At 40.4% G+C, this 144,179-nt stretch overlaps 1 long non-coding RNA gene across 1 annotated transcript; it reads left to right on the forward strand.

The window, feature by feature from the left end:
• Positions 1–29,882: 29,882 nt before the first annotated feature.
• On the forward strand, positions 29,883–106,869 carry LOC120525085. The gene is made up of 3 exons (XR_005632884.1): positions 29,883–29,954; positions 73,326–73,448; positions 106,799–106,869. It is a non-coding gene; the product is annotated as an uncharacterized LOC120525085 (long non-coding RNA).
• Positions 106,870–144,179: the final 37,310 nt, after the last annotated feature.

Genomic DNA, 144,179 nt, shown 5'->3' on the forward strand with positions numbered 1-144,179 from the left:
GAACTAAGCCTGCTATGTTTGTATTTTAATGTATTTATGTTTTTAATTAATTAAGTGAAATGGTGGCCACTGTTGCAGTAGCGCGTGACATGAAAACTCATTTCTCATGCGTGTACCATATGCAGGTCATGTAGGCCTATGTGGGTCCCATATGAATATTGTAAAGACTTTGTACTTGGGAGCAGCCCTTGCTAAAAAAAATGTTTTGGTGATCCTGGCATTATAAAGTAATCAATGGCCATATTTGAGTAAAAGTACATTTAACTTTCACCTAAGTGACATGCATGAAAGTAAAATTTGTCCAAGAGAAAAATACTCCAGTAGAAGTTTTAAAGCATCTAATATTAAGTGCACTTAAGTATCAGAAGTACAGTTAAATGTAGGATCTCTTCCTGTTTGCATATACTGTATCTGCCTTACTGAAAGGATAAGTGTCTGTGTGTCTGTCTATGTGTCTGTCCAGATGCTTTGTCTCTGTCATTCCAAAAAATGGTGGATAGCAAACATTTACCCTGCTGTTGCAAATGGCATACCAAAAGGTATATAACAGATATATGCATTGCATAGTGCACTGCAAAATTACAGCTGAGCTCTGCATTGATTACTTAGATTTCCACCCTTCTTAGGTGTTTAACAAAACTAGTTGTCAAATGAAGGTCTTCTAACCTTTTGCATGTCAGAATTGTTGACTGAAATAATACTGCCTGAGGCTACGTATGTTTGTGACGACCGTTTAACACCCTAAACACGACTCTCATGACCAAATACCCCCCCAACGACACCAGATGATACAAATACAGTATAATACATATTGCCATACAGGCTTCATGATGCTGAGAATTCAGTGAGTATCAGACAATTACTGAGTTGGCAGTATGTCTATTGAAGGACCGGTCAAGTTTATTGGTAGCCTCACAAAAGTGCTCAGAGTCTGCCAACTTTTAAAAATTAAATGTGATGTTTTTATTTTTGTTTTACTTTTTACCTTAACAGCTCAAAATACCTGATGATGTGGAAACAAATAGCTGCCAGACTCATGTTTTAAAATGCTTTTTCCTCCCTTTCGCCTTCTCTCTGTTTCTCTCATCTCTCCCTAAACAGATATAGACAGCTGAAGGATCAGACTCTCTATTTTGTGTAATCTGATGGCCATCAAGTAGAAGTATGTCCTTCTGTTTCTCACAGTTGGATGTCGTTTTTTTTAATTTTTGCTTCTTTCCATTCACCTCTTCATACTCTCTCACTACTTGCTATTCTCATGTGGTGCCTAAGCTTTGAAATCACATACTAGTTGTTCCATAGGTTCTCTGAGAACACCTACATTGAGCCTGACCAGTGATTTAAGTCCAGTGGTCCCCTGTTTAGTAAGTCCACCACCTAATGATCGTCTTCCTACTTCATTTGGGTAGGTGCTAACAGGAAAGGCGTACAGGCTTAACCTACTTTAAAGAAGGAGGTAATCCATTCATGAAAACTCGTCATAAAGTGAATTCTAATAAGTTACAATTAATTTAAATGGAACATATGTTTAAGTGTTCCCTGGACCCAAAAATAACCCTAATTTTTAGGCTTGAAAATTGACAGTATTAATCTAATAAATACATTCCTCAAAACAAACCCTAGCAAGGCATTGCCCTTCATTAAATAATGTTTAACACAGCCCTTTACCTAGACGTTATCACTTCTAGTTTCACATTCAAAGGAATGGCCTTTCAGTTTTTTTCTTGTGTTTTATCAAGTATTTCACAATCTGTTTTGGAACAGTGATAATGTGAAAAACAAACAACATTTATTTCCATAGCACGTTTTCGTACAAATGCTGTAGCTCAAATTGCTTTACAAGATGAAGAAAGAAAAGTTTATTTGAAACAAAAATAAGACTAAGCAAACTAAATAACAAAGAATAAAGTAAGGTCTGATGGCCGGGAGGACAGAAAAAAAACTCCAGAGGGTTGGAGGACAAAAAAAATCTGCAGAGGTTCCAATGCCATGTGACCACCCAGCCCTTCACTGGGCATTCTGCCTAACAAATTATCTACATCAGTCCTCATGGTTTTCAGGCTTCACATAGAAGAACTTGATGATGATGGTCATGTGGACCTCCGGTCTTCAATCCATCAATGTAGAGACTGGATGGTGCTTTGATCAGGTGGTGGTGGCACAGGTCACAACCACAGAAGACTGGAAAGAGATCAGCAGATAAAGTAGGGGTTAGTACGGATTGTGGAGCCATGAAAAAATGGTAATTAATTGCATATACAGAATATCAAGGTTACATTAAAATGAAGCTATGAGAAAGCCATGTTAAAGTAATGGGTTTTTAGCAGTTTTTTTAAAGTGCTCTATCCGTATTAGCCTGGCGACTTTCTATCAGTAAGCTATTCCAGATTTTAGGTGCGTAACAGCAGAAGGCCACCCCATCACTTCTTTTAAGTTTAGCTCTTAGAATAATAAGCAGACACGCATTTGAAGATCTAAGGTTATGATTTGGAGTGTAAGGTGAAATGCATTCTGAAATATAGTATGGAGTGAGATTATTTAAGGCTTTGTAAACCATAAGCAGTATTTTAAAGTTAATTCTAAATGGCTCTTGTAACCAATGCAGTGACATCAAAACTGGGATATTTTGCTCGGATTTTCTTTTCCTAGTTAAAATTGTAGCAGCTGCATTCCCTATAGTTGCAACCAATTGATGTCTTTTTTTGGGTAGTCCTGAGAAGAATGCATTGTAGTAATCTAGCCAACAAAAGTGTGAACTAATTTCTCAGCATCTTACAAAATTATAAGGGAACTTTGCTATACAGTATATGTTAAGTGAAAAAAATGCTGTCCTGGTAATCTGATTAATATGTGATTTAAAATTCAGGTCAGAGTGATTAATTACCTGTCAATTCTTTACCTCTGTCTTGACTTGTGACAAGGTGAGTAAACCACGTGAACACTGAAGAACACCTCGCTGCAGCGTCACCACCCCAAACCAAAAATAAAAAATTAGTCTAGTTGCAGAAGAGACGCACACTATGGAAATAAAAAGAAAACTGAAGATTGCATGTCACCAGCGTACAGCATCTCCACATTGCACATTACTTGGAATGGTTGTGGAGATAATCGGATGTTAGCATGAGCAATGCATATTTGAAAATCATCTCAGATTTTTCATTTGCATTCTTAAACATAAAGGCGCCAGAGTGGTTCTTCAGAGCGATGCCATAGATAAACCATTTTTGATTCCCAAAAGAATTATCCTCAAGAAGGCTCTAGATAGAACTTTGATCTATTTATACTCATAACAGGCTCCATACAGTAAATAACCATGAACAGATGGGAACAGATTTGTGAAATGCCAATGGGTAATGATTTGAAAAGAACTCTCTCTGCATACAATAACACAGGTGGCTAAGTCCAGGTTTTCTTAATCTGTTAGTGTCCTGCTAGGTAGCCTACTATACAGGGTGGTCCAGATCTAATTATGCAGATCCAGATCGTCTGGATGACTTTTATTTATGCTGGGACGATTCCAGTTCGGCACAAAGATGATTCTTCATGTCGTCAGTTCTCACACTTCTCGATGGTTTGTGATTTTTCGGGTGATTTTCTATGTAATCTATACTAATAAAAGGCAAAGCCCTCACTGACTGACTCACTCACTCACTAACTCACTCACTGACTGACTCATCACTAATTCTCCAACTTCCCATGTAGATATGAGGCTGAAATTTGGCCGGCTCATTCCTTACAGCTTATTTACAAAAGTTAAGAGGGTTTCATTTTGAAATTCTACTCATAACGGTCATAACTGAATCCTACTTACGTACATATATACTGCCATAGCCTGCAGCTCGGTCACCGTGTGAGGCGGAGTTGTTTCCCCCATCAATCACGCCTCCCACGTAATTGAGTGCCTGCCCATATAACGCCGTTCGTCAGCAGCAATCCAATAGACACGCTGCCGCTAAATATTCGCTGGTGAAGGACTGTGCTTATGCAAACGAAGATGAGATGGTCAGGGATAGAATAGTGTTTGGCACAAACTCAGCGAAAGTGCGAGAGAAACTTTTAAGTGCCTGGTCTGAGCTAACATTAAATTAAAGCCGCGGACATCGCAAGATCACACTAGATAGGACAACCACAGCTGAGAACCTTCGATGCATGTACTCCGAGTTGCTCACGTGAACTGACTGTGAACGCAGTACACACACAAAAAGCAAGAGCTCCAAAGAGCACTGAACAAAAAGGCAGCAAAAGAATATGAAGTGAGTGATGCATACAAGCATATTCATAAGTGCAGCTACTGCAGAAACAAAGTACACGGTGGAAAAAGTCAATGTCCGGCTGAAGGAAGACAGTGTAAAAAATGTGGTAAATTGAACCACTTCACTAAAGTTTGCAGGACTGGGAAAGGTAAACCCATGCATGCAGTGTGTGATGTCTCAGATAAAGAGGAAGACGAGCTGTTTATTGACGCAGTAAGAAAGGAACAACCCTCTGAATCTGAACAAGCCTTTGTAGACATATCAATAGGAAAGCAAGGTGTAAAGCTTAAGTTTAAATTAAGTTCATAGACACACTGCCACTAAATATTCACAAGCAAATCCACAAATTAATACCAGGAATGCCTGTTAAACATCTTAGATTTACGAGTACCGATTTGGGTAGTGATCACTTCGATGAATGAAACCTGTTATCTTTACAACGGTTGACAATGAAGATGAGATGGTCAGGGATAGACTAGACAAATACGGAATGTAACTTGAACACAACACATCCTCCAAATACGAACCTGATTGAAAGAAATAATGATAATCAAATCCTTGATGACAGCAACACTCATAACAGTCACAAAACAATTACATTGACAATCATGTTACATCATTTTTAAAATGTTTCCTTTTCTTTTTCATAACTTCTTTAACACACTACTTCTCCGCTGCGAAGCGCGGGTATTTTGCTAGTAAACTTAATAAGTTTTAGTGCAATGAAAATTGCATAGTTGCATAACTATACATTAAAGATTTTTTTTTCTACATATTAGGAGGTTTTTCAAAGCACAAAGAACCAACTTCATATGCAAAGGACACTTCCTGGAATGAAATGGTGACATAGTTCTCCAAGGAACCCCATAAAGAACCATAAAATGCCATTAAAGAACAAGCATTTTTCAGAGTGTACTCACATTATTGATAAGCGGTTATTCCCAAAGTGTAACTGACTGTGTAAAGTATTGTGCATGTGTGCGTAGCTCTTTTACTTTCTGATTTAATAAGGCAGTAATGCATGTGTTCAGAAAAATATGTCAGAGTACAGGGAGCCATTTGTATTTGAAAATGTTGTGATGTGTTAGTGAACGTGGCCATAGAGTATTATACTCAAGTAAAGTAGGAATATTCTCAAAACATGCAGTGTCAAAGTACTTCTTGGTTAAGTTATGTCAGCACTTACTTTTCACTTCACTTCAGTAAAATTGAATTAAGATCGTCTGGCGTTAGTAAGTCGGGCCATTTATTGGTATGAACATTCATGTAACACAATTTTCCATTAGGTGTGCAGGCATCTCTAAAGTTAAAATAAACTCAACATACCTAACTACTAACATCTCAGTCTCTCTTTTGCTAGTGAAACTAGCAAGTTCAGCCACCCTTCATGTCATAAAAACGTCAAACAATGAAATGCTGGTGTCTGGTCTGTCGTGATTGTCATCATGTTATTGTGATACCCTCAAACATTGTCCACAAGTGACAAAATATAGCCATATAGATTTTAATGCTTCAGTGAAAGCCTCACAAGCATCCTCTGCTCTGGAAAATCTATTGGTTATGAACTGCCTAATTTGAAATGACAACCTCAAGTTTAGAATTGAATGTCTTTGAGGTGAAAAAGGACAAAGCACAATAACATGAAAAGAACATGCAGACTACACACGCTGCACAACTTGAACCCAAGACCCCAAGGCTGTGTGGTAGCAGTGCTAATACTATGGTGTTTGCCAGTGAGTATTTTATTATTGAGAAAATCATTTTCTACACTCATAGATGTTATTCCTGCACCAGAACTGTGTGTAGTACATGTATATCATTTTCTTTTCTGCATGCCACTAAAGAATTTAATTATTTTTAATTTTAATTGATTTGCCATTAGTTTAATTTTCTAACTGGTTACTCCCATGACTGATTAATTGAATACTAATGTTGTGCGGAAATTGGAGGCCTAAATTCATTACATGAAGAAGTGGAATGAGTGACACGGTGTGGGGTAGTGAACCCTGGGATTGGGGTAAGAAGATGACGCCTAGAGGGGCTTTGTAACAGATGGATAGGGCCAGCAGAGATCTGTGAGGATCTTTTATGCCAGTATTGGGGATTCTCTGAGAAGGTAAAGGGTGCTCAGCTGAGAGCTACAGTGGAGGTGGCTGGCACAGGGTCGGGGAAGTGAGCCTTGTACTCTGTATTTTCTTTCTAGGAGGCAGGGGATTTGCAGGTTTGCTGTCCTGTCAGCGGCACAATTTTGTATATGCTATTTTAGCCATCCCCTGCGGCTCCACCAGTATAGTAGTAAAACAGGACAGTGAGGAGGGCCTTGCCCGGCTCCCCACTCCTGACGTCACACTTCCCGCTCTCCTCGGCCCACAGCCTCTGTCTCAGATTAGCTCAAATATATCGCTCCTGCAAGCGAACTATGATTCTCAGCGTGATGACTTAAGTTGTAAAAGCAACCGGAATCTTCAAGCAAATTATAAAAAAAAAACCCAATCTAAATTCATTAAATAGTTCTCTCGTTCGCTAGCTAAGTGGATGTAAGATACGCCATGAAGCTGGAGCATGAGTGAGAAGGACCCTGCCACCTCCCCTCTGGCTGCTGCATGTCTCTTGGATTCGTGAAAATAAATCAGCACCGCAAGCTAACTATGATACATAGAGTGATGAGAGAAGTCGCAAAATCAACCGTAATGTTCAAGCAAATGATAGCAAAAAACCTGATCTAAATCCATTAAGTAGTTCTCTTGTAAAAACAGAGAGACATACAGACAGACAGACGTTGGATTTTATATGCTCTATGTGTGTGTGTGTGTGGTGTTTTTTATTTTTCAGTTATACTGATTCGTTTATTATAAACTGTTTTTTTGTGGATGCTATTAATATCAGTAATCAATCATTCTGAAACCTGCTTTATCTAATTCTGGGGCATGGCAGGTCAAAGCATACCCTTGCAGTAGAGGGTACAAGACAGAAAACAGTCCTGGAAAGGGAGCCAGTCCATCTTAGAGACCACTCTTGCACACCCAAGTGGGAGTAACTTAGACTTACTGATTCATTTTATCTGCACCTCTCTGGGGAAACCTAATAGCCTGAGGAAAACCCACTCATATGGACATGGAGGACATGAAAACTGCACGTGGACACATTAAGCAGCAGCACTAACTACTGTGTCACCCCGCAGTTAATGTTACTAATTGAAATAGATCACTGGAGGGACACTGAGAGATTTTAGCAATGCCTTGTTAGAAACCCCTACAAATATCTGCTTCTTGTGTAGAGCATGGCAGGTAAGAGACAGCCAATGGAGACGTTCAGGCTTTGCAAATTAATTTTTGATCTCTTTCCAGCATGGTGCTGAGGTGTCACCCCACAGGTGGTTCGGATTGTGGTGGGTGCTGCAACGCCCTACCAGCATATGCTCCCAATCTCCTCCTCCTCCTTTATATAATCATAGAGGTGCCATAAGGCCATTGCATCAACTGATTTTAATGGCCATTTCTTAGAGCTGGGCGACAGTGCTTGGTGCTGTTTACATTAGCTTATTCTGCGGATGTCTTTATCCAAAGCAGCTTACAACATTTATGATACAATTGGTTACGTTTCTTTTGTTTTTCCAATTGGAACACAGGCAGGCCAAGTGATTTGCTCAGGGTCACACAGTGTCAATAGCGGGATATGAAACCACAACGTCAGGATTTGAAGTCCAAGGCCTTAATCACTACAGAGTCTGTGTTCATATTCTAGCTGGGTCACTGTCTGAATAGAGTTTGCATATTCTCCTTGTGTAGGTTTTCTTCAGGTACTTTAATTTTCTTCCCTCACCCTAAGGATCTGTACGTTAAATGCTGACCGTTATTTGGACGTGTAGGTGTGTGCATGCTGGGGCCAGGGGGGCCCACAGTGACTGGACAGATGTTGTTTTGCAAAGCTTCATTATTAACATGCTTAAGGGGGCTAATTTATTTAATTTTATTTGCACTAGGGCTCATCAAATTCTACTGCGTGTATGTGTTGGTCTTGTGATCAATTGATGAACCATCCAGGCTTGGTTCATTCCCTGGTCTTCCCTGATATTACTGCGATAGTCAACAAATGAAAATGAATGAATGGATGGGTGTTCTCAAAGTTTGTTCTTAACTCTGTAGTGGGAAATAGTGGTATGTAAAGGACACATGATGCCTCAGCAGGTTCGAATTACAGCGTTTGCGTGACTTTAATTCTGATACTTTTTTTTTGGGTGTCTTTGGTTTGCATAATTAATTATGCAGTTTTGCCGGGAATAGGAAAGGAAAATGGCAACATAGGGGGTTAACAAACAAGCACCTTGCTGAAAAGTGAACAAGGTATTAATTTCTCTGTGTTATATGTAAAACAAAAGTTCCGAATGTTTATGTGAAGTTATTTACATGCTTTTTATTTTGTACTTTGCCTTTATAGCTCTTACGGTGTGTTTATGAAACAAGGTCATGGAAACGATAATAAAATTCATAAACCATCAGTCTGAGAGTTGACCATCATTCAGCCTGGGTCGCTACATGGTACTTGATCAAAATTACAAGAAGAGAGTGAAAATGTAAAATGAACTAATCACCAAAACATACATTGAGTTAAAAACTATTCTGTAGGCGCAAGCAATATGATGCATCATAAGAAGAAATCACAAACACTGCAAAAGATTATACCAAAGTTACAAAATATAAAGGGAAACTGAACATAAAGTGAGATTTGAGAATAATCAATGTTTGTTTCAAACAAGGGCGAAGAACATGTGATGGGATTAAAGGTGCTCATACATAGACTGGTGTGTAGTGCTGGGCAATGGGATGGGAGATATTCATACACCACGCTTGGGGATTCTTTTTCACATAACATTCTCTAATGGAGTCTGTCTTGTCAGAGCTCAGCACAAGGCTGTAGTTAGCCCTGGGCCCAGTCATGAAAACACTAACACAGGGCCAATTTGGAATTCCCAATCAACCTAACATTTATGAAAATGAGATCAGCCTATAATTAAATAAGTCCTAGTCTCATCCTTGAAGATTTAGCAAGTAGAGTCCCTAAAGTGTCTCTGAGTTTCCTGAGGGAGCAGTCCTTTGGCCTCCTGTTGTATATTATATTAGTCCTGCCTTTCGAAATGAAGCACATAGCACACATAGAGTTCCTTCCTGCCATACTTATGAAGTGAACTGCTGGATTTCTGTCTGGCTTCTTTTTTTATTATGTCATATGGTGACGCATGACCAGAAGAGTTAGGGAGATTCTGTAATTATAAATTACCTTATTGGGCAGCACCAAGTTCCCATTTCTCCCTCACTGGGCTTGTCCTACTCTGAGAAAATATAGGAACCCTTTCTGAGTTATTCATAGTTCCTGTGTGTTTCAGTTTGCCTGTTCCCATATACAGTTCTGGTCACCACATTAGATAGATAGATAGATAGATAGATACTGGTCTTGCAGGGCCCTGAGGTGTTTCTTCAACAAGAACACATATCTGGGGACAATTCACTAAAACGTTTGTAGTAAATATTGGTTAAAACTACCACAATGAAGGCTCCAACCACAGAGTTTCCTCCTTAAAACTCACCTCTAGTGTCCTTCATTCTGTGCACTGATTTGCAACGTCCCATTTCTACTCACATATTTGAAAAATATATAAAATAACTATGAAAAGACACAGATAGAGAAAAAAACTGAACAAAAGACTTGACACTGAGAGAAAATAAGTAGAATTTCTGTTATCAGTTCAGACGCTCAGTAGCACATGTTAACTGAAGCTTGCTCATTCGTTTGTACATTGTAATGAGGTCAACAACAGAAGAGACAGTCACATACACTCAACAAACAGTGCAGAAATTTGGCTCTGCATATTTGAGAATTGCTTCTGTCTGCTACGATATTGTTCTGTCATTTTAACTATTGCATCACTATATGTAATAGAATTTAGATAAGCATCGTGGTCTGTATATAATACTACGTGTTAAAATGCTGCAGCTGTATTCTCATATGGCATGTTCGCATTTCCAATTAGACAATAAAGTTAACTTAGTTTAGTTATTTGTTAAATGAGCAGTCAGAAGATGTATGCAGACTCATCTTGTCATAATATTGTCATATTGTCGTTAGGCATATTTACTGATTTGTGAGTTTTGAGTTCCGAAATCTGCATCTCCTTTAGGCTCTTCATTGTCAGCTCTCTTAATGGTAGTCATTTCCACCTTCTTTTGACAGGGTAGGACACACAGTTTACTTAGAACACATATTTTGCCATTCATATCTTCATGAACGTATGTCAGATCAGGTTAATGAGAGCACCATCTCTTTTGCAGTTCATAAACATCACCCCTACTTTCAGAACCTTCGTTGAGGCGTTGGATCAGTTTAAAAACGTGACACCTATTGTGTCATCTAATTGTTCTCGTCCACTTTTAAGCCAGATCCACTCATGGTTGCCTCCAGACATTTATATTATACATTTCTGTGAGACTACCACACTGCAAAAAGACGCAGCAGCACCTGAAGGTGTGCAGAGAACAACCACGAAGGTGGTCCCACTACTCAAGATTATGTCCTACTCTGACAAGATAAACCCTCTTAATCTTAGCAGAGGAGGCTGTGTGCACACCTAATCTAGATCTTTAAAATTCCCAAATTGATTCAGCCAAATTCTTCTTATTTAATAGATTATCACATATTAGAGGACACTGGTGCAAATTAAGGGACAGTGTATTTAAGACTGAAGCCAGGAAGCACTTCTTTGCACAAAGTGGCATGCTATAATGCTAGGTCTACAAAACTCAAAAAAAGTGCTTCAATTAAAAAATAAAAATCAAGGTTATACCGCTTTAAAAAGACCTAGAAATATAAAGTAAGACAGGCCTTAAAACTCCTAAGCAGTCTACGGCCTGCACTTAAGAAAGGCCAAGCTTACAAACCCTAAAGGCTCCTTAGGCTCAAATAAAGAATACAAGATATATAAAATTAATAAATAAAGATCATACTAGTAATTAAAGATAAAAAACGCAAGAAAACTCATTAAGAAATAAAACATGGACAAAAATAAAATTCAGACAGAATTTGCAAATAAATATTTAAAACTTAGCAAAAACGTTAAATAAATAGAAAAGACCTCTAAGCTAGATATGTATCCCTAACTCTATCATAACAAGTTTTAGGAATCTGGAAAAAACTACTGAGTCATGGGCCGAAACAGAAACCTTGACAAAACATTTTTGAATGAGACATTAGGACAAATAAGCCAAATGGACTGAATGGTCTCCTCTTGTTTGTTGAACTTCTCATGCTCCTCCACTGTTCCTCCTAGGTGTGCCTGTGGTCCAAGTTCAGATGTCACTAGAAGAAGCAGGAACAAACTGTGACATTCATTAATCTTAATATTATTCCTCACTATTAGTGGCACCCTTCATCACACGCTTTGGCCGTTAGTATCACCCGAGAGTTCACTCCTGTCACTCCTTTTTCTTGCAGTTGCCTTGACTTATTTACTTGTATATTTGAACTGGCTCATGGTGTCACATTTGTGCTCAACCAGGCTAGCGTTTCACATTCTTTTGTATACTTACCTGATGGGAGACTTCAGGACTGGACTTGCAATGTCTTACTTATTATCCACCCATCGATCCAGTTACTTAATCCACATCTGATGATGCCACAGCCTAAGCACATGGCAGGAAGCATTCTTATATGGAATGCCAGTTTACAGGGCCCACACTCCTAATCACTTTGAACGGGCCAGTTCAAAGTTGCCACTTAATGTATCACATGTGTCATTAAAAATATGTGAAATGAAGTGGAGTAGCATGAGGTAAAACTCTTTAAGATCATTGGGAAAACATGCAGATTCTGCATGACCTGTAACTGAGCCAGGATTCAAGCCCCGTTCTCTGGACAGACAGCGTTACTGAATACACTGGGCTGCCTAACCTGCCCATCCATCCTAGACAATCAGAGCCAGAACTTCACTAGTTTTTCTTTTCTTTCAAATATAATTACATATGTAAGACATGTAGAAGGATGGAGGCAGTTAAACCCATTCAGCCTTCTCTCCCAGTGATGTTTTAGTGAATCTCTGATGTGTTACAGGAAAAAAATGGGCCTTTTTAAAATATTTTATACCTATTTTAATGGATAAAGAACATCAGATATGTTCTGCCTTGGGCTGCAGCCATCATTTAAATGAAGCCTCTTCTTATGCAGGCTGATGTAGCCTTTTGTTAAGAACCACTGTTGATTCACTGTCATTAATGTGCCCTTTTACACAAGAGATGATCAAAAATTTTTAAGCCACAATTATGAAGAGAAATGCCAGCCAAATGAAGTACATTTTATTTTTGAACTTAATCCCATAAACATTATTACTCTTGTTATTACTTTTGCAGAGCTTTTCTATGCCACTCAAATAAAATATTTTGTCTTGTTTTAGCCCCCACTCTTCTGTAGCTGGAGATAGCTCTTCACATTCAACAGGCACTAGTGATAGTAGTAGTGGTAGTAGACATATTGTCATGTGTACAGAGATTGTTCAACCACAACATATCAGCACTCTCCGTTGCCATGATAAACTTCCTTGTATGGAATAGGAAACACAAATCAACTTCCCAATGTCCGTTAGTGCTGAATTTATGGAACCTTGTGGAAAAACTCTCCACTAAGGACTGTCAGACTGAAAGACCAGAATTACTAAGCTATGAGTAGCTGTAGGCCATGATGAAAGAGGCAATATAAACTGTAGTTCAATAAAGTCCTTCACTATGTAGGAGCCATCCAAGGTTAAGTCTGGAGAATAGGATGGTGGTGGCATCTCTTGGTATCAACAGCATTTCACAGCAGACTTTGCAACTTGTGTGGTGTGAGATAACACACAGACAAGAAGCAGCTGTGAGATGGTCAACAGCTCCCCTAACACTTCTCTATGACTGACTACCATAGAAGCCAAAGCAAATCAGCTGACTGATTATTTGGGCCTTTTGAGGGACATAGTCAATATGAACTACACCTTCCACATCATATACAATTGTGCATGTGAACTTACTGGCACTGGCTTGGGTTATAGTAAGGGATCAAAGATTTCTCCCAGTCTGAATTCATTAACTTTTTGAGGGCCGAATATTTTTTCTGAAAAACTAAGTTTTCTGAAAAGCACACAATGCACTGGTTTCACCCATAAATCAACATAAAACATCTGCACGCTATGGTTGCTGTTGTCACCTGTTTGGCACGTCTTGCAGCAGTGGCTGTGCAGGGGCGGCTCGATGGCCAGCAGGAATGCACAGCGGGCCAGCTACTTCTTTGTCTTCGCACAGCAGGTGGGCAACGATGGCAGAGTCGCAGTGTGATGCACTTTGGTTTGTACCTCTTGTCATCAAAAGTGGTGGAGGACTAGGCGAACGCTGCTGTATGCGTATCAGCTATACAAACATGTTCAGCACCATGATCAGCTGGGGACCAATAGGCTGATGCTGGTAGCTCACTTTCGTTTTTGATATCCATCTCCAGTTCAATTGCATCCAACTCAGAGTCCAAAATGTCAGCATCCGATTCAGCAATAATATGTACAATGTCCATGGAGTATTTTGCTTTGCACATTTGTGTTAGTCTCGCCAGTAGTCGATGCCATTTTAGAGGCTGCTTGCTCTTCAATACTCATGCACATGCAGGTAATCAAGGTCAAATCAACACAGCTACATAACTTTCCTTCAACCAAAGGGAGTCAAACTAAAACATAAGGATGAGTTTTGTTGCAGTTTACAGCCCATTACCGTCCTCTACCCCTGAATTTTGACAAAAGTCAACATCAGCCCTGAAAGAGTTAACATGAAATTCTCCTTAGAACACTGTTTGCAATGAGGCTATGCTGCTTCAGGTCAGGAGTTAACCTTCTAAGTACCCAATGTTAACAGACTTTCTTAATATTTCATTTTTCATGAAGAATTAATGCAGCCTTACGGTGGCCTGGCGCCCTGCCCGGGGTTTGCTTCCTGCCTTGCACCCTGTGTTGGCTGGGATTGGCTCCAGCAGACCCCCGTGACCCTGTGTTAGGATATAGTGGGTTGGATAATGGATGGATGGATGGACGGATTAATTCAGCTCTCCTATAACTCATCCCTGTAATATTACCTATCTCATGCATGGTCTCTCATGACAATAGGTTATATGCACATGGTAGTTCTGATGTTCTTCTGGTGAAATCTAACCCAGCTCTGTCACTTCCCGTTGCTTGCACTGCACTTGTGATTTTTATTTAGTGGGCGAGAATGTCAGAGAAAGAAGAGTTTAAGTTTCAGTGTACAGATAGCTCTACAGCTGAACATTGTAGTGTACCTTTATGTTGAGTACTTCACAAAGTACTTAGCTTTCATACATTTCCCTCCGAAATCATCGCTATCTGGAGAAAATGCTTTACAGTTAGTGCCAATACCTAAGTTTGTAGCCAGAATTTTAAAAAATGAGGATCTTTCCTAGCCAGGGTTTGAGACAGGGTGGTGACTATTGAAGAAGGGAGCAGTTCCTGCCTTGCTTGAGTTCCACTTTCAACACCGGGGAAAGCAACTGACAGAGGATGACACACCAGGCAAAGAGGAGGATGATAAAATCCTTAAGAAAACATGTATCTCAGAGAGAAGATCCCTCCAGCTGAGGAATCAAATTGGGACCCTTACAATGAAACAGCAGTTTGGCATTCAGCGTTTTGCTGACTCACACAGAAATATTTGCTTTTTTACAAAGTAAGATGTCCAGCAGACTCATATTATTATGTATTGTAGCATTGGCGCCGAGTGCCACAATGGATGGATTCTCTGCTCTTTACATGGCTCTTTGAGGTGGCTTGCTATCCTTAAAACGACTGCTTGTCTTTTGCCACATTAGTTAGAAAAAGCATGTGCGACTGTGCAGATCTGACGTTTTTATAGGCACTACTGCAATTAATGATGTAATGCCAGCTCATTCTTGTGGTAACTCATCCCTGACTGATATGACTTATCCAGTGTCATTGCAGTATTAAGGTTACATACATGTTCACCTGTCCCTGAATAAAGTTTAATAACTAATCATTGTAATTCATGGGTGGCACAACGGCTGGCAAGAATATACGGCTGGCTGGCTGCCATGCTATCTTCATTGGGCATGGGCGGCAGCAGTGGTTGCGATCGCAGTGCAACACAATCTGGTTTGTACCTCTTGTCATTGTAAGTGCAAGTCCTCCCAGGCAAATGTTTCCATAGGTGCATCAGCTACACAAAAGTGTTCAGAAACTTTGGACCAATTAGTTGATGCTGGTACCTCACATTCGTTTTCAATTATTTGCAGCAAATGCGATAATATGCAAAACGTTGTCCAAGGAGTATTTTGCTTTGCACATTCGCTTCGATATCTCGCCAGATATCGATGATATTTTCGTCATTGTTTGCTCTTCGCTACTCACTTGAGTGCAGGGAATCTCAGTCAGACTAATGAAGCTAACTTTCCTTCTAGCAAAGAGAGTTGAACTAACATATAAAGACAGGTTTGGTCACTGCTTACAGTTGATTACCACCCTCAACACCTCTTCTTTATAAAGGTTACATCCGCCCTGAAAGAGTTAAAGAAGCTAATGTAATCACATATTTGTCCAATGTAACTTCATTGTAGACACACATTTTTAATACATTCAGATCTTACCTTTGTGATTATGAATGTAGCTTGAAACATATAGTTTGAAGCCCATCACCTTTTTAGCTCCTGACATTTGGCACAATGTTTGAATAATGCGACTTGCATCATTTACTGTGTGTCTGGGCACATCTTGAAGTGACTGGATGAAAAACGCCATAGCTTGTCCATTTTGATATCACTACACAGTGGTAACATCTTCTTCTGTCACAGATATTAAAGGCCAGTCAAGCCTTACACTGCCATTCTGCAATTCTAAGCCTGTCTCCTGACTGTGGCCTATGGAGTGGACAGGCACTGAGTAAGAATGAATCTCTAAAGGCGTATTGTTATCTACCAATAGAAATGCAATAACTGAACATTCAGCTTTTGTTGATGTAAAAGCTGAAATGAAGACAAACCACGTCAGACCTTTGTTCACCTTTAATAAGATCTCAGTAGTCAAAGAAAAACAGCCAATGGGTCTTTTGTAGGAAGACCTTGAGTACATTTTCATCAGCTCCTCTGAAGCTGCTACTTTGCTGTTCATCTCCTGACCTTTTCTGAATTCACTTTGCTGTTCTCTGGCTGTTTGCCTCATCCCCAGGAATAGGACTGTTAATATTACTGCAAGACCTTCAGGATATCTCACTTTCTGAGCCCACCGTACTCATCAACTGCTCCTTAACCAAAAGATTGTTAACCAACAGTTCACATGAAAAGTATTTTTTAAAAATGATGAGTATGCATTAATGTGAAACATGTGTAAAATGCAGCATTTACTCTTACATACGGTTTTACATGTAATTGTAGGTTTATAAGGTCATTATTGCCACATGTACAGAGGACAGAGAAACTCACTAACATGGAACACATCATCAGTCTTTATAACTTCCTCACCTGAAATATTTACCTTACCACAATTACCTTCAAAATGTCTTACAACACATTCTGCTCCTTTCCTAGGAATAACGCAAATGATGTTTTAAATTTCAGATATATTAACAAAAGGAAGTTTTGGATGGGGTTCAAAAGGTTTTAGGCCTGAAAGGGCTTTCAAGGGTGTTGATTTTTTTAAATATCCAAAGATTAGCTCCTGTACCTCATCTTGAAGCTTACAGTATGTGTACCTTACTTGAAAAGCTTCAGAACACTATTGTCAGCAACGAATTCTATACAATTAACAGACATTGTCATCCTTAATCATTTACGGATCACAAGCATGAAAACATGCTATTATTCACAAGTGCAATACACCTTTGTGACCACTGGGGGCTGCTTAGCAAGGAAGACTCGAGATGATGTCATTATTTTTCAAAACCGGATTTTCTTCTTCTTTTTCTTCTTGGAGTTATTGTACTGCTGATTCACAAATCCGCCATCCAGGGATTACATTCCACAAGCAGTTGTTTCCCTTCAGGAGTCTGCATCTTCTCTCCATGTTCACATGGGTTTTCCTTTAAAAAAAATACTCAGATTTTTCTCACTGTGCATGTTAGCTTTAATGACAATTCCAATTTGGCTCTGTGCGAATGTCGGTCCTGTAATGGCCTTGGTCCCATCCAGGGCTAGTTCATGCTTTGCATTGTATGATAGGCCATATCACAGGACATTTGGAGACAATATAATAACTCATTATAGCAGTTTGATTTTTGTGTAGTTTAGTTATAAAAAGTGCACTTACATGCATAGTAAATGAAGAGGCCCCGGGAGCAAACACATGCGGAGTAGAATCCTTGATGGCTGTTTAACATGAGTAAGAAGACCTGACACTTGTTTTAACCCTTGAACACCAGCATGCCCACATCCTTGCACTACTTGGTGCCATACCAGGGCAGGCAATCCATTTGGCCGCATGAGTTGCAATAGACTCACCAGCTGATAATGGAGGCACATCAGACAGGCGTGCAGAGAGGCTCTGAGTTTTGAAAGCCCAAAAAGGAGTAAAAGAGAAAGTGACTTGGTAAAGTTGCTTGTGCACATGTGTATGCCAGCTGCCACACACCAGACACCTGGTAAACATAAAGGATTCTGCCTAAACCAGGGCTGCAGGGACAGAGGGTCACAGACGGTGTCGTTGAATGGTTTATGTTGGACTGGCATTAATAACTGGCCAGATAAATCAGCTTGGCATATAAAACCAAGGCACGGCCAGCAGAGGTCATCTTTTGACTGTCTGGCACGAGAGAGGGGAAGGTTTTATTAAGCACTCCTGTTGTAGCTGCTCGTAGGTAACGCAGGACCAAGCATGGGTCAAACACGTACCAAAAGAAATCTCTCAGTCCAAAAGTTTGTTTTAAAAGATTTAGTGAAAATTCAAAGAAAACAGTCAACACAAGAATAGAGAAAAAAGGTTTTTACACACGTAGAATAAAAAGCAAAAAACAAAAAATGGGAAAAAAAAATGTCTTTCCTCTAAACTTTGCCTTTTCTTATTAAGTTTCAGTTGTTTCTTGTACTAAAAGATGCTTTACTTCTCCTTCAGTACGTTCTGTATGTACACCGCTGCACATACAATAGAGCACGTTGCGTTACATACTATTGGGCACGTTAAGGTGCAGTTTGAAACCGTGTGCTCTCCATGCCTTACTCATGGCAAGGCATGTCACTTACTGAGACTAATCTGCAATCAGAGGCCCAAGAAACAGTTAAAATATACCAATTCAATTCAGCTTGTGGGGGTTATAAGCACCTCTCTTGGACTATACACTCATTTATAGGCAAACATTTAACTTAACTAAGCAAATACTTCTATCTACTTGACGTAACCTAAATAACTAGCACATGGCTCTTACAACTGTGTTTATTAGGCAAGCCTTATTACGCATTCCTGCACATAAAGTTATCTGTTCTGCGTTGATTTTCCTGTATTTTTGTGCTGGTGCCATTTGCTTCACATTTGATTTTGATAACTGTTTTTTCTGGGTTTTTACTGACAACAATTTTAGGCCATTCTTATAATTTCTGTACAACAGAAATACTTTCACATCCTTTTCAAATATTGCAAACAACAAAGTTCAAAGTACAAAATAAAATCCAGAAAGGTCTGATTCACAACATTTTATAGCCATTTATTGCAAGAGAGCAAACATGGAAAATCTCAGCAGCTATCATGTCTTCATTATATGAGCTGACCATTCTTAAAACAGGTGAAGCACCAAAACCTAAAATGTGACTGTGACTATCAGCTGACATTGAAAAAACAAAAAAATACAAAATACAAAACAAAACAGGTTACATTTATCATTAAAAACAGCTTGGCCATTCCACAGCTGAGTCAGCACTGGGCCAGCCAATCCGATGAAAGGACCCCTCTACTCGATGATTCCTGCGATCCTCTATCAGAGATGACTTTACTTTAGGCAGGCAAAACAACTTGACAGGTAGGGCAGTGGCACCAAGTGCCACATTTGAGTACCAAGAAGGGAAACAGAATAGGTGAGGGTTAGTAACAAATTATAACTATCATGTTACTTATGTTTTAGTACTAATGACTAACAACAGAGATGCAGTCTGTACAGTTAATCAGCAGCTCTAGTCAGGGTATGCTAAACTGAAGTAGTGAGTCTTTAGCCGGGATTTGAAAGCTGAGACCGAAGGAAGGGGCATCTCTTATAGTAGTAGGCAGACCATTCCACAGTTTAGGGGCCCTGTAACTAAAAGCTCGACCTCCCACTGTTATTTTATTAATTCTTGAAATCATAAGCACACTGGCATATTGAGATCTTAATGTGCGTTCTGGTTTGTAAGTCATGATAAGTTCAGACAAGTAAGCTGGACCTTGGCCATTTAAGGCTTTATATGTTAAAGGAGGATTGTGAAATCTGCCTTAAACTTAACCAGGAGCCAGTGTTAGGATTTTAAGGATCCAGTGAACACTGCATTACAGTAGTCAATCCTACTAGAAATAGATGCATTAATTAATTTCTCAGAATCCCCGTTATTTAGAAAATGCCTTAATTTCCCAACATTTTTAAGATGAAAGAAACATGATTTGGACAACTTTGTAATGTGTGCTTTAAATGACATGCTATTAAATATATGATATTCATTTCAGTACACTACAGTATAGGTTACCATTATTTTCAGAGATTTTGGACATTGTCCTCTGATGTAAAACAGCAATTACATAAAATAAACATGCTAACTTCCTGGTAAAGTATTGAATTACTGATTTCTAAATACCAAAGTGATACATTTGCAGTCATCAAATGGTTGCTGGAGAGAACAAATCTCTCCATCAGCATAAATGTGTACAATATTACTGTAATTTAATCTTTTTGTTTCACAAACATCCAAAAAAATGTATCATAGCTACTTACAGAGCTCATCATGTAGAAATCAGAGGTGTCACCTCTCAGAAGGACAGGGAGCCCAAGAAGAAATGCAATGCACTTCTAGGAACAATTAATAAGTGATAGTTACAAATAAACACAGTTAGGTTTTAAGAGACATAACTTGAAGGTTCTTGATGAATGTGTCAAGCTCTTTCAGAAGTCTTAATCTGAACAAATTAGGATGGATGTCTCTAGCCCTGAACCTGGAGAACTGCCATCCTGCAGGGTTTAAATGCAATCCTAATCAAACCCACTTGATTGTGATATTTGTGTTTTCCCAAAGGGCTTGATTAGTGACATGAGGTGTTCAACTAAAATCTACAAAATGGTAACTTTTCAGGAGTAGGGTTGGTGACCCTTAGCCACATGGAGCCAAATGTGATTCTCAAATAAGAATACATGTCAGGGGACAACCCGTTTAAAAGTGTGTGGTGAATAGAGATGAAATCCTGTGCTACAAAGGCTATAACCACTGGGTTCCTTCCGAAAACACCCGTTCCTAGTTTCTGAAGTCTGTGCATTTTAAACCACTACTGGGGTTTCAGGGAAAGAGCAATAGTTACTGATAAAAAAGACTTGATGCTGAGAGAAACGTAAAAGTAAAATTGCTATTATCCATTTAGGAGCTCAGTAGGACAAGCTAAGTGAAGCTTTATAATTAAATTGCATGTTGTAATGAGCACCGTGACAGTGCAGGCAGACAGAAATATATATAGACCACCACAGCTGCAGGGCTCCACCTGTCTGAGAAGTGCCTCTGTCTGCTACAATATCTTTCTGTCATTTTAACTACTTCATCATTATATGACATAACAACACCAAATAGAGTTTAGATAATGTTCCTTTAGGGCAGTGGTTCCCAAAATAGGGGTTGTGACCCTCTGGGGGGTCGCAAGATGATTTCCAAGAAATCTAATATTTTTTTTAAACTTTTTAGAAATTAATTAATTCAATTTTTTAGAAATAACATTTTATCCATAACTAACACAAGATAAAAACTAGTAGTTAATAGTTACATTTAAAAAAAACATGCAATTTTAAAAAGCCGTCAGCCTTTCAAATTTCTTTCCGTTCGATCACGACCCCTGAGGTGATTATGACAGTTTAACGACACATCAATGACATCAGTTGCAGCAGATCAATTTACAGCACCATGTTAAACATTCTGACATGTTCACGTAACGTGTAGGTAATTTTCATCGCTTTATGCTTAGGATATTATTTTTGTTGAAATGAAACGTTAGTTAATATCGACCAATGACAACGCAGATAGGCCAGCGGAGGAAAGCGGAGAAGCACCACCATCAGAAAGCCCATCGTCCTCAGGTACAGAAAGACACCGGAGTGTGGATAAAGAGGACATCCATAAACAGTCGGCTCAGCCTTACTCCAAGAGTCGAAATTATCGAGAGGAATTTATCCAGTATGGATTCACATGCATCATCGTCAATAACGTACAGCATCCCCAATGTGTGGTGTGCACTGAGGTGCTTGCACATGAAAGCCTAAAGCCTGTAAAAATGCTACGACACTTGAAAACTAAGCACCCCTCTCTTGCTACTAAACCAGTAGATTTTTTCCGGCGAAAGGAGCGAGAGTTACAAGGCCAAAAGAAAGTCCTAACTAAACAAACAACAATCCCCGCAAAAGCTCAACAGGCATCATATAAGGTGGCATATTTAATTGCACAGGCAAAAAAGCCACACACGATCGGGGAAACCCTCATTAAACCCGCTGCTATAGCTATAAGTCGGGCTATGCATGGGGATAAACTAGCCCGTGAGCTAAAATCAGTGCCGCTGTCTAACGGGACTGTTGCCCGGCGTATCTCCGACATGGCCCAGGACATCAAGTGTCAACTGGTGGACAGACTGAAGAAAGGGAAATATGCTTTACAGTTAGTCAAATCCACAGATATATCAAACTCTCCCCAGCTGCTTGTATTCATCAGATACAGTTTTGATGGAAAACTTAATGAGGACATTCTGTTTTGCACCCCACTGGAGGGAACGTGCAAAGGCGAGGACATTTTCACAAAACTTGACAGCAAACTAATAGAAGATGGACTGTCTTGGAGCGAGTGCGTCGGTGTGTGTACAGACGGTGCTGGAGCGATGCTGGGGAAAAAGAAAGGTCTTAAAGCAAGAGTCTTACAAGTGGCGCCTCACGTAAAATTCACGCATTGTATTATACGCAGAGAAGCTCTTGCGAGCAAAACACTTGACCCAGAACTTAAACGTGTTCTTGAGACTTCGATAAAAATGGTCAACAATATAAAAGCGCATCCACTCAATATCAGACTGTTTGCCACTCTCTGTAACGAACTGGGATCGGAGCATGAGTGCTTGCTTTTCCATACAGAAGTCAGGTGGCTTTCGCGAGGGAAGGTGTTCTGCCACCTGTTTGAGCTGCGGGACGAAGTGTGCTTATTTCTGATGGAGCATGGGTCCCAGCTCGCTGATCACCTCACTAATCCTGACTGGTTAACAAGGCTAGCGTATTTGGCTTGCATATTTGAAAAACTGAATGGACTTAATATGTCATTGCAAGGTGAGAACACACACATAATTTCGCTAAATGATAAAATCCACGCATTCAAGAGAAAACTTGAGCGCTGGACTGAGCGAGTTGAAATAGGAAGGATTGATATGTTTTCTGAGCTGGATGAATTCATGGAGGAAAACGAACTGAGTGTTAACATATGGCGCTTTTCCACTGCATAGTACGGCACGACACGGTTCAGTTCAGCTCACTTTTGGGGGGTTTTCCACTGGGAACAGTACCTGGTACCTGGTCCTTTTTTTAGTACCACCTCAGCTGAGGTTCCAAGCGCGCCGAACCGTTACCAAAACGTGACGTGTAAACTCTGCTGGTCACTGATTGGCCGGAGAAAATCGTCATTACTGTGTCACTGAACTTGCGACACGAGACACAACAGACCCGCTAGATTTTTAGCACAGCCAGCGAAGGTTCGGACGCACCATTTTGTTTTAACCAAAAATGGCTGTTTCGTGGTCTATTGAGGAAGTACAGACGTTCCTCTCGTTGGTAGCCGAGGAGCGGATCCAGCGAGAGCTGAATGGGGTGACGCGGAATGAATAAGTTTTTCAGGAGGTCGGCGCAACTATAACGACACGTGAATAATCCCGCCCACTCTAAAGCGGTACTAAACTGCAGTCGAAACGCAAAACGAGCCGAACTGAGCCGAACCAAGGTGAGCTGTACTGAACCGTGCTGTGCCATACTATGCAGTGGAAAAGCGCCAATAGTGAAGAAGTCTATCACATCCCACCTTCAAGCCCTCCTGGAACACTTTAACAGGTAGGCTATTTCCCAGAGGAAACAGCTCCAGAACAATATGACTGGATAAGGTCACCATTCACTGTAACGAGGGCAAATCATCTGACATCGGACATGGAGGACGCATTGGTTGAACTGTCATGCGACCGAACCTTGAAGACAATGTTTAATTCCAAGACTCTGGATGAGTTTTGGATTTCAGTCGAGAGGGAATACCCATAAATATACAAGGCCGCTACGGATGTACTGATGCCGTTTTGCACTACCTACTTGTGCGAAAAGACTTTTTCGGCACTCACGTACATTAAAAATAAATACAGGTCACGTCTGAACTTGGAGGATGATCTCCGAGTCGCGGTTTCCAAAATTAACCCAAGAATGGACTTGCTGTGCTTCAAGCATTGTGCCCACCCATCTCATTAGGTGAGGTGTTTTGTTGAAATTAAACGAATGAGTAAATAACAATTTTTTAAAAAGTTATATGGTTGTTAGAGCGTTATGTTCTTTTTTGTTGTCATGCTCTTGTTTGTATAGGATATTTTGTTGAAATTAAACAAATGAGTAAATTACTATTAAAAAAAATTATATGGTTGTTAGACCATTGTGTTCTTTCGTGTTGTCATGCTCATGTTTGGATAGGCCTATTGGCGCATGTGCACCGTTGCACGCAATATTTGTATATTTTAACCACTTCCAAGGATAGTGGGGGTCACGAGTCACTGGCACGGTTATTTTGGGGGTCGTGAGCTGAAAAGTTTGGGAACCCCTGCTTTAGGGGGTAGCTCCTTAGTTGGAATAAGTTCCGTTGTAATTACGGCGTTTTAAGTAGCCCGAAACTATATAGATATAATGTAAAAAAGGTGATATCCCTCCCATAGTGATACAGCGGTAAAAATCACATAAGAGAAAATAACTTAGCTTTCTTTAATAACAATTTACACGGCATAACAGACGAGGAAGCCATGACAACACTTTGTCTATAGTTTGTCATTTTCGTTACTGCGCTGAAAGGATTTTCAGGATGGATGACATTATCACCCATCCATCCATCCATCGGCTTCAAAGTATTATTTGGCAGATGTCCAAGCCTTTTCTACTGGTTGCTCCACATGCAGGCCCCCACGTTTGCAAATAGTCCATTTCCAAACAAGGAAAGAAGATTTTGTGCTGATTTTTAACAGAGGACAAAATAGTATACACCTGTCTTTAGGCTGACTATACATTACTCCAGCTGTCTTTGTCTAGCTTGTCCTGTGCTTGGCCCAGCAATTCTAAATGCTGAGAGTCCCTGTGTGCTAACTTTGGTTGGCCTGTACATGTGAGTGGATTTATAAAATAATTTTTGTATTCAGCACAGTGACATTAAACTTATATTCTGATTACAGATAAGCATTGTGGTCTATGTGTTAAAACACTGCATCTATTTTGTGATGGCATGTTTTTATTTCCAATTAGACAGCAATATTACAATTTTGGATGCTGTGCAGCCTGATCTGTGTATCTGCTGGTGTTGTTAGACAGATCTGTTGTTCTGCATTAGGGTTTTTCCCTTGCATTAGGGTATAAAACAGGTTATGATAATTATTTTAGATGCACAATGTGCTCTCTGCACATGTGACACACGTTTATATGTCTAATAGGGTTTTGTTAGAAGACTTTTCAACTGTAGGTGGGTCATCGTAAGCAGATTTGTTGCTGTTTTTGCTAGATTAAAGAGACCACCTCTGATCTTTGTAGTTCAAAATCTCCACCCCTGCTCAGGACGCCAAGTTCATGAAGCTTTGCATTGGTTTAGAATTGTGGCACTCATTGAACCATCTCATTGTTCCCACACAGTTTTAAGCAAAGCTCACTCATGGTTGTCTGCAGACATTGTCACACACATGCGATTAGGAGGAAGCTGAATGGACCAAGTGAACGTAATTACCCACCAGGCCAGGGGTTGACGGGGTATGCTAAACCTACTTCTGTTGTCTCTGCAGGCCAAATACGGCAAAACATACTTGATTCAACATCAACAACGACACTTCTGGTTTCGGAGCATAGGCTGATGTCACTTCCGGCTCTGGCGCCCAGGCAGACGTCACTTCTGGTTCTGGCCCTCAATGACATCATTTCAAGTTTTGGCCTTTAAAGCCGCCATCTTGTCACTACTAATTCAGTTCAGTCTTGGAGCTCAGACAGAACACTTCTGTGTTTATTTGAATACCCTTTTGCAGCCAGGGGACAATATAAGGGTGGCTGCCCCAAACCTTTTTCATGTGTTGAGACTCATTCTTTCACAACCTATATATTCTTTGTCTGGCTTCAGCGAAACTAGGTGACCACTACATTAGAAGCCACCAAACTGATGTTCCACTATTGCAGTGATAAATGGAGAAAATACTTTAGTCACAGTAGCAAATACTGTGGCATTGAAATATTGCAATTAGTCTGCTGCTGTCATTGATATTTAACACTCAATTTCATCCATTTATCCATATTTGGACTGAATGTCACTAGTTATCACTGGTTTGGTAAAAGTGTCCTCCAAATGGGAGTATGTAATATTAGCTTATTCTATCTGTGGACGTTGGAAGTTATTTTCAAAGACACATTTTAATACGTGCACACATTCTGACCGCATGACCTACCTCTAAGTCAACAATCTGCAACATATCTGATGAGGTCTGACAAATGCTTCGAGTTTTGGACTGGAAAATCTGAAACAGTCAGGGTTAGGTGATGGTCAAGTATCTCAAAGAATGCTTTGCGAAGATCCTTGAAGGAAATCCTTGTGAACTTGACAAACACCTGAAAACCACAAAGTAATCCAAATAACCACAATGGGTAACACAATAAGATGATAGGATAGATAGATAGATAGATAGATAGATAGATAGATAGATAGATAGATGGATAGATAGATAGATAGATAGATAGATAGATAGATAGATAGATAGATAGATAGATAGATAGATAGCCATGAAAGGCACTATATAATAGATAGATAGATAGATAGATAGATAGATAGATAGATAGATAGATAGATAGATAGATAGATAGATACTTTATTAATCCCAAGGGGAAATTCACAAATGTATGATATATGATACCAAATTATTAAGATTAAGTCTGGATGATTAATCTAATTTTAATCTTGATTATGATTTTGGCTTCCCACAATTATGAAAAGAAGAAAACTGAAAAAAGCCATTTTGCTGTGGTACACTCCTTTTGTCTCCTGTTAACCCAAGGTAGCAATGTGTGTAATATGGCAGGCTTGATGTCACACTGGATACCTTGCTCCTTAGATTTGTGTGCATTAAATGTCACACATACATTGCCCTTGAGATTCCATTCTGAGGTGGGACAATCCACAACTTTCAGTACCTTTAAAGGTTTCTGCAGACAGGTAAAAAAACAACTTTTATAGAAGATTCAGCAAAATCACACAACTGACAAGCAGAGATTTAAACCAGAAAAGATATGTTAGCTCAGATGAGCGGCTTGTGTCTCTCGATTTCTCTACTCCTTTTGTGCTTTGGTGTGCAGTAATACCAGCTGCGCACTTTTCTTAATACACAAACATGATAAAAGTACAAGACAAATCTAGTGTTTTATCTTAAAAATGAAATGACTGGTGCAAAAGTGTGGTGAATGTTCTTTAAAATAACAGCTGACATCACTCCTGCCATGTTTCCAGCGGACTTCTTTTACTCAAGAGATCTGAGGGAGCACAGCCATACGAACAGCCCGAGTTCACTATGACAAATGGCAACTATTAATTGGGAGAGCTGGGCTGATATAAAACGGTGTTATAACACACATTACAGAATCTCACACCTTTGGATAGAAAAGTTATTGGAAACAGGTAGGATAGTTTCAGTCTAAGAGAAAGAACTCATTGTCTGATTTCACTGTCACCATCTTGGGTACAGTGGCCTCTGAAAGACTTTACTAAATAAAGAATATAAAATTTTCCTCACAAAAAGTTACAAGAAATAAGAGAGCACACCAAATACTATAATTCGTAAAGCAAATTAACTGATAATGCAACACTTTATCTTTTATTAGCAGCTGTTAGCAGTCTGTATATTATAAAATATATTACAAGCCTTTATAACATGGCTTAAAACAAAGAAAGATGAAAGTTACATTTATCATAAGTTATATTATTATAATGATAATTGATTTTTAATTGGAATTGTCATTTATGTGTGTCTGAAGGACATCTCAAAGACTCATCCCAGATATATAATATGCTGCCAGGCAGAGAGGGGGCACTGCAGCTAACAGACTCTTCTCTTGCTTCTTCTTCAGCTGAGAGAAGATGCCCTGAGGGTATTTAACCACACCCCCTCTGGCAGGGCCACTATAAAAGGGAGACGCCCCCAAATGTTGGAGTCTCATCTGGGCCCGAACCTTTTAGAAGGATGGAGCTTCCCAGACTTTTTGACTACATATATAGTTGTAACCATTGAGGTGGTGGTGGTTGTTTTCAGCACCATCGAGAGGCTACTTACTTGGATGAGGGTCTAACTGGGCTATTAATGGAGTTGTGATTGCCGTCTTACCAGGTGAAGACGGGAATGCTTAATACATCCCACTTTACATTTCTAGTCTCTCATATTCTCAGATGTTATAGACATAGGCAGGTATCAGATATTGGTGGATTTTTAAACTGGAAATGAAGGCATCTGTTCCTGTCTCAACTGAAAAGCTGCCCCACCACTTCTCTGTCAGGACTGAAATGTAGTGAGCAATAGTCCTGTTGACCTCTATTAAGGAGGTCATCAGGCAATCAGAGCTGAACAACTTTAGATGCTTGAGTACCTATTTTATTTCAAATATGCAATACATACTACAGTATATCATTACAATTTTTTTAGAAATGGACACTTTGGTTAGCACTTTCTCCTCACTGACCTTTCACTCTGGGGTCCCATCCTGCACCTGGTCGTTGTTCATATGGAGTTTGCATGTTTTCCCTGTGGCTTGGTTGGGCACCAATAGACCTATGAGTACTCTACAGTACAATGGCTCAGTTTGGAAAGACTGAAGATGAATGCTGTTGCCCAGGGGCTTCAACAGTCACAGCTTTAGATGAGAGTAGCAAAGAGAAAACTGTTAAAAAAAGCACACATGATATCTCAGTTGGATTTTGCCAGGTGGAACATGCAGAACTCTGAAGTCACCTGGTAGAAGGTTCAATGATCTGATGAGACCAAACTGAGCTTTTTGGCCATCACCCTAAATGCCTGGTTTGAACACTTCACATTATCACAAACTCACCATGCTCACCGTGAAGCATGTTGGAGACAGCTTCAGGCTGTGCTGGTGCTTCTGTGCAGCAGGCCTGGGAATGCTTGTGAGGGTAAAATGAAGGCAGCAAAATATTGGAGGAAAACAAAATGAAGTCCACAAGAGACCTACCTGCACCTTGGCAGAAGATTTATTTTCCAGCAAGACAATGTCCTGCAAGTATAAAGCCAAAGCTAATGAGGAATGATTAAAAACAACAAGGTAAATGTCCTGTTAGAGTCCAGAGAATTAGTGGCTGGACTTGACAAAGGCTGTTCACTCACAATCCTCACGCAACCTGACTGAGAAACATGTCCAGATGTGCAAAGTTGACAGAGACCTGCATACTCAAAGCTGTTATGGCTGCCAAAGTTGCATCTGCTAAATATTAACTTTAATACTCAATTATATTTGTAATTAATTTAGGCAATTTTGCAGATATCTGTTCTGTTCTTTTTCAACAAGGAGGAGCTTTTTCTGTTAAACAATGTGAAAAAATCCTAATTAAATCCACTGCACACATTACATCCTAGCTAGAGATTGCCAGGAGACATGTATGTATAATTTGCTTTGTAAATCACTACAGATAAAGGCATCTGCTCTATAAATAAATAAATAAATACTGTACTACTACTACTACTACGACTACTACTACTACTAATAATAATAATAATCTGCTTTTACTTTGACATTAAAGAATATTATGCTGTTGTATAAAAATAAAATGTGAAAACAGAGTGAATTTTTTTTATAGAAACAGAACTTATGTTCAAAAGATAACATTACTTTCTACAGCTAAATTTGGTAAGCCACCTACAATGCCTCTGAATGTTCCAGCTCTACTTTGGAGCATACATTTCCTTTCCAATACAGTGTACTTTTAAGACGGTTACTTCTAATTTTACTGGATAGGCAGTACCTATAATTTATTAGCAGTGCCAAGTGACGCCTGTTCCATTATTCTTACAAGGCTCAGCGCAGGATTCCGCTACAGGACATCAAACTACAAACCCCATAATCCTATGCGTTTGAAAGCCTCTAATTGGTTTAGACGTGCTACAGGCTCGACCCGAGGGATTAGCGATTAGAGAGTTGATGGAAAATTAGAAGGAAGCAATGCCACTCAAAAAACAAGGTAAGTGACTGTTTCTATTTCTTTGATGTGCGAAATCAAGTTAATTAATTTTTTGAAATATCGTTTTATTTGAAATAGTAAGTAAAGTCCAAGTAGATAAACTCCCGACAGTGGGATACGAGTGATACTTGTAGAGTGGATTGCTTGTTGTCGCTTGAAGGATGGACGCTGCTGCCAGCTGGAGGATTAGTGTTGTAAAGCTGATGTAAAGGCAATGTAATTCGCCGCGGTCACACATGCACTCTCATTTTGCGATCTTTACCCTCGTGTATTTGAAACATACATTACTAGTTTGGCTCTTGGACTTCAATAGCATATTTAAAATAGCGCTCTGTGTCACATTGGCACTTTTTTAAATGTCCGAAAGACGTGTCGTTCGTTGAGGTGTTTGTTATGACAAATCTTCTTATAGAAGGTGTTAAAATGAATTTATGGCCACTGGACAGTAGATAAGGATGTCCACAAGAAAGGATGCAGACAGTGGACTCGATTGCTTTAGTAAGACTGATAAACGACAGTGCCATTGCATGTACTAATCTCTTTGATTATTTTTTGTAAAATTAAAAGATAGCATAACCGTGTACAAGAAGTGGACTGTGGTGGAAGTATTTCAAAAGTGCTACTTCAAAAATATTGTCACGTGCTTGGCCTCACCTGTATAACACCTCACTGAGCCCATGGTGGTCACACTCACTGGTTGGTTTACCGTGTGTGTCGTCAGCTTCTGCTCGAATCTCTGCATCATTTTCAAACATTTGCCTTGGGTGTATGGATTTAATTAGTCTGTTCAATATCCATATCTTATGCAGAATGAAATATATATAGCAGATGAAGGTCCAAGCACTCATTAATTTAGGGTGGAGTGTGACTTTGGTCCATAACAAAGCATCATGTGATGGTAAACTTTAAAGAAAACAGCAGAAATGGATGTTTTTAACTGAATCAAATAGCCTCAAAAATGAATTAATAAAGAATGTAGGAGAATAACAACTGCCATCAAAGTGATATCTATTTTATAGGTATGTGTTATGCTAGATATTCTCCATGTGTAATGTATAAGTCAGGAGCAATAATATGCTAAATACTGATGGCCTTGCTACTGCACTTCAGAACAGGTAATCCACGTGAAGTTAAGCATATTTGGGCCTGGTCAGTACTTGAATGGGGGAACATCTAGGAAAAAATTGGGTTGCTTCTATAACAGGTGTTGTTAAGGCCATCAGGGGGCATTTTCCCTGTGGTCAGTGTGTGGACCCCAATGCCCAGTGAAGTGACATGGACCCTGTGTTGTAAAAAATGGTGCTGTCATTCAGACAAGGCTTAAACAGAGGTATGGTCCCTGTGCTCATAAAAGATCCTTGTGCATTCTTCGAAAAGCTAAAATGCCCACCACCTATTTTTGGCCCCCTAATTATCGCCTTTCTCTAATTGGTGCTCTCTCTCACTTCTTCAACACATAGTACCTAACGCGTGATGAGTGTACTGGTACAAAAATGGCTGCCTTTGCATAATCCAGGTGGATGCTGCACATTGGTGGTGGTTGACATGGCTCTCCACTCAAAGCAATTTGAGTAGGTTAGAAAAGCGTTATATTAATTATTTATTAGTGATATTAGGGGTAGGGCGGCACGGTGGCGCAGTGGTAGCACTTCTGCCTCGCAGTTAGGAGACCAGGGTTCGCTTCCCAGATCCTCCCTGCATGGGTTTCCTCCGGGCGCTCCGGTTTCCTCCCACAGTCCAAAGACATGCAGGTTAGGTGGATTGGCGATTCTAAATTGTCCATGGTGTGTGCTTGGTGTGTGGGTGTGTTTGTGTGTGTCCTGCGGTGGGTTGGCACTCTGCCCACGATTGGTTCCTGCCTTGTGCCCTGTGTTGGCTGGGATTGGCTCCAGCAGACCCCCGTGACCCTGTGTTCGGATTCAGCAGGTTAGAAGATGGATGGATATTAGGGGTACCTTCAATGATGGTAAATCTGCAGGGCAGCAGAGCTGGTATTGTCTAGCAGAATGAACCACATGATATGACACAAAAGTCAAACGAAATCCTACCATTTTAAAAACAGCTAAATTTAACAGAGCATCAAGGTCCGCCAAAGCCTACCTTCCCAGTATTACTTACAAGGTGTCATAAATGGTGTTGCGTGGCTCGGTCTCTCACACACACACACATTCACATTTGCTCACATGGAGTGAAGGATGATCACAATTTATCCTAACATGTACATCTTTGGAATGCAGGAGAAAAGCTGGAATATCCAAAGAGTGTTTAAAGAAATAAATAAACATGAGTAAAATGTTCAAATCACACAAAGCAAAGACTTCGCTCTGTCCGCTGGGGGTATGGGCCAACAGTGCAAACCACTGCATCTCACCAGAATGAAATATTCACAGCTAATCCCCCAAATGCTTTTCCTACTGATACTACAGATCTATCATACATGTTAAACCATAAATCTAATTTCTCATCTTAACCTCTCGGACAATTTGCAGAGATGCTTAGACATTATGCCAACCTACTTGACCCCATTCAGCACAGAACCCTTGACCCGAAATCCTCTACACCCAAGCCTGGTAACTTTTAATAATAAGGAATAAGGGAAACTATAGAGACTATTAAATTGGAAATATGGAGGGTGTGTGGGGTTTAAAACCAACCTCTGCTTAAACCCCTAAATCACTCACTCTGCTTTAGACAGTTAATATTGATCATGGTGGAGCATCGCCTTTCATGTAATAGGGAGTGAAGGCAGGCCTTATCTACTATACAAAAATCAGCAAGGTCTGTGCGTCTAGTCCCTCAGAGCAATCTGATTGGCCAGTATGGCTTTGGTATGATTGGTCAGTTTGGCTTTGGTGGTGTGACTAAAGAGGAAGTGCGAGTCCGAGATGGACAAAGAGTAGTAAAGGCATGGGTGGTATGCTGAGAGAGGAGTCCTCAAAGATGGCAAGTATGAGACCAGACAGGAAGCAAGAAAGACGGCTCATTAATGACAGAGTCTGAGTAGCGCAGGCTTTACAGGAATGTGTGCTTGATGGTAGGAGTGCCAGTGAAGAGATGTTAGGCATACAAGGCACACTGAGAGTCGCCTTCAAAGACAGAAAGTATAAAACCAGGCAGGAGGTGAGGTATGAGAAGTCTGAGAAACATGCCTTATGGGAATGCACTTGAGTGTGGGAGCACTGGTGAAGAGATGTTTACACGCAAGCGAACACTAAAGAAAGGCAAGAGGCAGCAAATATCTTTAAATTATTTTATTACCTCTCTATGACTGGTACCGTAGCATTTTTAAAATCAAGGTGATATGTCTAATGTGACTTCGGATGTGCATTGCACAAGTTTTTATTAAATGGAAGCATAGAAACTAAAGTAAGTAATCCATTAGGCAAAGCCCATGTCATATTTGATGCTTTTTTTTATTTACCAGTTTTCAGTTCATTTTCATAATCTTATCAAGTCAGTGGCATACTCATGTGAAGGTGATCGCCTACTGACCAACAAGTCTGTGTCTGGCTGCGGTAAAATCAAAGGTTTGATTTTGTATTTAGTCGTAGGGGCAGGCTGTGAGTGCAGGAGTGCTGACAACCAGTGAATGCTCATCTAGACGTACAACGCAGAGAATGAAAAGACGAGGATAAGGAGCACAAGGCTTTTGAAGCTCACAAATAAAAGAGAAGCTTGTTTTTATGACATAACATGTTTTACATACTAAAACTGAATGAAAAAAAGAAAAAGAGCTGAGCATGCACCTTAGCTCAATGCACCTGTTAACCCTTTGTATAGCACTGTCTATACAAGAATCTAATTGCTTAAAGAATGATTTATTGATGTATATTGGAATGTTTTGAAATAAAACGTTTGTTGATAAAGAGCTTTATGTTTACTTGTGATGTTTAGCCATAGGCATTTAAACTGATCTACAATAATAAAAGGGGAGGTGTCCAATCTAATATTATATGCTTGAGAATTCACTAGAAAGAGCACACTTTTATTCAGATTAATTCTGAGACCAGAGATCTTTTGAAATTCTGTTAGTGCTGTTAGGAGTGCAGTATTTTGTGGGTCTGATATATACAATTCCATATCATCTGCATATAGAGAAATTTTCTGTTCAAGTCCTTCTCTGATAATCCCCTTTATCTAATAACCATTTTGACAGTGAACTGCCAGTGGTTCAATGGCGATTGCAAATATCAGTGGTGACAAGGGACATCCTTGTCTAGTTTAAAGTAGTCTGAACAAATGTTGTCAATACAAACTGAAGCTTCTGGAAATGGTATACAGTAGTTTGATCCATGCACAAATGTTTGGGCCAAACCCAAATTTCTCTAATGTAATGAAAAGGTAGTTCCATTCAATCATATCAAATGCTTTTTCTGCATCCAACAATAATAATATCTCTGGGGTGTTTGACTTTGCAGGTGAATATATTACATTAAACAGGCATCGGAGATTGGAAGCTAAGTGTCTGCCTTTAATAAATCCAGTTTGATCTTGTGATATTACCGAAGGCAGCACTTTCTCCATCCTTCCAGCTAGGACCTTGGAGAGTATCTTAACATCATTATTCAGAAGTGAAATTGGTCTGTATGATGCACATTGTAATAAGTCCTTATTTTGTTTAGGAAAGACGGTGATTAATGCTTGGCGAATAGTTTGAGGTAGAATTTGATTGTCTCTAGCTCCTGTAAATGTTGATAATAAGAGGGGAGCTAACTGAGTGGAGAATTTCTTATAAAATGTGACAGGGTAGCCATCAGGGCCTGCTGTTTTCCTGCTCTGAAGTGACTTTATAGAATCTAGTAATTCGGATAGGACCAGAGGTTTAACCAGTTCCTCCATAATAAAAGTATTTATTTGTGGTATCTGTAATGTATCCAGAAATGTATTAGATTGCGTGTTGTCTTCTTTGAACTCAGTAGAATATAAGGATTTATAGTAGTTTCTAAATGTGTGCATTATATTTTTATGGTCAATGATTTTATCTTCGTTCGTGTTGGTGATTGCTGGGATTGCATTGCAGGCTTCTTGCTTGTGGATTTGTTGAGGTAAGGGAAAATACGAATGTGTTTATTTTCAAATATAATCTCTTGTTTGTGTCTGAGAAGTGGCATTACATTAAGCTTAAATTGTAATCTCTCGAAGCGGACAATTACAGTGCTAGGTTTAGAGGTACAGTAATCCCTCCTCGATCACTGGGGTTGCGTTCCAGAACCCCCCGCGATAGGTGAAAATACATGAAGTAGAAACCATATGTTTGTATGGTTATTTTTATATATTTTAAGCCCTTATAAACTCTCCCACACTGTTAACATTATTAGAGCCCTCTAGACATGAAATAACACCCTTTAGTCAAAAGTTTAAACTGTGCTCCATGACAAGACAGAGATGACAGTTCTTTCTCACAATTAAAAAAATGCAAACATATCTTCCTCTTCAAAGAATGCATGTCAGGAGCAGAGAATGTCAGAGAGAGAGAGAGAGCATGACAGAAAAGCAAACAATCAAAAAATCAATATGTGCTGTTGGGCTTTTAAGTATGCGCACCGCGATAAAGCAGCCGCAACAGAAGGGAGTGATGTGAAGGTAGTCTTTTAGCATTTTTAGAGTAGTTTCCGTATCTTCTAGGCAAACAGCCTCTGTGCAAACAGCCCTTCTGCTCACACCCCCTCCGTCAGGAGCAGAGAACGTCAGAGAGAATGAGAAAAGCAAACAATCAAGCACCGCTCGGGAAGCACATCGCATATCATTGAGGAGTTTTATTTAATACGTAATACATGCTCTGATTAGGTAGCTTCTAAGCCATCCGCCAATAGCATCCCTTGTATGAAATCAACTGGGCAAACAAACTGAGGAAGCATGTACCATAAATTAAAAGACACATTGTCCCCAGAAATCCGCGAACCAGCGAAAAATCCATGATATATATTTAGATATGCTTACATTTAAAATCATTTAACATTTAAGTGAAGCCGCGAAAGTCGAAGCGCAATATAGCAAGGGATCACTGTATTTGATCCACATATGCGATAAGCTGCCGTTATCTCGGTATCTGATTTAAAGTCCTCTCCAATTATTTTTGAGAATACAGTAGTTCAGTTACGAGTTTCACTGGGTTTGGGTTTTCACAATTCTCAGGTAGACCTTCGATTCTAATATTATTCCTTCTGCATCCATTTTCCAGAGCTGCAAGTCTGTCTCCGAGTTTTTTGCATTCGGCTTTTTGCATTCAGCTGTAGCTTTTCCATCGAAAGTAGATGCCAGATGTTCCACTGTTTCAATTTGAGTCGTGAATGTCTGCTTAACGACTTCCAGCTGATCGGCACATTCTCTCAGTTTAGACGCATTTTCCTGAATGTTTTTCTCAATTTTTCCCAATATACTTTTAAAGGCTGCATCAAAACGATTATATATACGTTTTCCCACGTCTTTATATTTCTGCCGCATCTCTTGCAGCTCCAGCCGCAGCTTCTCATTTGTCTTGAGCAAGCCTTCTTCATATTTTTCTGAATGTCCTTCTTGAGCTCATTTATGGCCGTTGCAATCATTTCCTTCAGGTCGGACAAATTGTTTCGACTTTCGTTCTCCGCGGGTGAAGTGGCAACCCCCGTTACAGCCGATGCTTCCGGCTCGCGATGAGTAGATGAATGCGTGGACTGCAAGGCCATCTCTAGTTTCAAGTGATCTTCTGGAATTGGCAAGCTATCATGACCTGTATCACTTGCACCTTCGCTCCCATTTTCGCTCTCGACTGGAGATGAAGCAGTGGAGCGGGGTCCTGGGAAGTCTGTGCTTTCACCTGCCTGTTCCAGGTCAGTCTCTGAAAGGCTGTACCTTGCACTTGGGCTTGATGCCTGTCTTGATTTGGGTGTAATTTTAGGTTTCTTTTCCGTTTCTTTCTGACCCCCTTTCTTGTTACTCATGTTTATATACTGTAGTAGAAACTCCTCAGGTTGGGAAAAACAGGATACCTCGGGATAATAAGAAATAAGAGAAAAAATAAAGCCACTGCTAACGGAGCTCCGCTTCAGACATCCATCTTCCATAATGGATGAGATCAACTCCAGAAGTTAATAGAAATCTATGTTTTGTTCCTAATAGTTGTATGCAAAATTTGGTTGACCTAACTGAAAGTGTACTCACATTATCATGTTTACAGACACACACCAATGCAGACACACACAGACATAATTCCAAAAATTGTATGTTCGGAGTCAGGGAGGTCTAAAACGTTGAGATTCATCAAAATCTTGAAATTGAATTTTTGGACAATTCCAATACTTTCCCTATACTTTGTGTATTTTCAGACTCAGGGTGGCCTAAGGGCTGGTTTATACTTCATGCAGCTCACACATCATGGCTGCCACGCGTCCCCAGCGTTCATTTGATGCGTCTTCTAAGCAGGCCCTCAGAAATTAATGTGACACGTGTGCAAGTTGCAGTCCCAGCAAAAGGTCACGGGGTGCTGTGTGAAAAAAGTTGGAATGTGACGTCAGAGTCTCTGTTTACTATCTACATGTGACAGAAAGCCACTATGCGGATCCTCCAGGATCAATGTGCGCACTTCGATGTTTGATGAATGGTTCGATGTGGTGAAGCAAAATGCCAACATACAAATGCATTCGAGGCGCTTTCATGTTCAAGCATTGCATATTCTCCATCGTAATGACATGATGCATTTTAAAAACTCACACACCATCTTCTATGCTGTCTTTTTTTTTTTGCACCTTCACAACAGCATCAGAATGTTTGGCAGCGTATTTGAGCCACAGAGAAAAAACCTAAGGACATGGGTTAAAGGTGTATTTTGTGATTAAAGTTGATATTTTGGCTTTAATCTCGAAATGCCCACTTTAACCTTGTAGTTTACTTTATTATTAAAGTAGACCGTCGTAAATGTCATCTTAAAACTAACCCAGTTGTTAATCACTACGTGCTTCTGGGGCTTCCTCCTGACCTGGTAGCAGCAATCGCCACACACAGAACACATTACATTTATGATATTCCATCTCTCTGCACATTTAGAGTCCTTAGATTTATACTTGATATCACTTTCACGATGAAATGCATTAAAGTATGTATATTACATTTTACAAATAAGTCATTAACTTAATTTAATAAATGAATACTGATAATAATTACACATGTTGTGGCAGCATGGTCTGCCTCTCAGGGAGTCACGTCCCTTGTTTCCCTGCCTGGAGTTTGCATGTTTTCCTGGAGGGTTTTCACAGTGTGCTCCCGTTTCCTTCCAAAGACATGAAGGTTTGGGGATTTGATGACGCTAAAATGCCTTATTATTATTATTATAAAATGGCGCTAGTGTACGTCAGTGCTTGTGTTCACCTTGCAATGAGCTGATGCTCCATCCAGGGATTGTTTCTGTCTCGAGTGTGATGCTTGCTGGAATGGGTGCATCCCTGGACTGATGGATTTCATCATTAAACATCCTTTTCAGATATATTGTGGCAAGGTGTCCTCAGAATTTAATGGATGTTTCAGGCAATTCACAACACAGCAAAGCCGAACCTTTTCTCACCGTGATGATATCTCACACTGCCACCTGGTGGAATCTTCCAGATTTACGTAAAGTACGCATGCAAGTATGAACAGTACATTGCTTGTGTAGCAGTAGCTTCCGCTGTTGAACATGTTGTGTTGCGTGAAGTATAAACCTTGCCTAAAACGTCAAGATTCATTAAAATCTCGAAATCTAATTTTTGGACGATTCCAGTACTTTCACTATACTTTATACATGAGAAAGTAAAAAAGAAGTGAGATGCTCCCATCTCAGCTAGTAAAGTAGAAGACATGCTCCTGCATCTTGAATCATCTGTGTCAGTATTCCAGATGTGAGAGGACCAGAGAGGTTGTGCTGCATACTTCATCAGATAAAGTCTAATTTTGTGGATGTTATACAAAGTGGATCTACGCAAACAAGAGACAGTTGCAATGTGGTCAGTGAAGTTTACCTGGACATCGATCACCACAACAAGGTTGCACACCGACTTGGAAGATGTTAGTAATAATGAGTCAGGTTTTACAGAAAGAGGATACTGAATAGACAGACTGGCTGGGATGACAAGTAGTACGGCTGTCTTTGCCACGCTGAACTGGAGATGGCGTTCCTCCATCCAGATTGAGATAAATGTGAGACCTGCTTGGATCCTAGCTGAGGCAGTTTGGTCTTCTGTAAAAACAGAGACAACAATCTACTAAGGGCATTAAATAGACCTGAAACTGGAGTTCTTTCAGAAGAGGAATGAAGAAAACTACAAGCTAGCATGCATGACCTCTCACAAAGAAAAAAAAATCTATAATACCAAAATCTCCCCTGGGCAAAGAGAATATAAAAGTCTAAATAATCAAACAAAGAATTACACTTAGCTTGTTTTTTTATGTTGATCACTTACATTCTCATGCAGTAACAGTCAAAAAACAAAACCCATTGGAAACAGATGCTGATAAGTCTTTGTTTTCTTGAGTTGATTTTATTGAGGGTTAGTTGTAAACCGTAAAATGTGAGAAGTGCAAACAAGGTGAAACAAGACAGATGAGGTATTATTTTCCACTTCTTTCAAATCTTTAGTATTTCATCCGCCAGCTTTATACTCCTTACAGTTATTTACCTCAAAATCAGCCAATTAGTAGTTAAATGTGTTAAAGAAAAGGTGAACCTGGATTAAAATCCATACATACATTGTCTATATTAGTAAAATTATTCAGTTTCTTTATCCATGTGATTTAAAACTCCTCTTGCAGTAGTTTACAACTTTATGCTGTTTCAACATCCATCTTGGTCAGAGTCTCATTTGGGCTTGTTTAAAATATGTTGTTTACCCCTCTGTACCTTGTGAAATTGTAGCGGGGCTGAAACAGAATCAGCCTGCTGCAAAGAAGACACCGCCTTGTGGTCAAAAGCCCGATCAGTCACTTTGAGCCAATGGCTAATGGTGCATTCCATTTGAAGTGGGAAGTCAGAACTTCTGAGATCCTAGTCGGAATTTTCAACTGGAACACCTCCTTAAGATGGATTTCCAGCTTGGAAATTCAGGACTGGTCTGTCAAGTCCAAGTTTGTTTGACTTCAGATTATGACGTCAATTCAAAATGGTGATGCACAAAACAAAACTTTAGTGAGATCTGCAGTATTATACTGTATATTAACACTTCAGTCTGTTTGAGTCTCGTTAAATCATTTTAACTCACGGTACTGTCCAATTTCAATCTGTAAAACTTTTCCTTTCATTATTTTTGAAAGAATTTTCACTTTAGAAAATTTTTGGTTTGTGCCCTCCACCAGCTTTAAGCTGAAAGCTTTACATTCATCAAAAATTTTGATCGCCGGTTTTCAACAGATCTTAGTGTTTTAGGGTCCCCGATACTAAAGACAGTGATATCTCGATGATGGATGTGTGTCTGTATGTGTGTCACAGTTTATTGAGGACAGTCAAGAGCTAAAACGGCTTGACGAAAAAATGCCAAACTCGAACCTTAAGCCTGTTATAAGATGAGAATCTGCTGATTAGTTTTTGAGCCAAATCCTTTAAGAGAAAGAGGCCCTCTAGAGGAACGCTGAAATGAATTTTTGATAATATCTCAAGAATTATGGCAAATATCGTAATTCTGCAGTTAATTATGAATTATTCTCATCAATTGCTATCGTACTGACCTATTTTATGGTCAAAAGAGATCAGCATCAGAGTGGTAAATAATTACTGAAACATTATAGAATATTTTGGTACAAAGCCTACTGACACTTACTTGTGAATTTTTGACATGTACCTAAGACTTTTGCACAGTTTTTGGTTGGTTGGGAGCATATACTGACAGTGTATTTATATTTTATTCAGTTAAAAATGTGAAGTTTCTATATTACTTTGTGTAATATTAAAGAATAATACTTCATGATATCAGCAGGGGAAACATTCTGAACTATACTAAAACAAAGAAACATGGGGAGAATGTGCAGAAGGTCCCCGATTTAGGGTGCAATAAACCATTAAGCAAATCCATAATTGTGTCATCTAACATTTCTTGATTGTGCAAATTGTACGACCCTGACTAGTTTAGAAAACTTTACAAGCACATTGACTTTTTTTTATACATTTCTAAATGGTGTTTACATCACACATGTTTAAGATCATCCCAACATGGTTTGGACTGGGCTCTGCTCATGGCAGCTCCTTCCTTGTACTTTTTTTGCTTTTCTCGTCACTGTTAGGCTTTGCCCATTATGTTAATTGTAGCTTTAGGCTCTTTGAGTTTATGTCTTGGAGTTTTTCCTTTGTTCTTTTTCCAGGCGGATTTAATTGGCATTAATTATTAGGCAATTACATAATGGGAGGGGCTTAAATATTTGAAAGGATGTAGACATTGCTCAGGCATTCTTTCTGGTCTGCCTGGTAGCCTCACAGGATTTTGGATGTTAAGCCTGGCTGTCTTTTCAGATTGGGATTTTGATGTACTGCTCGGCTCGGATTAGGTCTCTTCTGATTAAAACTATATCTATCTATATACATCAGACTTCCAATATGACTCGGAGTCCTTCCACGTGCAAAAGCTCGCTGATGACACTGCTATTGTGGGCTGCATCAGGAGTGGGCAGGAGGGGGAGTACAGGAAGCTAATCAAAGACTTTGTTAAATAGTGCGACTCAAACCACTTACACCTTAACACCAGCAAGTCCAAGGAGCTGGCGGTGGATTTTAGGAGGCCCAGGCCCCTCATGGACCCCGTGATCATCAGAGGTGACTGTGTGCAGAGGGTGCAGACCTTTAAATATCTGGGAGTGCAGCTGGATGACAAATTGGACTGGACTGCCAATACTGATGCTCTATGTAAGAAAGGTCAGAGCCGACTATATTTTCTTAGAAGGTTGGCGTCCTTCAACTTCTGCAATAAGATGCTGCAGATGTTCTACCAGACGGTTGTTGCAAGTGCCCTCTTCTACGCGGTGGTGTGCTGGCGAGGCAGCATAAAGAAGAAGGACGCCTCACACCTGGACAAACTTGTTATCTAAAACTTCTGGTTTTGTTTTGTTTTGTTTCTCCATGTTCCTGTTTATCGTTTAGGCTGACAGTTTTCCTATCTTAATTGTGTTAGAGGAGTCCTTGGGGTTTTGTATGGTTTAAGTGCTTCTCTACTGTTTCTTTTTACCCAAGTTCCTATTTCTTTAATTTTATATGATTGCTTTTTCTCATTTTAGCTGCAGGCACTGTGTAATTTGTATAATGCCCCTGAAATGCCGGACGTTGCTTTGACATATTTAATTCCGAATATAAGGGTTATTGCTGGCTGACTGTTTACCAATCCTAATACATTAAATTGACAAACCTAAGCGGTTAGGAGCACGTGCTGTTAGCGCATTTCCACACCCACCACATGAAGAACCAACTCAGGACCCCAGGTTAGGACCAGAGTGCAGCCAGTCAACGGGTGACACCTCGACACCACACAAGTTCAGATGGAATGGAACCAATGTGAGGTTTTTTATGCAGGCCGGAGTGCCAAATCTGCCAACAACTCCCAGGTTTTTCTCTGAAGGTTGGAGGGCCTACATGCAGGGCTGGATGCAGATTAACATCATAAACAGCGTGGAGCAATTGCAAGGGCCCAACGAAGTAGAATCACTTTTGGCGTTTACAGGTTTTGAACTGGCAGCCTTCCGATTGCCAGAGCAAATCCCTAGCCTCAGAAACACCACTCCGCCCCAAACCTAAGGTGTATGGTATTTATATAGGAAAAAAGGTTAAAGGTATATTGAAAATGTTAAAGCTATATAACCTTTATCATTATCAGATGTGCAACTGAAAAGAAAAGAGCAGGTAACGTACTGTACAAGGTGGAAGGGTGGAACAAAGTCAAGGCAGAATGAGAGTATCTGAGAAAAAGCTGCCATTAGAGAAGATCAAGGGAAAGGTTGAAAAGTTGGTTGATAATAAAGGCCTGGAGAAATATGTGATCCCCAGTTAAAAATAAGTTTAATATTTTGGCTTTAATCTCGAAATGTCCACTTTAACCTCGTAGTTTACTTTATCATTAAAGTAGACCATCATGATATATAATATAAGTTTCCTTTGACAAGTGTCATTGAAGTCCTGTGAAAGAACACACACACAGAGATTAATGTGGCTTTGATCGACTGGTGTGAAGTGTTCTACAATGGGCTTTGTAAGGTGTTAGGTTTCATCCTAATGGCTTAAACATGCTCCCTATAACTCTCTGTTTCACCTGTGTAGATGGCTGGACACTTCCTGGAAGAAATGCAGTAAATAAGATTTTTAAACTGGCAAGAGAGAGAGAGAGAGAGAACGGGATGAGAGCATGCATTGATCGTGTGTTGCCGCATCTACCACACACTGAACCACCTGGACTGGCAAGAGGCCCTTTTAATATTGAATTCACCAAAGGGACCAGATACAAGGGTATTGTTGATTATATATTTGTAAATAACACCATACCTGGTTCAAAGTGCCTGGTGAGGAATGTGGCTCTCCTCTGTGGAGTGATCTATGGATGATAAGTTTGCTTAGGTTAGGTGGCAGACAGAAAGAGATCAATGAAGGGATAGAAAAAGACTCCCATGGTAGGATCAGCTTGCAAAACGGAGACATTTGTTTGATGACTTGTAAGAGAGAGAGAGAGATAAGAGTGCTAGGATGGAATGGGAATGGAATGCAGGTTTCATTATTGGGGTTCCTCTAATAGTGAATGTTACAAAATCTACTCCTGGCATGATTGAGCACTCTGTTCATGATATGGGAAAGGTATCCTCCATTAATGAAGAAACTCCACATTTTGAGTGTTTCATTACATGACTCTGTGTCATCACTACAGAGGAGAGGTGTCTAAAGAACTATAAAAGAGGTAGAGAAGTTTTTGTATTCCATGGATATAAAGAGCTGTAGAGAATGTAAGTTCTTGTTATAGATGTTTTTGTCCTTTAAAACTGATATAAAGGCTGATATCTATGTGGTGGAAACATTAACTGTGAAACTGAAAGATAGATGGAAACTTTTGAAATAGTTATTAAATTCCAGTAGCTAGCTTCTGGAGCAAGCGGCAATACCAACATAATTGTTGATATATCATTTGTGCAGGTCTGGTAGCTAGAAAAGAATCATTCTTCCACCCAGCCAATAAAGATGTGGCCATAGCTAGGTCTTCTTCTAGTACCCATTACAATTCCATTGACCTGGTTAAAAAAAAAAAAAAAAAGTTGTTACAAAAGAGACAGCATTAAGGATCAGAATCAGTTCTGTCAGTCCAATGAAGGTGTTTATGGGAGATTCTGGACTGGATATTTGCTGACTTCCTATCAGATTGCAATGAGACCTTTACTGTGAGGAATGGCTGCGTACAGAGAGGTGGTGTCCATGGTAAAGGCAAAGCAGCCGGGACTATGAAACCTAAAGCTGTCAAACAACAGGAGAGCATGGATAGTATATTTAAATATAAAGGGAGACCTTCAACAAGTCCTCTCATAAGACTGCCAACGAAAGCTAAAATATGAGTATTGAGTTGTAGCACAAATAATAGAAAGTCCAGGATTGTCTGGTTTGTGGATTTTGGGGAGAAGGCAAAATTGAGATATCTGTGGAATTTAAACCATGAGGTTTGTTGGTATAATAAAGTTTACAAGGAATATGGTTTGAGCACTGAGTCATGAAATAGTCAACAGACCCAAAATATTGGGGCCCAGAAACCTAACCTGGCTTTAATGAATTTAATGGTTTCAGAGTAAAGATCACTCTCTTTTACAGTGCTGATTTCTTCAGCGACTTATGCTATTAAACAAAGCCTGCGATCAAAGCAGTTAAGATCGATGTCGTCTTGAGGACTGTCCAAGTTTTTTGGCACTAGAGCAAAGGGCAGACCCTTGCTGAGTAGTGAGTACATATGTAATCCCTTATCACATTTTTTTTGAAAACCTCTGCACACTGGGGACATTCCTAAAGACTTGGGGTAAGCAAATATGATCTTGTTATATAGAAAGGGTGATTGAGCTGATCCAAGTAATTATAGGCCAGTAAGCTTAACATGTAATCATGGGTAAATCAATTAAACCAATTATTACGAAAAATGTCAAGCAGTACATGTCTAGAATAGAAGTATTAGCATATACTCAGCATGGGTTCAGATATGGAAGGTTGTATTTCACTAATATGCTGCAATTCTATGAGGAAGCAACAAAAGCATCTCATATATAATTATCTTTCTTTTCAGAATGTTTTTGATTAGGTGAAGGTTTAGCAATCAAAAAGAAATAGTAATTCTGTAGGGGGAGTATAAATTGGCTCAAGTACAGGAAGCAAAGTGTTAAGAAGAGGGAAACTTATTCTGAATTGACTGATGTTAAACTTTCTCGTCATAATTGTTCTCTTTGGGGTCAGTGCTGGGGCCACTGCTCTTTATATATTGTGAAGGAAACCCGGGTGCCAGCAAGCCCAAACCCCGACACGAACACAGAAGCACAGTCCCAGGTTCAAATAAAGGGTATTTATTAACCAAATTACCTCAAAAATGAGTCACAATAAGCACAAAATATAGGCCTCTCTCTCTCTCTATTATAATTCTCTCACCACCATGACACTACCTTCCTCCAGTCAAGTGTTCCTTCTCTACCTCCCAGCTCTGACTTGCTTGAATAGAGGAGTGCAGTTCATTTTATTACAGACCAAAGACTACTTCCGGTGCCAGGGCGCTTGCCAAATGGAAGCACTTCCGGGTCACACGGAAGTCCATTATAATAGGGAGCTTGTCTCTCTGCAGCGCCCTCTCGTGGCACCCAGGGACCCCAGCAGGGCTGCCCTGCTGGACTACATTTCCCCGCATGCCTGTAGGCTTCCCACTGGACGTGGATATCCAGGACTGCTTTATGTATGTATATATATATATAAATATATATATATAGGTAGTCACCAAGTTATGGACATCCGACCTACGACTTACGAATTGGGCCGCAGCTGCAACGCATGCGCCTCAATAACTGCTGCTCTGTCATCTTCGGCCTGGGGACGCTGCAAGCGGTGGGTGGATGGAGGCTGGAAGGGGGCGATTTTGCTGCTCACGCAGTGTAGTGTCCCTCATTTGGCTTCCGGTGGCAAGCGGTGACCCGTGGTCCATAGTCACCGGGTACACAGCTATCGCTCATGTGCAGGATGGAGGCTTGATGGGGCGGTTTGCTGCCCGCCCACCATGCCACCGCAGCTACTGCTCCTGACTGGACGTAGGCTGGATGGAGCGGAGGCGGGGCGTTTCACTGTCTGCCCATCACACATGGCTGCCCCGGTCATTCTTGGTGGGTAGCTGGTGATGCTGCAAGCAGTGACCCAATTGTGGCTGAACAGGGGCCATTGAGGGTGAATGGGGTGGTGGGGGGTAGCATTGTAGTGTGCCTCGGGTGGCTACTTGTTGAATGGGGGTGGTGGTGGGCGATTCACTACCCGCCTTTTGCCGCACCGTGTTCGTTCTCACAGGGCGGACGCTGCAGGCGGCATAATGTAGTGGAGGTGACTGTGTGGTGGGCTGTTAGTGAACTGCCCCTCGCCACCCCCAATCATTCTCAATAGCAAGCCTGCTTGCACTGTTACGCACATGGAAGGAAGTTGTCTCTTGTCAGTACATCAAAAGTGTTGACGACGGGTGCCTTCCTGCTGTAATAGCGTGGACAGTGCTGTGTAGAAGAGCTCATCTTAACCTTTTGTCTTCATCCTTCAAGAATGTCTTTGAAACAAATCTGATGCAAGTGCTGGTGATACAGCAAAGAAGAGAAAAACCATCACCATTGAAAATAAAGTAGAAATAATAATAAGGTCAGAGAGAGGTGAAACTCCACCATTCATTGGCAGAGCACTTGGTTACGGTCAGTCAACAATAGCATTTATTAAAATGGCAGAGCACTTGGTTACGGTCAGTCAACAATAGCATTTATTAAAATAATGTACCTGTTCCGACTTACATACAAATTCAGCTTAAGTACAAATCCACAGTCCCTATCTCGTACGTAACCCGAGGACTGCCTGTATATATATATAAATTTGGTACTTATTTCGGTGGTATGATGCCACTGTCGGCCACCATATTGAACTTTTCAACTTTGTTACTTATGGGCCCATCTTCAAGAAATTTGCTACGCGGTTTCCCAACGCTAACTGAATCCTACTTACGTACATATATACGTCCATATCCTGCAGCTCAGTCACCGTGTGAGGCGGCGTTGGGTCCCCCATCCCCCACGTTGTTGGCTGCCTGTCTATATGAGGCCGTCCATCGCTCCAGTCTCTACATTCCCTTCCTTGCTTCGCCACGGGATTCACGTCTCCCTGCTGATAACTACGGCCTTTTTATTTAATCCACAGCTTCTCCGCTGTTTTATTGTTCATTTATTACGAGTATAGTTATTGTTTAGGTATTTTAGACTTACTTTACATTGTTCAGGTACCCATTTCCTTTATCATTCCAACCATACCCCTATTAACATGTCTATCGAGGTGATCACCATCGCTCAAAGAACTGTCACTTACCGAGTGGTTTCCATGCCCAGAGATGGCACCTACCTTTTCCATTCTCTTTGTTACATATTGCACGGCCATATCAGGCTCACTCTTGATATCCGGAGGAACATTGTGTCTTATGTATTGAATGACTGGGACAGGTTCAAGGTGTGGACTGATGACGGTACAGGAGATAATTATTCTTCACAGGAGCACTATAAGAGTGAAATGCTTAAGCCCTTCACCTATTGTTCTGCATGTGAGTTGATGGCTGCCGCTGAATTGTTCGGTTGTCGCTTTCAAGTGTACCGAAATGGCCAAATATTTTACACCTTTCGACAACCGCCAATGCCTCTTAAACATCTTAGAGTCACAGGTGACGATTTCAGTAGTGGACACTTTGATGTTTATGAATGTTTAAACTCTCAAAAGCTGGATGTGAAGTTATCGATGAAACTGGTTGTATACTTACAACGCTTGACAGATGCCGAATGTCTCTTCAACACAAGTCCTACAAATACTGTCGTAATTAAAACAAACCATGAAACTCAAACCGATTATGACAGCAGCAATCCAAGCTGTGAGATTTCAGACAAGATTACTTTTCACATGGCCAACTGTACGTTGCATGCTCAAGAGTAAGCTCAGTGCACAGCTTGGTCATATTACAACCAGAGGGCCGAACTCACAATGTGGCATACAAAGAGATCCTTAACAAATAATTATTGGTATATTTTCCCTCAGTTTAAAAAGGTTTAATTTTCTTAATAAAAATTTTAAGGCAGTACTTCGCTGCTGCGAAGCGTGGGTATTTTCCTAGTAAGTTAATAAAATTCATTAGTATAGGTAAAATTCTCAAAAGAATTCATATTCAGAAAAAACACTATTAATAATAAAAGCAGTGAATGCTCAGAGTTTAGGGATGTAGCCAAGAACTTGTACATCGAGGAGGTGCATAATACTGATCTTTACACTGTCATTGTAGCGACGTCGCACATCGCCCACACTGCATACTTTTGCCTAGCAACTGTTTAATAACAGGGAACAAAAGCAAAATTGTGCTACAGGAGAACATGACTAGTTTTTAAATTTCCTTACAAACACGTTTAAACAAAAATTAAACATAATTATTAAGTTGATTGGGAAGTGTTATATATTCTTATCTTCTGTATATGTCTAAATACAACTAATCCCACAGGGTGATGAATAACAGGAAAACTTTATTTCACAAAAATGAAACACCATTTTTATATTACACATGCACACATAACCATGCCCTTTACAATATAAGAAATAACAGTATGCCCCTTGATATTTTACAAATCAAGATGAATACGTAACACTACATAAAAGGGAGCATATAAATTATGTTAGTTTTAACATGCTGCTAGTTATAGGGCTGTTAAAATCTGCATTCATTATATGTTTTTACAGTTTTTTTTTTCATCTGTTCTTGGACCATTTTGATTCATTTAAGGTTTTAAAATATTGCTAAGTCTTATGATGATGTCAGTTTTTTGAAAATGTTTATCTAAAGACTTTAAAGTATGTTTGATTTAATTTTTAAATACTGTACTATTCTAACATGTTTTATACAACGCCATTTTGTTCTTATTTATGCGCGCCACCATTTTAGACTGGTTACTATTAGATAGATAGCTAGATAGATAAATAGATAGTTATGAAAGTCACTGTGTAATGATGGATGGATGGATGGATGGATAATACTTCATTTGTTTTCAAGGGAAAATAAGACTTTACAGAAGCTCAAGAAAAATATAAATATTATAACAAACAAAACCCCCCAAATACACACAGGAGCTTCTAACTTGAATAATAAGAGAGCTGCTGCCATCTTGTAAGTGTGAGCCCAATGATATCAAGTCTGCCCAGTTGTGTCACAAGTTCACAAGTGAAGGTTTCAACATTTACTGTAAATAAAGCAGGTTCAGTTGTTGTGTCCACACAGCTGACTGAAGTTGAACATGGTGGCATTGTTCCTTCCAAAGGCCGTCTAGTTGAAGCCACCACCATTCCTTTGTTGGAATGATTCATCATTACATTGTTGGTACTGGAGTGAGTCGTGTCTGTTGCTGATTCCCCATTTGCAGAGAGAGGAATATAAACATTAATCAAGAAGGTATAACTTGTCACTTAAGGTGATTGGAGATTAACGAGGTGACTGGAGACTGAGACTGACATGCTGATGTCATTTTTGTGAGTCGCAATGGAAGAAGTGTTTTTGTATTACTGCTGTGAATTTTGATCCTAAAAACTTTGCTTGTAGTCACTACATGTGGAAAATTTTAAAGGTTTTTTTCCTTTTGTTTTTTTTTTTTTCACTCACACAGGACATAGGTACCTGAGCATTGGGAAAGCATTTGGAAAAGTTACTTATATTAAAAAATAGAATCTGCAAGTTGAGGCAAGGCAAGGCATGTGGCAGCGCAGAAAACAGTTGCAGAAACTTGCATGTCCATAAGTAAATATCTAGTGTTGTAGCAATCAATATTTTAAAGTAAGAGTGATTCCTTAGTGAGAGGACATTAAGGTATATAAAGACTGTTTGAGTAGAGCTGCTGACTTGAAAGTGGTAAAGAGAAGGGCTCGATGGTAGTATAGACTGGCATGTAGCGAGGGAGCAGCGATCAGAGGCAATGAGAGGCAGAAATAGACAAGTAAACAAGTAGAGTAACTAACTAGTGGTGGATATTCATTAAGCACGTTTTCCTAAGAAGAAGAAAGTAGTGTGTAAAACAGAACAGGTCTTAACACTCAGGAGAGTTAGTGCAATTAAGAAGATGTCATTGTAAGGGTTCAGTAATAGAACAGCGTAGGCAGTGAAATTGAAAGTAAGGAAGTAATAAAAGGGACACAAAGCAATTAACACAGACTGAAAAGTAAACTTTAATAACTTCACAGGAAGACGCACAGTAAGTAGTTGAGGGGGTGTGTATTACATGGGTTTAAGGAGCCAGAAGGTGTAAAATAATTGTACTAGCCATTTAATCTGATATTAATTTTAACAATATACATCCTTTACTTCTAATTAAAAGGGGTTGAGCAGTTTCGGAATCCAAATCCAAATTTTTCAAATGAGGTCAGTACAGTGTAAGTCCCCTTGGATGTTGGACTTTTTGGAGAGAGGCTTGGAGAAGTCAGTCATCCTTGAAGGCTATATCTGCAGAAGATGTCAGTTTATCCAGCACCTCGAGCTCAGGGTCTCAGAATGTGAGGAGGATCTGGCTGGTCTTTGTTGCAGTAGAGCACTGGCGGACCTGACCCACATGTCTTTTATGGAGATGGTGTGCACTCCTAAAGTGGTGTGGGAAGAGACTTCAGACCAGACATGTAGAGATAGGTGGGCCACAGTCACAAGGTGCAAGGCATTATCCCCAGAAACAGAAGTGTCAAACCATTTTGAGGTCCTTGCAGAGCTGGTTGGTAATTAAACAAGTGAGTTGGAGTTGTATGTAGCTGAATATAATTATGACATAGTTATAACTGAACTGAAAAGAAGAGCAGTTGCCATTTACCTTAAACATTTAAATGCATATCTTCTTCAGTGAGATGATGAGCTCCAACGTAGGCTGGATTCGACTGGAAAACATTAGGGGTAGAGGCTCTATTTTACGAGTGTGCGATAGACCCCCAATGTACAGTCGTGGCCAAAAGTTTTGAGAATGACACAAGTGTTGGTTTTCACAAAGTTTGTTGCTTCAGTGTTTTTAGATCTTTTTGCTAGATGTTTCTATGGCATACTGAAGTAGAATTACAAGCATTTCTTAAGTTTCAAAGACTTTTTTTGACAATTACATACGGTTAATGCAAAGAGTCAATATTTGCAGTGTTGGCCCTTCTTTTTCAAGACCTCTGCAATTCGCCCTGGCATGCTGTCAGTCAACTTCTGGGCCAAATCCTGACTGATGGAAGCCCATTATTTTATAATCAATGCTTGGTGTTTGTTAGAATTTGTGGGTTTTTGTCCACCCGCCTCTTGAGGGTTGACCACAAGTTCTCAGTGGGATTAAGGTCCTGGGGAGATTCCTGGTCATGGACCCCAAAATTTCAATGTTTTGTTCCCTGAGCAACTTAATTCTCACTTTTGCCTTATGGCACGGTGCACCATCATGCTGGAAAAGGCATTGTTCGTCACCAGACTGTTCATGAATGGTTGGGAGAATTTGCTCTCAGAGAATGTTAACGTGGTTAACTTGGTTAAGTTAAGCCAGTTAGACTGTCAGATAAGATAAAATGGGTTGAAACATTACAGAGAGATTTGGACAGCATTCAGGCTTGGGCAGATTTATGGCCAATGAAACTGAATGTAAGTTAATGTAAAGTACTACATTTAGGAAGTAAAAGTTTTAGATTTGAATACACAATGGTAGGCCTGAAAATTGAAAGTACACTTTATGAGAAAGATTCGACAATATCAACTTCCTAACAATGTTCAGAAGCCATTCAAAAGGCTAACAGTATGTAAGGTTATATAGCGCCTTGATGTATAGAGTACAATTCCTAGGAGGTTATACTCAAGCTTTACAACACACTGGTAACGCCTAATCTGGGGTACTGTGTGTAGTTTTGACCTACAAGTTACACAAGAGACATTACAGTGCTAAAAAAGTCAAGAAAAGAGCAACTGGGCTGATTTCAGGGCTATAGGGTATGAATTATGAGGAAAGATTAAAAGGTTTAGGTTTAGTTTATTTATATAGCACATTTACAACAGCCACACGACTGACCAAAGTGCTGTACATTTAGAAACATCAACATAAAATAGAAATATACGATTTAGCCAAAAGAAGCACAGTAGAAACACATAACAATAATTTGTATAAATATATCTATACATATACATATATATCTACACATACACACATCTAGGTAGGCAAAATAAAGCCTAGTAAGCCAGAGAAAACAGATGTGTTTTTAAAATAGATTTAAAAATAGTCAGACTAGGAGACATTCGGATTTCAATAGGCAGATCATTCCAAAGACGAGGCCCAATTACCGAGAAAGCACGGTCACCTCTACGCTTGAGTCTGGAGTGTGGAATTAAAAGAAGGTTCTGATCACAGGATCTCAGACTTCTCAGGGGCGTATATTGGTGAAGCAATTCAGATAAATAGATGGGTGCTTGTTGGTGTAGTGTTTTAAAAACAAATAATAGGATTTTAAAATGTATTCTGAATTGAACAGGCAACCAATGAAGGGACTTCAGAAACGGAGTCACATGATCCATTTTTTTTCTTTTTTAAAAGAAATTAAGCAGCTGCGTTCTGGACCAATTGAAGACGGGCAATTTGGGATTTGGACATGCCATAATAAAGAGAGTTGCAATAGTCGAGGCGAGATGTAATAAAAGCATGTATGGCAATCTCCAGGGTCTTGTCAATGAGATAAGGTTTAATTTTTGCAAGCGTGCGAAGCTGATAAAAGCTTGATCCGATCACGGCAGAGACTTGTTTGTCAAGTTTTAATGAGTCATCTAACAGGACACCCAGATTCCGAACCTGTGAAGACCTGGAAGCTGATAAAGGCCTTCATATGTTCAGAAGGGCCGAAGACTATCACCTCAGTCTTCTCTTCATTTAAAGATAAGAAGTTTTGGGATAGCCAAGATTTAACTTCATCTAAACAAGATAACAAGGCATTCATAGCCAGGGGATCATTTTTCTTAAAAGGTAAATAAATTTGTGTGTCATCAGCATAAAGGTGAAATGATACCCCATGATTTCTAAAAATAGGCCTAGAGGTAGCATATACAGAGAAAATAAAGTGGGAGACAACACAGGCCTTGAGGAAGACCACAGGAGAGAGAGGACATCGAGGAGGAGAAGTCTCCTAGCCTAACCACGTATTTCCTATCACATAAAAATGACTGAAACCATTTTAAAACTGTGCCAGAAAGACTCACCCAGGACTCTAGTCTATTTAGTAATATCAAATGATTAATAGTATCGAAAGCAGCTGATAAATCTAATAGAACAAGGACCACAGAATCCCCCGTATCAGTGGCTAAAAAGATGTCATCTAACACTCTCAAGAGGGCTGTTTCAGTTCTGTGGGCCGCCTTGAAACCAGATTGAAAATGCTCAAACAAATTGTTTAAAGCAAGAAAAGATTGAAGTTGGAAAAACACAATCTTTTCCAAAACCTTAGAAAGAAACGGTAGGACCGAGATAGGGCGATAGTTTTTTAAAACTAACAAATCGAGTGAAGGCTTCTTGAGGAGGGGAGTAACAGTAGCCACTTTCAAATTAGAAGGAACCACGCCTGTTGAGAGGCACTTATTAAGAAAGGACGCTAGGCCCGGTCCGATGGAACCAATGATTTGTATTAAAAATCTAGGATGGATAGCGTCATATGGAGAGGAGGATGGCTTCAGTTTAACAATAGTTAAAAGAGCTGAGCCTTTAAAGTTCAAGTAAACAAAGATTTGGAGAAGACACATTTGAAGTGAATAAAATTCTAAAAGGGATTAGTCCAGTGGATCAAGTCTGATATTTTAAAATGAGTTCATCAAGAGCACGAGGACACAGTCGGAACATTGTTAAAGGTAAATTTCGCACAAACATTAGAAAGTTTTCCTTCACACAGAGAACAGCAGACACTTGGAATAAGTGACCAAGTAATGTGTTAGACAGTATTGTAGGACTTTAGGGACTTTTTAAAACTCGACTTGAAGTCATTTTGGAAGAATTAAGTGGGTAGGACTGGTGAGCTTTGTTGGGCTTTTCCCTAATCTCCCTAGAGAGTAATGAAGCTGAATTCTGACAGTCAATATGTCAATGTCTGGGCTACACACTTTACATTTAATTGGAATGTGATTATTTTTTTTTTACCATTGCTCATTTACATACAGTATATTAGTGTGGATGAGCTGTACGTCTCCTGCCCTTTTCTGCACCATTTGATCAAATCAGATGAAATCAGCACTAAAATAGTGTCTGGAATAAGAAGTTTAAGCTGATTCTCTGCAGTATATACCAGCACTCACTCCATGTTAGCTACATAGCTGTTCAGGACAACCTGAGTTTACAATCCGTGATGTCACAAGTTAGAGGGTATATGGGTCAGCTCAATAATGTCTTGGTTATCTAAGTTTGCTGATAGAAACTTTGACTGTTACTTAAAGGGTATTGGCAAAAAATTAAAGGGTATGCGTGGGAAGATGAAGGGCCTGGGTAAGAAAATGAAAGGCTTGGGTAAAAAGTTGAAAGGCTTTGGGGAAAAAGATGAAAAGACTGGGGAAGAAGATGAAAGGATTTTGAAAGAAAATGAAAGGATTTGGAAAGAAGAAGAATAAATTTAGCCTTTTTTAGAAGGTAGAGGTTAAGGAGCACAAATAAAATGATGGGAAAGAAAGAAAGAAAGAAAGAAAAAATACTGTATGGACATTCATTCTTGCATTTTTTTCCATCACTAAGACATCCTAAAGACCAAAGACATGCAGATTAGGTGCATTGGCAATTCTAAATTGTCCCTAGTGTGTGCTTGGTGTGTGGGTGTGTGCCCTGCGGTGGGCTGGCGCCCAGCCTGGGGTTTGTTTCCTGCCTTGCACCCTCTGTTGGCTGGGATTGGCTCCAGCAGACCCCCGTGACCCTGTAGTTAGGATATAGCGGGTTGGATAATGGATGGATGAATGGACATCCTAAAGATGTAACTGGATATGAGTACAAGAACAAGTAATAAGTATTATGAGTAAGCACAGAGAAATTGATAAAAGGCTGTGCCACCAGGAAAAAATGATGGCTATAACACTCTTGACATTTTTATGGAAAATATTCATAAGAAATATCACTTTTTAACTGTACCTTGGTTTACAATAAATCCAATTTTCTTTTCTACATTAAAAAGAAAAGAAATTTCAACTGTTACTGGGGCATTTTTTTTTTATCGATTTTCTGGTTAAGACCCTGAGCTTTCATTCTTCTGATTCATCTTTAGGCTTGATGACAGATCAACTTTAATTTTTGCGACACCTTTGACAAACTTTTGCATGATCTTTGACGGTGTTTCTTCTCCCAATCCTTGTTCACAAAAACCTGCTTCGATTATTCCTGTGAGGATCAGAGCCTTTTGGAAAAGACTCATAAGCTGGTCATTGATCTAAAGATGGACCTTGCCATATGCTTTTGGGAAGCCAACCCCAGTTTAGATTTAATGATGTTTACAGAGTACAGTGAAATTCTTACTTGTATGTCAGACTAATATGCAACACATTGCTACTCTCCAGTACCGGGGTAAATATGAATTCACGCTCAATTAACATAACAGAGAAGGAAAAAAACAGAACCTGATGTCATATTTAAATTATGATAAATTACGAGCACTTACAGTGGGCCACAGACTGAAATTTTGTCAACCTCCTAACAAGACACTGATAACAGGAAAGCAATGGTGAAAGGAAGAGCTGCCAAAGGCAGAAGAGAGTAAATTTTTGCTTTTCCTCCTCTTCAGAAATCAGGAAGACCCTAAATCATATTTAAATACAGAGCATATTCAATGACATGAAGGGAATTCTATTCATTTTTAAAACCATGCAACTCATGATCCCCCAATTAGGTTGAATTTTTAATACTGAATGCAATTAATAATTCTAAATGGCCTACAGCTACATGTTTTTGAAAGCCTCCTGATTTTCTTTCTGTCAAAACACACCAGATGCGTGTTTCTTTTAAATCTTATCTGTCTATATGCATAAGACACTAACTGAGCAGTGGGGTGACTTTCCATTCGCTCACACTAAGTTATTGGCAGAAAAATAATTTTTACACCAATTTTCTGTGTCTCTCAAAATTGTAGGCAGTTCTGCCTTCCCATCACCATACCTTTACCTCAAATCTCAGTGACTTACAATTTATTGTGCTCGGTCAGAGAAGGGCCGTTATCTTCCAGGTCAGTGTCACATTTGGTCTAATGACATACCATTGTGGCTATCCCATGAGTGACCTTAGTTGGCCAAAGTCATCACTGCATATATACAGCCCTCATTTTATGTTATCAATGACTGCCTCTGCACTGTCTGCTTTTACTAATTGACATTTGGTGGGTTTCTTTGTTGGCCTATACTGTCCTTAAGAACTATGAGAAGTGCCCACTCAGTGTCTCATTAACCGCCTTAGCATTACATTTTATTCCAAAAAAATATTTTTTTTGGCAAGAAAATTTACATTTTTATTAAATCTCAACAGTATAATAATGATACAAATAATAGTAATGATAATAAAAAATAATAACAAGTCAAGTTGGGGAGCATGCACTGGTACAGTGCGTTGCCATACCCACTACACGGTGAAACAACTCTATCAGTCAATTTTTGCAAAAAAAAAAATATATACAGTAATAATAATACTGCTAATGATGCCAAAACAGTAAATCTCAAAATGAGTCCTTTGTGTGGTAAATGTTAAAGCACAGTGAAAGACACGATCCAATGTCACAGTAATAGTGCGTTTCTTTCCAGATTTATGCGTTTTTGACCAGCACACTACACACGTACAAGCTGGATTCTGTTTTTTTCTTTTGGAGGTGTATAAGCAATGAAATGTCTACCAATAAGACACTCTGGATTGATCCGTCATGAGCTGGGCCGACCGTGTCTGTTTAGCAGTAGTGTGTGACAGTGATTGGCTCTACAAGCTGGCATGTGAAGTTTACATGAGATAACAGTTTTGCCAGCTTTTTGTTTGTATAATACGAATGCATTCCAAAGGCACTGTTCCACCAGATGATGAAATATCTTTTTGTAGTATTTCTTTTGTTGTCTCCGCATAATGGGATAGAAAGTCAATTCTTGATCCACACGATCAACGCTGTCCACTGTGCTATTGTAGACGACCACAGCACAAGGCTTCGTAACCTGCTTGTTGCCTTTTGCCTGTACAGTGCTGAGAAGGCAAACATCTTTCTTGCCTTTCCATTTCAGCTCAAGCACTTTACACTTTTGCCAAGCCACCAGCGCACCTCGGTGTAGTTATGCTCTGCCAAAATCTTCAGGCATGCCATGACGGTGAGGACTCACTTTTCCATATGCATCAGTCTTTCTTTGCAGCAAGATGTCTGAGATGGTGCAGGAGCCTCTTGAACCCGACACCGTCGATAGTCCATGACCGAGATGAGCTGTACAAATGAGGACACCACATGAAGCAAGGGGAAGGTGCAAAGTGCTCAAATGTTTTTATTAAAAGCAACTCAGAATCAAAGTGTTCCAAAAAGTGCAGTGATCTAAATTGTCAAATAAATAATCCATGAAAAAGTGTTCTTATAGAGGTTAAAATCAATAAATACAAAAATCAATTAAAAACGAGGTTAAAACAACACAGTGCAGGAAGCTCATTTTAAAATCTGACAAGCTCTGGCGCTTATCCTATTCCGACCTCGAGCCCGGAGAGATTCCGACCAGCATCCCTCTTTTCCGGCACATGTTCCCCACCGCCAATCCCATGGCTTCCGTGCAACCACCGAGAACTGCTCTGTCTGAACCGCTGCCAATCCAGACTCCACCTGGTGTGGGCACTCTCTACTCCCACCGCTTGTGACGATGCGGGTTCTGCTCCATTGAACCCAACACCGTCGATAGTTATAACCGAGATGAGCTAGACAGTGAGGCAACAACATAGCAAGGGGATGATGTATAAATGTGCAAAAGTGCTTTTATTAAAATAGTCAACAAAAACATAGTGTTCAAAATAGTGCAGTGATTCAAAAGTCTTCATCAAATAAATAATCCAATAAAACAGTGACAATCATGGAGGTTAAAACAATAGAAAGACAATCCTTTAAAAACCGAAGTTAAAACGTTGCTGGAAGTAGTCCTTAACATCAATAAGCCCGGTGCTGCTTCTACACTAGCATCTCACCTGCTTCTCCCGTTTGAGCTTTACAGCAGGCGAGACGCTCTCTCTGCAGCTCTCCTTCATTCATCAAACACATGGGTCTGGAGGCCTCCTGATTCCTGGCTTCGGTCGCGCGCTCATCCCAGACCCGAGACTTGGTTGTCACCCAAGGGCCAGGACGCACACGCTGGGGAATCCACCACCAAATATCCCGACTCCCGTGGCCTTCCCAGTCTTACGCTGCCAGTCGCCCTTCATTGGTCACTCCCGCTACTCGTTCACTCAGTGGGAGTGAACACTATTACGACTCCCACCCGGGTGTCAGCCAAACACTCAGGCTGCCTACTTAGCTGCCGTGAGCCTGCTCTCATTCGCTCTCTCGCACCGGCTTTCTCGCTCACTGCTTCCTCCGGCAACCTCCGTTTCCTTCTCTTTTCTTGTTCATCTCTCTTTTTTCTATCCCCCTTCTATCAGACTCGCGCTTCAATATACTGAGAGGGCATAGCAGCTGCAGCACATTAGCAGCCTCAGGAACAGCCACGGATGTGGGCAGTCCCTCACCTGTGCACTTAGGTGAGAAACGCCCACACCGCAGATCGCCCTGAGATCCGCTACAGCCACCACGACCCCCCGGTAAGCCGCGAGCACAGTGATTATTCATTTAACTAAAACTGGCCTTTGCTGAGAGAGCTGTGGACCCACAACACCACACCGCTGACGTCTCAAAGGCTCCTCCCAGCGAGAGTACCTCCAGAGCATAATAGTCACTGCTGCTCCCAAAGACACTCAACAGGAGCGACCCACAGTCCCCTCCTGAGCAATGGCCACTCGCTCCCGCCACCTGCTTATAATCTATTCACCAGCTTGTTTCCTCTCCTTCTTTCTCCTGCCTGCTTTTTCTCCAGTCTTTCGATCTCTGCTCTCTTTTCTTTTTTAATTTTCTTTCTCGATGCTGATTTTCCTTCTTGCACTCAAACTTACCCTTTTAAAATGGGGACGTGGCACAGCTGTGATGATTAGCAGCTCCTGGCACCAATTGATTCCACCCCTGTGCACTCAGTGTGGGGCCATTCACTCGCACATTGTGCCCGGGAACCGCTCCCGCCACGCTACCAAGCCCCCTCCTACCAAGATGCGAGTGCGGCAGTTATTTATTTAAAATGACAAACAGCTGCGGACCTCACTTTATCACAATGTCAAATAACTCTGGTGATATATAGTTTAAAAACTATAACACTTACACAGTAACCTTGACCAAGCAGGGCATCTATCAAAGTAAGGACCGATGACGTAGCAACGCCGTACTGCCTGTATTTCAGATCAAACACTGTCCCTTTCCCTGTGTACAAAATTGAATTCCAAATGTATCCCGTTTTACATCCAGAAAGCTCAGAAAGCTTTATGCCACATCTTGCTCTTTTTGATGCGATGTACCGTATCCACGACAGTCTGCTCTTATAAGTCAGGAGAATCTTATCAATGCTCCAAAATTTTGCCACAGTGGCCTGGTATATTTCCCAAATTTTCTTCAGTTTGGGTGCTGGATGGGTATTCTCATCAAAGTCTTCATTTTTGGTAAAGTACAGATATTTCATAATTATGGAAAACCTGCACTCAGACAATTTCTCTAAATAACGGCAGCACTGACTGCACTTTTACAGCCCGAGTGCTTCTTGGTTCTAACGCTTATACAAAACGCATCATACTCGAGGACATTCGTGGAAATTAAAGGGAAGTGAATTTAGCACTGAAGTCTAGAATCACTTCTTTATGCAATGAGTTGTGGGAATCTGAAAACAAACTCCAGAGGAATGCAGTGGAGGCAGAAACCTTCATAACTTTTAAGCAGTATCTGGATGAGCTATTGCCACAGCTTAGCTATTAGCTAAACAGATGACTCTGATGAACTATACTGTATATCTCCTTTTTTATTACATTTCTTATGATCATTGTTTTCATGTATTTCAAACTCTTCTTGGACCAGTTAAGTTTGAGTTTATTGTTATGAGTACACTCTAAATAGTGTGCATAGTGCAAAAATATTCAACTTGCATGTCTCCTCAGAATAATACATGCAGAAAAACATAGAATGTGATGTATATATGTTATGATTCTCATCAAAAAAATATTTTTTTTGCCCTGTATAAATGTTCTTACCAAGTCATTTTGGACATCAGTGAGTCTTCTTGTATGTTTATTGTTAGAAGTTATTGTCTCTAGGTATAGGTTAATAATCATTATCATTATGTGTTTGCTTTACTGCAGCACTGTTTCATTTATGCATCGAGGCTGCCATTTTGAGTAGCTGTTGCTAGGATGTGAGTCCTGGTTGTTGGGCCATTCCCCAGGAAATTGTGTCACATGACGTCATTGACACGACCCTTTAAAAGCTAATGCCGTATTCTCACGGACATATTGTGAACATGTTTATACAGGTTTTAACGGAGAAACCTGAAACATGGAGTAGATTGTATAAACAATTATATAAGGCTTATTTATATGATTCCAGGCCTGTTTTCTTTAAGATCTTATCGAGAATAATAAAATGGGATCCAATTTAAGATACGGAATCCTCCACCAGATGTCCTGCATAGCAATCCAAACCTTCTGCCCTTCCTTAAAATATGAAGCTTTTCTACATCTGCAATCAGTAAACCTTTTGGCAGAGGCTCCAGCTTTCAACAGAGTCCTCCACAGATGAAGGTATTTCAACTTTAGGCCCCTTATAAAGTCAGCAAGATCAGACACAGTAGAACTAATACATTTGTCAGACAAATCCCGAGGCTTAAATCCATACGGACATTCAAACAGCATTATTCCTGTAGCACTAGATATAACAGGATTCACATCAAATTCCACATAAAGCAAAAAATCTGCCCAAAATGATTGTGATGTATTAATTGTATATTGTAAAATGTTTCTGCGTCCCAGTTAGTGTGTTCCTTGTGCCTATTACTCTCTAGGTGATCCACAGAAAAAATGTTTAAATGTGTACCCGTCAAGAATTTTCAAAAGCAGTAGCACTTCAGTCTGAAACTATGGATCATAGCAATCCATGAAGACACAGAAATTCTTACATAAACACAGAGGTACATTTATTATCAAAAGGTAGCTTTTGCTAAGGTACAAAATGAGCATTATGGAAATTCAATCTACTACGACTAAATACTGTGTTAGTTTCTCATAATGGGGAAAATCTAAAATAAAATACAATGGTAGCAAGGAGAAAGAGTTTTAATAATCTGCTGGGATTTCCAAAGCCAACATCAGAGAATGCAACATACAGTTGTTTTTTTTTATATTGTTACGCATAGTGTAACACAAAAATGGCATTCTTTAAATTTTCTGTTTTGTTTATTCCATGACAGCCCACGATAACTGAATTCTGGCCCCCCACTGGCTTGTAGAGAGTCTAGAATGAATATTACCCAATCAGGACAATAAACTGTAGGTGAATGTAGATTTTAGAGAATATTTATTCATTTTCTTCTGGCCTAAGTATACAAGGGGGGACTCAGAAATAACAAGAATTTTTTTCTGGAGGCTGGAGAGGTGCAAGTTCCGACGTTTGCCACTAAGTGCATGTAGTAGACTGCCCTCTGCATCATTTGGCCAAGTGGCATCCTTGAAGTGCTCAAGTGATTGTGTGATGCAGTGCAGAGAAAATGATCCAAATTGTGGCGATCAGGCGAGTGGCTTCTGCATCACGACAACGCTCCCACCCACACAGCATTAAGTGTGCGGCGGTTTCTCACAAAAAATGGGATGACGGTGCATTTCTATCCTCCCCTACTCCCTGGACTTTGTACCCTGCAATTTTTTCTTATTTCCAAGAATGAAGAGAGACCTTAAAGGAAAGTGTTTTCAGGATGTAGAGGAGGTCAAGAAGCAAACAACGGAGGCACTGTAGGCTATCACTTGGCAAGAGTTTCAGAACAGTTTTGAGCAATGGAAAAAGTGGTGGGACAAGTGTATTGTGCCTTCAGGGAGAGGGTGATTAAATTTTAGAAATGTTCTGAGACGTATACGATTTTTTTTTAATTTTCATTATTTTTGTGTCCCCCCCCCACCCCGATAGGCTGTATTTTTCCTTTACATATAATGCATTTGAGCTCTAAACTTTGATGAGATATGACAACAGCCTTTTGACTATTGTTCCTTGCGCAATACACTATAATGTAAATAAATCAGAAAGAGGTTTAAATACCTTGAAACTTTCTTATGTTTATATTTGGTAGAAAAGGCACAAACGGTACAAACAAGTTTCACAACAGCCGTACTTTCCTGATAATGCCCATTTCCTGTGCTGGTATCTCTTTAAGGCATGGGGGTCCAGAAGGGGTATGTCTTGCCATTCCCAGAAGTGATGTCAGGACTCATTATCTGAGGCCTTTTATCCATCTGATCTTAGGAAGGAGGTAGAGAGTACAGGAGTATCCGTGTCACTTCATTTCCTTTTTGTGCCATCCCATCAACCATTGCAAGAGACCCGCTTTGCTCATTAAGGTTCACATTAGTAAAATTAAATCTACTAAAAAACAATGGATAGTGGGTCTGAGGAGCATTCACACTCTTGGCAGTCTTAAGACAAGTCCCAGTTTTATGATCTGTGTATATCATTCAGGGTTGCTGAGCACTCTTAAGCCAATACCTTGAAGCTTTCAAGGCCAACTTAACAACTAGTTGTTCTCAGATTCCAGTGTCATAGTGTTCTACATTTGTCTGGTTTTTTTTTTTTTGTGTATCATTTGGTACATGGAGAGATTTGCCCATGTTTAGGAATCATTTTGACAGTTTTGCCCTCAATCCTGAACTGGAGGTCTCAATCCCTAATTTGAAGGGTAAACTCACGTTTATAGTAAAGGCTTTCTTTAAGAGCTTGACTGCTTCTTGAGCTTCTTCTGTCCTGAGGAGCTTTGGCATAGTCTTGAGTGTAAAAGCTGTTACTCCGTTAATGGTTCTTCAGGTATTTGTTGGTTTCATTTAATAATTAGAAAACGCAATAAAATATTTAGCCATCTTTACAGAATTCAGAAGCTTAAATTGGATGATGGCCTTTACCTTCATTTGGTACACATAGGACAAACTTTCCCTAAGGACAAGAGATGGAACTAATGTTTGAAAAGCCACTGGCAAAGCTCATAGTCAAGTTACATATTCCACCTTCCAGCCAGACCAGCACAGGATTATCTCCGAAATCAGAATTCATAGAAATGGATTCCTTTAATCTCAGGAAGATTCACTGCAAAAATTATTTTTTCAAGCAAAGAGGAATCGAATCTAAGAGCTCTGTTAAAATGTTTCAGATCAGCAGATCAACATTCCTGAGACCTTCATCTTTCTTTATTTTAAGATATTGTGTGATGGACATGTTTGGGCTCATTATTGTTTGTCTGCTCATTAAGGGAAAAAGAAACAATTGAGGGGTCTGAGTCTTCAAGAGTAAGTCAATTAAAATTAATTAAAAACAAGTTAATTAGCAGCAAAAACAGCTCACTAATTAAGAAAAGGATTAGTATGAAGACTTGCAGCCACTGCGGCCTCCAGGACCGGAGTTTGAGACCACTGGCTTAGAGTGTTGTAGCAATGTTGTATCTTGTATTCTGAAGATAGTCAAGAATGCTTGATCTTTAACATTTAACTTGAGACCCCAAATTTTCCTTAGTGTACCTATCAGATTAGACATAAGAGCAGTGAAGGATGGAAAGATTCTGTTGCATATTAGACGGCCCAACACAGACTTGCACTATAGAATACCCAACAAGGGGTGGCCGGCCAGCGCTAGGAACCTATCTGTGTCTGATTTGGTCTTTTGAATTTGTGTCAATTGCAAATACTTCTCACAGAGTTACCATTTGCAAACCTAAAAACATTAATTCAATCAATAGACTAAAACCATCGTTCCCACACACACACACAGCCAGCCAGCTCCACTCATATGTACAACGCTTATAAACATTTGAATTCCTTATCCCTTATCTCACACAGACATGGTGCCCTCCTCGGCACCTCTTTAGCTATGTTATTGCAAAGCACCCACAGGAAAATGTTACTGCTCAAAGATTATTCTTTGATGGCTCATGAGACTTAAAAGAGATTTTCTTGTATGTTTCATTTAAAAATCAGCTTTGTCACAGATGTTTCTCCTGAAATTCCTTAGGAGAAATTGCTTTACAAAAAAAGGAGACATGAGATACAATTGAGGTAAAAGGATTCAAAGACTGAGAATATGGTTTGAAAAGCGTGTTTTGTTTTGTAATAGTCTTGTTTTAATCTCTTTGAAGACTTTACTTAAATTACTGGACTGATGCCTCTATCCAAGGTGACTTACACTGTTAAGATATGACTGATTACATTAATTTTGTTTTTCCATTTCGATTACAGGCAGATGAAGTGACTTGCACATAGTTACATGGTGTCAGTAGTGAGATTTAATCCCACAATTTAACGTTGCAGTCACTATGCCATGCTGCCTGACTTTTTTCCCAGAATGAGTTTGATTTAATTGGAGCACAACCTTGTAAATTAGAGAAACTAAAAATGTTATTCAGAATCAAGGACTCAGTTTTGTAATTGTAATAATGTGTTTTATTTTTCACCACATTTCACCACATATTACTGACAACACAATTCAGATACTTTCAAATTGCAAAAAAAAAATGTTAAGACACTACTTAGAAAACCTGAGCCCAATGTGTGACTTTGCCGAGATCTCTGCTAAATCTCAAGAGGAGACACTTGTGGGGTATTCTCTCTCAGGAGAAAAATCTGAGCAGCCTGAGACAAAAGAAATTTTCTCCATTTTATTTCTTTCTGATCTCATTGTTGCCTAGGAGAAGCCAAAAAAATATATTAAGGAGATCTCTTTTTTGATTTTTCATTCCTATGGGCACTGAAAGAAAAAGAAGAAAAAAAAGATATTATAAGAGATAATATAAATGTGGAATGATGCAACTAAGGTCCTGTCCACACGGGCGTTCAAATCTTGATTAAAGAATGCGCTCCGAGAGCAACCTTGGTGTTTAAGTTGCATTTTATAATGGCGCTTAACTGATTTCAATATGACGTTACTTTTGCGTTTGTTTGCCTCTGGTAAACGCCAACCTGCAGCCCAGGTTTTAGTGTTGTGTGTTTACCTTTGGGGAGGCTGTTATCAGGCAGTCCAGAGTGTTTTTAACTTGTGGAGTTTGAGGTTCATTTTTAATTGGATTCACTAAATATGGAGCCATTGGCTTTATTATACCTGAACAATATATATATATATATATATATATATATATATAGTAAATGCCACACAGGCTGGACGAGCATCCCAGCCAGAAGACAGGATGGTTCCTTACCCAGACGGGAGGCTCCTAGCAAGCAGACAGGCATCCCAGATGGGGAGGAGAAGGGGATTAGATCTGGAAGAGAGAGCCAGAAAGGATGGATGGACACTGGAAAGAGATGTTGTCACTGGCACGCTAGATAGATGGCAGTAGCCCTGGATATTGGTGCCCAGTAGAAAGCCAGCAGGGCATGCCAAGAAATGTTGTCCGGCAGAGCAGCCCTGCTGGGGGCACTGGGTACCGCAAGATGGCACTGCAGGGAGACCAGCTCCCTGCTGTAATGGACCTTCATATGACCCGGAAGTGCTTCCATCAGGCAGTGGCCCTGGCACCAGAAGTACTCTTGGGTCTTTATTAAAAGGGACCACACTCCCTTACCCTGGCAAGTCAGAGCTGTGAGGAACTGAAAGAAGAGAGAGAAACCTGTGTTTTGTGATAGTTTGTGGTACTGGAGAAGGAATAGTGTAAATAAACCATCCTTTATTTACACCTGGGACTCTTGGTGTGTTCGTGTTGGGGGTTTGGGATGTTGACGCCCTGGAAACTTTCACAATATATACACATATATATTGTCAGGGATGCCAGGGACCATGACCCGGCTGGGACGTCATGAGGGACCGGATGTGGGTCTGTGCCCACCCTGGATCATGTGGGGGTTGCCTTCCGGGTTGCTCTGGGGGCCACGGGTTGAGGGCATGGAAGCCCTACCCTGTAGGGGCCCGTGGTCACCGCCAGGAGGTGCCCCAATGTCTTGGGGACCTGTTACCTCAGCACTTCCGCCACACCAGGAAGTGCTGGGGGGAAGACTTTGGACGTTACCCGGAGAGCTGCCGGGAGGACAGCCGGCACTTCCGCCACGCTGGGGCGTGGCTAGAGGAGGAATGCCGGGAACACCTGGTGCTCATCCAGGTACTGAATAAAAGGGGCTGTCTCCATTCATTCGAGGCTAGAGTCGGGAGGTGGAAGGACTAAGCTCAGGAGAGCCGTGGAGGCGGCCCGAAGAAAAGGCATTGTGGCCAGGACTGTGTGTGATTGGGGTAATTGTGCACGTGACTGGGGTCTGAGTGACCAATGGACTGGGGTCTTTGTGACCAGTATTTGTAAATATAGTGTAAATAAACGTGTGGTGGTGTTTTAACAACATGTCCACCTGTCTGTGTCCGGGCCGGGTTCACAATATATATATGTATATATACACACACACATAATCATGGGACATATCCGGTTGTGCAGAATGTTAAATGAACGCCATGAACAACATGTAAATGCAGTACTGACAGTTTCTTCACGCTGATCAGGATTCTGGCAGAAATTCACTCCAAGAAAAGGCTGCATGCAACGTTTTTTATGCCATCCGAAAGTGCATCCGACTGAACACAAGTGGTGAAAGCCTGTGTGGATGGTCTGATTCGCTGTAATGAGCAGAAAAATGTTCAGTGTTCGATCCGCATTGGCCTGATGTTACAGACAGCAGAAAAATGCTCAGTTCTGATGTCCATGTTGGCAGGGCCTTAGCCATAATATGGAATAGAGGAACATCAACCTGAGTTAGATGCAGCCCAGTGGGAGCCAGAAAGTTTTACTACCCTGACTACTGAGAGGCAAACTATCTTACAATTCCCAGGGTAAATACTACACTAAAACTATGGATGTGAAAGAAAGAATACAAACTCAATACCACAATAATAAATACGAATAGGGCAAATAAACCCAGAGAGCTTCACATGGGTACAAAGATGATATGTTTACACCGTTTTTTAATCCGTTCAACTAAGAATCATAATAAAAATTTATGGTGACAAGTGCACATAAAGGAACTGAGAAATGTGATAGGACCAACTATTGAAAAATCAAGTTGTTGCAGACGTGAAGCAGAAAGCCTTGAAAAACAAAATTGCTGGTATGGCTGAAGTTGTCCGTAGCTTCAAGAGCTTGCTTTGGGTCATCATAAGTCACATTCCTAAGTCAAGAGAGTAAGCTTAATATGGTCAGCTATGACCCCTACCATACAAACATGTTTCTTTATACCTGACATAGCTGAGATAAAATTGTTAAAAATATCTGCTCAATGTCCCTCAAAGGACACACTGGAAATGTTCTTGGCCTACTGAGTGTTTGGCAACCAGTGAAGAAAGCTCATTAAGAGGGATTCATTCCATGGATAGCATAGGTTTAATGGCATCTTTATACCAATGTTGAAAAGTCATGAAGGCTAGAAAACGTAACTTTAATAAGGAGACCAGGAGATGCAAAAAGGTTTGCGGATGGTCACCCCGTATACAGAAAACAGCAAAAATATACACGTTGTTACAAAAAAGAAATCAAAACCGAACTGAGAAGTGAGGGAGATACAGAGACATGTAAATGGCTGAAACAGGAAGGGGATGGATTAGGGTGACTAAAAGTAGAAATGATGCCTTCGGTAGGTTGGGTCTGAAGAGGAAGTTGTCATCAGGGATGGATGGAATGTGACGTCATCAAATGAAAGGTTTGGTGGTAACGTTATTGTTTGGGCAGTTCTATGGCTGGTCGGCAGAGGGAGTAAAAGAGAAAGGATCAGATGACAGAGCCAACCCGGTTTGGCTGAGAAATGACATCATTTTAGCCCAAGTGCACGTGTGTGACACCAACAACAACATTTTCAGAAGTTAATATGATTGCTATAATATGAACATTAATTTCTATATTCCTATACTCAAGATCTATTAATTAAGAACAGTGGTGTCAAACTCAGAGTTATTGAAGATCAAAAACAACAGTGTATACCAAATGTGGGACAAAATACGTGAACATACAACAACAGCCACATTTACTTTACAAACTATGCACAAAAGTACCGCTCTGCTTGTCCCAATCACATACCTCACTTTGGGCTCCTATTTTCTTTTTTTGGGCATTGTACCTGGTTAGGAAAATTACCAGCAGCCACAGGACCAAAATCAGCATTGAGCAAAAAAAGAAAAATGATGTATATAAAGTCAAGTGAGAGTGATAGTCAGGACACGTGTGAAGATTCAGAGCTAAAGAAACTGGCATCTGTGTATAGATACATTAGCATGCACCACAATCAGATGGCATCTTGACCACATTACAAAACTGAGAGCAAACTCGCTGGTAACCAATCACACAGTTGACCGGAAATGGATTGCAATCACATTTAATGCATGGCTAAATGCACATACATTTTCTCTTGTCTTGCAACAATCAAGACAGTGGAAAAATGGGGCATTGACGATCGTCACAGTCAGGTACTGTGAACTGCCAGCTGTGACACCTGTGCTTCTTCAAGTGGCAGTATGTGTGAAGTGGAGCTATCATCTCCTTCATGAGACTGTCGCATCTTTGGCATCAAATGAAAACACTAAAGTTCTTCATAGCAGTATGGCGTGTTACCACTTTTTTCATTTTTTTTCTTGTTGGTTCTTTAAGAGCAGCCAGTGTCCAATCTAATGACATTTTAGTAGCAGTGGTGCACAGATAAACATGAGAGGACTTTGGAGGACCATGGTGTTTCCAGGTGTAAATGTAATTTGACTAAATTATATTCAAATGTAATCTGTATATGAAATGCAGATATGTAACATACAGTGGTGTGAAAAACTATTTGCCCCCTTCCTGATTTATTATTCTTTTGCATGTTTGTCACACAAAATGTTTCTGATCATCAAACACATTTAACCATTAGTCAAATATAACACAAGTAAACACAAAATGCAGTTTTTAAATGATGGTTTTATTATTTAGGAAAAAAATCCAAACCTACATGGCCCTGTGTGAAAAAGTAATTGCCCCCTGAACCTAATAACTGGTTGGGCCACCCTTAGCAGCAATAACTGCAATCAAGCGTTTGCGATAACTTGCAATGAGTCTTTTACAGCGCTCTTGAGGAATTTTGGCCCACTCATCTTTGCAGAATTGTTGTAATTCAGCTTTATTTGAGGGTTTTCTAGCATGAACCGCCTTTTAAGGTCATGCCATAGCATCTCAATTGGATTCAGGTCAGGACTTTGACTAGGCCACTCCAAAGTCTTCATTTTGTTTTTCTTCAGCCATTCAGAGGTGGATTTGCTGGTGTGTTTTGGGTCATTGTCCTGTTGCAGCACCCAAGATCACTTCAGCTTGAGTTGACGAACAGATGGCGGACATTCTCCTTCAGGATTTTTTGGTAGACAGTAGAATTCATGGTTCCATCTATCACAGCAAGCCTTCCAGGTCCTGAAGCAGCAAAACAACCCCAGACCATCACACTACCACCACCATATTTTACTGTTGGTATGATGTTCTTTTTCTGAAATGCTGTGTTCCTTTTACGCCAGATGTAACGGGACATTTGCCTTCCAAAAGTTCAACTTTTGTCTCATCAGTCCACAAGGTATTTTCCCAAAGTCTTGGCAATCATTGAGATGTTTCTTAGCAAAATTGAGACGAGCCCTAATGTTCTTTTGCTTAACAGTGGTTTGCGTCTTGGAAATCTGCCATGCAGGCCGTTTTTGCCCAGTCTCTTTCTTATGGTGGAGTCGTGAACACTGACCTTAATTGAGGCAAGTGAGGCCTGCAGTTCTTTAGACGTTGTCCTGGGGTCTTTTGTGACCTCTCGGATGAGTCGTCTCTGAGCTCTTGGGGTAATTTTGGCGGCCGGCCACTCCTGGGAAGGTTCACCACTGTTCCATGTTTTTGCCATTTGTGGATAATGGCTCTCACTGTGGTTCGCTGGAGTCCCAAAGCTTTAGAAATGGCTTTATAACCTTTACCAGAATGATAAATCTCAATTACGTCTGTTCTCATTTGTTCCTGAATTTCTTTGGATCTTGGCATGATGTCTAGCTTTTGAGGTGCTTTTGGTCTACTTCTCTGTGTCAGGCAGCTCCTATTTAAGTGATTTCTTGATTGAAACAGGTGTGGCAGTAATCAGGCCTGGGGTGGCTACGGAAATTGAACTCAGGTGTGATACACCACAGTTAGGTTATTTTTGAACAAGGGGGCAATTACTTTTTCACACAGGGCCATGTAGGTTTGGATTTTTTCTCCCTAAATAATAAAAACCATCATTTAAAAACTGCATTTTGTGTTTACTTGTGTTATATTTGACTAATGGTTAAATGTGTTTGATGATCAGAAACATTTTGTGTGACAAACATGCAAAAGAATAAGAAATCAGGAAGGGAGCAAATAGTTTTTCACACCACTGTATTTTCAACTTAAATGAAGTTGCCATCTTTTAAAAGGTCCAAAGGCTTGATCGGGCCATGAGGTCTTGGTTTTCACGTTGTTTATGTCCAAACACCATTTCCAGAGAAGTTGGGATATTTTCCAAAATGCAATAAAAAAAAATCTTTGATATGTTAATCCACATGAACCTTTATTTAACTGACAAAAGTACAACAAAGAGAGTTTCAATAGTTCTGCTTACCAACTTGATTGTATTCTGCAAATATACACATATTTAGAATTCAATTGCTGCAACACACTCAACAAGTTGGGACAGAGTTAAAACAAGATAGTAAAAGCACACAGAATATTCAAGTAATACCAGTTTGGAAGACTCCGCAGTAAGAAGGCTAATTGGTAGCCAGTGAGGTATCAAGATTGGGATCCATCAAACTCTCAGCCTTTGCAAGCAAGAATGGGTCGTGGCTCATCCCTTTGTGCCAAAATTCATCAGAGAATTGCTAGTCTGTTCATAAGGAACATTTCACAATGCAAGATTGTAGAGAATTTAGGTCTTTCAAGATCTACAGTGCTATTGTGAAAAGATTCCCGAAAATTCAGAGACTTCTCATTGCATAAACAGCAACGTCGGAAACAACTGTTGAATGTGTGTGATCTTCAAGCCCTGAGGTGGCACTGCCTAAGAAACTGTCATGGTGCTGTGTGTGACAAATACAGCCACCTGAGCTTGGGAGTACTTCGGAAAAGCACTGACAGTAAACACAGTCCATCGCTGCATCCAGAAATGCAACTTGAAACTGTATAACTCAAAGAGGAAGCCATACATTAACTCTACATAGAAACGCTGGCAAGTTCTCTTGGCCCAAGCTGATCCTTCATGAACCGAAAGACTGTGGAACCATGTGCTGTGTTCAAACAATTTCAAATTTCAGGTTTTATTTGGAAAACACAGGCATAAAGTTTTCTGTTCCAAAGATGAAAGCGACCATCTAGATAGTTATCAGCAAAAGGTGCAAAAGCCAGAATCTGTGATGGTATGTGGGTTTTGAAGGTACTCTGAGGAGAATATGAGGATTTTAGAGATGTCTCCTCTCGGGACGTTCATGCTTATTCAGCAGGACAATGCCAGACCACATTCTGCACGGGCTACAACAGTGTGGCTTCTTTGACAGAGAGAGAGTGTGTGTGCTTGACTGGCCATTCCAGATCTGAGTCTCCTATTGAAAATGTATGGTTGCAATCTGAAAAGAAGAATCGGACAATGGCGACCATGGATTGTTGAGCAATTGAAGGCTTATATCAAGCAAGAATGGACAAAATATCCAATTGCAAAACTACTACAACTGGTCCTTTTCAGTTCCAAATAATTAAAAAGTGATATTAAAAGGAAAGGAGATGGTAATCCAGTGGTAAACATGCCTATGTCCCAACTGAGAGTGGATAAAACATAAGTGAAACATTCAGTTTAATCAGTAAATGGATCCTGGATGATCGTTCCATGACAAACATCTCTAAGCAATGTGCTGATGGCTACCAGGGATGTGGCCTAGGGCAAGAACTGGCCCATTGCCTGACACAAACATCTAGAATGAGAGCTAGTTCACCTTAACGTTTATGCAAGTGGCTGCCACAAACTGCTTTACATCTATCCAGTCATGTCCACATGGATTTGTTCAATTAATGGCCACAGAGGCTTCAGTTTGTCCTGGCTGCATCACGACACAAGGCAAGAATAAACCTTAGAGAAGTAGTCTCAAACTCCTGTCCTGGAGGGCCGCATTGGCTGCAGGTTTTCATTCTAACCCTTTTCTTAATTAGTGACCTGTTTTTACTGCTAATTAACTTAATTTGAATTCATTATAATCGACTTGTTCTTGAAGACTCAGACCCCTTAATTGTTTCTTTTTCCTTAATTAGCTGCCAAACAATAATGAGATATAAAATGAACCAAAACATGACCAGCAAACTGTGTCCATCATACAATATCTGAAAATAAAGAAAGATGAAAGTCTCAGAAATGTTGATCTGCTCAGGTCCGCAAAACATTTTAATAGTAATCTTAGAAAAGAGAAAATGAACAAATTCAGAAATGTATGCTACTGCACAATGAGAGCAGCAACAAGCCATGAAATTAAAGAATGGGTTTAATTAACAACAAGAACCAGCATCTAATTAAGCAACTGGTTGGAGTGAAATTGGTTTAAGTTTGAGGCCCTGACTTAGTTGGTCTTCAGTTGGCTACCTCATTTCATGTTTCATTTCTGTTTGGGTGCCATTTAAGGAAAGAAGTGAAGCAGCTCAGAGAAACGATGAAGAAATTCAGGGGAACAAATCTTAAAAAACAAACCAAATCAATTAATGAAAGGAAAAGGAATTAATTAGAAGCAAAAATTGGTCACCAATTATGAAAAGGGTTAGAATGAAAACCTGCAGCCACTGCGGCCCCCCAGGACTGAAGTTTGAGACCACTGCCTTAGATGGTGTGGCGGTGCATCAAAGGACTAAATATTCTCTGATTTTTTTCTATCTCTAGATACCCAAAAAGCCCTGCAACTGATGGAGGAATGCCAGACGTTAGCAGAAGACCCAAGTTTTAAGGACAAAGCAGAAAAACTGTTGAACATCTTTCAGAGCGACTTGTTCCAGGCCCTCCTAGGTAAGCTTCAGTTCTTCATTTTCCACTTATTATAAAAATCTAAATGTGTTGCATTGTTGAGCAAGTCCCCTAAAGTTGATTACCTGGTTGGAGCAGAGCGATCTAAATCCGTTAAGTAGTTCTCTCGTGAAAAGCGGACAGACATAGAGACAGAGAGACAGGTGTTGGATTTTATACATATAGAGAGATTATTTATTAATTATTTTGTGTTTATATATCTTGTAAAGACCTTGTGTTTAATACTTTGTGTTCTGTGGGTGGAGTCTCAGGAGGCAAAGTCTTCCTCCTGATGTTACTACTGAAGTCCAAGTCCTTCACGCTGACATTGTGTCACGGTTATGGACTTCAGATCTTTTTCATAAGCACTGTTTGGATTTTTTTTTTTGTGTGCAGGTACCTTCAGATTCTGGACTAGCTTTGCTTGTTGCCTGTTTTTTTTCTTTTATTGCACTTTTCGTGCCCAGTTAAGTTTTGTATCACTCCTTTATGAATCCTGTGATAAATATCTTTAATTATAAATTAAGCATGTTTTGGAGGTGTTTATAAACCAGAGGTTTGCAGTTTTCCCTCTGATTTTAAGGGCACTTTGAAATCTTTTTTTTAATATTACCAGCCTTATGCCCATTTTGGGCTTCTGCAAACAAGACGTTTGCTCTTTTAGTAGGGGTGGGACTGCCTAAGTTGAGGCAAAATACAGTGGGCAGAGAACTGAAGTAAGGGTAGGTCTTCCCTTTGTGTGTCTACCACACTTCTATCATGTTTTGTGGATATAAATTCATAATCAATAGAGCCTGTGGTGGCAAGACCCCCAGTATTGTAGTTAGGATATGGCAACTTTCCATTAGGCTGTGCAGGTTCAGTGTGTTTACTGGCTCACCCTTCCCAGTAAGTATCACTTTTTTGATTTTGTTTGTGTCTTTCATTTATTTGTTGGTGTTGTTCTGAATAACGAATTTGGCTTTGTTTGGTTAGGTTTGCCTTTTAGTAATACCTTTTTTGCTTTATGTTTGATTCATGTTTGTTCTTGTTCGTCATTAATAAACTCTCGGATTTTAAGAATCATTGCTTAATGTATTTATTTGTTAACAATTCCTCTCCTCCTATCTTCTTCTGTCTTCTTCTTCTTCTTCTTTTGGCTGCTCCCATTAGGGGTTGCCACAGCAGATCATCTTTTTCCATATCTTCCTGTCTTCTGCATCTTGTTCTGTCACACCCATCACCTGCATGTCCTTTTTCACCACATACATAAACCTTTGCTTAGGCCTTCCTCTTTTCCTCTTAACCTGTCAGCTCTATCCTTAGCATCCTTCTCCCAATATACTCAGCATCTCTTTGAATTTAAAATGTCTTCCCCATTTTCTGTTGGGCTTGTGCAGGCCATATGTCTGTTTGGGCTAAGGCCTGTTATTGGTAATGAGGCCTTGCTTTAGAGGAAAAGTCTCATTGTGCGTTTAAGAGCCAAACAGATGATAACATTTCCTTCATATCTCTTGATCTATTGCCCTCATTACTGTAAATTACACTCTTAAGTGCTGTATTTATTTGAACCACAGTTACTGAAATGTCTGTGTAAGACTCGGTCACAAGCACCTTGCTGTGGCATTACCTACAGAGAGTTTCTGTGTTCTTCAGCTCCCTTGCTTTTCTTTAAAAATTATTATTTTATATTTTTTTTGCAGTTTTGGCCTCCAAGTTTAAGGATAAAATCAAAACAGTCACATGACCATTGACATCATGGTAGCCATATTATGTGAGATGATCATGCAGCTGAAAACATGAAGTAATTACTGTATTTTATAAAACACTTTAGTTCTGAAGCAATCAATTTTTGTTTGAATTCTGGATAGGATTGCAAATTTGAGGATGGTGTTCTCCCTTGAATTTTTGTATTAAACCTCTAATCTCCAAAACTCCATTAAGAAAATGAGTCCTTTAAAATCATTTTCTAATTTTTCTGATGGAACAGCGATAGGAGAAAAAATATGCACCGTGAATTTACAGATCAAATGCAATTCCTTGTACGTTTATATCAAGCAGTGCAGCACACATTTACAAAAACAAATTAAACAATACAAACCAAAACCCTCAGCTGCATAATTTGAAACCACATAGACACCGATTAGAAGGTTACATTTGTCCTTGTGGGCTTTGGATGAATGAGGATGTTTTCTCATCTATTGTGTGGATAAGGTAGACTGTGTCAGGTCATCCTTGGCTCACAGAGGGGCCGAGACCAGGTCACATCCCAAAAAAGTTCATTGTGTCACTCATGGGACAAACTTCTGCTTACCACATAAATCACCAAAGAGCAAGGTAGCTTCAGTCATTCCTAAAGGGTCACAACGTTTAAGGAGAATCTGGCTGAGGTACTGGGACAGTTTGGCTATTAGCTAAACAAACGGACCTGATGGACTGAATGGTCTCCTCTTGTTTGTCAAATCTCTGATATTCTTATGTGTTCCTAAGTTTCTTCTTCAATATGAGCCAGTTATTGCTGTTGAAACAAACATTTCTCAAGCAGCATTTTGATGTTTCATTTTCATTTATTGTAATGTCAGACAGTTGCATTCACTATTTGTAATCACTTCTCATTTTCTTAAACAGCTGCCAAATAACAATGCAGCTCACCCTATAACTTGGTGCCGAGTACTCCTGTGTGTCCGTTTTATTAAAAATATTAAAGTGTAATGGAAGAAAAAGTGAAGGATGGAGAGTCCCATCTGTTCCAGGCCAAGAGTAATTTTTGAATGATATTCTTGAAAAATAAAAGTAACAATACATTTTGTTATCGGCTGGCAGAACACAACGGCCCACAGGGAACATGGCTAGACAAAAGAACCTGGAGGTGAGTTATCAAAAAGGGACAAAGCAACATTTATGATTGAGGAACAGACTGGGATCAGAATATCAGAGAAACAAATTCAGCCAAATGGAAAAGGATTTTAAGGATAGAGCTGCCAGGCAAGAGAAAAAGAGGAAGGCCTAAGAGGAGGTTTATGGATGTGGTGAGAGAGGACACGCATGTGATGGGGGTAACAGAACAAGATGTAGAGGACAGAAAGAAATGGAAGAAGACGATCCGCTGTGGCGACCCCTAAGAGAAGCAGCTAAAAGAATAAGAAGGTAAGCCAAAAGTCCTGGCACTAACTGCGTTTTTTTGCCCCAAACTATTCTGAAACATTCTATTGAGAAGTCAAGCAAAATGATACCTTTTATTGGCTGACCAAATTGATTACAGTATGCAAGCTTTTGAGGCAACTCAGGCCCCTTCTTCAATATTTGTGGAGTTTTTGGTCACAATTAAGATGCCGTGGGCTGTTTGCCATCATTTTATATGGGAAAAAAAAAGGAACTCTTGTTACAATATTGCTTCACTGTGACTTGTTGCAACAGTAAATACGATGACAAGAGCACACAAAGTGGCATCAGCAATGAGCAAAACAGAACCCCAACGTGAAGATGCTTTGATGAAATCATCAAAACCAAAACCAAGTGCCTCTTAGTTCCTGCCTTATAGGACTGGTTCTGACGCTTAGGTAGACCCTAAAGTGGATTAAACATGGGTCAGCACTGGGTGGACAAATGCTCTGTGAAAGTAATCCACACTGGTTCTTTTCATGACCAACTGCAGCATGATGCTCCACATGTGGGTTTTTCCTCCAGTACTTCAGTTTTCCTCCCTCATCCCAAAGACATGCATGTTGAGCTGATCTGAGACTCCTAATTGGTCCTATGTGAGTCAGCCACCTGGTGTGCGTGAATGTGCTCCATAGTAGACTGACACCCTGCCCAGAGTAGGGCCCTGTTTTATGTAGCTAGGTAGGTTGGGGGCGAGCACTGATACAGCACATTGCTGCACCCACCACACAACGAACCACCTAAGGATCCTAGATTAGGACCCGAGCACAGCAATTAATGGATGGGTAAACAAAAGCATTCTGACACCAACAGGTAGATACAGAACAATCGCAATCTGCTACCTCTTCAGAAGATGGCCTCCTCCTGCTTGGGAGTCTGAGGCTCTGAGTCTAAGACCCTCATGCTGCATCATATGGTTTTCTGGTTTATACTTGGTTATGGCACGCTGTTTAAAATGAGTAGCATTAAATACCGAATCAAGCATTCACATCCGTCTTATTTTCAGGTTATCAGACCACATGCAACCTATTTCATTTAGATTTTTTTATATTTCAATAAAAGAAACATTCATTTTCTAACCCTGCATTTTTCAAAAGGAGAGTTCTAGAGAGACCGCCAATACCTCGAGCCGGCCCATGGTAAGAAACACTAATATGCAATATGTCACCATTCTCTTAGGCAACATGACAAGGAAGAGTGTGTAGTGTCTTTAATTTGTGTCTATTTATCTATTGTGTAATGTGCTGATAAAAAGTATTTGCCTCCTTGGAATTATTTCCATTTTATTGTTCTACATCATTGAACTACAGTGGATTTAATCTGATTAACAGAAAAAGGCTCTTTAATGGCAAAGTGAAAACAGATCTTTGCACAGCGGTCTGAATTTCATGTCATTTTCTAAGCCGCTCAATCCAGACCACGGTTATGGGGGGGTTGGCTGGAGTCTATCCCAACTGGCGTAACCGGTCTCCACTGCATGCGCCGTACTGCTGCGTCCTGGCCTTTTGAGTCAGTTAACCCTCAAAACCTCTGCTTTGTGATACATGCAACGTGCTGTACAAACCGCCACGGAAGAATAATGCAAACACCCTTTAGTTCTTGATGATTTCTCTTTTTTTTATTAATGGTCTGAAATATTAAACAGAGAACATAAAAAATGACAACTCAAACTCTGTGATTCCTCCTTCTCTGACAGTAACACAACGAATACTGGGCAATCTAAATTGAAATGACATGCATAACCATGCATAGTGAATATACAAATAAATAAAATAACATACCTGAAATATTAAACAGAGAACATAAAAAATGACAACTCAAGCTCCGTGATTCCTCCTATTAACAAAAAAACAAAAAAAACACGTGGAGAGGCTGTTGAACGCTCACATTAACACATAACCAAAATTAATAGAAAAACATTCAAAACATTTCAAAACAACAACTGTATACAACAAAAATATTATTACAATTACTGTCATATACAAAAAAAATTAACTCAAACAATTTAAAATAATTTCATTAATTTTATCATACAGAGAATAACAGCGTGCTTACCTCCTCTCACAGTAACACAAAGAATACTGGGAGAGGCTCACACTGATGACGTCACATAACACAGCAAACAGAGTAAGGAAATATAACGGGACCACAACAGGGAAACATACAACACGATGAATGTTATCAGGATTTGGTGAAGCTCCAAACAACTAAACTTTTATTTTATACACCTGTTACACTAGCATAGGGCGCAAGGCGGGAACAAACCCTGGGCAACAGTCCATCGCAACCACACACACGGGTTAAATTAACGACACCAATTCACCTAACCTGCATGTCTGTGGACAGTGGGAGGAAACCAGTGGGAACACCTGGAAGAAACCCACACAAACATGGGAAATACCCTGGTCTAAATTAATTACAAATATAAAACACTGTGGTGTATGGCCGGCCGTCCATCCTGGCCAATACCCCCAAGCCACCAGGTGGAGCCCTCCATGCAGTATGGAGGTTCCCCAAAGACCAGCAGGGCATCATGGACATTGGAGTCTTTATACACAGCCCTGCTGGATACTATGGGGACCTCTAGGAGATGCTGCAGGGAGGAACAGTGTTTATTTACCCTACGCCCCGAAAGTACGTCTGAGTCACATGGACAAGGGGAATGACGTGCTTCCGGGGTGAAGAAAAAGGACTTTTTATCTGACCCGGAAGTGATAGGAGATCACATGGACTGGGGATTGGAACACTTCCGGGTCAGGGACAATAAAAGGATCGTGGGAGCTCCCAAACGGTGAGCTGAGCTGGGTGGAAGGGTGGCAACACGTCTGGGAGTGGAGGCATGGTTTATTGTTAGTATTGTGATTTGTTTATGAATATAGTGGAGGAGAGGGTGCTTTGTGCACTGTGGCACTTAAATAAAGTCAACTTTTGGACTTTTATCTAGTGTCTGGTGTATTGGACAGGGGTTCAAGGGAGCAATACTGCCCTCTATCTGTCACAACACAAAATAACTCACTGCATAAGAATGTTTAAAGAGCTTAAACACAACTATGTTAATGTCTTGGAGTGCTCATTTCAGTTGAGTATTGGTGGCTGGACTTGACACTCAAGATCCCCCTGACACCTGACGGAGTGTGAGTAATTTTGCAAAGAAAAATGGGAGGATATGTCACTATCCAGGTGTGCAAAGCTGATAGAGACCTGAGCACACAGACTCAAGGTTGTCATGGCTTGAAAAGTTTCATGTATTAAATACTGACTTGAATACTTATGCAATCAATCATTTTGTGTTTTATATTTGTATATTTGTCACTTTGCAGAGATTTGTTTTCCTAATGGCATTAGTCTTTTTCTGTTGATCAGTGTCAAATCTAAAATTTACTCCATTTTGATCCAATGTTGTATAAAAGTAAAATGTTAAAACTTCCAAGGTGGTGCATTGTTTTATTTTGTATAGACACACTGTCGTTAGCATATTGTCATTGATGTACAGTATTTGTGTCTAATAAACAGAATAATACATCTGGATCTGCTGTTTCTGCTAATACTCTCTTTCAGACATACCAGAATTTATTGTTATTATTGAACACATGGCTCATATCTCAATCCAAGGTGACTTACAAAATCGGCATATGTTACAGCTGGTTAATAGACTGGCTAAGGGCCACAGAGTGAGTAGGAGGTGGGAACAACAACAACAACAGCATTTATTTATATAGCACATTTTCATACAAAAAAGGTAGCTCAAAGTGCTTTACAAAATGAAGAATGGAAAAATAAAAATAAGCCAACATTAATTAACATAGAATAAGTAAGGTCAGATGGCCAGGGTGGACAGAAAAAACAAAGAAAAACTCCAGAGGCTGGAGGAAAAAAATAAAATCTGTAGGGGTTCCAGACCAAGAAACCGCCCAGTCCCCTCTGGGCATTCTACCTAACATAAATGAAACAGTCCTCTTTGTATTTAGGGTTCTTATGGAAGGACTTGATGATGATGGTCACGTAGACTTTTGGCTTTCAGTCCATCAAAGTTGGAGCATCATGATGCTTTGAGTAGGTGGTGGTGGCGCAGGCCGCCACCACAAAGAAACCGAAAAAGAAACAGAAGAGAGAGTTGGGGTCAGTACGGATTTTGGAGCCACCATGAATAGTTATTATGATGAATTGAACATACAGAGTATCAGGATTAAGTTAAAGTAAAGTTAGAAGAAAGCCATGTTAAAGTAATGTGTGTTCAGGAGTGTTTTAGTGCTCCACTGTATTAGCCTGGCGAATTCCTATTGGCAGGCTATTCCAGATTTTAGGTGCATAACAGCAGAAGTCCGCCTCACCACTTCTTTTAAGTTTTGTTCTTGGAATTCTAAGGAGACACTCATTTGAGGATCTGAGGTTACGATTTGGAATATAGGGTGTCAGACATTCCGATATATAAGATGGAGCATGATTATTTAAGGCTTTATAAACCATAAGCAGTATTTTAAAGTCAATCCTGAATGACACAGGCAACCAGTGTAGTGACATCAACAGCCTTAGACACCACATTACACTGCCTTTTTAATCACAATGGGACAATTTAGAGAGATAAATTGATCTGATGTGCACATCTTTTGGAAGTAAACTGCAAACCTCAGACAGCAAGTGTCTGTCAAGGCAGGTCTGAGTGCAAGCATTTCCTGTAATGAACTGGCATCCCATCTGGTTTATTGTCTCATGTGTAATGTACAGTGATATTCTTACCATGATGCCATGTCACTACTCTCCAAGGACTCTACAGGCACACAATGGGCCATCACTGAATAGATGCCTTGCACTTGATGGCCTCTAAATAGTCTTCAGTACTTGGGGCCAGTGTAATGAAGTAGGAAGGTCTAAAACACACAAGGATGGATGTTTTGTGTACTGATCATTTTACCAAAATGGGACAAATGCAGACCAGGAGCCCTACAATTCACACCATTTATCTCACTAGTCTAGTTATAGGGGAGCACTGTGTCCAGCTAGCCCCCTCATCTACCAGGTGATCTGCCAAACATCCTCAGCTAGCCCACCATACCAAGATACAAAGCTCATCATTTAAATGAAGAAATTACAAAGGAAAATTTATCATCCTAGGTATGACATTAAACTGCATCTGGCCCTGCAAGCGGTCCTCCAACTTGCTGGGAAATCATGGGGGTTGGTGACAGGATTGGCACTCCAGCCATCATAAAAAAAACTTCACACAGCTCTGAGACAATGGAAGCCCATAGGAATGCTGCTCTCATTGTGAAGGGGATGGGGGAAAGCCCTCAGGAGCCCCATCCCCTGAAGAGTCAAAACCATTTGAGAGCCAGTGGGGTCAGCCCTGTCAGAGATCAGAACTGGTGTGGTGCTGAGGTGTCGACCGCCACACTGCAGAACTTGGGTCCCAATTTGTGGCGGCCCATCCGGGTAGGTGCATGGAACATCTTGTCTCTCTGGCAAGGTGATCATCTTCCTCTGCTGTCAGAGAAGCTTCGTAACCTCCGCATTTCAGTGGCAACACTCTCTGGGGTGCACAGACATGGGACTGGCCAGATCTCTTTAGAAGGGTATACCTTTTATTGGTCTGGTCGGTCTGATGGCTGTTGTTGTAGCAGATTGGCTTCTGATGGCGTCTGATGTCACTCCTTTCAACGAGCGTATTATGAGACTCGGATTACAACACTCCCTGGGTGCTTTGTCTGTTGTCTCGGTGTATGCTCCAGCAGCAGTGAGTGATGTCTCAGTGAGGAAGACATTATATTCATAACTTCACGCTGTACTTGATGGGTGCCTGCCTGCAATACTCCTCTGGTCATGGTTGACTTCAATGCAGCCACTGGCACTGTCAGGGCTGGCTATGATGATTGTATTGGTCCACATGGGTCTGGTGACCATGGTGAAATTGGCCCCATGTTCTTTGATTTTGCAAAAAGTCAGGGGCTGCAAATCTCTGGATCCTGGTTTCAGCGTCCTGAGCCGCATTCTTGGACTTGGTACTCCAGTACTGGTGGTGTGGTGAAGGAGATTGATCAGATCCTCGTGGGTAGACTGTAGGCTCTTACAAAACTGCGGGGTCTATAGAAGTGCCCAGTTTGTGAATTCTGACCACAGATTGTTTTTGCTACTCTGAAGATCCAGCTTAGGTCCAGTAGGATACCCGCTAATAGGAAAATGAGGATGGATTTGGACAGACTCCAAGATCAGGCTGTTTCTGACAAGTTTGCATGCAGTTTGTGCGAAGAACTTACAGAATTGGGTGTGACTGCCAATCCTAATGTGATGTGGGAGACCTTCAATGATAAGACCCTGAAGGTTGCCGAGGGTTGTGTTGGTGTTGCTGGTGTTCTCAGAAGGAGGTGTTTCATCTCGCAGGGCACTCTAGATATCATCAAGAGGAGTCACAGTTCATGACTTGATGGCCCCTCCGGTCAGTACCGGGAACTAAGAAGGATGGCTGTGAGGGCTCTGAGCGCAGATAAGGAGGCATTTGTTAGAGGAATCTGTGAGCAAGTGACACACCATCTATGGTCTAGTGACCCACGTCCTGCTTACAGAGGAATCAAAGCATTACGCACATTCCTTTGAGAGTAGCAATCAAGGTGGCTAATGGAACGGTCCTTACGGATGACACTACAGTTGTGACCCGCTGGGCTGGCTATTTTGAGCAGCTGTTTAAAGCTGATTCTCTGGCTAGGACGCTGGGCATCTCCTGGTCCATGGTTCTTTAGGATGATCCTCCCATTAGTTGTGAACCACCCAATCTCACTGAAATTGCACAGATGGTGAACCAGCTGGGGGGAGGGGGAGGGATGTTGCAGGGATCTGTGGTATACAAGGTGAACTTCTCCAGGATGGTAGTAAGGCTGTCCTCCTGGCATTGCAAGTAATCTTTGCTTCCATTTGGCAGATAGACGTATCAGAAAAGGGAAGTGTAATTGCCTGCATTGTGACAATTACAGGGGGATAACATTGCTCTCTGTGCTGGGTAAGGTACTTGCTAGAGTCATCCTCAATAGGATCCATTATCACTTGCTCACCTACCAGAGACTGGATAGGTCTGCTTTTACACCTAAGAAGTCTACCATCAACCGCATCCTGGCACTGAGGGTTCTCATGTAGTGCAAACGTGAATATCAGCAGAGTTTCGTTGCTGCCTTTTGTTGATTTTCGTAAAGCGTTTGACTAAGTTAATCGAGCTGCCCTGTGGGACATCCCGAGACTTCAAAGGATCCTCCCAAGGTTTCTGGATATCATGGCTGGCCTGTACACTGGTACTGTGACTGCTGTACAGAGTGGAGGCAGAACCTCTGCATTTTCCCAGTTCATTCTGGGGTTCATCAGGGGTGTGTTTTTTTTCCTACTTTGTTCAGTGCTTGCATGGACTGGTTGTTGGGCAAGGTGGTGGGGTCCAGTGGCTGTGGGGCATCTGTTGGCAAAAAAAGATTCACTGATCTTAACTTTGCCGATGATGCTGTGTTCTTCATTCAGTGGTCAATGGAGGCTCTGATCGGGGCTCTTGAAAGACTGAGAAAGGAGTCTATGTGTCTGGGATTGCGAGTGTCCTGGATAAAAACCAAGATCCAGGCCTTTAACGACCTCTTAAGCACAGCCATCAGCAGTGTGTCTGTCTGTGGAGAGAGTGTCGACCTTGTTGAGAGGTTTACTTAACTTGGCAGTGACATTCATGCCTCTGGTGACTCTTTCTGTGAAGACAGTAAACAGATTTCGAGATCATGGGGGGGCATGAAGTCACTGGAATGGCACTCCCGATATCTCTCTCAAAGGACGAATGTCCAAGTCTTTAGAGTCCTGGTGCTTCCTGTCTTGCTATATGTTTGCGAGACGTTGATGCTATCCAGTGACCTGAGGCGTAGACTGGACTCCTTCGGTACTGTGTCTCTTCGGAGAATTCTTGGGTACCATTGGTTTGACTTTGTGTCGAATGAGAGGTTGCTCATGGAGTCCTGAATGAGGCACATTACCTGCATTGTGAGGGATAGTCAGTTATTGCACTGTGGCCATGTGGTGTGATTCCCTGAGGTTAATCAGTCTTGCAGGATCCTCATTGTTGAGGACCCGAGTGGCTGGACCAGGCCAAGGGGACAACCAAGTAACACCTGGCAGTGGCAGATAGAGGGTCATTTCCGGAAGGTGAGACTGGACTGCATGTCTGCCTGAGGGATTGCCAACCAGGATCCTGAGCTGTTTCGTCATGTGGTGGGTGCGGCAATGCTCTGTACTAGTACATGCTCCACAACCTGACCAAAAAGGTAAATTTCTACAGGATAGCAATTGTTTTACTTACTTGGCTGATGCCTTTATCAAAGGTGACTTGCAACATTTGAGAGAATTTGGTTACATTTCTTTTTTGTTTGGTTTTTTGTTTCTACTTGGTCATGGTCACACAGTGTTAGCAGCAGGATTTGAACTTAACAACCTTGGGATTTGAAGTCCAAGGCCTTAACCATTAAGCTACATTGCCTGCTTTTGTTGGCAATTGTGGGCATTGGCTTGCTGGCATGCCCACCCCAGCTCTCTGCCACTGTGTCTGCCTGCTTTTCCTTTTCTACACATCTCTGTAGCCATTCTTGTTGCTCCTGCTCACAACCCGACAGGCTATATTTAGGCAGTAATGCAATCTCCGGTAATGGCCTTAGATTAGAGACCTGAAGAGACTTTTACATCACAACGAGGGGATTATCTGGAATTTAACCAGGACCCCGCAAGCTGCAGTGGTGGCCGAAATGTCTGCCCTGGGTTCACATGAACTAAATAATACTTAAAGCCATCATTTCAGCTCATACACAATCTCAAAGCATTTCTGTTAGGAGTTACAAGAGACTGAACTGGAAGGAAATTAAATTAAATTAATCTTTCTTTCTTTCAGCTTATTTAAATGTTCTTCACTTTCTTTTTAATCTTTCTAATTCATGTTTAACGCCTCAGTGTCTTTTTATGAATATGAAGACTCTTCTGATTGGCTGCTCCAAATTAGTGATTTGCATAATGAGCCTGCAGCTGGCTCATCTCCCGCGGCTTGCTGTCCAGTACCAAATCCCCTTTGCCTCTCTGCTCCTGCCTCTAGCACTAGTGCCTGGTTCTCCTGTTAATGCCCTTCTCGTCATTCCAAAACTCTTATCCTAAAGGCTTGCTTGTTCAGTTTTGTGGCTCCTAGTATGTGGCACTTTTAAATCTGTTTGTGAGATTCCATCATTCCTGATGTTCAAATCCAGACTCTTCCTGCCATTTTGCAGTTCTTGCTTTGTGGCTACTTCACAAATTAGATACAGATTACGCTCCTTTCCGAGTACCAGTCTGTAGTTCATTTTGGCTTCTGTGGCTCCTTTGCATACTTGTACTTAGCATTATGTCGTGGCCATTCAGTGTGGGCATTGGGCTCTGCCAAGAGTGTGTCTTGTCTCCTCTACTGTTTGTGATTTTCATGGACATGTTATGAAGGTACTTTACAGCTGAGCCTTGGAGCATATCCAATTTGAAGATCTAAGGATTATATCCAAGCTCTTTGCAGATGATATTGTCCTCTTACTTTTATCTCACTGGAGTGGCTCACAGCTAAGTGTAATGTAGCTAATAGGAGGCGAATCAGCCCCTACAAATCTGAAGTTGTGATCCTCTCCCCAAAATGAACAGCAAGTAAGTGGGCAACAGCTGTCTTGGATGAATGTCTTCAAATACCTTGGGGTCTTGTTCAGGAGTGGGGGTAGAGATGTTTGTGAGCATGACCAACAAATCAGTGGAACAGCAGCAGCTTTCTAAGCAATGTACCAGACCATGTTAGTAAAGAGACTGCTAAGTCCATCTATCTATTTTCTAAACCCACTTTATCCTGAACAGGTTCTAACACAAGATGCAAAGCAGGATCAGTCCCTGGACAGGGTGCCAGTCCATTTCAGGATGAACACACGCTGAGGCAAATTTAACATCACCAGTCCACCTAACCTGGAAAGAAACTGGACCACTCAGAGGAAACGCATGTGAACATTGGGAGAACATGTAAACACCACATAGGTGGGACCTGGCCCATGAATACCTCCAAACACCTACTAAGAGAATGCCCGGGACATACTAGCAGGACTTTATCTCTTAGCTGTCCTGGAGGCATCTGGGTGTTCACTGGTAGGAACTGGCAGAATCTACTGAGGATTAGATGGCCTGGTCTACTGATCTTTCTTTCGTTTTCATAATCCTCGGATGCATTTCTCTTCTGCTGATTGCACAACTGGCCACACACATCAATGTCATTTACTGTATAACAACTAATCTGCACACTGATGCTATAAAATGATTTGTGTTTTACATAGTCAGCCTTCATTGAGCTTGACAGTGCAGGTTTTTGGACAAGTGCCTATGATGTTTACGAAGCCTAAAAAACATTACCGCATGTGTCACTACCCCAGGGAGAGAGGGGGCACGGTCACTAACATTGCTGTCTCTTTTGTCACCCACAGCAGTGAGAAGATGCCCACTAAGAGCAATAGACTCTGCCCCAATGGCTGGAGGACTATAAAAGAACAGACACCCCAGAGAATGGCGTCTCATATCGTAACCAAATTGTGAACAGCACGGAGCTCCCAAAGATAACCCTGTGATAAACCCAGGGTATCAGCGAGCCCCAAACCCCAACACAAACACGCTTGAACAGTCCCAGGTTCAAATAATGGAAGGTTTTTATTATAAATACAGTGGTGTGAAAAACTATTTGCCCCCTTGTTCAAAAATAACCTAACTGTGGTGTATCACACCTGAGTTCAATTTCCGTAGCCACCCCCAGGCCTGATTACTGCCACACCTGTTTCAATCAAGAAATCACTTAAATAGGAGCTGCCTGACACAGAGAAGTAGACCAAAAGCACCTCAAAAGCTAGACATCATGCCAAGATCCAAAGAAATTCAGGAACAAATGAGAACAGAAGTCATTGAGATCTATCAGTCTGGTAAAGGTTATAAAGCCATTTCTAAAGCTTTGGGACTCCAGCGAACCGCAGTGAGAGCCATTATCCACAAATGGCAAAACATGGAACAGTGGTGAACCTTCCCAGGAGTGGCCGGCCGACCAAAATTACCCCAAGAGCGCAGAGACGACTCATCCGAGAGGTCACAAAAGACCCCAGGACAACGTCTAAAGAACTGCAGGCCTCACTTGCCTCAATTAAGGTCAGTGTTCACGACTCCACCATAAGAGAGAGACTGGGCAAAAACAGCCTGCATGGCAGATTTTCAAGACGCAAACCACTGTTAAGCAAAAAGAACATTAGGGCTCGTCTCAATTTTGCTAAGAAACATCTCAATGATTGCCAAAACTTTTGGGAAAATACCTTGTGGACTGATGAGACAAAAGTTGAACTTTTGGAAGGCAAATGTCCGTTACATCTGGCGTAAAAGGAACACAGCATTTCAGAAAAAAAACATCATACCAACAGTAAAATATGGTGGTGGTAGTGTGATGGTCTGGGGTTGTTTTGCTGCTTCAGGACCTGGAAGGCTTGCTGTGATAGATGGAACCATGAATTCTACTGTCTACCAAAAAATCCTGAAGGGGAATGTCCGGCCATCTGTTCGTCAACTCAAGCTGAAGTGATCTTGGGTGCTGCAACAGGACAATGACCCAAAACACACCAGCAAATCCACCTCTGAATGGCTGAAGAAAAACAAAATGAAGACTTTGGAGTGGCCTAGTCAAAGTCCTGACCTGAATCCAATTGAGATGCTATGGCATGATCTTAAAAAGGCGGTTCATGCTAGAAAACCCTCAAATAAAGCTGAATTACAACAATTCTGCACAGATGAGTGGGCCAAAATTCCTCCAGAGCGCTGTAAAGACTCATTGCAAGTTATCGCAAACGCTTGATTGCAGTTATTGCTGCTAAGGGTGGCCCAACCAGTTATTAGGTTCAGGGGGCAATTACTTTTTCACACAGGGCCATGTAGGTTTGGATTTTTTTTTCTCCCTAAATAATAAAAACCATCATTTAAAAACTGCATTTTGTGTTTACTTGTGTTACATTTGACTAATGGTTAAATGTGTTTGATGATCAGAAACATTTTGTGTGACAAACATGCAATAGAATAAGAAATCAGGAAGGGGGCAAATAGTTTTTCACACCACTGTATCTCCCAAATGTAACACAAGCACAAACACAGGTCTTCCTCTTAAAATACCTCCTTTCTCTCTACTGCACTACACTCTTCCACTGAAGTGTTGCACCACACCCTCCCAGCTCTGACTCGCTTGAATAAGGTGTGCGGACTCTTTTATTACAGACCCAGGAGTACTTCCGATGAAAGCACTTCCGGGTCTCATGAAAGTCCATAATAGGGAGCTTGTCTCCCTACAGCACCCTCTCGTGGCACCCAGTGACCCCACCAGGGCTGCTCTGCCAGACTACATATCCCAGCATGCCCTGTTGGCTTCTTACTGTGCGCTGACCTCAGAGGCTGCGGCCATCTAGTGTTGTGGGGGAATATAAAACCTCCAACAACTTCTTCTCTTTTTAATGGGGTGTCCTTCCACCCTTTCTGGTACTTCCTTCCAGGTCTGCTCCCTCCCCTGGCCAGGATGCCCATCCAGCCCATGTGGCATCTACAACCCAAGTGATTCCCACTAAAGACATTACAAAGACTCATCTTCTGTATAGACCAATGTGCATTTTTTTTTGTTTAAATTTATTCACCAGTAAGGGTGCTTGTTCCCCAAACACTTCCTTAAAGTTTTGAATGTCCTTCCAATCATCCACAAGTGTTACTAATAAAATTTCCAATAGCTACATTTTGCATAGATTCACTTACTAAACAAAAAGCCTCCTTGCTTGTGTGATGTACAGAAAACCACTTCAGCTCAAAGGACACGCTGAGGACCTCCTGATACACTGATGCCTTTCAGAAGATTCTTTGCATTGCCCACACAGTACACAAGACTCAGAGAACTGCAAGCTGAATTATCTATCACCGCTGTGGCAGTGGTTAAGCATTTGCTGCAGTGAGTTGCCTTGGCAATGTATGACTTTTAACTAATTGCATATAAAGTGCTGTTTTGCAAATCTGTAGTCACCAGGAAATGTCAAGGGGTCTGTGCTGTCCTTTAATGATATTTTCTACCAACAATCTGAGTTCTCTCATCCATCGGATTTTCAAGTAATGGTTGCCCGATAGGCCATTCAATCGGGTAGTTAAAAGATAAACACATTTTGAATGCATTGAAATTAACCAGAAACATGTGTATGAAAATCCTAAGTACAATACTTGCCAATTATTATAATGAATGTGTCTATTTTCCTGGCAGATACTCAATTAAAAAACATTTTGCATTTTTACTTGGGATATAGTGGGTTTGATAATGGATGGATGGATTTTTAACACCTCACTATTGCAAAATTAACAAAATGGACTATTAGAAGAAAGATAAAGAGGCTGAATGCAGTTAATTACTAATTTATGGTGTCGAATCTCCTTAAAATATTGCAGCACCACGCAGGTGCTTACCAGCGCTAACCCAATGGATTATCGCTCTTCTCACAGCTCTTTTAGGAAGTTTTGTCTTTTTAGAAGGACCATTTGCTGTTGCCATGCTAGTTGGAATTCAAATATGATTTTGGCAGGCTTGCCATTTTTATCCGTTCCCCTGCAGTTGACACTGAAGCTGCTCACTGCTGGAAAGGCAGCTCATAGTGCTGGTGACGTATCTGCAGGCTGATGCTGCTTGTCAGTGCTGATGGTTTAAAAGCTCCATGTTTTATGTGCACTCACCTTCAATTAGATTTATGGAGAATGGAGCACATCCTGGCTGAGTTAAATCGATTTGATGTGTTCCATTTGTACTTGCACATTACATTACTGTGTACATCTTTATACTACTTTGGGGTTGAGACTTGCTCCCCAACAATTGGTACTTCCTATAATGGTTTTAATTTCATAGAATACACCTTTTACCTGTCATTGACGAAAAGGTGCAATGAGGGTGAATGGTGTAATATTTATTTCAATTGTGGTACATCATTAATTGTTGGTGTTTTCAAGGAAGGAAATAACTTTCAATGTTTTACCATTTTGTAATAAACCTATCAGTTTAATTTAACCAAAAGTGTATCTCAGAATGCAGCAACATTAGATGTGCTAAAAAAGTCTTCTTACTGACAAAAAACTATGATGGTGATAAATGACATTATTTAAATGTCACATATTATTAATTCTTTCTATTTCAATGCAGATTTTCTCTTATAATGTTTACCCTTTTGTATTGAATATACAGGTGCCGGTCATAAAATTAGAATATCATGACAAAGTTGATTTATTTCAGTAATTCCATTCAAAAAGTGAAACTTGTATATTAGATTCATTCATTACACACAGACTGATGTATTTCAAATGTTTATTTCTTTTAATTTTGATGATTATAACTGACAACTAATGAAAGTCCCAAATTCAGTATCTCGGAAAAGTAGAATGTCATGATATTCTAATTTTTTGACCGACACCTGTATACAATTACTATAAATAAAAATGTGGACCCAAAAAGAAATCCTCAAATTTGTCTCCAAGGTTAAGTTTTGGGGTTGATTATGAATATCGTGAAGTCTCAAGCAGCAACACCACGCTGACATTAAGCTTCATCTTTAGCCTGGTATGGAGCAGGATAAGAAGTGACTCTTAGCTTCCTCATTTATGAGGCGCTGTTCACTTTACTGATTTGATTCTTTCGCACTAATCAATTTATTTATAGTAAAAAAAAAAAAAAAACTTTTAGATGTCCCTGCTGAATGAATCGCATCAAAAAATATATATAAAAAAAAGAATATATAATTATATATAATAAATTACATATATTTTTATTAATTTTTATACATCCTTTAAAAGCAGAAACCATACCAACACAGCTAAAGCGCTTAATTAAAATATGATGTAACACAGTGGTTCTCAACCTGTGGGGTGAGCCCCCCAAGGGGAGCGCGAAGTAACAAAAAGGGGGCACAAAGATGTGAAAAAAAGAAAACAAGAATCGAAAATATGAAAACTACATCTATTGAAACCAAAATGAATTAACTTAAACTACATTCTGATACTAGAAAAATAAATATAGAGTTAGATAAATGTCGATAAATGTTAAGTAGGTATAATAAAATATGCATCTATGATATATCATTAATTAAAAAAGAACAAATTGGTATTAGTGGGCTCCATTCAAAAAATGTTAGGGGGGCGCGATTAAAACTGTTATGAAAACTCGGGTCGCAAATACATAAACGCGGAGAAATGCTGATGTAACGGATCAAATGAATGAGAATCAAATGCCTCATTCTCAGTTCATGAATCAAATTAAGAAGATTTGTGCATCTAAGGTAATGATTCAGTTCATTAATTAGATGAATATGATTCATGTAACTCATTCTCAGGTAAAGAGTCACTTCACGAATCACATAAATGAGAAACATGCAACTTGTTCTCGGGTAATGATTTGTTTGAACTCAAAGAACCGGTGAAAGACCAGGTGCATTTAATGTGCCATAAAAAAGTTTGCATGAAAAGTAAATTGATAGTCAATAATTGCTAGAAATTAGAAAAAATCATTTTGTGAGACTAATTTGTCGAAAGTAGAACGGGAAATACACATATTAGTTTTATATATTCTGTTTTAAATGAGTTCAATAACAAATTGTACAGAACTAACAGTGCATTTAATATAAACATGTCTTTACTGTATTACAAAGTAATAATAATAATGTTTAATTTATGTAGTGCCTTTCATACAATCAAGAACACTTTAACTTCAACAAAAACATATTAACAAGACAGTAGAAGTTACATACAAGAAAATGAATAATACTCATTGTGCATTGTATTGTACTAGTATGATGAATGAGAGAATCGCCACTGACAGAGATCTTGCTCGCCAGTAATGATTCAGTCCGAACTTGAAAGAATAATAAGAGGTGCAAGAGATAATCATGAATCAAATGGTCAGTACTTGCACATCTACCTGTGAAACAAAAGTTGTGGACAACATCACACATGTGCTGCATCATTCCTGCTGTGCTCCACTGAATCAAACTGAATCAGTATGTTATTTCAAATTGATTCTTATGAGTCATTCAAAGCGAAGAAATCATTTGTAAATCGCTAATCACTACCAAGCATAACATGCCCAAATCCTCTCTGGTAGAACTGAAACAGATTGATATAAGCCCAGAGTGTCAAGTTAAGTGAGGGATACACTCTAAATACACTTCATGGAATACCATTGGGTGTATTCAGATTGTGATTGGATCACACAGACCACACCCAGAGGTGGTCAGAAACAGCCAGCGACCACTTTTAACACAGTGGACACTCAAATGTGTTTTCATTCTGCATACAACAACCACGTCAGTGGAAGCTGATTTGAATTTTGTAAAGGAAATGTGACATCAATTCTCTATCTGAGCACATTTATGGACATTGGAGACGTAATTCAGGGAGGTAAAACACACACGTTAATGCAAACTGTAAAAGAGGCCATTGTGTCTGATGCAGCCAACTGCATTGTCTGGATTCATTAAATAGGTGAAAAGAATTGTTGCATTTATTTATTTACTAGGTATCTTGTTGTGTGCCTTAATATTTTGTCATGTTATAGCCTGTTTTTCATTTATTGTTTCAACAGAGGTTTTTTTTTTAATTCTTTTTCTGAAGAATGATGAAAGATATGTTCTTCGATAAACTTCCCTTTGAGTAAGCTTCATAAGTTTGCATTCACAAAAGACTCTTGTTTTTTTTTTTTGCGTATAGGAATTCTCCAAAAATTCTGTTTCGAGATTTTGACGAATCTCGACATTTTAGACCTCCCTGATTCCGAAAATACCATGATTGGAATTAAGTCTGTGTGGCTGTCTGTCTGTGTGTATGTAAACACGATAACTTGAGTACGCTTTCACTTAGGTCAACCAAATTTTGCATACAAGTATTAGCTAAAAAGGAATAGATTTCTATCAACTTTTGGGCTATTTCATTTAACCAGAAGTGCTACATTACCGTTTATTCATGCAGCTGCAGAGTCCAATTTATTTAACTTTACTTTTATAATAATTGTTCAATATATTATTGATTTGATTTGATTTGTTGTTGATGGTTCTTTAACATACATAATATAAAAATATAATCATTGCCTTGTGGTTTACTCCTCAAATATCCATTCCCATATCTGAGTATATGAGAAAGTGTAGAGGAGACCACTCCTGATATTTGTAAACACTTGATCAAGAAAAATAATGTTGATATATATTTGTAATGTTTGATCACCTAATGTGAAGCATTGTTTACTGTAATTTGATTGCCTTTATATTGGAATGTTGGCTAAAAGGTTAATTTTGCAAAACTTAGAATTAACGCCGGTGAACTAGAAGCAACATTAGATGAATTGGCAGATATCAGCCACATCCCCAAAGAAGGACGTGCTATTGTGTTAAACGGCCATCCCAGATTTACCCTGTGTGGGTCATTGAGTGGCCTTCTGATACACGGGCATCCTTTCCAAAGCTGTTTTAATGCCTTGTGACTAATCCTTCCAGGGTACGCTCCATCTCTTGGGGAGCCTTAACTGGATAAAGTTTGACCGAAAGTCTTATGGTAAATTTATTTCAGTGCTGCCAGGCATATCAGACATCTGCTTGTGTTTGTCCCTTTGACTAGTGATGCCATATGACTTGTCTAGAGCTCCTTTACATCAGCAGCTGGTTGGCTGTTGCTGCTTTCTTGTCCTTCCATCACTTGAGTCCTCATGTTGTTCCTAGGCTGCTCTGTGGCATTTCTGGCTAATGATGGTAGTTGTCATTTTCAGTTTTATCTAAAACTGTTTTGGATGCGAAAGTTGTAAGACCCTTCATATTTGGACATAATTATCTCAGTTATAGCTGTTCACAACCAATCAAAAAAGTGTTTCCAACTTCCTTAAGTTCATTCATTTTAATGGCTAATTTTTTTTTTTAAATCAAGTAAGAACCCCCAGGCCCCAAAAATATTCTGCTGCTCGATCGTACACTGGACAATAGACATGTGGGAAGTTTGTTTTGCTTGTCTTTCATGCTTGTAGTCATAAGGAGCTGCTTTATTGATAGAATGTAGGAATCATTTGTGTCCGTGATCAGTTATTACCATAAGTGAGCATGAAGTTTCTCTCTTAAAAAAACTGTGTAAAAAGACAACTAAAGTCATGATGTACTGAGCAATCAAGTAATAATAGTTGTCTGTATTTCTATGTATAAATAGGCATGACATATCCTTTAAATATATGTCATGAGTTATTTTTTCAATATATAGTGCTATTGACAGCAGTTGACATTATAAGAAACATAAATTTGACAAACGAGAGGAGATCATTCAGTCCATCAAGCCCATTTGTTTAGCTAATAGCTAAGCTGTCCCAATACCTCAGCCAGATTCTTCGTGAACGTTGACAGTACAAAAATGCAAAACAAGGTAGACACATACAAAGAAAAGCAACAGCACTGGGACAATGAGATAATATGGATTATTTTTGTTATATCTTCATAAATATGTATTCTAGGTGAAAAGATAGATAGATAGATAGATAGATAGATAGATAGATAGATAGATAGATAGATAGATAGATAGATAGATAGATAGATAGATAGATAGATAGGGCATTATAATAGAAAGAAAGAAAGAAAGAAAGAAAGAAAGAAAGAAAGAAAGAACTAGGGGACCTAGTCCCCCTTGGGGACATTAGGCTTTTTTTCAGAAAAATGACAGAAATGCAAGTAAAAGTGGGATTTATTTTTTTTTTAATTATCAAACTGATGCTTTTATCACAAGCGCTTACAAATCAGTACCTTTCATTTTTTTTCCGTGGCTGGAATGCTCTTTATCGCAATAGCCACTAGGGGGCTACATGTGATTAAATTTAATAATAACTCCCAGTTATAAATTTTCTGCTGATGTCTTGAGGCTCTGCTTCTCCATCTCCCTGTATTAGTGGTATGTCAGATCTCAGCTTTCAGGACAGACTTATCAGCCTTAAGCCAGAGCAGCACAGTGCTAAGAGCCTGGACTCTGGTTCACAAGGAAAGAGGTTCAATTTCTACATTTAACAATTAACTTTCCCTTCATAGCTGTTCAGCCCTACCTGTACTTGTTACATACATTGCGATGGCGATTTTTTTTTTTGTTTTATAAAATTCATTTGTTTGTTTATTTTCTGAAGTATGTTGTAAATGAGCTGTAAGGTAAACTACCTACAGTTAATCTGTTTCTTCAGATGTACTTCTGCATTTGCAGTTGTTAAGGCCAAGCTCAGAGTTCCTCCCTGGCTTATCTTTATCATTGTGCCTTTTTTGTCTTCTGTGTTCATGTTTTATTATTATTCATTGTTTTCCCTTATTTTTTATAATATTGTTCTAATCATTATTCACCTGATTATGTATAATCTGTTAATTTTATTCTGTTTAGTTATTACATAGTATCTATGTGTGTTTTGTGGTTCTCTTATGTTCCTCATATTTTGTGAGTGCATCCCCAAGAGGCGGAGCCACCTGTCTAACACAATTAAGGGCCGCCCCCAGCCCTATAAAGGCAGGCTGGGAAGTGAAGAGCAGGGCCGTTCATCTTGATGTGCTATGGCAGATCGTAATGGGATTTCTGTTTAGTGTATTTTTCTATGATTTGGATCTCTGGTTCTTGACTATTGTTTTCTGTTACTGGGATCTTTTTATGGATGTCTCATTGGAACTCATTTCATTTGGATTGCCTGAAAGTCGTTTTTGCCTGTTTTTTGCTTTTTGTGAAGTATTTTGTTGTATTCTTTTCTGTCCCGCCTTTAAATTGATCCTTTATAAAGTTACTTTAATTGCCTAGTTCTGTACAAACCGGGGGTTAATGGATTTGCGCTCTCTTCTGGCACATTTTGAGTGTTTTTTGGGGATATTTCTTAGTATTTTTATCTTTGTTTTGCAGTGCATTTTGGCCTAGTGTGGGTCACAGTAAGCCACTCTAGTAGAAGCTAGGCTATCTTCTGGTGTGTCTCTTTTGAACTGGCTGGTGGGATTCAGGCCTGCTTCCCAGGCCTCACACCATTTTGGCCACTATGTGAGATGTTATTTTGTGTCTTTTTGTGTGAACTCCAACCATCCATCCACTGTCTGAGCTCATTTATTTAAATAGTTTGAAGAGAGTTTGAATTGCTCCCAGCAATATCCACTGCAAGGTGAAAGCCAACCCTGGTTGGGATGCTAGTTTTGCACAGGTCGTAGTGACACTCGCAAGCTCTCTAATTTAGAGATACAGAAGGCTCAAAGATCACCAACGCGAAACCAATCTGGAAATGTGAAGAGTGAAAAATTCACAAAGAAAGTGGATGGTCTAGGAATCAAACCCAGCAGCAACAAACATTTTTCTATCACCTCCTCTAAAAAGTCCAAGTAAATATTTTGTTCATTGACACTGAGGGGACTGTACAGTTCTTGCAGTGATGGAAAAAAATAATCAAGAAAATAAAAACTGAAACTACATGAGAGTTTGAAAAGTGTAAAGGACTAAATTATACTAATTTGAATACATCCTGAACAGGTGGCCAATATTAACCTGTCCCTCCAGGCTTACCCAGTAAATGAAAAGAGGGAGAGTGAAAGGATGCATGACAAGAAGATGTGGTCATACAAGTCAATAGCTGGTGACAATGTAAGATTTCTGTCTGTCTATTAATCAGGCCCAGCAGGGTTGCTTAACCCTTTAATAATGAATGGGTCAGCAGGCATACAGACGTACCTGGTCAGCCAGGTCGGAGTTTTAAAGTTCCATGGCCAACCTCAGAAGTACCTCACAGGTTAACTCACAAGTGCTGGGCTGGGACCTCCACAGTGCAGGCCAGACGAGCTTGGCAGAGGTGTTCAATGGTCTAATACAGTAATAAAATTATCATAGAACATTGTATTGAATTGCACTTGTTATGGAATATCATTTGTGAAAAAATTAAATAAATGAAGTGGAAACAAAAAAATTAAATAATCATATGAAAATGTGTAGTGATATATATAAATGAGCCATTAAATTGTGAAAAATGCATAATTAAATACGTCATTTAATCATTATGAAAATTCTGGTTAAAATAAACTTATAAAATACAATATCATTTTATTTTGTCTCAAAATTGTAGTTACCTTACATATAATGATTACAGGTTTTATTTCACAATGAGACTTTTCCAAAAGGCACACTTCCGAATGGCTCTGTTAATGCAAGCGCTTCCTGTTTCAAAATGTCTTTTTTAGGAGGGTTTGTCACTTGGCAATCCACCTGGCTGAACCTGTTCCTATTGGTTAATCCTTCGCTGTCAATTACTTTTCCCTGATTGCAGGCGGTGGGCTGCCAAGCCTCTTTAGTACTATTTGCCTTCCAACTGGCAAAGTTGTGGATGCGGTTAGGAGTTGGAATGGTTAGTAATAGAAAGAGTTCATTTAATACATGATACTGTTTTGAGATGAACTGGCGATAGTTTGGGAATGCGCAGACAGAGAAGGGTTCTTCACAATGTTGGCACGGATTAAGAAGTTATTAGTAGTTTAAGAATGACTGAGCACCATGTCCTCACAGATAATGCCTGTGTAAAAATCACATAGGCACGCATTCATTCTGAATGCCCAGTGCTGGAAATCCAGGCTGACACAGTAGTATTAAGTCGCAGTGGTGTAGCTCGAGTTTGTGCCGCTCGGGGCGGGGCGGGGCTTCAATTTGCTGCCCTCCAACATATCTGAATATGTTAACCTATTTAAAGAAAAAATTAAAATAACGTATAGAGGAAAATTAAGATAGATTTTGCATAGATTTATTCATATATAAAGAAAAGACAATTATTTTTCACATATAATTATTTATAAGCATCAACTAGACAATAATATAGTTTAGATGCGCTGATAAGCCGTGTTCTAATTATTAGTTTATTATGATTACACTGCAAAAACCAGAACCAAGTGATAGGTGGGGATGTTTCTGCGCAGAGCAAGAACGCATTCGGATTGATAGCGAAACAAAATTATAATTTGTAAATTAGTTGTTTATCTTCGTAGAAATTATTATTGGTGTAACGTGTATGTTTATTTTTGTTATTGCCTCATAAATTTCAACTGCTGCATCTGATGCCGTCACAGAAGTGCAGTCTGAAAATTATTTTTGAAGCATTTGTGGATAAAAATCAGAGAATTTTACTTTTTTCATTCATGGGTGATATTTTTCCGAACCCTACTGCTTACATACCAATTATACGGAGCCTTTTGGCCAATAATACCGCCCCAAAAATGTGCTGCCCGGGGTGGACCGCCCCCAGCTACGCCACTGTTCAGTTAATTTTAAATTACTAAGAACTTCTTCATCAGTGTGAATATTTTAAAAAGCACTTCTCCATCTGTGCATTCCCAGTGTATCCTTGATTCATTTTCAAACAGCATCATATTGTGCCTGACAGCCTGCTCTTCAGATTGGTGGAGTTAAATACTTGGGTGACATTAACCCGATGGAAGGGAAAAGAGGAGGGAGGTGCTTTATATCTTGTAAACCTAGAGAATATTCAAGAAGATAGGTAGAAACTTTCAGAGGGGGGATAAATAACCCCATGCAGGAGTTGTGGGTTATTCTTGCTGAATCGGGGAGAATGAAGTTAGAGACAAAAAAAAAAAAAAAACCGGCAGTGTGAAGGTGCAATCAGATATCTTGCCAAAGGTGCATTAATTAAATCGGATGCTGATATGTAACACATTCTAAATACTTTTTTGAAATAATCTAAAGAAAGATTCATGATTGCTAGAAAAGTCATAGATCAAACATGGTCAAATTACAAGATGACCACAAATTTATCTTGTTAATTTTATATCTCAACATGCTGACGTCTCCCTGATCGTTAAATATTAAAGGCAGGTTAGATGAAACTGTTAGCATGCTGATATAAGAAACATATTTGTCTTCATAATAAGGAAGGAGTTCCTCATTGAAATAGGCTTAGCCTTTGTACGGTTTTGATATTTTCATTGTGGGGTGCTTTTCAACAATACGTCTTGCAACGCTAAAATTGATTTTTATAATTTAAAGGACAGTAGAGGAATAAACACGATCCCCTGCTAGCTGTCAGGAAGTTGGTTTACTCTTCAATTCATCTCTTCCAGATTTTTTTTGACAAAAGAGCTCACCAGTGGGCGGCACGGTGGTAGCGCTGCTGCCTCGCAGTTAGGAGACCCGGGTTCACTTCCCGGGTCCTCCCTGCGTGGAGTTTGCATGTTCTCCCCGTGTCTGCGTGGGTTTCCTCCGGCGCTCCGGTTTCCTCCCACAATTAGGTGGATTGGCGATTCAACATTGGCCTTGGTGTGTGGGTGTGTGTCCAGCGGTGGGTTGGCACCCTGCCCAGGATTGGTTCCTGCCTTGTGCCCTGTGTTGGCTGGGATTGGCTCCAGCAGATCCCCGTGACCCTATTCGGATTCAGCGGGTTAGAAGATGGATGGATGGAGCTCACCAGTAGAAGCAGGGAGAGGGAAAAACAACAAGGGTTAAAAAAGTGGAGCCAGGAGAACCTAACACCTAGGACCAAGGCAGTGATATTTCAGTTCTGATATTAATTATAGTTTTAGTTTTTATTTTATTTTATAAAATTACATTTTTATTTCAGTGGAGTCAAAAAAAATATTTTTATTTAGTTCTGTGTTTAAAAATTTAGTTTAGATTTTATTTAATTTTGGTCTTTTTACAGAATATTAGTACAATTTCAGTTTTTTTATTTTGTTGCAAGACCTCAAATGCTGGTCTACACATACCTGTATTTCAATGCAAGTTATGTTTCAGACAGCAAAATACACTCACAGTTCATAATGCTGTGAAACACAACTTGACTATCAATGTGCAAACAGATTAAGTGGCCTAATGAGTGTAGTCAACAAGATAAAATGTTTCAACCCAAGAAACCAGTCTGCGCACGCACGTTGCTATTAAGCTTTAAACAAGCACGCATTTCGTGAGATTTCTTAATGTTTCAACGACATCCAGATAGTTACACAGCGAAAATACTCTGCTCGACTAACGCCTGTAATGCATGCACAGACAAGGTCCTGGAGCTAGCAGACTGTATGTTAGCGATTTCTGCTCACAGTACTGAAGCTGGTGAGGCACTGACTCCTTCAGAGTCAGATTTACAGATATATTGATCCAAAAGCGTAGCTTATTCACTATTCAGCAGACTCAGGGGCGGCTCTAGGCTCGTGGCTGCCCTGGACAGAGAAACAATCGGTGGCCTCTTCGCCCGCCAATGACAATATGGTATCTTATGCACGGCGGATGACCACGCCCATTGCTGACACTGCATTGCCGCCTCGTGCTCATGACACAAGCGTTTAACTTATGATAAAGTTCAGGATTGCTCCTTAATGTGATGCAATGAAAGCCTCATGAGCCGCCTTTCTCTTTCGTTTCGAATAACCAGATTCGTGTACTCGAAATCTCTTCATTTTGCTTAGAATGGGTATGCGAATGTCGTGCCCCATATCCGAACAGATATTCAGTATAACTATTGCGCTAACACGAGTACTTTATTAAAACTAGGCGAAACATTAACTTGTAAGACGACTCACCCACTTGGACTAGCTTCGCTTCAGCTGTCACCTGTGTCATTATTTTCTCTTTCTGTTTTATGTTTAACTAGCAAAATACCCGCGCTTCGCAGCGAAGTACTGCCTTAAAATTTTTATTGAGAAGAAAATTAAACCTTTTTAAACTGAGGGAAAATATACCAATAATTATTTGTTAAGGATCTCTTTGTATACCACATTGTGAGTTCGGCCCTCTGGTTGTAATATGACCAAGCTGTGCAACGTACAGTTGGCCATGTGAACAGTAATCTTGTCTCAAATCTCACAGCTTGGATTGCTGCTGTCATAATCGGTTTGAGTTTCATGGTTTGTTTCAATTACGACAGTATTTGTAGGACTTGTGTTGAAGAGACATTCGGCATCTGTCAAGCGTTGTAAGCACACAACCGGTTTCATCGATAACTTCACATCCAGCTTTTGAGAGTTTAAACATTCATAAACATCAAAGTGTCCACTACTGAAATCGTCACCTGTGAATCTAAGATGTTTAAGAGACATTGGTGGTTGTCCAAAGGTGTAAAATATTTGGCCATTTCGATACACTTGAAAGCGACAACCGAACAATTCAGTGGCAGCCATCAACTCACATGCAGAACCATAGGTGAAGGGCTTAAGCATTTCACTCTTCTAGTGCGCCTGTGTAGTATAATTATCTCCTGTACCGTCATCAGTCCACACCTTGAACCTGTCCCAGTCATTCAATACATAAGACACAAAGTTCCTCCGGATATCAAGAGTAAGCCTGATATGGCTGTGCAATATGTAACAAAGAGAATGGAAAAGGTAGGTGCCATCTCCGGGCATGGAAACCACTCGGTAAGTGACAGTTCTTTGATCGATGGTGATCACCTCGATAGACATGTTAATAGGGGTACGGTTGGAACGATAAAGGAAATGGGTACCTGAACAATGTAAAGTAAATCTAAAATACCTACACAGTAACAATAATCGTAATAAACGAACATTAAAACCGCGGAGAAGCCGTGGATTAAATAAAAAGGCTGTAGTTATCAGCAGGGAGATGTGAATCCCGTGGCGAAGCAAGGAAGGGAATGTAGAGACCGGAGCGACGGACGGCCTTATATAGGCAGGCAGCCAACAACGTGGGAGACGTTGGGATGGGGGACCCAACGCCGCCTCACACGGTGACCGAGCTGCAGGCTATGGACGTATATATGTACGTAAGTAGGATTCAGTTAGCGTTGGGAACCCGCGTACCAAATTTCTTGAAGATGGGCCCATAAGTAACAAAGACCGTTGGAAAGTTCAATATGGCGGCTGACAGAGGTGTCAAAGCACTGAAATAAGTACGTGCATTGGTTTCGGTTAGCGTAGGGAAGACGCCTACCAAATTTCGTGAAGATGGGGCCATAAATAAGAAAGTTCAACATGGCAGTACCTCCCCCGGGACGCTTGGTGGCAGCCTCCATGGCTGACGGTGATTCCCCAACCACCCGCAGGGCTCCATGGGAAGATGGAGTCCTCCACAGCCTGGTTGGGGGCTCGGATGGCCGCTAGGGGGAGCTGCATGGATTCAGCAGCCTGGCTGGATGAATCTTCAGCCCCACCTGGAGGTGCAATTAGGACCAGGTGGTCAAGAACCTGGAACACTTCCGGGTGGGTTATAAAAAGGGCCAGCCACCACCACTCGAGGAGCCAGGGTCAGGAGGAGGAGGACTACGCTTGTGGAGGAGTGGTGGTAAAGGAAGAGAAGTGTGTTGTGCTTTGGAACTGTGTTTGGGCTGTGTGGCACGGGGAAGACGTGTCCCACAGTTGAAGAGAAAAATAAAATCTTTGTGTTTCTATACGTACCTCCGTGTCTTTCTGTGTCAGGTCAGGCGCGTATATAGCGCCTTTGTTACAATATATATTGGCATGGCGGCCCCCTGTGCATTGGCACAGTTTGCACATGCCTAAGGCCGCTCCTGTTCAGCTGGAAGCATGCACATTGACTATTGGTTATGTTTCATATCTCATCAGCATTTTTTACACACACATTGGTAAGGTACATATTTGGCTAAGAAAGAACGTTACATTGAGAGCGGAGTAGAGCGCGTTTGTTCCGCACCCTCCATGTGTTCTAATTTGCCGTTGCAATTCCTTAATTAATACTCATTCAATACAAATGAAAGTATAGAGTGCTGAACAAAAAACATGGATTTCAATTTTGACCTTAATTGAAATATTTAGTTGTTTTTATAAGCTTTTAATTCTCATGCTTTAATCAATTTTAACACAGACTATTCAACAAAAGGATAACAAGAAAAAACTAAAGAATATTTTAAAGTCAAAATTTAGTTTTTAATTATTGGATTTTTTTTCTTAGTCTGATCCTATATTTTATAAAACTGAAAACCATTTATGGTATTACCTTTATTTGTAAATGGATTCCATGCACCTATCCTTCTCCATGAAAACCTCCTTCACTTTCTTATAAAAGTCCTTCTTGTTTTCTTTTAGTTTTAAAAGTCTTAATCTTCCATTTTGGCAGTCACACGGAATAAAAAATAAAAATAAATGGACCGCTGCAGTGCCCTTGACTTTCTGATACCGCTAACTTATTGACGCCCAGAGCCTCTGCATAGAAGAACAGCAGCAGCAAGAACCTGTTGGGCTCACGTGTGCCCCCTTTGGTGAGGCATGGTACCGTCTGCCTCGCCTTGTGTCTTTTCACTGTGATTTTATGGCTGATCAAGCAAGACTAGATATGTCACACACATTCATTAAAGATATTAGCCAGAAGGTGGAATGTCAGGGTGTGTAATAAACACATCTGCAAACATTATATTGGAGACATACAGAGGGACAGCAACAGGCACACGCCAATTGCAGGCATAAACCCCGTGTGTAAGAGAGAGCCATTCCGAGGTGAGGTGAGGCTCGAAGGTGCCACATCTCAAGTTTCTCCCCTGTATTTGAACAGGAAATGTGCCAATTCTGCAATTTTGACAATAAAATGATCAAAATTATTGGAATCATACAGAAAACAAATTTATACCACAGATCAGTGGACACATTTATTTTATGTTATCATTATTATTATTATTATTATTTTTTACATTTGAGGTATTGCGGTCTGTAGCTTCACTCTGTTGCCCTGATGTGCAGTCCTGGTGCCAGAGAAGTGCTGGATTTCCACTAAGTACTGACACAGCTGATAATGCAATGAAACTCAGAGACTCTTCTCTTCTTCTCGCACACTATAGTTGCTTTTATTATCATCTGCTCTGTAATTAAAGTATTTTCACACGTTACTTCCTCGATTTCTACCCGCAAATGTCTTTGCAAAACTCGCCATCGTCAACCACACGTGCTTACTGCTTCAACCTGATGAGCCAAATGGGCTCAACAAACAAACAACGGCCCTTTACGGAAGTTGCACCACGTGACTATAGTAAGCCCAAGTTACGAGATCACCGCATAGTAAACAGCACAACGTAACTGAAGGCTCACCCCTCTGCACGACTGAACTGAACTGAACGAAAATGCTATTGCTTTTTTTTTCATTTTTACTCAATTTTCGTTCTCGTTTTAGTTCGTTGACATATCACTAATTTGTATTTTTATTTAGTTTTAGTTTCTTTGTTTGCCTTAATTTCAGTTCTTGTTCTTGCAAAACGAAAAACAATATTTTTAGTTCTAGTTCTTGTCTTCGTTATGAAAATATCACTGGACCAAGGGGTAAGAAACTGCCCCTGAATATTGCCATGCTAATGCCGATGGTCCTGTACCATTTGGTAGACTGGAATTGTGAGAAAACTGACAGCATTGATCAGAAAAATGGCAACATGTGCCTGCTGAATAGGGTTTCTTTGAATAACTGCACTTGGGTGACAGTCCTCTACAGTATGTCCTGCTTTCACAATACAATATATACGAAGTATGTGTGAAATATCCATCTTAATTAAATGCACCAGATAAATGAGCTGAAAAGGCCCAAGTTCATGGTCAGGAAAATGGAGCTGCTAAGCAACTCCTAGATGGTGGTGTCGTCAGAGGCAAGATATGATGATTGATGTACTCAGGTGGTTCATGGACAGTTGGTCCAAAGTGGGACTTGGGAAGGGTGTGACATACAGTAGAATTGAAGTGGATATGGCTCATGAGGTGTCATCTAGCCATATCACCCTGTAGCCCTAGTCTGGTTGCCCACGGAAGCTAAGCAGGGTTGAGCCTGGTCAGTACCTGAATGGGAGACCTTCTGGGAAAAACTAGGTTGCTGCTGGAAGAGGTGTTAGTGAGGCCAGCAGGGGGTGCTCACCCTGTGGTCTGTGTGGGTCCTAATGCCCCAGTATAGTGATGGGGACGCTATACTGTAAAAAAAAAGCACCGTCTTTCGGATGAGATGTTAAACCGAGGTCCTGACTCTCTGTGGTCATTAAAAATCCCAGGATGTCTTTCGGAAAGAGTAGGGGTGTTACCCCGGCATCCTGGCCAGATTTGCCCATTGGCCTCTGACCGTCATGGCCTCCTAATCATCCCCATACACTGATTGGCTTCATCACTCTGTCTCCTCTCCACCAGTAAGCTGGTGTGTGGTGGGCGTTCTGGCGCACTATGGCTGCCGTCGCATCATCCAGGTGGATGCTGCACACTGGTGGTGGTTGAGGAGATCCCCCCCCTTGTATGTAAAGCGCTTTGAGTGTCTTGAAAAGCGCTATATAAATGTAATAATAAAAAATAAAATAAAATCTACTCCCGTCATTTTCTCTCTAGTACTCTTCCTTCCCAATTCTAGCAATAGCACTCACGTTACAAAAAAGCCAAAGACTGTGGCTGACTTGGCTAAGATACACTAGCCTTGTTTGCTCCCCCCATTGCTACCATTGATATCTAACTGATAAATAATAATTAATAATAATTCATTACATTTATATAGCGCTTTTCTCAGTACTCAAAGCGCTATCCACGCCGGGAGGAACCGGGAAGCGAACCCACAATCTCCCACAGTCTCCTTACTGCAAAGCAGCAGCACTATCATGATAAAGTTACTCGTAGGTGTCATGACTTTGAGCTTCTTGATGTGTAGATTCAGATTTTGCCATATTTGCAAGCATAAATTATGTATTTCTGGATGTCAGTTATTTCTATAATTTTATGATCATTATCAGCACCCTTATACTTCATGAGAGCTTTCTGTTTAGGCATTGCCATTTTGTGCTACAAGTCCTTGTGTCCATTGCTAGTCATTTGGCAAGGGGTGTGTGACACGTCATGTGGATGGAGCTTGTGATGTTATCACATTACCACTATTTAGGGTCATGGTGTGATAACCTAGTTTTGGGATTTCTTTTTAAAAGCCCTTTCTTTTACGTAGTGGAAGTTAAAAGGAACTTCTGGGAATATTTTAAAGCTAGGACCTTACTTGCACTTTTCATTGTTTTACTATTTAAATGCTTTATTGCTTGGTGTTTTTGACCTTCCTGCATCCCCTGGTTATTTGTTTCCTCTCTGCCCCTATTATTTTCCTAACCATAGGATACTGTCCAGTTATCTTGGCAAGAAAAGCTGCCAGCTGTACAATATGTAACGATGTTCAGGAAAATCCTTTAAATTTGGATTTTTCTTTCTTTTCCTCAACAGATATCCAGGAGTTTTATGAGCTGACAGTGTTTGAAAATCAACCCGATAGTTTTGCTCGAATGTCGCCACAGGTATGTCTTAATATCTCTCTCGCCTTTTTTCACCAATACAATGACCAAATCACCAAATACCTGCGGGCAAATCCTACCTGAACTATAGCTGCTCTTTCTTGTCGCTTTAAGCCCAGTTTGGGTGTCTGACTTTCAAAGTTCACATCGACACACCTACAGTTGCTATTTTTTGTGCTTCTTACATTCTCCTTGGGGCAGAGGTTGGCAGTGACTGACATGGTGGGAGACATGAAATAAGTGAGCTGGGCTAATGTTGCATTGGTCAGAAAGAATTATTTGGAATTCTAAAATTTGCAACTTGAAGAGTCATTGTTTGCACCACTCAGAAACATTTTACTAATATGAAAACATTTTCTATCAGTTGTTAGTTGAAAGTGGCATTTGGTATAGGTGTCATCAGGACAGAAAAGGCTGAGATCCTAGTTTGAAGAATTTCAGGCTCTGCAATGGTGGCTGGCTTTTGAGGTCTTATTTCATCAGTCTGATATGTGATAAGTTGCTGGTTTAGGACCAAACACTTTGACCATAATGTACATTATCTCAATCATTTCTTTACCCAATGGGTGACATAGAGGCACAATACTAAACACTGCAACTTCATTGATCCCAGGTCTGTTTATTGTCAGAGTGGAGTCTGCTTGGATGTTTTTCCAGATGCTATGGGTTTTGTTGCTGTAATCAGAATAATAGAATAATATGTCACTGTGCTCTGTGTAAATATTTTAAATCTGCTTTTCTTCTAATATGTTCAGCTAACACAAAGCCAGATTTAGTACAGGGTCCCAGCATTTAGAACCACTAGGCAAGCATTAGAAAACAAGAAAGGGACAGCTGCAAAATGGGCATTGTACTCTTTCTGTGTGTCAGAGTCAGCATGACATTGGATCTTCTTTTCCTTGTTTGGAATGGCATGATTTACCTGTGGGGGCCTGCACACGGAGAAAGGGTATAAAACCTTGGAGCTTTGTCCGGCACACCTTTGATGCCGATGGACGGATGGGAGATAACGTCATCTGATCCTGAAAATCCTTCCAGTGCAGCGACGAAAATGACAGACTCTACACATCGAGCTCCCACTTCGGTGATAATCTTGTCATGGCTTCCTCGTCTGTTATGCCAGGTAAACTGTCATTAAAGAAAGCTAAGTTATTTCTCCTATGTGATTTGTTACCGCCGTATCACTAAGGGAGGAGTATCGCCTTTTAATGTCATATCTATATAGTTTCGGGTTATGTAACATGCTGCAATTACAAAAGAACTTATTCCAACAAGGGAACTAGCTCCCCCTGCTGGATTTACTTGCCTTTGCCTAAAGATTTGTTTGATAGAGTAACTGGCAATTCTGAATTGGCACTGAATGACTTGAACATTGGCGTGACTGGGTCCTGCCATGGACTGGCACACTGCCCATTATGTTATCTTGATTTGTGCCCAGTGCTGTTAGGAAAGCCTCTGGCATGAGCTGAATTGGATAATGGTTCTGTTATGTAATTTCTTGCACTTTATATTGTCAGTGTTTTATACTGTCAACAACAATAGGGGCAGCTTCTGAGTCATCCCCAAATGCAGAATGAATGCAGTAAGACCACATTACTTAAAAAAGGCATTTCATTAATAAAATAAGTAAAGAGATTACACAACAAAGTATCAAATTAAATGTCACACTTAGTAGAAGGAATTGTTATGTAATCCAATAATGAAGGAGGGTTTGTTTTGCTGTCAGCTGTGATATGGAGAAGAAACTATAATAGTAGCAGTGACTGTTTAAATGTTATGGTACCCAGGGTCTTATCTATCTATCTATCTATCTATCTATCTATCTATCTATCTATCTATCTATCTATCTGTCTATCTATCTACAGTGCATCCGGAAAGTATTCACAGCGCATCACTTTTTCCACATTTTGTTATGTTACAGCCTTATTCCAAAATGAATTAAATTCATTTTTTTCCTCAGAATTCTACACACAACACCCCACAATGACAACATGAAAAAAGTTTACTTGAGGTTTTTGCAAATTTATTAAAAATAAAAAAGTTGAGAAATCACATGTACATAAGTATTCACAGCCTTTGCTCAATACTTTGTCGATGCACCTTTGGCAGCAATTACAGCCTTAAGTCTTTTCGAAGATGATGCCACAAGCTTGGCACACCTATCGTTGGCCAGTTTCGCCCATTCCTCTTTGCAGCACCTCTCAAGCTCCATCAGGTTGAATGGAAAGCGTCAGTGCACAGCCATTTTAAGATCTCTCCAGAGATGTTCAATCGGATTCAAGTCTGGGCTCTGGCTGGGCCACTCAAAGACATTCACAGAGTTGTCCTGAAGCCACTCCTTTGACATCTTGGCTGTGTGCTTAGGGTCGTTGTCCTGATGAAAGATGAACCATCTCCCCAGTCTGAGGTCAAGAGCGCTCTGGAGCAGGTTTTCATCCAGGATGTCTCTGTACTTTGCTGCAGTCATCTTTCCCTTTATCCTGACTAGTCTCCCAGTTCCTGCCATTGAAAAACATCCCCACAGCATGATGCTGCCACCACCATGCTTCACTGTAGGGATGGTATTGGCCTGGTGATGAGCGGTGCCTGGTTTCCTCCAAACATGACGCCTGGCATTCACACCAAAGAGTTCAATCTTTGTCTCATCAGACCAGAGAATTTTGTTTCTCATGGTCTGAGAGTCCTTCAGGTGCCTTTAAACTCCAGGCGGGCTGCCATGTGCCTTATACTAAGGAGTGACTTCCGTCTGGCCACTCTACCATACAGGCCTGATTGGTGGAGTGCTGCACAGATGGTTGTCCTGGAAGGTTCTCCTCTCTCCACAGAGGACCTCTGGAGCTCTGATAGAGTGACCATCAGGTTCTTGATCACCTCCCTGACTAAGGCCCTTCTCCCCCGATCGCTCAGTTTAGATGGCCAGACAGCTCTAGGAAGAGTCCTGGTGGTTTCGAACTTCTTCCAGTTATGGCTGATGGAGGCCACTGTGCTCATTGGGACCTTCAAAGCAGCAGAAATTTTCCTGTAATCTTCCCCAGATTTGTGCCTCAAGACAATCCTGTCTCGGAGGTCTACAGACAATTCCTTTGACTTCATGCTTGGTTTGTGCTCTGACATGAACTGTCAATGTGGGACCTTATATAGACAGGTGTGTGCCTTTCCAAATCATGTCCAATCAACTGAATTTACCACAGGTGGACTCCAATTAAGCTGCAGAAACATCTCAAGGATGATCAGGGCAAACAGGATGCACCTGAGCTCAATTTTGAGCTTCATGGCAAAGGCTGTGAATACTAATGTACATGTGATTTCTCAGTTTTTTTATTTTTAATAAATTTGCAAAAATCTCAAGTAAACTTTTTTTCACGTTGTCATTATGGGGTGTTGAGTGTAGAATTCTGAGGAAAAAAAATGAATTTAATCCATTTTGGAATAAGGCTGTAACATAACAAAATGTGGAGAAAGTGATGCGCTGTGAATACTTTCCAGATGCACTGTAATCTATCTATCTATCTATCTATCTATCTATCTATCTATCTATCTATCTATCTATCTATCTATCTATCTATCAATCTGGTATTTTTTCTGTCTTTGATAATGTATGTTCTGAGACATCTATAATTTTAGATGCTCTATAAATACAGATATTTTTGAAGTGTTCTGTGGGTGATATGTATTACCAGTATGAGGTAATCCAGAATAGTAGAAGGACTTTCAGTACTCCAGGCCTCTTCAATTTCATCCCAAGAGGGCCTCAATGGCTTCAGAATGTTCTTTCAACTCAAGTGCTTAATTAGAAGCCAATCTTAGCTGATAACAGAACATGAGTCAATGCACTTCATTAGCTAAAAGGGTGTAGGCCTCCAAATAATCCACCAACAAGGCCTACCCCAGGTAGCTTGACCCAGGACTCCAATGGCTGGCTTTGGCCTGCACAGGCCATCAAGTGGCCCTGGATTTTAAATTTAGTATCCAAAAATATGCCAAAAATGTACATAAATGCACTTCCAGGGAGTGGACTCATCCCAACCTCTAACTAGTAATGATCAGGACTTGAAATTTGGCGAAAAGGTATGTCTTAAGTCAGGTCTAGACACATACATTTTGGCTTTGACTCCCCTGGGATGACCACAGGGTCGTTATGAGTGTGAAGAAATACTACAGTGTGACCTGTCAATAGACAAGCAATGCCACGCAGACTGAGGTAATACTGACTTGCCCTTCTCTTTAATCATGCAATTCCCTCATTGTTTGTATTATACCCTCCCCAGGTGAGGTCATATTGTCTCTGAGTTATTTATTATAGTTTTGGGTTATAAGAATAGTCCCCCCTCACTATACCACCATCTCAACCCACCCAGCTCTGTTTCAATGTCATGTCTGAAGCTGCAGGAGGTGGCTTGGTGTTGAAGTGAGTGGTTGTCACCACACGGCTGACTCAAACTTCATAAGGAATTTGAATCCCTGTTTGTATTTAGTCTGACAATCAAACTTCATAACGAATTTGAATCACTGATTCCTCCCACATCCCTAAGGCTGTATGCCATAGTTTTATTAGTGATTCTCCATTGACCCTGCCTGGGTGTGTGCGAGGATGGGTTTTACAATGAACCGCAGCCTCGTCCAGGGTTGGATATTGAATACCCACCAGCCTCCCGGCTTGAACTTGTTTGAACACATTTAAAATTGTTCTGCTTGTTTAAAAAAGCCAGCATTTCTAGCATGGTGGCACAGAGGTCACTGATCCAGCCTCCAGGGTTGAAATCCCACATCAGTCACCATTTGCACATTATTCCCATGTCTGTGTCGCTTTTTCTCCCACACCAATCAGTGATACTAATTCAACCTCTTAGATGTGTGCATAAATGGACTAGTGGGGTCCTGACTTGTGCCCAGTGCTGTATACATAGGCTCCAGCCCCGTGATCCTGAACTAGATTGAGCCCCTGCTGACCCTGAGTTTGAAAATGTTGTGCTCTTTAAGATTCACGATGTGTCACGAGGTGTTCATGTACCTACCTCATTTGTGAAGAGCAGCCTCCGATGAGAGCAAACATCTTGCCACACTTAAGCCTTTTGTTTTGCATCAGGCGACATGCTCCTCTTTGGGCAGTTCTTTGGTTTTTAATAAAATACAGTGTTAATTTTCAGTAAGTAAAGCAGTTATAACTAAGCTAATGCAGGTCCTCTTGCTAACACTTATTGATTAATGAATTGATCACTGAGTAATTGATATTTTCCTGTTATTCACCAGGTATCTTATGCTTTTGTTTATTTCTGTTGCCTCATCATATTTAGAAATCTGTGCAAACTTTATAAACATGTCTTCATGAAGAGCACTTTATAAGTACAAAATGAAAACCTGCAATTAAACTGAGACAAACTGACCATCTTACTGCAACCTACAAACCTGTGAGTGACAGCAGCAGCTCTCTTATTTCAAGCCAGAAGTTTTTATGCATGGGTTCATTATTTTCATATAATATTTTTCATTTCTTTGGAATTCTGTAACTAAGCATTTCACTACAATTTTCACTATGTTTATATTTGTATGTGACAAATACAATTTTGATTCGATTTGAAATGTCCCGCAATGTCCTGGTGCGCATTGCCTATGACCATCAAGATGGATCAACTGGATAAACAGAGCATTTGAGTTATATGATGGGATTCAAGCATGGGTTCAAATCTCACCACACAATCTTTCCGCTACTGTTTTATGCAGCAAATTTAACATTTGCAATTAACAAATTTTTGGTTAGAACATTAGAACACTCTAGATGACAGGCCATTCAGCCCAACAAAGCTCGACAGTCCTATCCACTTTTTTCCTCCAAGAAAACATCAAGTCGAGTTTTGGAAGTCCCTAACGTCTTACTGTCTACCACATTACTTGGTAGCTTATTCCAAGAGTCTATCGTTCTTTGTGTAAAGAAAAACTTCCTAATGTTTGTGCAAAATTTACCCTTTAACAAGTTTCCAGCTTTATCCCTGTGTTCTTGATGAACTCATTTTAAAATAACAGTCTCGATCCACTGTACTAATTCCCTTCATAATTTTAAACACTTCAATCATGTCACCTCTTAATCTTCTTTTGTTTAAACTGTATAGGCTCATCTCTTTTAATCTTTCTTCATAATTCAACCCCTGTAGTCCTGGAATCAGCCTAGTCGCTCTTCTCTGGACCTTTTCTAGCGCTGCTATATCTTTTTGTAGCCTGGACACCAAAACTGCACACAGTAGTCAAGATAAGGCCTCACCAGTGCATTATAAAGGCTGAGCATAACCTCCTTGGACTTGTACTCCACACATTGTGCTATATAACCTAACATTCTGTTAGCCTTCTTAATGGCTTCTGAACACTATCCTTTTCCTCACCCGACTCCAGCCCTGAATGAAGGGATGGCAGCCCCTTTTATAATCACCCAGATGTGCTCCAGGTGTTTCCTGGCAATCTTCCACCGACACGCCCCAGTGTGGCGGAAGTGCCGGCTGCATCCCCGGAAGCACTCCAGGTGACCCTGCTCTTCTTCCCCCCAGCACTTCCGGGTGTGGTGGAAGTGCTGAGGTCCAGGGTCCCCAAGACCACGGACCCCTACAGGGTTGAGCTTCAAAGCCCTGCACCTGTGGCCACCAAAGCAACCAGGGTGGTCGCCCCCTCATGGTCTGAGGGAGGCGTAAGCCCTCCTCCGGTCCTCTGAGGCGTCCCGGCTGGGTTGCCCCCCAGCCATCTACAACAATATATAGTTCAAACAAAAGCATTCAAAAATTTGTATCATTTATATTGTTTTTGGTGCCTATTTTGTGTGTTTTATTATCGATTTTAAACTAATCAGCAGCTCTAATCGGGGTATGCCAGACAGAAGTTGTGAATTTTGATCCTGGATTTAAAAGCTGAGACCAAAGGAGCAGCTCTTGTTTAGCCGGTTAATTGCTCCACAAGTTTGGGGCCGTCGTTAAGCGGGTATGCAAGGTTTGTTTTTGGGCCCTCATTGTCTATGCATTTTATAAAGCAAAATGTTTATTGAAGTCAAAAACTGTATGTACAGACATAGACAAAAATTACATTGTCAATAATCCAACAACAGGAATAATCAAGCTGGTGTAGCATAGAAGACACAGACATGGCAGAATAAATTTAAACAATCAACATTTAAACTGGAATACAACTCTAGGCTTTGAATGCATCGTTAAAGGCTGATTAACTGCTCTCAGATGAGCATAGAGTAAAGCTTGCATTTAAAATCCACCAAATACTGTCCTCTGTTGTTCACCACTGTATTTGACTAGAGAGCTTTGACTATTCACATTCGCTCCAGACACACAGGTCTCCATCGTATATATTGCCAAGGAAAAAATAAATGAGAATTGTGGGTAAATGTTTAAAGATCATTATTATACTTCAGTTTCATTTCATTTTGTGATTATATTAGGATAGTAAGTTTATTAGATTTAGACCTTAATCCAATTTATATCTATATGATTTATGGAGTTGTGTTACAGTTATATGGTTACCATCACTGTAGGCTACCTTTTATGCTTGTATGTTAAATAGAGAGCTACCCACACAGTGATCCATATATATATATATATATATATATATATATATATATATATATATATATATATATATATATATATATATATATATATATATATACAGTGGGTACGGAAAGTATTCAGACCCCCTTCAATTTTTCACTCTTTGTTATATTGCAGCCATTTGCTAAAATCATTTAAATTATTTTTTTCCCTCAGTAATGTACACACAGCACCCCATATTGAAAGACAAAAAACAGAATTTTTGAAATTTTTGCAGATTTATTAAAAAAGAAAAACTGAAATATCGCATGGTCCTAAGTATTCAGACCCTTTGCTCAGTATTTAGTAGAAGCACCCTTTTGAGCTAATACAGCCATGAGTCTTCTTGGGAAAGATGCAACAAATTTTTCACACCTGGATTTGGGGATCCTCTGCCATTCCTCCTTGCAGATCCTCTCCAGTTCTGTCAGGTTGGATGGTAAACGTTGGTGGACAGCCATTTTTAGGTCTCTCCAGAGATGCTCAATTGGGTTTAAGTCAGGGCTCTGGTTGGGCCATTCAAGAACAGTTACAGAGTTGTTGTGAAGCCACTCCTTCGTTATTTTAGCTGTGTACTTGTCTTGTTGGAAGGTAAACCTTCGGCCCAGTCTGAGGTCCTTAGCACTCTGGAGATGGTTTTTGTCCAGGATATCCCTGTACTTGGCCACATTCATCTTTCCCTCGATTGCAACCAGTCGTCCTGTCCCTGCAGCTGAAAAACACCCCACAGCATTATGCTGCCACCGCCATGCTTCACTGTGGGGACTGTATTGGACAAGTGATGAGCAGTGCCTGGTTGTCTCCACACATACCGCTTAGAATTAAGGCCAAAACGTTCTATCTTGGTCTCATCAGACCAGAGAATCTTATTTCTCACCATCTCAGAGTCCTTCAGGTGTCTTTTAGCAAACTCCATGCGGGCTGTCACGTGTCTTGCCTCTCCTCAGTTGCCCCCCCAGCCTGGACCTCAGCACTTCCACCACACCCGGAAGTGCTGGGGGGTAGAAGAGCAGGTTCACCTGGAGTGCTTCCGGGGATGCAGCCGGCACTTCCGCCACACTGGGGCGTGTCGGTGGAAGATTGCCAGGAAACACCTGGAGCACATCTGGGTGATTATAAAAGGGGCTGCCATCCCTTCATTCAGGGCTGGAGTCGGGTGAGGAGAAGGATAGTGTTCAGAAGCCATTAAGAAGGCTAACAGAATGTTAGGTTATTTAGCACAATGTGTGGAGTACAAGTCCAAGGAGGTTATGCTCAGCCTTTATAATGCACTGGTGAGGCCTCATCTTGACTACTGTGTGCAGTTTTGGTGTCCAGGCTACAAAAAGATATAGCAGCGCTAGAAAAGGTCCAGAGAAGAGCGACTAGGCTGATTCCAGGGCTACAGGGGTTGAATTATGAAGAAAGATTAAAAGAGCTGAGCCTTTACAGTTTAAGCAAAAGAAGATTAAGAGGTGACATGATTGAAGTGTTTAAAATTATGAAGGGAATTAGTACAGTGGATCGAGACTGTTATTTTAAAATGAGTTCATCAAGAACACAGGGATAAAGCTGGAAACTTGTTAAAGGGTAAATTTTGCACAAACATTAGGAAGTTTTTCTTTACACAAAGAACGATAGACACTTGGAATAAGCTACCAAGTAGTGTAGTAGTTAATGAGGAAAAAAATTAATTTAAATGATTTTAGCAAATGGCTGCAATATAACAAAGAGTGAAAAATTGAAGGGGGTCTGAATACTTTCCGTACCCACTGTATATATATATATATATATATATATATATATATATATAGATGCACAAAGGTAGCTTTTCTTTTCACTTGTGTAATATAAATTTGATCTTTTTACAGAAGTGTGAAATGCAAGAGAAAGGGAGAAAAAAAAAGAATGCCTGCCAATATAGTCCAATTGCCACGCATATTCTGAAATGTTGCACCTAAAGAGTATATTTTTCCAAGTGAGACTCTTGCAGTCAGAAGAGACTATAATCAAATCTTTCCTTCAGCATCTTGATATTGTCAAACCACTGTTTTCCATTAAACCCTTTCACATCTTCTTCCCTTCAGTTCTGTCTCATCTCTCACTTGTCTTCAGGTTTCTATGTACAGATTTGTCAATGATGTTTCCACGCAAGGCACCTCTGAGAATTTGCTGATGAATTCCCAGATGTCCAGTACTGTAAGTGATTTGAACTCAGCATGTCAGCAGTCAGCATGTTGCTTTTATTATTGGTTGTCTATTAGGTTGCTTCTCTCTGATAAATTATTTTGTACTAATTTTGTGGATTCAGGATATATATTGATACACAGCGATTTGGAATTTGAATCACATACAAAATTATTATGAACAGTCAAACACAAGAAGTCAGATATAAGCCAACAAACAGAATTAAGTCACTTTAAACTGCAGTGTGACTGCAGGAACGTATGGACTCAACAGCAACCAGTATTTGACTTTAAACTAATTTTTACCATTGTGAAGTTTATCTACTGTTGTTCCAGGATTTGGGTGGCATTTCCCCTTTGTATACTCTCTATTTGCACCTCTACACTCTTTTTTGTAGGTAATGGTAAGCTCTGATAAGTAAGCCTTTTTTTAAAATCAAGTTATTTGCCTTATACAATTTCTTGTATTATTATTTTTCACATACCCCAACTTACCTTCCAGAAATACAGAAAGACAGTTGGAGAAGCATGGGGTCGGAGCACAGAGTATGCTTTTTGTACAGTGACCCCTGGAGCAATTCCAGGTAAAGGGCCTTGCTCAAAGGTCCATTCGAGTTTCATTCCTTCTGTGGCACTGATGGGCTTCAAATATGCAAACTTCCAGTTACCAGTACAGATCTCTTAGCCAGGTTGTCACCAGTCCAATTTTTAATTAATTACAATCAGAATCAGAATATTTAAGTCTTTATGTATATAACGGAGGATTTTTAAATCAGCCCCAAGCATTTTTAGAAGCCATTGTGAGTAATTAAGGACAGGAGTTATGTGGTCAGGCTTTATAGTCCTTATAATAATTTTTGCAGCAGAATTTTGAATTAACGGAACAGCATGTGTGGTGCTGAGGTGTCACCTGTTGGATGGCTGTGCTCACATCCTAATTTGGGATCCTTAGGTGGTTCTTCGTGTGGTTGGTGCAGCAACATGCTGTATTAGTGCATGTTCCCAACCTCCTCCTCCTCCTTCTCATCCTGTGGATATGCATTGCAGTAGTGAAACCTATTAGAAATAAACGCATGAACTACAGTAATTTTTAGTATCTCCGACATTAAGAAAATATCTTCATTTTCCAACACTTTTAAGATGGAAGAAACTTGTTTTTGAATAGTTTGTTGTGTGTTTTTAGTGAGAAGTCAAGGAAAATTACACCTTTTATTGGCTAACTGAAAATATAATATGCCAGCTTTCAAGGCAACTCAGGACCCTTCTTTTTTCCTGAAGAAGGGGTCTGATTTGCCTGGAAAGCTTGTATATTGTAATCTTTCTAGTTAGCCACTAAAAGGAGTCATTTTGCTTGACTTCTCCCTTCATCCATAATGGGTAACACGTTACGACACCCTAGCAGTAGTGTATGTTTTAAAAGACATTGTCAAGCTTGGGTCACAAAGTTGCACAGGAGACTTCAGCAGGTTTTCTAAGGAGTATGGACTTTATTGCTGTTCTGCCAGTTACAAACACAAGTCTCTTTCAGGGGCGATCTGGCATCACAAGGAACAGCTGTCAAACTTGACGCATTGGCCCCATTTCCTGCTCAAAAGAACACAAAGTCTTCTTCATCAAGGGGATCCAGCAGCTGGAGTGGAGGGAGTCTGGGGGAAGAGAGACAGGAGAGTGAGACACCTCAGGATGGCCACGGCTCAATCTTTTAAATGTTCATAGCCCCGAATGAGGAGTATGTTGTGCAGCAAGCTGGCAGCTGCTTCTGCAAAAAGGGACTGAAAGGGTGTGTTGCTTTTCCATTGAAAAACTGTTTAAGAGGGGGTTACTGAAGGGCCGCCGCGTCCCTCTGCAGCAGCGGTCACAACATGCTAGTGTCAAAGACAGTATCGAAGTTGCATGTTTATTCAGTAAAATTAACATTTAATCCAACTTAGTTAAAAAAGGGAGAGAATTTTGTTGTGATCAGCAGCATTTCCTTCAATAAGTAACTTTTCTGTTTTTTCTTCATTCATAGACAAATCTTTCTCAACCATCTGCCAGTACCCAGAATTGTTTGTGCCAACTTGCAAGGACAGAGTGAGGCCAGGGAGAGCTTAGGGACACTTAGGTGCATTATTGTTGGACATGGCTGAGGTGGACTCTGGTGTTCATGGGTGTTGGGGGTGTAAAAGTCATTTTCATAGTTATATAAGATTAATAAATATTTCACAAGATGACAATGCATAATCTATGGGTGGTTCCTAAAACCCCCGTTGATAGATAGATACTTTATTAATCCCCAAGGGGAAATTCACATACTCCAGCAGCAGCATACTGATAAAAAAAATATATATATATATATATATTAAATTAATGAGTGATAAAAATGCAGGTATAACAGACAATTTTGTATAGTGTTAACGTTTACCTCCCAGTGGGTGGAACTGAAGAGTCACATAGTGTGGTGGAGGAACAATCTCCTCAGTCTGTCAGTAGAGCAGGACAGTGACAGCAGTCTGTCGCTGAAGCTGCTCCTCTGTCTGGAGGTGACACTGTTTAGTGGATGCAGTGGATTCTTCATGATTGACAGGAGCCTGCTCAGTGCCCATCGCTCTGCCATGGATGTCAAACTGTCCAGCTCCATGCCTACAATAGATCCTGCCTTCCTCACCAGTTTGTCCAGGTGTGAGACGTCCCTCTTCTTTATGCTGCCTCCCCAGCACACCACCGCGTAGAAGAGGGCACTCGCCACAACTGTCTGTAGAACATCTGCAGCATCTTATTGCAGATGTTGAAGGACACCAGCCTTCTAAGAAAGTATAGCCGGCTCTGTCCTTTCTTGCACAGAGCATCAGTATTGGCAGTCCAGTCCAATTTATCATCCAGCTGCACTCCCAGGTATTTATAGGTCTGTACCCTCTGCGCACATTCACCTCTGATGATCACGGGGTCCATGAGGGGCCTGGGCCTCCTAAAATTGACCACCAGCTCCTTGGTTTTGCTGGTGTTCAGTTGTAGGTGGTTTGAGTCGCACTATTTAACAAAGTCCTTGATTAGCTTCCTATACTCGTCCTCCTGCCCACTCCCGATGCAGCCCACAATAGTAGTGTCATCAGAGAACTTTTGCACGTGGCAGGGCTCCGAGTTGTATTGGAAGTCTGATGTATATAGGCTGAACAGGACCGGAGAAAGTACAGTACCCTGCGGCACTCCTGTATTGCTGACCACAATGTCAGACCTGCAGTTCTTGAGACACACATACTGAGGTCTGTCTGTAAGATAGTCCATTCTATCCATAAGTACAATTGTATTGGTATATTCTAGCTATTACTATCTGCTGTGACTAAACATTATTCTTCAGTTAGTGACTAGCCTCGCCATGTGTAAGGTGTAGAGGGCATAAGGTTTTAAACCATGTCCATGCCTACGGGCCTATGGGCCTTTTGAGTGTGTGGTCTCATAAAACAGCACTTATTTAAGTGCATAGCCGTGCATTTAAAGCGTACAGAAGAAGAAACTAAGAATCTTTAAATATAGAAGAAGTTAAGAATCTGTAAGTATAGAAGAAGCAGTAAAGAACTTTTAAGTACAGAAATAACTAAAGTTTCTCAAGAAAAGTTTTTGCCTTTTTTTTCTACGTAACTACTTTTTTCTTTATTCTTGTGTGGAATATTTGCTTTTAACTTTTACTAAATATTTTTAAACAAACTTTTGGACTAAGAGATTTGTTTCGACACGCATTATACCTGTGCTTGATCTCGTCTTATACTTCGGCGGCTACACTAAAGTTTAAAACCTGCCTAAGATTAAAACCTGCCTAAGCCCGAAACCGGACTACGACAAAAGAAAGCAACGACAACCTGAAAAGACTCGACAGGTACTTTTAATCTTTATCTTTGATCAGAGTTGGACATATCTGAGAATTGCTAACACTCCTGGCAAGACTGTATAAATTATAAAGGAGCTTAAGTACCTTGTGGGATCGTCATAGTTTCTGAATCCAGTAGCCAGAAGAAATATCAAACGCCTAATGAAAGTCGCGTTGAATATGACATCACAAAGGAGCATCTCCATGACGACAGAAAGCCGTTCAATTCAGCGACAACTAATCTTCGGTCAGTGATGGATTACAAATACAAACAATTATCTGATGTGATGATGTACACAAAGGATTTACAACAAAACGAATTTAACTGCGAAAAAGCTCTGAAGTTTTGAAAAGAATCAGTTCTTCATTCTAAGAAAGGAATATAAAAGGTTAAATGATGAATTTTTATCCATTCAGAGTAATGAAGATATACGGAAAATGTTACAAAAGGATTTTGATGCCAAAATGTAGTAGTAGGGTGTTGTACCGTGTTAGCCATTATGAATGCAGAGAAGAGCCAAGCAAAATGACACCTTTTATTGGCTAACTAAAAAGATTACAATATGCAAGCTTTTGAGGCAACTCAGGTCCCTTCTTCATGCAAGAACCAGCAGCCTGACTTTTCTGCTAAACAATTCAGGAATTACAGAACCAAAGATGACATTTCTCCTGCAGTTAATGATTCCTAAGTTTCTGCAAAAACTAAAAGTTGTGCAAGTTCAATGGCTATTTCAATTAGTGCCATCAGATCTCAAGAGGCAGCACAGGCTGTGCTGTTGGCTAAAGCAGAGAACCAAAGAAGACAACACGCTCTAGATATGGAAGAAGCGCAGATGAAAGCACAGTTAAAGGCTAAAAGAGATCAACTGGCATTGGAAGCAGCTATCGCAGAATCCGAAGCAAAATTGAGAGCTCTTAAAAAATGCAATCGAAGTCCAGATAAACCAAATTCTAATAATGTTCCTCAGAAACCAGATGTGAAAAATGAAAAGCCACCAGATGCAAGTATTTCTGACTTTCTGTATAAAGATGAAAGTACAAACAATTCTCAGCAGCCGCTTTATGATCAGCAAAATAAAGCACTAAAACCTCCTCAACAGCTGCATTATAAACTGTGTCATGATCAACTGAAAGAACAGCAGTATAAGACGCAAGTGCCTTATGTGCCATATAGAAAGATCCCAATATTTGATGGTGATCCCTTGAAATATGTGCATTTTATTGGAGCATTTGACCGAGATATCGATGAGGTGATAGGGAATCCGTGAGGTAAATTGGACTTCTTGGCACAGTTTACTAAAGGTTCACCTCACAAGATTGTTAAACACTGTAAATACTTGTCACCGTTAGAAGGTTACCAAAAAGCCAGAATGAAACTCAAAAGTCTTTATGGAAACCAGCTACAAAAAGCAGATGCATACAGTATATGAAAAAAGCCAAAGGGTGGCCGCAAATAAAGCCAAACAATGGAGAAAGTCTGAGCGATTATGTAAACCTTCTCGGTGGATGTACGAACATTATGCCCAACTTACAAAGCAGACAACAATTTGAAAGTAATGATAATCTTCGTACTATAGTCTCCAAACTTCCTCAAGACCTACTAGCACGGTGGCAATGCAAAGTTCAGAGTATTAAAGGTACGGAGAGCAGACAAGCCCTTCTCACTGATCCAGTGAACTTTCTGGATGAACAGATAACATCAGCTTTGGATCCTGTGTACGTTTCAGTTCTACAAAGCCATACTTTCAAGACAGAAAAGGACAAAACTGATCAAGAGAAGTATCCTTTGAAAGGCGTCCTGAGAGAAAGCAGCTTTGCTACAAACTTTTCTGCTGCAGTGTCTTAAACAAGGACATCTTAGTAAAGACTGTGAAGAAAAGATTAAATGCCAAATATGTTCTCATTTACATCCAGTAATTCTGCATATGAATAAGGAAATAGATAACAACGATAAAGTCACACCTCCTGAAAAGGAGAATACTAAGTTGGAAAAGAAGAACATTTCTCCTGCCCATACTTCTGTGGAACCACAAGAGACTTGTGCTGATAGCGGAGCCGGTAAAGAGTGTGCCTTAGCTGTGACTCCAGTTGAAGTTAAGTCTGAAACGAGTGCAAAATGTTTAGAAACATGTGCTCTAATGGACTCTGGCAGCTCAGTTACATTTTGCACAGAAAGTTTGCATGAGAAATTAAATCCTTCTGGAAAAAAGTGTCACATCTACATCAGCACTGTAGAAAGTAGTAGAAGTAAATAGACAGAAATTGGTAAAGTGTACAGTCTTAATGGAGTTACATGTCTGTGGGACAGAGGAAAATACATTTTTTAATTTACCAGAAGTGTTCACACTGAACTCTGTACCAGTACAAAGGGAGAGCATCCCTATGCAAGAAAATGTCAAGAAATGGTTTTATCTAAAAGACATGCATCTACCCCAGATAAATGCTGACCAAATCAATAATATTGTAATTACAATTCTATTATTAATATTGTTATTATTAAGTACAAATGCCTGTAAAGTTATGGAGCCATGGCAAATCATACATAGTGAAGGTGAATACTTTATGCTGTGAAAATGGGTGGATTATTAATGGATTAATAAAGAACTCAGACAAAGAAAGACTGCAAAGCTAATCAGTGACAATAATGGAGGTAGAACAAGTGTTACTCCAGCAATACAATACAGACTTTCCAGAGTGCAGCTGCGAAGAAAAGGAGGAAAATGTCACAGGAGGACATTAAATTCATACACATAGCTTCAGATTCTGTCAGACTAGTGGATGGACACTATTGCATTAATCTGCCTTTTAAAGATGAGACACTTAAAGTGCCAAACAATTGTTGTGTTGCAGAACAACGTGCTATTGGACTTAAAAGAAAACTTTCAAAGTATCCAACATGAGGATTACAAAATTTTCATGAAAGACATTTTAAATAAAGGATATGCCGTCAAGGTACCCACTGAACAGCTGACCCTTGAAAGGGAAAGAGTGTGGTACATTCCCTACCATGGAGTATATCATCCAAAGAAAAATAAGATCAGAGTGGTTTTTGACTGTACAGCCACTTATCAAGGCTTTTCTCTAAATGAACAGTTGCTGAAAGGACCTGATTTAACTAATACACTCACTGGAGTTCTTATAAGATTCAGAGAGGAGCCAATTGCTCTCATGCCAGACATTAAATTAATGTTTTACCAAGTGAAAGTTCCAGAAGAAGACACAGATCTTCTTCATTTCCTGTGGTGGCCTGAAGGTAATCTAAACAATGAACTAGAGGAATACAAAATGCTCATCACCGAGTTGTGCTTCTTATGCCTTACGAAGAACAGCAGAGGATGCAAGAGGCACATCTCCAGAGGAGGCAGTTGACACTGTGCTGCACAACGTCTATGTTGATGACTGTTTAAAGTCAGTTGCTACAGAAGAACAAGCCATAAAATTGGCCAAAGATCTTTAATCCCTGTGCTTTTATTTTTAAAATGAATAAGTAATAGTAGAGCAGTCTTGTTGTCCATCCCAGAAGAAGACATGACAATAGATCAAAAGGACTTAGACTTAAGCCATGATTTGTTACCAGTTGAAAGAGCCTTAGGTGTTCAATGGTGCACACAGACTGACAGTTTCAAGTTCCAGGTAAAACTGCAAGATAAGCCTGCTACAAGACGTGGTATCCTGTCAGTGGTCAGCTCAATATATGACCCACGTGGATTCCTAGCACCAGTCATATTGCCTGCTAAACTTATTTTAAGAGAACTGTGTAAAGAGACATATGCATGGGATTAACAAGTGGAGGTTAAGTATGTCCGGCAATGGAAAAAATGGATGGACGATTTGCAGCTACTTGTGGATTACAATGTAAACAGGTGCATTAAACTGCCTGGATTTGGTCAAATAATGTCTGCACAAATGCATCATTTTGGAGATGCTTCAGAAAACTGGTATGGCACTGTTTCCTACCTTCTCCTGACTAATAAAGAAAATGAGACATTGTTCATTTATAATGGGAAATCAAGAGTGATACCACTGAAACCTGTCACTGTACAAAGGTTAGAACTTACAGCAGCAGTGGTAGCAGTCAAAATGGACAAAATGTTAAAACAAGAACTACAGATTCCCCTGCAAGAGTCAATCTTTTGGACTGACAACACCACTGTATTAAGATATATTGCAAAAGAAAGTGCACGCTACAAAACTTTTGTCGGCAACAGAATCACCGTGATAAGAGAGCACACACAACCCTCGCAATGGAGGTACGTCACATCTCTACAAAATCCTGCGGATCAGGCATCAAGAGGTTCGACAATAGAAAACTTCATCAAAAGTAAGACTTGGATACAAATCCCAAACTTCCTTCTACAACCAGAGCATGAATGGCTTATGAGACCAGATGAAGTGGACCTTAAAAGGCAGACCTACTATCGACGATCCGGAAATAAAAAGGTGTGTAGTAAATTTTGCAAGTGTAGAAGAAAAAATCGAACCAGTAAAAAGACTTGTAGAGTACTATTCAGAATGGTACAATTTAAAGAAAGCAATAGCTTGGTTCCTTAGTTTCAAAGAAATGTTACTGCGTCTGAAAGAAGAGAGAAAGGCAAGTCAATATACAGTCAAGTCAATATGAGCGCAGCCCAGAAAGACAAAAGACACAAATCACAGAACATATGAAGGAATACAAATCAACAATGAGGTTGAAGCCACTGTCTCTAATGACTTGTCTAAAGCAGAAGACAAACTTATTCGCCTCAGACAACTACAAGCTCACCCAGAGGAGGCTAAAGCCTTGCACAAAAATCAGCTTTGTAAAGAAAGGTAGTAAGATCATCAAACTGGACCCAGTGCTGCAAGAAGGAATATTGAGAGTTGGAGGAAGACTCAGCAAATCAGCTATGCCAGAAGAGGTGACACACACTGCAATCATTCAAGACAATTCACATATTGCTAATCTCATTATGCAACAAGTTCATAAAGAACTTGGACATTGTGGGCGTAAGTACAAGATGCTACACCCGGTAACTCCTGGGTAAAGGATCAAGTCATCAAGGCAATGCCAGATGCAAAAGGGGCAGTCAGAAGAGTTTGTGTGCAGACCAAGACCAGCACACTGGACAGACCTGTGAACAAACTGTACCTGCTCCAGGAAGCAGCAAATGATTGAAATGATTACTTTTACTTTTTGCATGCTTCATTTTAATTGTGTTTGTGTTTTTACAGTAGAATTTAAGTTTTAAGTTTCTTAAGTCTGGTTTAAGTTCAGTAAAGTAGTGAAGGCTCTTATTAAGTAATGTTAAAGTAATTGATTTCTACCCTAGCATAAACAATTAGGGCCGGATGTGTAAGAGCCATTTCCTAGTTATATAAGATTCATAAATATTTCACAAGATGACAAAGCATAACATATGAGAGGTTCCTATAAGCCCCATAAGTATTTTTATGTGCTGTCACTAAACATTATTCAGTTAGTGACCAGCCTTGCCATGTTTAAGGCGTAGAGGGTACAAGGTTTAAACCGTGCCTATGTGCCTACGGGCCTTTTGAGTGTGTGAAGTAACTCCTAAGAGAACGCGATTATATACTGTAAGTGCAAAGCCGTACGTTTAAAACGTACAGAAGAAGAAGCTAAGAATCGTTAAGTATAGAAATAAGTAAAGTTTCTCAAGAAAAGCTAAGTTTAGAGAAGATACATTTTTCCTTTTTTTTGCCTTTTATTCTACGTGTGTAACTACTTTTTTCTTTATTCCGGTGTGGATTATTTGCTTTTAACTTTCACAAAATATTTTTAAAACAAACTTTTGGACTGAGAGATTTCTTTCGGCACACGTTTAACCCGTGCTTGATCTTGCTCTATACTTCGCCGGCTACAGGGGTTATAAGGTGATGTCAAGAACTCAAGTGAACCTGAGGCTTATATGGACAAGGGTGTCAAGAGCAGAAGGATGGCTAATAGTATTGAGTTACTGGAAACACAAGCTGGTTTGTGTACTTCAGTTTGGATGGTATGGAGGAAGCTTCACTAGTTTTCTGTTAGTTTTGTGTGTTTGTGCATCCTGTTGCTTGTTGTATGTCCATATATTTAAAAAAAGACACCTGGTATAGTTTTGTAGGTGCCGCATCACCAGGATGGGGTGTTCCATTTCATTCTTAATTTCCTTAGCTCCATCTAGGGAGGACTCCTGGGTCAGAGTTGTTATTCCTCTTTGAGATTGTTTGTGGCTGTGTTTTCAAATGGCCTGAGCCACTGGAAATGAATCCCCAAGGTTCAATCGCAGCTCAAATTCAGGTCTGCTCAGTTTATGACCCTGAATGTGTCACATATCACAGAAGTTCTACAGCAGTACAAATTTACAAATTTTACAGTCAGGGCTGGTGCCTCCATTAAGGCAGAGATCATAAGAGAAGGGGATGCTGGGGAAGCAGCCTCTATGGGTTAGCTTCTGAACAATCAGTTGGTGCCCAATAAGCGTGGTCTAGGGCGCAAAATAAGCTAGCGCTGGCATTGTCCACAGTGTACATATGAAGTGTTAATTAAGGCATTGTATAAAATCAGATTGTAGTTCAATTCGGTTTATTTTTGTGTATCATTAAGTGCAGGCTCAGAGTGCCGTGACAAGTTCAAAGGTTGATACAAACACAAACTGTACAGATGACTAATTACATAAGAGATACACATAAAAAGATATGATTAAATAGACAGGATTACAAAGTATATCAAAACTAATTAACATCAATGAAGCTCCCCATTATTTCATTAATTGTCGAACTATATGGAGGCATAACCACCAAATGTCGATATTGGCTGGCTGATTTTAAACTGTATTTGCAAGGATTTTCCACAAGAGGGCAGCAAGCAACTACGGTTAAAGCAATGGCCCTAGCTAGATTTGTTTCTTCTTAAATTTGAATTTAATTTACATCCTGATATTCTGTGTTTACGGCAGTTTATCTGAACAAAAAAAAAAATACAGCAACTGGAAAAATAAGCCATCTAGACTGTGCAACTTAAATAGAATTCCTAAACTATTATAGGTTAAATATTCGAAGTATGTGCCTTTTTTAGTAATTTGAGTAACATAACATGCCATTCTCAGTCAGGGACCAAATTGGGGGGGCTGAAGCCTCTCTCAACAGCACTGAGTGCAAGGCAGCAAGCAGCACTACACCGGGCACCTTTCCATTGTAGTGCCCACTAGTGTGCCCATGGGGCAGGATAAAAGCTACAGGCACATAGCTGGTGATATAAGAAGGAAAACTGGACTACCTAGAGATAACCTCACACAGACATGGCGAAGACATGCAGTGTGATCTTTCAAACGGCTTCAGAAGAGGCTGTGCTCTTCAATTAGCAAATAGTGAGTAGTAAAGTGTGCCCCTTCTGATGGACCATTCTATGGTAAGTGTGCAGGGAAATTAAATTCAGTATGATTATTACATGAAAGTATAGTGGTTAGCATAGCTGCCTTACAGATCCACATCCAGCCATTCAGTGTGTGGTGTCAGCTTGTTCTTCCTCTTTTTTTGTGCGCGCGTGTGCGCTGGGGGGGCTTCTCCCCCCATTCCCAGTGATGTACTGGTGTTAGTCTACTTCCACATGAGTGTGAATGTAGGTGTGTTCATATCTGTGTCTTGAGATGGACTGATGTACCAATATATGCCCCCTCCCCACCACAAGCCTTCAATTGGATTAAGATGATGTGAAAATGTATTTATTTATTTATTCTCATATCTTGTTTTTGCAGACTCATCCTATTTATTTATTTTTTGCATAATCTGGCCTTCAGGATCCTAAAGGTTGCATTGACACCACCATAATGAGACTGTCTTGCTAGATAGCAGATATGCAGGATATTGAATTGGGTTACATGGCCTGTTTTGGGGTGTGGGGGGTGTTTGGTTGGATAGGAATGGCAGAAAATAGAAAAATCATTTTTCCATTTGAGTCTTGCTAGCTGGAGACATATTGCAGATTTCTGAAGCCTCTTGCCTGTTACATTCTATTGATCCTGATCCTTAGCTTGTTGGACAGTTAATATTATCCTTCATTCCAAAAATGTAACTTTCTGACATTTATTTATTAAAGAATAACGGCCCTGAATAAAAGTGAACATTGCTATATGGCATAATTGTGGACATTGGTATCATTGGTAAGAATGCAGTATGAAATTGTGTGACCAAACACCTCCAGTTTTTAACTCTGCTAGGGCACAGTGTCATAGCCGAGCTCCTTAAAGTTCTTTGGAATTCAACAGCATCAAAGTGCTTCATCATTCTTGTATGGCCGTAGCCCCGGCAGGTGCAGAGTTTGCTCAGGGTCTCACTTTCAACCAATGGTGAAATCTGGAGCTGTGTCCTAGTGGTCCTTAAGTCATAATGTCTGCCAGAGGAAAGACAAATCTGATGTGTTGCACATCTGCCAGTGAAGAGCAGGGAGCATTGGGATGGACAATATGGATCATGACAGGCGGGCACCGCAAGATGGCAAACACTGATTCAGCAGCTGCGTTGTGTTATTTAGTCATGGCATCACTGAGCACCACCCCCACCAGTGCAGCAGAGTGCCCCCACTTCCCAGTCACTGACCAGGTTACACACTAGCAACATGAGACGCCCGCGGGAGCTCGAGATGCGCAGGCTGCTGCTCCTCACAGCTCTCAGATGCCGTCTGTTGTCATGACTCAATATGCGATTACTGATAAGTCAATATTGTCTGCTGTGTCATCCCTCGAGTCACAACCTTCCCACTTCAGTTCTATTTTAAATGCTTGAAGTGACATTTGGAGTTTGTGTCCATGTGCTAACTCCTGCTGTATAATGAGTGTGCATTTAAATATGGACTGGTGACACTTGGGTTTGTATGTCTGCCATTCTGTGGCATAAGAGTCCTCTGCTTGATGTATGACCCTGGGAATCCATTTATAGCTGCTGCTGCCCCATCCATCTATCTATCTATCTATCTATCTATCTATCTATCTATCTATCTATCTATCTATCTATCTATCTATCTATCTATTGTGAAGGGACGGCCGGGTCCCATGCCTGGCCGGGATGCCCCTTCAACACTGGATCCAGGGAAGCAGCCATGGGATGCACTCTATGCCCCCCAGAACGTGTGGTGGCAGCCTTCCTGGGTTCGGGGCCACAGCTGTGGGACTTCAGGACTCAGACCTTTTGGGCTCCGTGGCCACCACCCTGAGGAGCTGCACAGCTTAATGAGCCTCTGTGGGCTGGAATGCAGTCACACCTGGAAGTGTAGCCTAATTAGGCCAATTACCACCTGGAGCACTTCCAGGAGGCCTACAAAAGGAGCCTGCAGACATTACTCAAGGCGCCAGAGTCTGGAGGAGAAGGACGAAGCTGCCTGGGAGGAGTAGTAGTGGAAGAGTGTGGTTTGGGGTGTTTTTACTTTGGGTATTGTTGGGGGGGGTGGCACGGTGGTGCAGTGGTAGTGCTGCTGCCTCGCAGTTAGGAGACCCAGGTTTGCTTCCCGGGTCTTCCCTGCGTGGAGTTTGCATGTTCTCCCCGTGTCTGCGTGGGTTTCCTCCCACAGTCCAAAGACATGCAGGTTAGGTGGATTGGCGATTCTAAATTGGCCCTAGTGTGTGCTTGGTGTGTGGGTGTGTTTGTGTGTGTCCTGCGGTGGGTTGGCACCCTACCCGGGATTGGTTCCTGCCTTGTGCCCTGTGTTAGCTGGGATTGGCTCCAGCAGACCCCAATGACCCTGTGTTCGGATTCAGTGGGTTGGAAAATGGATGGATAGATGGATGGTATTGTTTGGGACTGTGTTGTGCCTGTGGGGATTACGTGGAAGACGTGCCTCACAGGTAAAGAAAAATGAAAAACCTTTTTATTTATTTTTACATGTGCCTCCGTTGTCAGTCTGTGTCAGGTTGACGCCTATATAGTGCCTTTGCCACACTATCTATCTATCTATCTATCTATCTATCTATCTATCTATCTATTTATCTATCTATCTATCTATCTATCTATCTATCTATCTATCTATCTATCTATCTATCTATCTATCTATCTATCTATCTATCTATCTATCTATCTATCTATCTATCTAAACACTTCCCTGGTCTATATGTACAGCATATGTCCTATGCTATAAGCCTTTGGTTTTCCAAAATGTGATGTCAACCATGAAATGTCCGATTGTAGATAGAGCTGAACAGAATATGCCCATCCATTTAAAAGAAATCACTAAAGATGCCCCTTATTGGTGTGCGGTGCTGCCCCTACTCAGACTGTTCTGTTTTGACAGGCCTTACCATTGATGTCTTTCTATCCTTTATGCGCTCACTGCTGTGAATGTGGATGATGTTTATATGCAGAGTGAGCCTGTTGGCTTGACCCCCAAAAAGCTCAGTCCAAAACACAAGATAGTCCCTCCAGGATTTCCTCTTAGTTTACTCCTCCTTACTGCTGTTAATCCTCAGACACAGGGTGGGCATACACAACTCCTTTGAAACAGTCCGAGTTAGCTGGGCACCCCTGCCCTGTCTCACACTTGGTATTTCCCTGTGCCTTAAAGCTGCAGGGCATGGAGTTTGTCATTTAGCTGAATGGCACCTACTTTGAGTTTTCCTTTCTCAGTATTACTACCAGCACAGCACGTGGGTACTGATAAGGAGTGGCACGCCCGGAGTCCACTGCTGCTTGTGCCTTGGGGTGTTTTGCTTCCTTGAGCAGACACCAGCCACCCACTTGTACTAAGTGACTATCACAATATCCCACGCTATGTTATGCTGTGTAAAATGTTTACATGGCTGCAGAAGTCAAAGTGTGCATGTAACTATCACCCTTAATGCTTTTATGTTTCTGAATGGCAAGCACCATAAAAGGCAAACCTGCTAAATCTCAATTCAGGGTCCAGGAGACTGACGCTTAACTCAGGAGCACTGAGCACAAAGCTGAAATTATTTTTAGAGAGGGCAACAGTCCACCTCAGTGCCCACTCACCCACACACACAGCTAATTTAGAGTCGCCAGCTAGTCCAACTTACATAACTTTGGTAACGTGGGAGTAAAAACCAACACCAACATACAAAAAACACACAGGCTTCATATAGGGAGTGCCCAAGTGTGGTAATTTTGGTTTCCTTACTAAAGATTGCAAATGGCTGTGCTGTTTAAGAATGGCAGGCACTATATAAAACATAGCTGCAGGCGTGCACACTGATGTCATATTTTGTTATTCGGACATGGATTTGGAACACTGTAAAGACTCCATTGTTGTGCTCTTTTCATTTTCTTCTTCCCCATCTTGTGCTGCACATATATGAGTCAAAGCTTTTAGCCTTCCAAACTAAAGGGAAGTGTGGATAATGCCAACTGAGCTGATACAGAGGACCCTCCTGCTACCAGACATGTCCCACTGGGCAGAGACGGTGCAGTAGACCAAGCGATTTTATATCTCGGATGGTTTGGAAACTCCTGGGAATTCCCCACTAAGAGCAGACAGGGTAGTCTGGGATGACCTGCTGCCATTGCGACCCTCACCAGCATGAGTGGTTTCACAAAGTAAGAGAGAGAGGTCGGGAGCATGAGCTGATAACATCGCCTTGCCATGCAATGGGTGACACCTCAGCACCCACCACACTGAACAGTGTGAACTTTTGTACACTGGCTGGAGTGCCAGTCCTGCCAGTTGGAAGAGTTGCTTGCAGGGCTGGATAGAGATAACATCATACCGCGGATGGAGCAATTGCAGGTTAAGGGCCTTGTTCACGGGCCCAATGGAGCAGAGTCACTTCGGGCGTTTATGGGATTCGAGCTGGCAACCTTCCGTTTACTGGCACAGATCCCTAGCCTCAGAGCCGCCACTCTGCCCATATCAGAAAATGAGATGAGATGAAACTATTGTAGTATTGTAGTTGTAGATACTAGTAGGTGTCCTGATTTGTGTTTTCTATTAAATACAATGGACTTTGGTATAATAATCCACTCTTGTTTGCCAAGGTGGTGGAGAGTGACGACATGTTGCATGTTGGTCTGACATACCATTAAGAATTTCACTGTTCTCTGTACATATGACAAAACTACCACTACTTTAGTAGATGGGGTTCTCCTTTGGCAGAGGGGTGTGGACTCAAGAACCCAGGAGGGATGAACTCTGCCCAGGTCAGTCTGGTTACATATAATGGAAGATATGCCCTGTTAAAATTCCTCTTTAAAAGTGTCCTTCCTTCTAAGCATTTGGTTAAGCAATAAAATGTAAAGGAATATCTTTTCTTGAGGTTATACATGAACGGGCTCTCTGACATTTGAAACTGGATTAAATGGGCTAGAAAAATAGATGAATGGATGAATAATCATATAACATTTAGAGAAAGATCATTCAATTACTTGTAGCTTAATAGCACTGCTAGCAATGTTTATGTGGTCATGGGAAATACACGGCTTATCATACACTTTTGCAAATGGACATATGAGCATATATAGTAAATGAAAAATTTGTTCCAGGTAATCAAGGCAGACATTTTTGAGGTAAGATGGTTATGCTCACAAATCATGGCACCACAGTTGGAGTATTGCATGTTGATTAGTCCGTGGAAGTGAGAATTTCACTATACTAGGTGCACATGATGGTAATGACCCTATCAGAGGAGGCTTTAGGGGTGTGCAGGGCCTAGGGCTGACCAACTCCACGTGGGGCCGGTTACGTCAAATGATGTTACCACTATGTGTGGACTGTATAAACTTTGCACAGATTTAATAAAAATAATGTTAATCTGGACATTTTCAACCTTTCTCTACAACTTGCAATGGTCCCTGTCTGCCTCAAATCCTCTGCTATTGTGCCAGTGCCTAAAAAATCAGCAGTCACCTGCCTTAACGATTACCGCCCTGTGGCTCTGACCCCAGTAATAATGAAGTGCTTTGAGAGAATCCTTCTAAAGTACATTAAGGATGCCATCCCTGCTGGATTTGACAGCCATCAGTTCGCCTACAGGAGGAGCAGATCGACGGAGGATGCCATCTCAATAGCACTTCACACAGCCCTGACTCATCTGCAGTGCCCTAACACTTATGTTAGGATGTTATTTGTAGATTTTAGTTCAGCGTTTAACACTGTAATCCCAGACAAGATGGTACAAAAGCTTCATAATCTGGGTCTGTCCACATCGTTGTGTCTCTGGATCAGGGACTTTCTCACCAACAGGTCTCAGGTGGTTAGAATTGGAGATTGTACATCAACCACACTGGTTCTGAACACAGGCATGCCACAGGGTTGTGTGCTCAGCCCAGCACTCTTCACATTATTTATGCAAGGTTGATCTACCATACGTGCTTCATCAGCAATAAATGACTTCTCATGGAGCAATTGGGTTGGAAGGAAAACCTGCAAAAACTGATGTTGCTCAGCCCTGATTTAAAGGGCCTGAGTCTTAAATAGCAAATAAATTAAATAAAGTTAATTAGTAGCCAAAACTGCTCACTAATTAAGAAAATGCTTAGAATGAAAACCTGTAGCCACTGAGGTCCTCCAGGATTAGAGTTGTGTATCCCTGAAGTAGACTGTTAGATAATAATGAAAGCTCCAAATTTAAAATTAAACGAATAAGATGTTATTAACGTTAATGGTACAGGGAATTAAAATGACAATACATATCCATTAGGTATTACCATCTTCATATTGCTATGCCATAATCAGTTTGTGAATGTTTGTATTGCAGGGTAATATTAGTGGCCACAAGTATAATTGCCTACATAATAATTTACTCTACTATCAACAAAAAGATAACAGTGGTATGTCTTTCATTTTCTAGGAATATCTGAGTACTGGGGTGTTTTCTGAACAAAGATTTTTAGTGAAGCAATATTTCGTTGTATGAAATTAAATCAAATGTGAAACACTGGCTGTGCAAAAATGTGGGTCCCCTTGTAATTTTCTTGTAATTTGAATGCATGTCACTGCTCAATACTTGCAACACCAAATTGGTTGGATTAGCTTGTTAAGCCTTAAACTTCATAGACAGGTGTGTCCAATCATGAGAAAATATATTTAAGGAATTTGTTGTGCAAGTTGTGCTTCCCTTTGACTCTCCTCTGAAGAGTGACAGCACTGGATCTTCAAAGCAACTCTCAAAAGATCTGAAAACAAAGATTGTTCAGTATCATGCTTTAAGGGAAGGCTACAAAAAGCTATATTGTAGGTTTAAATGGTCAGTATCAACTGTAAGGGATGGGATCAGGAAATGGAAGGCCACAGGCACAGTTGCTGTTAAACCCAGCAGGTCTGGCAGTCTAAGAAAAATACAGGAGCGGCATATGTGCAGGATTGTGAGAATGGTTACAGACAATCCACAGATCACCTTCAAAGACCTGCATGAACATCTTGCTACAGATGGTGCATCTGTACATAGTTCTACAATTCAGTGTATTTTGCACAAAGAACATCTGTATGGCAGGGTGATGAGAAAGAAGCCCTTTTTGCACTCACGCCACAAACAGAGTCACTTGTTGTATGCAAATGCTCATTTAGACAAGCCAGATTCATTTTGGAGCAAAGTGCTCTGGACTCAAAATTGAGTTAGTTGGTCATAACAAAAAGCGCTTTGCATGGCGGAAGAAGAATACCGTATTCCAAGAAAAACATCTGCTACCTCCTGTCAAATTTGGTGGAGGTTCCATCATGCTGTGGGGCTGTGTGGCCAGTGCAGGGACTCGGGCCCTTGTTAAAGTCGAGGGTCAGATGAATTCAACCCAATATCAACACATTCTTCAGGATAATGTTCAAGCATCAGTCACAAAGTTGAAGTAACGCAGGGGTTGGATATTTCAACAAGACAATGACCCAAAACACATTTCGAAATCTACAATGGCATTCATGCAGAGGGAGAAGTACAACGTTCTGGAATGGCCGTCACAGTCCCCTGACTTGAATATCCAAAAATCTATGGGATGATTTGAAGCAGGCTGTCCATGCTCAGCAGCCATCAAATTTAACTGAACTGGAAAGATTTTGTGTGGAAGAATGGTCAACAATACCTCCATCCAGAATCCAGACACTCATCAAAGGCTACAGGAGGCGTCTAGAGGCTGTTATATTTGCAAAATGAGGCTCAACAAAGTGTTGATGTCATATCTCTGTTGGGGTTCCCAAATTTATGCACCTGTCTAATATTGTTATGATGCTTATTGCATATTTTCTGTTAATCCAATAAACTTAATGTCACAGCTGAAATACTACTGTTTCCATAAGGCATGTCATATATTAAAAGGAAGTTGCTACTTTGAAAACTCAAAGAATTAAGAGGGGCTACTAGACTTTTTCAAATGACTGTATATTAGACCTGGGAAAGTCACAGCATTATTTTTTACAATTAATGTGACCAGTTGAATGAGTTAAAAAGTATTGTCGCAGAGAACACTACATAACCACCCAAATAAAGCATGGTGTCAGTATAGCTGCTACTTTTTTAGTGAGCCAGGAGCAAAGGTTTAGGTAGGGTAATGTTTTCCAACCATTTTTCTATGGTGGCACACTTCTTGCAACCGAAAAAATCCCAACGCACACCACAGTTTTACTAACTACTAAAACATCAAATATCATACATGCGCTATAAAATCCGTGTGGGACGCCATCAAAAAAAGTAGCTTGAAGATTTGCGTTTGCAACACAGTGCTTAGTTAGCATTTTTAACGGATTTCCAGCTGCTTTGTCCCTCTCCTTCACTCATACAGGTGGTCCTCTCTCTGCCTCTCTCCATTGACATGGGATCAGAGGCAACACATATACTCAATATCCCTGTGCTCTGTGAGAGTTGGTAGTGAACATGCACCCAGATGAACCCCGGATGAGTCTCCTGGCTGCTAAAGTGCTGTGTCTGCAAAACGGTGATCAGACAGCTGCCTTTATGTCGGCTTCTCCAGGTAGTTTTGTCCCCCTTGGACAGGTCTTGACCAGCTGAGGAGCGTATCTTTCACAGGTCTGGACCCGGGGCTCTACACTGTTGTTTCCAAGGCGCAGCTGTTGATAAACATTTCAGTAGAGTATAATTATCAAGTCATTGATGGTGATGAACAATTGAGGATGGGATTTTGTGGAGTTTTAACACAAGTTTTAATGTATGCCCATTTAATAGAAGTGTACTCTTTCAATTAAATCAGTCATTAGCAGTGCATTCCAAGTCCACAGTCATTTCGATTGCTCACTTTTACTTTGAGACGTCTGCATTTTATACACTATGCCAATTTGAGAATTATTGTTGTTGTTGTTGGATTATAGTCTACAGTATGCTGTAATCTATGATTTTGCAGCACCATCACCCAGTCATGTTTATGATGGGTCAGCACATCGCATTGTACTGGGATATCTACTGATTATGTCATTCTGTAAAGTGTTGTTAATTTCTGAAATCTGTTTAAGGTGTCAGTCACAACGTCTGTTTAAAGTCTCGTAAATTTTCACCACGTGCGCTTAGTCATTCCCCCTTTAAGGACACAACATCCAAAAAAAGAGAGCTGCTTTGTCTTCTGTTAGAGGAGTAGGTCTGTTTATAAGTTTTTTAAAAATTGTTTAAAACTTGCATTTCACACATTTTTCTTCCTATTGCAAAGACTGAGCTGTTGAGAGATTGACCTGTTTAAAATATTGAAATGGCATGTTTACACAGTTTAACACAAAATTTATTTTTTTTTTGTTATTTTTGTAGGTGCTTATAATACATTGGCATCATTTTCTTATCGCCTTCTTTTCATCTTGTCTTTTAGAAAGGCGGTCAAATTCAGGTTGTACTTGCTTGTGTAGTAGTTTGTTAAAAGCTTAGGTTTCACTTCATTGTTGAAGTTTAAAAAATGTCATTATTTTTTTGTAAATTCCTTTGTGTTGATTCTACATTATTTTTGTGATTCAGTGTATATTTACTTCATGATTAATGTACTTATTTTATGATTATGATGCGATTAATTATTTTTTTAATCAATTCTCAGCCATTTTATATGTATATATATATATATATATATATATATATATATATATATATATATATATATATATATACAGTTGTGCTTGAAAGTTTGTGAACCCTTTAGAATTTTCTATATTTCTGCATAAATATGACCTAAAACATCATCAGATTTTCACTCAAGTCCTAAAAGTAGATAAAGAGAAACCAGTTAAACAAATGAGACAAAAATATTATACTTGGTCATTTATTTATTAAGGAAAATGATCGAATATTACATATTTGTGAGTGGCAAAAGTATGTGAACCTCTAGGATGATCAGTTAGATTGAAGGTGAAATTCGAGTCCGGTGTTTTCAATCAATGGGATGACAATCAGGTGTCAGTGGGCACCCTGTGTTATTTAAAGAACAGGAATCTATCAAAGTCTGCTCTTCACAACACATGTTTGTGGAAGTGTATCATGGCACAAACAAAGGAGATTTCTGAGGACCTCAGAAAAAGAGTTGTTGATGCTCATCAGGCTGGAAAAGGTTATAAAACCATCTCTAAAGAGTTTGGACTCCACCAATCCACAGTCAGACAGATTGTGTACAAATGGAGGAAATTCAAGACCATTGTTACCCTCCCCAGGAGTGGTCGACCAACAAAGATCACTCCAAGAGCAAGGTGTGTAATAGTCGGCAAGGTCACAAAGGACCCCAGGGTAACTTCTAAGCAACTGAAGGCCTCTCTCACATTGGGTAATGTTCATGTTCATGAGTCTACCATCAGCAGAACACTGAACAACAATGGCGTGCATGGCTGGGTTGCAAGGAGAAAGTCACTGCTCTCCAAAAAAAACATTGCTGCTCGTCTGCAGTTTGCTAAAGATCACGTGGACTAACCAGAAGGCTATTGGAAGAAAGTTTTGTGGACGGATGAGACCAAAATAGAACTTTTTGGTTTAAATGAAGAGTGTTATGTTTGGAGAAAGGAAAACACAGCACTCCAGCATAAGAACCTTATCCCATCTGTGAAACATGGTGGTAGTAGTATCATGGTTTGGGCCTGTTTTGATGCATCTGGGCCAGGACGGCTTGCCTTCACTGATGGAACAATGAATTCTGAATTATATCAGAGAATTCTAAAGGAAAATATCAGGACATCTGTCCATGAACTGAATCTCAAGAGAAGGTGGGTCATGCAGCAAGACAACGACCCTAAGCACACAAGCCGTTCTACCAAAGAATGATTAAAGAAGAATAAAGTTAATGTGTTGGAATGGCTAAGTCAAAGTCCTGACTTTAATCCAATCGAAATGTTGTGGAAAGTGGAAGGACCTGAAGCGAGCAGTTCATGTAAGGAAACCCACCAAAATCCCAGAGTTGAAGCTGTTCTGTACGGAGGAATCGGCTAAAATTCCTCCAAGCCGTTGTGCAGGAATGATCAAAAGTTACCGGAAATGTTTAGTTGCAGTTATTGCTGCAAAGGGGGTCACACCAGATACTGAAAGCAAAGGTTCACATACTTTTGCCAATCACAAATATGTAATATTTGATCATTTTCCTTAATAAATACATGACCAAGTATAATATTTTGTCTCATTTGTTTAACTGGTTTCTCTTTATCTACTTTTAGGACTTGAGTGAAAATCTGATGATGTTTTAGGTCATATTTATGCAGAAATATAGAAAATTCTAAAGGGTTCACAAACTTTCAAGCACAACTGTATATATATATATTTTTTTATTTTATTTGTGGAATGAGGATGCTCCAGCTGCCCCCACCTGACACAGACAGGCAGAGACACGAGTTTTAGTATGGCACATGTTTATTTACAAGCGCTTTTCCTTCACTCCCCACTGCAGCACAGTACAATACAGCACCAAATACACAGTCCCTTGTTAGAATCAATAGTGAGCAGAAGATCATTAATTACTCTAGTCAAAGCAGTTTCTGTTGAATGATGGGACCAAAGGCAGTTTGAAATTTGTCAGAAAGATTATTGTGAGACAAGTAGGCATTAAGTTGATCAGTGGCACCCCTTGGGGTGGAAGTGTTTACCTGGTGCATGCTGTGAAGATATGCCCTACTTGCACATGTTTGATAATATATAAAATATGTATGTGTGTGAGGGGATGCCCAGTTGGCAAAATGTTGCCAGCTTTAATGCCAAATAAAAAGGAGAAAGTCTTACAAGAGACCTGCAGAAGAGTGACAGGGAGTAAGAGTAGCTCAGCATGCCAGTGTCCGCCAGGAAGTGATTTGAGGTGCACTGAAGTAATACCAGCAAGAGCAGTCTTGCAAGAAATTACTAGAGTGGCAGCCTGGGTAAAAATATTTAATATTACTGCAGGATGTCAGAGGGTAGACAACCCATCAGGTGCCAGAGATGTGTGAATCTCATCTTAGAATGAAAAAGAGGTCCAGGAGAAATGGTCAGGCATTTATAAGTCCTCCTGACCATTAGAGAGCAGCAAAGGCTTCCTCCTTGTCAAGAAAAGAATAAGGCAGACATTGAAGGTCTAGTTTTTTTTTTTTTGGAGATGGAGGAGCTGTATTGTGACTTTAAACCAATGAGCTACAAAGAGCACTTCTTGGCACAACAAGCATACCTGGGTGCTCAAATTGTTGAGAATGTATTTTATCCTGCCGTTACAACAGCAAAAATTGGGCTACTCAAGACCCTGAAAGTGACTCTTGGCCTTGACCAGATGAGATCCTCAAGCTGGATGGATTTAACTGTGCAGTTGGGGTGAAGGCCTCACTGGCAGGAGGGAGAGGACAGAGACAGGTTCAATGGGATAAAGAAAGTGCTTGGGTTTGAACTAAAGACATAGAAACTTGGACAAACCACCCCATCTGGTAGACGGGGGTCAAAACCTTGAAGGTACGTGGGCTTAGAGGCACAGCAGAGACTTGTTTCTCTTCTGCTCTTTTGATAATTTTCTGTCTCTCTTGTGTGCTTAATTTATAAAATAAATGCATCATATTTGATAGTTTTGAACTCCTTGGCGTCATTCTGGATTTGTAGAGATGTAACGAGGGCACTGCTCCAGTTTCATTGTGTATGTACATTATTATAAGCAGACTTCTTTATCCAAGGTGATTTAGTAAACCATAACACATACTGTACAACATGAGTGAGCCAGAATATGTTATATACACATGTATGCATCTGTAGGCCTGAATATACAGGGGATTTAGGAAGGATTCAGACCCCTTCACTTTCTGCAAACTTTATTTTGCTATAGATTTAATTTTAAACAGATATCAGCTTACAATCAATAACCAAAAAAAGAACATCAAAACATGTATTCAGGTTTGCAAATCATTAAAATTCAAAACTGAAAGCTTTCTTTCATACAAGTATTCAGACCCTTTGCTTTGGCACTCCAAATTGTGCTCAGATGTGTCATCCATCCATCCATTTTCCAACCCGCTGAATCCGAACACAGGGTCACGGGGGTCTGTTGGAGCCAATCTCAGCCAACACAGGGCACAAGGCAGGAACCAATCCTGGTCCGGGTGCCAACCCATGTTTGCTTTAATTCTATTTGTGATGTTTCTAAAACTTCATTGAAGCACACTTGTGTAACTGCTGACAAACGGGATTCAGAAAAGTACCAAAATATGGGTCTTAATACTTCTGTCAATATGATATTTCTGTTTTATATTTTTAATACTTTGGTTTGTACATGTGCAATGGGGAGATGCTGGGTATATTGGGAAAAGGATGTTAAAGAGAGAGCTGCCAGGTAAGAGGAAAAGAGGAAGGCCTAAGAGAAGGTTTATGGATGTGGTGAGGGAGGACATGCAAGTGATGGGAGTTACAGAACAAGATGCAGAGGACAGAAAGATATGGAAAAAGATGATCCGCTTGTGGCAACTCCAAATGGGAACAGTCGAAAGAAAAAGACAGAAGAATTTTTAATACTTTTGCAAACCTGGGTTACTGAATGTTAAGGTGAATGGGTCTAATTTGGCAATTTATCCGTTCAAAATTAAATCTACAACACAATAAATTGTGAAGAAACTGAAGGAGAGGTCTGAATAGTTTTTGAATCCTCTGCATACAAGCACAGTGTGTATACTATCAGCTGAGGGTAGGGAAGGCTGCAAGGATCTGTGGTATCCGGGGTGACCTTCTCCAGGCTGGTGGTAAGGCCTTGCATTGCAAGCAATCTTTGCTTTCATTTGGGGGACTGATTGGAAAACTGGACTTGTTGTCTCCATCTGGAAAGGGAAGGGTGAATGCCTGGATTGCGACAACCCCAGGGGGATAACACTGCTCGCCGTGCCTTGTAATGTCCTTGCTAGGGTCATCCTTAATAAGATCTGTGATCACTTGCTCACCCACCAGCGACCGGAGCAGTCTGGTTTTACACCTAAGAAGTCTACCATTGACTGCATCCTGGCACTGAGGGTTCTTATGGAGCTCAAATACGAATATTGACAGAGTTTCTTTGCAGTCTTTGACAATTTTCATAAGGTGTTCAACTCAGTTGATTGAGTTGTCCTGTGAGGCACTTTGTGGGATCTCCTAAAGGTTGCTGGATATCATGGCTGGCCTGTACACTGGTATTGTTAATGCTGTGCAGAGTGGAGGCAGAACCTCTACATTTTTCCAAGTTGATTCTGGGGTTTGTCAGGGGTGTGTTTTTGCTCCTACTCTGTTCAATGCTTGCATGGACTGGGTGTTGGGCAAGTTTGTGGGGTCTAGTGGCTGTGGGGCATCTGTTGGTGAAGAAAGATCCACGTATCTTGATTTTGCTGACAATGCTGTGATCTTCATGGAGTCAATGGAGGCTCTGATCGGGGTGCTCGAGAGACTGAGTGAGGAGTCTGAGTGTCTGAGCTTGCGAGTGTCCTGAATAAAAACCAAGATCCAGGCCTTTAATGACCTCTTGGCACGGCCATCAGCAGTGTGTCTGTCTGTGGAGAGAGTGTTTACTTACCTTGGCAGTGACATTCATGTCTCTGGTGATTTTTCATATGAAGTCACTAGATGGATTGGAACAGCATGGAGGGTGTGAAAGGCGCAATATTAGCGCCAACCGGACACAGACTGACAGCAGAGGCACGTATAAAAATGAACCAAAAAGATTTATTTTTGCTTCAGCTGAGGTCCACGTCTTCCCTATGTCTCTCAGCCCTAACACAGTCCCAAAACACAGCACAATAACACAAAACACCACCACAAACACTCTTCTTTCTCCTCCACTCCTCCAAGGCAGCTTCGTCCTCCTCCTTCCGACTCTGGCGCCCTGAGTTGTGGCCACAGGCTCCTTTTATAGCCCACCCGGAAGTGCTTCAGGTGGTAATTAACCTAAATTAGACTGCACTTCCGGGTGTACCTGCATTATTGCCCACATGGGTTCAGGAAGCCTTGCAGCGCCCCCTGACGGTGGCCAGAGAACCCAACAGGGGTGAGCTCCGAAGTCCCATGCCTGTGGCCCCGATGCAACCCTGGGGGGCTGCCACCAAGTGTTCCAGCGGAAGAAGTGTGAATCCCATGGCTGCTCCCCCGGCTCTAGTGTCTAAGAGGTGCCCCGGCTGTCTGCCAAAGGGGTCAAGAGGTCGCTGGAAAGGGGTGTGTGGTGCTCCCGATATCTATGCAAAAGGACGAAGGTCCAAGTCTTTAGAGTCCTGGTGCTTCCTGTCTTGCTATATGGTTGCGAGACATGGACGCTATTCAGTGACCTGAGTCTGGATTCCTTCGGCACTATGTCTCTTTGGAAAATCATTGGTTACCGCTGGTTTAACTTTGTGTTGAATGAGCAGTTGCTCATGGAGTCCTAAATGAGGCACACTACTTGCATTGTGATGGAGCGTCAGTTACAGCACTACAGCTGTGTGACGCATTTCCTCAAAGCTGATCTGGCTCACAGGATCCTCATTGTTGACAACACGAGTGCATGGACCAGACCAAGAGGACACCCACGAAACCTCTGGCTGTAGCAGATAGATGGTCATTTCCAGAGGGTGGGACTGGACTCTGTGTCTGCCTGGGGTGGGGGGTTGCCAACCAGGATCCCAAGCCGTTTTATCGTGTGGTGGGTGCAGCAATGCACTGTATACCTATAGTAAAGCCTTCATGTCTTCTTAAGTCTAATGGATGCTGTTCAAAGTCGATTGAAGATTTCTACTTTTTCTATCAATCGGGTCTGTGATGGGCTGGTGTCTTGTCCAGGGCTGTTTCCTATCTTGCACCCAGTGCTCTCATCCCAGTGATTGGATTAGGAAGGTTAAAGAATGAATGACTGACATTATCAAATGATTGGTGCAATAAAAGATGCTATAAAATACATCTGAATTTGCTCATGATGTTCTCCACAAGGTTTTGTGTATGTGATTGTCATACATTGACAGTGGCCACCATGAAAGGTAGCAAAAAAGGTAAAGCTAGACCTCTGGTTCATGGTAGTTGAGCTCAGGGAGTCATCCATGATTTTCATCTTGCATGTATTTGAAACACATACTCCCGTCTGGAAGATTATGGTGGGTCTAATCATCAAAAGTTGCCCTCAGCAAGAAAGTCTGCAACAGTGTGGCCTTCTTGGGCCCAGGGCTGGGTGTTTCTCTAGCATGTACATGTCTACACTTCATTGTTTTCATTTTTTAATCCAATATTTTTGGATTATTGCCTGAGTGTGGATTCTGTGTCTTGTTTGTTGTGTATTCTTTCAATTCTTACTTTATATAGCACCTTTTCTGGAGTTCAATGTCACTAATATCTTTATGAAATACAACATAAGATAAATTGCATGCATTTTCGTGTAAAATCAAATGAAAAGAATATAAAAGAGAAGAGGCCCGCCTTAACTTTTAAATTTGTG

This window comes from Polypterus senegalus, chromosome 3, assembly GCF_016835505.1.
Source record: "Polypterus senegalus isolate Bchr_013 chromosome 3, ASM1683550v1, whole genome shotgun sequence".
Lineage (NCBI taxonomy): Eukaryota > Metazoa > Chordata > Cladistia > Polypteriformes > Polypteridae > Polypterus > Polypterus senegalus.